The sequence below is a fragment of the Dipodomys merriami genome, unplaced genomic scaffold, assembly GCF_024711535.1.
Source record: "Dipodomys merriami isolate MVZ:Mamm:240054 unplaced genomic scaffold, mDipMer1.0.p SCAF_45, whole genome shotgun sequence".
Taxonomy (NCBI): domain Eukaryota; kingdom Metazoa; phylum Chordata; class Mammalia; order Rodentia; family Heteromyidae; genus Dipodomys; species Dipodomys merriami.
In genome coordinates, this window is record NW_027206013.1 from 3,631,184 (window position 1) to 3,762,005 (window position 130,822).

General features: G+C 42.4%; 2 protein-coding genes, 1 long non-coding RNA gene and 1 pseudogene across 15 annotated transcripts in view; 2 read left to right on the forward strand and 2 right to left on the reverse strand.

Annotated features, from left to right (window-relative positions):
* LOC138808323 (uncharacterized) overlaps nucleotides 1–182 on the forward strand; it is a 3,760-nt gene extending 3,578 nt beyond the window's left edge. The window contains exon 3 of the long non-coding RNA XR_011366453.1: nucleotides 83–182. This is a non-coding gene — a long non-coding RNA (uncharacterized lncRNA). The remainder of the gene's footprint in view (nucleotides 1–82) is intronic.
* Nucleotides 183–20,274: 20,092 nt separating this feature from the next.
* On the reverse strand, nucleotides 20,275–102,017 carry Znf280b (zinc finger protein 280B). 12 transcript variants are annotated; one of them, XR_011366451.1, is made up of 13 exons: nucleotides 101,919–102,017; nucleotides 94,543–94,764; nucleotides 91,053–91,134; nucleotides 60,816–60,905; nucleotides 49,941–50,054; nucleotides 41,725–41,792; nucleotides 38,359–38,383; nucleotides 27,544–27,576; nucleotides 23,913–23,953; nucleotides 23,203–23,230; nucleotides 21,914–21,973; nucleotides 20,746–20,906; nucleotides 20,275–20,507 (listed from the first exon to the last, which is right to left on the reverse strand). XR_011366451.1 is itself a non-coding variant. In XM_069994389.1 (12 exons), exons 4-12 carry the CDS (start codon nucleotides 60,865–60,867, stop codon nucleotides 20,839–20,841), a joined length of 489 nt encoding a protein of 162 aa, XP_069850490.1. In that variant the 5' UTR covers nucleotides 60,868–60,905; nucleotides 91,053–91,134; nucleotides 94,543–94,764; nucleotides 101,919–102,017; the 3' UTR covers nucleotides 20,275–20,838. The 12 variants fall into 12 exon arrangements, 10 of the variants coding, with proteins under 10 accessions (XP_069850490.1, XP_069850491.1, XP_069850494.1 ...); XM_069994389.1 differs by having other exon boundaries at nucleotides 20,275–20,906; XM_069994390.1 differs by lacking the exon at nucleotides 91,053–91,134 and having other exon boundaries at nucleotides 20,275–20,906.
* LOC138808533 (U6 spliceosomal RNA) lies at nucleotides 74,259–74,371 on the forward strand (annotated as a pseudogene).
* A 22,911-nt stretch (nucleotides 102,018–124,928) lies between the features above and the next one.
* Nucleotides 124,929–129,301, reverse strand: LOC138808325 (melanoma antigen preferentially expressed in tumors-like). 2 transcript variants are annotated; one of them, XM_069994397.1, is made up of 4 exons: nucleotides 129,248–129,301; nucleotides 128,198–128,713; nucleotides 127,690–127,867; nucleotides 124,929–125,379 (listed from the first exon to the last, which is right to left on the reverse strand). In XM_069994397.1, exons 2-4 carry the CDS (start codon nucleotides 128,542–128,544, stop codon nucleotides 125,239–125,241), a joined length of 666 nt encoding a protein of 221 aa, XP_069850498.1. In that variant the 5' UTR covers nucleotides 128,545–128,713; nucleotides 129,248–129,301; the 3' UTR covers nucleotides 124,929–125,238. The 2 variants fall into 2 exon arrangements, with proteins under 2 accessions (XP_069850498.1, XP_069850497.1); XM_069994396.1 differs by having other exon boundaries at nucleotides 127,268–127,867.
* Between the last annotated feature and the right edge of the window lie 1,521 nt (nucleotides 129,302–130,822).

The window sequence follows — 130,822 nt, forward strand, 5'->3', positions numbered from 1 at the left end:
GGGTCAGAAGAGGACACGGAAGGAATATCACAGCGGGGCTCACAGATCGTCCTGCAGCTGAGTGTGTGTTGTTCTATTGCAGGTGTGCAGAAGAACACTCCTGCAGCATGCCCATCTACCTCTGTCTATGTGTGTGTCCAGGGAGTGGGAAGATTCAATAAAGCCACATACTTTCGCCCTGAGGCTGGGAAGATAATGTAGCCCAGAACCCTCTTCTTCTGGCTGCCCTCTGGGCCCTGGCCTGTCCCCAAGGGGCTCAGGGGTTCTACAGGAGGTATCTGTGAGGATTCAGTGGCCTTGAGCCAGAGCACTGGTTTATGGTGCAGGCATTTTGGGGTGTAGTATGACCTCTGGGAGACCACTGGTTTGGTGATTATTCCTGCCAGTGTAGGTGAGTCCTATTGGTATAGTTAGTATGGTTAGTTAGCATTGATAGTTTGTAGTTAGACTGGGAAGACGTTGGCCAGATACCTATACCAATGAAGAGACCCTTAATTGATAACAATGGACTCTCAAGACCTTTGGTGAGATCAGCTTTGCCCAGGTGGGTTGGTCCAGCACATCCGGAGCCAGGCCCAGTTGGCTATGAATGCCATCCACAAAGGACAGCAGAGCGCCTCCAGTCTCCACAAGGCATTATGAAGATTCTTAGTCACACCACTATCCCGCATTGTTCCCCTATGCACAAGCTGCTTGCCACCTGCTGTGTCATGGTCATTGCATCTTCCCCCTCGGAAAGGCCGACTCTGGGATTGTCCAATTCCCTATGGAAACTTTGAATGCTGGGTTTTGAGTGTCTCATTCACACCCAGCACACAGTAATAGCTCAATAAATATGCAAACAACTTATAGTACTTGAGTTGCCTGTTTGTGGTCTGTAACGTTCAGTCTGCTGACACACATTGTCTGATGTCCTGATGCCAGCCCAGCCTGTGGAGGCAAGAGGGCACTGAATAGAGAGCGGTCTCCATTTCCATGAACATGGCCTATGGTGGAAAACTGAGAAAAGTAACCATCTAATCAGGTAGTAGTACTGACCACAGCTAAAGTCTGGAAGAAGCTTTGAGAAAACTCTGGAAGGAAATAGCCAGCACAAAGCCCCAAGGGCATTCCAATTCTTTTTTTTTTTTTTGTTTAATTTTATTTTATTTGAGAACATACTGTACAGAGGGGCTACAATTACATGGGCAGGATAATGCATACATTTCTTACCAAGCATTGCAGCCTCCTCCTTTGTTTACCCTTCACCTCCCTTCCCAGCCTCCCCCCTCCCCCCACCCAATTATACCCCCCTCCCCCCCACACACCGACATTGTAAAGCTGGTTTTGACATGACATTTTGTACTTCTCCTTGTTGCAACAGGTCCACCTGAATCCTTAAACGACTTGTTTGTCCCCATCTCCTCCACATGTTATACTGACATCAAATATAGTGAAAGCGGGGGTTACACTGTGGGAGGGACATACAAACCAACAAAGAAATAATCTTATAAATGCGTTAGAAACACATGCTTGAAAGAAACGAAAACATTAAAATACATATTTAAGGGTTCATTTTCCTAACATCACATTATCTAACCTTTTCCGCTTGACTCATACCTATACTAGATATTGCAAATAAGGGAAACCATGGGATCTATGCTTCTTTGGGCCTGGCTTACTTCACTTAATGTAATTTTTTCCAAACCTTTCCATTTCCTAACAAATGGGGTAATGTCATTCTTTCTGATGGAGGCATAGAATTCCATTGTGTGTGTATACCACATTTTCTTGATCCATTCATCCACTGAGGGGCATCTGGGTTGGTTCCATATCTTAGCTATGGTAAATAATGCTGCAATAAACATAGTTGTGCTGGTAGCTTTAGTGTGGTCTTGTTTGTAAACATTTGGGTAAATGCCCAAAAGTGCGATTGCTGGATCATAGGGGAGATCTATGTGAAGTCTTTTGAGGAACCTCCATACTGCTTTCCAAAGTGGTTGAACAAGTTTACATTCCCACCAACAATGAAGTAAGGTTCCTTTCTGTCCACATCCCCTCCAGCATCTGTTGTTGTTAGAGTTCTTGATTTTTGCTGTTCTAACTGGAGTGAGGTGATATCTCAATGTTGTTTTGATTTGCATTTCTTTTATGGCTAGGGATGTTGAACATTTCTTCATGTGTCTATTGGCCATCCTTCTTTCTTCTTCAGAGAAGCTTCTCTTTAAGTCTTTCGCCCACTTATTTATTGGGCAGTTGTTTCTTTGAGGATTTGTTGTTGGGTGGTTTAATTTTTTGAGTTCCAAGTATATTTTAGATATGAGACCCTTGTCCGTTGTATGGCTAGTAAAGATCTTCTCCCAATCGGTGGGCTTTCTATTGATCTTGCTAGCTATGTCATTTGAAGGGCATTCCAATTCTGAGGGTTTAAATTTGAGAACACAATGATGAATGAACAGTTTCAGCAGGTAGAGCATTAGTATGGATATAAAATAATTCCATGAATAGAGGCCAGGCACTGGTGGCTCACACCTGTAATCCTAGCTAATCAGGATTAGAGATCTGAGGATTGTGGCTCAAAGCCAGCCTGGGCAGAAAAGGTCTATGAGACTCTTAAACATGAAAAGCTGGAAGAAGAGCTGAAGTTCAAGTGGTAGAACATTAGCCTTGAGCAACAAAGCTCCTGAGTTCAAGCCCAGAATTGGTACCCCAAAAAGTAATTCCATGAATCAGAAGAACTTGAAATATAACAGGAGGCAGGAGGGATGGAGACAAATTGAAAGAGGTTAGTCTGATTAAAATGCACTTACATGAGTGAAAATGGCACAGTGAAATCTCTTTGAACAATTAACAGATTCAAAAAATTGACAGGATATGAAGCAGATTCTGACTGGGGTGTGGGTACTAGTGGGAAGGAAGAGGGTGAACACAGGGTGAAGGTCAAATAGGGCCAAAATACATTATGTACATGTATGACAACGTCACAGTGAAGCTACTTGAGATTGTTTTGACAGAAGGGGTGAATCTGAACGAGGGGTATTGCAAGGCATATCTGGATGTGTCAAACAGCCTAGTACAACTAGCATGCTAATAAAAATCCTAATAAACAAAACAGCATTTCATATTAAAGAACTAGCTAGGCCTCAGTGGCTCATACCTATAATCCTAGCTACTCAGGAGGCTGAGATCTGAAGATCACAAAGTCAACCTAAGCAAACAAATCTTGAGACTCTCTCCAATTAAGCAGCAAAAAGCCAGAAGTGGAGGTGTGGCTCAAGTGGTAGAGCTCTAGATTTGAGTGGAAAAAGTCTCAGGAGAGCATGAGGCCCTGAGTTCAAGCCCCAGAACTGGCAGACATACAACATGTGTGTGTACACACACACAGACACACACATGTGCACACACACTTCTTAAAATACACATCCATCTCAAACCCACATGGAACACAGAGACCATAGATTCTAGAGGCATAAAATTATATAGTTAGTCATGGGGCTTGAACTCAGGGCTGAGTTGTCACTAAAAATTTTTTGCTGAAGGCTAGTGATCTTTCACTTTGAGCCACAGCTCCACTTTTGATTTTCTGGTGGTTAATTGGAGATGAGTTTCATGGACTTTCCTGTCTAGGCTGACTTTGAACCATGATCCTCGGATCTCAGTCTCCTGAGTAATTAGGATTATAGGTGGGAGCCACCAGTGCCCAGCTTTAAAATAATTTAAAAAGAATATAAACCAAATAAAGTACATGTAAGGTCCACTCCTGGATGGCGAGCAGACTCCACCCTCCTCGCAGCAAAGTCTCCGCCCAGTACCTGCGTAGTATCGCCCAGTACCTCCGCCCAGACCTCTGCGTCTGCTGAGGTCACATCTGGATTCAATGTGGCCACACCTTTCCCCCACACACCTACCCTAGATAAGATCTAGCCCAGGGCCCGATGCCCTCTTTCCCAGATCTCTTTCAGCCTCATGGAGTGCCAGCTGTAACGATGAATAAACCTACCCCTTACCTGAATACCACATGTATGGTGTGGTTCTTACTCGGCTACCTCTCTTTAAAACCTAACACAGCCGGGCGCTGGTGGCTCACGCCTGTAATCCTAGCTACTCAGGAGGCTGAGATCTGAGGATCGCGGTTCAAAGCCAGCCCGGGCAGGAGAGACTGTGAGACTCCTATCTCCAATAAACCACCAGAAAACTGGAAGTGGCGCTGTAGCTCAAGTGGTAGAGCGCTAGCCTTGAGCTGAAGAGCTGAGGGACAGCGCCCAGGCCCAGAGTTCAAGCCCCACGACCGACAAAAAAAAAAAATAATAAAACCTAACACAAATGGTGCCGTTTGAACCTGGAAAGGGCTTAAAGTCAGGATAGGTGGGATTCCTCTCCGTTTTTTTTTTTTTTCTCCTTTTTTCGCTCTGAGGAATACCCACACTTCTGACGGCCTTTTTGGGAACCAGCCTGTCTGCTGTTGACACAGTATCAATACCATTGCTGGCCTCTGCATCCACCTCCACACTTCTACATTTTGGTGAGTGAATTAGTCTCTAAGGGTTCTCTGCCGCTCAGTCTCTCTCCAGACGTGGTAGCACGCCAGAGAACCTGCTAGGCCTTTAACTGAAAGGCCAGTCACCTTGATTGTGGTTGCTCGGCCACTCCTCCCTAGAAGCCTTGGTGATAAGTTGGGACGCCACTTCCATCCGATAAGCCCTCCTTTACTCACTAATTTTTTCTCTACTATGCCTTTAATGGGGTGCTGTGTGTCACTCTGGTGCCATGAAACCCCTGTGAAATGCCTCCTGCCCTCCTTGGTAAGCCAGACCACCTACTTTTTTGTGCTGTTCTCAGATTGAGACAACTTTTGCCTTTGCAATGGTAAATGGTCAGAAGTCTGTTTACCTTCAGGCTCTCTTTGCTCTCTCTGCTAATCATGTCCAACTTTCTCTCTCTCTCCCTTTCTCATTTCTACAACTTTTTTGGCTTGTGCCCTAAAGAGTGCAATGCAGGCTGGGTCCCAGGGACCCCCCTCTAGGTTCCCTCTCAAAGGCTAGCTGATCTAGGTTTGATCTATTTGTTCAGGCTTTCTTTGCATCTTTTCAGAAATTTGCCATCTTCAGTTCACCATCTTGGCCACATGGTGGGTGAAGGGTTTGGCCCCATCTGACCCATACCCTTCCACCAAGCTTACTAGTGCATCCATCTATTCTAATGTGCCTTGCTAGCAAGTTGCCCTGGTATCTGATGTTAGCAAAGATTTCTAGTCATTGTTGTCAAAAATTTTAGGTTTTGAGTTTTGCCTTTTTTGTTTGGTGGTGTGTATTCTAGTACTGACTACGTGGTTCTAAAATATTGGGTATATCTGTGCTAAGATTCTCATCACATCTAACGAGTTTTGTCATTGCAGAATATTTGTTGGTCAATTCTTGATAAGGAGCAGGTAGCTCTACTTATTTGATCTCCTTGTTGCTTCAATTGGAAATAATAAAGTGTTTTAGGGCAAAAATTGCAGTTTAAAGCCAGCCCAGGCTGAAAAATCCCTAAGACTCCATCTCCCAACTAACTGCAAAGAGCTAGGCTGAAAGCATGGCTCAAGATTCTTACTTCTAACCAGCCAAACACTGGAAGTGGTACTGAAACTCAAAGAGGTAGAGCACTAGCCTTGAGCAGAAGTGCTAAGGGACAGTGCCAAGACCTTCAGTTCAAACCTCAATGAATACCACCTGGGACAAGCCATCCCAGCAATGAGCAAGGGACTATGGAGAGGAGTAAGAGGAGATGATGTCATATCATCCATTTTGTGCCTGCCCTTTCCAAATTAACCAGAGCTGGGAGGTCAATAGAAGTAAGAAGCCTGCCCATCTAATGTCCGTACCTGTCTACCTTTCAATTGGTCAGGAGTTTACATTCTTGCCTTTGTTACCTGACTTCTCCTATACCTAGTCGCCAGATGTCAGAAGTAGCTAGGGCCAGTTCTACCAACATTTTTCAGCCCCAAGTCCTTCCTCTTGCCATTTATTTTCTCTCTAGTATTTTTTTTTCAGCCCCTCAATGCCTCATGAGACATCTCCAGACTTCATCTAAGAGACTTGCCTCCTCCAGACTTCATCTAAGGACTCATGCCTACCAAGGGACAGCTGCTGCTGGCTGCCTTCTCTGGGAGGGAATCACATTCTGACCTTTTACCCCTAATGTCTACGCCCCTTGTCAGCAAGAAGTAGCCAGAGAGATTCCGCACCCTATTTCATGATTATTAAAAGGCTGGAATGTGAGGTCCACTCCTGGATGGTGAGCAGACTCCACCCTCCTCGCAGCAAAGTCTCCGCCCAGTACCTGTGTTACCTAGGCAACTGGCACACCTGGAAGAGGTCACATCTGCATCCATGGAAGTCATATCTGGATTTGATGTGGCCACATCTTTCCCCACACCTACCCTAGATAAGGCCGAGCCCAGGGCCAGATGCCCTCTTTCCCAGGTCTTTTCCCAGCTGTGTGGAGTGCCTACATGGCCTGGTGCCAGCCATAACAATGAATAAACCTACCCCTTACCGGACTACCAAGTGCGTGGTGCTGTTCTTACTCGACTGCTTCTTTAAAAACCTAACAGTACAGATATCCTTGAACATCTCAGGCTAGAACTACCCACCCTCCTGCAGTCAAAGAGTTCCTACTTAGCAATCCATGTCCTAAAAACTAAAAATAGCCCACTATTGAGTACCAACAGCCAAATAAGACACATTTGGCATGGCAGGTGTATTATATGTAGTGAAAAACATAGGAGAGCCACAAGAGATCCACTTTACCACAATAGGCAGGTTGCTGGAGAGACAGATGGCTCCTGTGGAGGAAATTAGTATCACAGAGTGTTCTGGTAGGCAGCAGCATGGCTTCACTGCAGTTGCTGTGGGAGGTGGTAATGACATTATTACAGTAGTGGGCTATGACCCATACAGCCACCATCGAGTCCTTCTTGTGTATGCTTCCATATCTCTCATATGTGAGGCCCTGTATGTGATACCATGTGTTAATGTGCATACATTGGGATCATTTTGAACATTTTATAATAGGTTTTTGCACACTGTATGATGTTAATGACAAAAAGAGACTATTTGTACGTATTTTATACATTCATAATAAAACTAAAATTTAACATAAAACTGTATATTGATGCAGTTCCCTGCCAGTTTCTTTTTCTTTCTTTTGCTTTATTATCCCTTCCTTCCTTCCTTCCCCTTCCCTTCCCTCCCTCCGTCTCACTCACTCCCTTCCTTCCTTCCTTCCTTCCTTCCTTCCTTTCTCTGTCTTTTGTGCTGATACTGGTGAAATAAGGATATTGGATCTAAGTAACATGCCTTGTTCTCACAGCTATTCTGGCACCTAGCTGGGTGATGGGGGCTTTTCCCCCAGCTTCAAAAGCCCAGAGGTGAGACAAACCATTCTTTGAACTGAAGGTGCTTAGCTCCAGGAGAGCTAGGAAGAGCTCTGCTTCAGAGAATATTCAGATGTCACACTATTGAGCCCTGGGGAATTCTGCTTGGACCTGACTGTTTCCCTATATGGAAAGTTTTGCTCGAAGATGGTCTGCTTTTGTTGGGCCACCATCATGTGGTTTTTGCCTTTAAAAGCTTGGTTCAGGCTCAACTCTGGGCTGCAGACTCCCAATTTGACTTCTCAAAATATGGCTTCTCTGTTTTCTCACAACTATATTCCCATACAACACTGGGACTTTAACTCAGGACCTAGACATTGTCCCTTAGCTTTTTCACTCTAGGCTGGTGTTCTACCACTTGAGCTATAGTTTCACTTCCATAAGTTCCTTGCAGTTGTCAAAAATCTAAAAATAGAAAAATCTGCAATTTACAATGGCTCATTCTATAATTCTAGCTAGAGATCAGGAGAATCGTGTTTTAAGGTCATGAAAAAAATTCATGAGAAGCTGGGTTCTGGTGGCTCATGCCTGTGATCCCAGCTACTCAGGAAGCTGAGAGCTGAGGATAGTAGCTAGCCTGGGTAGGAAAATCCGTGAGACACTTATCTCTAATTAACCACCTGAAAACTCTAAGTGGCAAGTGGGAGAGTGCCAGCCTTGAGCAAAAAAGCAGGGACAGTGCCCAGGCCCTGAGTTCAGGCCCCATAACCAACCAAAAATAAAAAAAATTAAAAAGCTGAGAATCCATCACAAGTAACAAAAAAGTGGGTTTAATTTTTCATGCTTGTCATCCCATCTATGTAGGAGATGTAAATAGGAGAACTATGGTCCAGATTAGTCTGAGCAAAAAAAGTGAGGCCCTATTTGAAAAATAAAAGCCAAAAGGGCTCGAAAGGCACGCCTCCAGTGGTAGAGTATCTAATTAGCAAATGTAAAGCCCTGAGTTCAAACCCCAGTACTGCCTAATTAATTCATTAAGAATCTGCATATGAAACAGCACAGTTCCAGGATCAACTGTAAGGTCTCAGACTTCTGCATGACTAACTTAGAAACTGACGATAGTAGGATAAACAGAAAATTTCAAAATATTTGCAAACTGGACACAGTTTTATAGATAAAGAAGCCTCAAGTGACACAAATACCTTGACCTAAATAATGAATTTTGAGTTGTTTAAATTTGTAGAATGTCATATAAGCAGTGCTTAGAAACATACAATTTGATGCAATATAAGTGTTAGAGGAAATTAGACTCAGCCAGAAAACCATATGGGCATCCAGGTAGGAAGAACAAAGGAAAGGTTTATTGCCAGCAAGACCCCTCTCACCAGGTGAGAGGAAGTGAGAAGTGCCAGCTATTGTCTCAAGTGACATAACCTCTGGGATTTGGGAGATCTCACTGCCTTATATGGTCATAGCTATCCCAACAGGGTGCTCTCTCAGGGAAAGGGGGTAGGGGCTGATCATTTGCTGCCTTTACTACATGGGCCTAGTGTTGCCTAGGGAAAAAGCAAGTTAAGTCATGAGGGAGGAGGCTTCTGGGCTAACATCCCCCACTCTTTTGGTTAATAATTGGATAAGGTTGGCACCAGGTTGGGAGCAGAGGTGAAGGTCATTTCTTCTGGAGCTGCTTCCTACTGAGAAAGGGCCGAGGTAGTCAACAGGGGCACTTGACTGGGTACCCTCCTAGGAGCATCTGATTGACAGATTGACTGGTGTGAAGTCTCATCTTTCCCATGAGGATGTTCTTCATACACCTGAATAAGCAAGGCACAATTAGTATGAGGCAAAAATTCCAATTCAGGGACCCAAGACAGGCATGAGCCAGGGAGTAAGCCACTGGAATAGGTCCCATCCCCCATCATTCTGTTGGATATTTTCCTCAAGTTTTCTGAGATTGTTCCTTGATGGCATAGTTGCTATCAGTCAGGTCGCAGAAGCACGTTTTTAATCTTGCACCATTGGTGGTGGAGTAAGAGTAATCAGGGCAATGTGATTGTCAAGGATAGCAGTGTAATGACAAAGGAGGTATAGTTAATACTTTTTACCATTATGCATGCCAAATGTATAACACCCTTATAGGCTCCTACCACCAGCTCTGGTAATCCCAAGCAAGGAAAAGTGAGGGCAATGTACAATTCTCATTCAGAACTAGACTGCTTGTTGTTGAGGCTGGAAGAGCTCCTTGTGGGGTGGTACAACAGCTAGATGGCTTAGGCAGCACTGGGAGGTATGAAGCAGATTGGCAGGGATATAATTAAGAGTATAACTCTCACAGGTTAAAAAAACAACAAAAAAACCCATTGGGTAAGGAAACATGGTCCTTAGCATATAAGATGCATTCATAGTTGGCACAAGCAAAGTTGCCCCTCTTTAGTTCTATACAGTCACAGGTGCAATTTTGAACCTGGGCACAAGTGTTATTTTCTGGCATTATAACCTGGGGCGGGGGGGGGGGGTGCATAACATCAGAGCATCTGCTGGTCCTTCACGTGAAGGCTTTCCCCAATTATAGGAGCCAGCAAAGATGGTATTTATATCTGTCACAGGTTTGCACACCAGAAGCAGGCAGGGCCTGATCACATGTCTCATCTCCAATTCCTGCCTCAGACAGGTGAAATCAGATGTTATAATGCATGTGGTCCTGCAAGGACTCTGAGGAGGTGGATCCTCCATATTGGTATTTTAGATGGCCAATATCTGATGAGACAGGGGCCATTTCCCAAGAGGAAATGGATTAGATGTTGCTTGTTTGGGGTGGATAGGATGGCTAGTGACGTTTCTGCCCTTGATATCATTAGCACCTGGTGTTTCTGTGATGAGAGGGCAATTGGATGAATCCAAGTTGGCTTGTCCCGTCTGGTAGACTCAGGAGTAAGAAGGCTGGTTAGGCCAGTGATGCTCAATATGCCAGGATGAATCCAGTAGGTGGGCAGCCTTGGACCTGTATAGACAGGGACTTGCACAGGGCCTTTCCAGGGTAGATCTAATATCTCTAGCCCTTTGATTTGGAAGAGGACACAGCTTTCTGCTGGCAAATGGCATTGACATTAGGGGTAAAAGGTGGAGATGTGGAAGTATGATCCCCTTTGGGGGAAGGCAGCAAGCAGCAGTGGTCCCTTGGTGGTAAATACGAGTCCTTGGATGAAGTCTGGAAGAGATCTCATGAGGCAGGGTCTGGGCAATAATAAAAATATTAGAGAGCACACAAACAACAAAAGGATATGGGACAGAAAATTAAACATTGGATGACTTGGCTAGATCGGCTAGTTCTTATCTCCTGTGTTCCAGGAAGCCCTAGAGGTAGTGAAAAACATCCCTAGCTACTTTGGACATTTGATGAGAGGTAGGGGAAAGCATGCTAAGTCAGTAGTCAGAATCTGGGTTGGGGTGGTTAAGGAGGCCTTGGTAGATACACGGTATGTATCAGACACCCAGGAAGCTGCCAAGGCAAACATTCCTGAGTCTAAGACTCAATATAGATACAAATAGCAGGTAACAAAGGCAAGAATGTAAATACCTGTCCAGTTCGAAGGTAGTTAGGTATGGACATTAGATGGACAAGCTTCTTATTTCCTTTGATTTCCCAGCTTTGGTTCATTTTGAAAGCGCAGGCACAAAGTGGCTAATGTGACATCATCTCCTTTTACTCCTGTCCACAGTTCCTTATTGTCAGGACTGGCCTTGTCCTGTTGCTTGTTGCTGGGATAACTCAGACAAGTTGGCATTCATGGGCTTTGAACTCAAGGCCTGGACACTGTCCCTAAGCACTTCTGCTGGAGGCTAGCACCCTACCACTTTGAATCACAATGCCACTTTTAGCATTTAGCTGGTTAATTCTTGAGCCATGCTTCCAGCCTAGGTCTTTGCTGGTTAGTTGGGAGATGGAGGGATTTTTTTCTGTCCCAGCTGGCTTTGAACTGCAATCTTTGCCACAAAAACCTTTTATTATTTCCAATTAAAGCAACAAGGAGACCAATGGGATCAAGTAGAGCTTACCTGCACTCTGTCCAGAATTGACCAATACTTGCCATGACATACTCTGCAATGACAAAACTCAATAGATGGGAGGAGAGTTTTAGCATAGATATGGTATAGCTCGACTGCCTGGAAAACCTGATAACCAAGTTCACAAGAGGCTCTCCTAGTCTACGCCTGTTTCCATAGCATAACAACATAGCCAGCTTTTTCAAGTCAGCCTGGGTAAGGTTTACAGAGAGTGTCCCACAAGAGTCTTAGTTTGTGTAAATCTAAAGCAGTCTTTCACCAAGGATCAGCTGCATGTGATGGAGTCAGACAGGAGTCCCGTCTACCATGGTAGAGGTAGTCAGGATGGTCCAGACAGGATCTGGGCTAGACTGCATCCCTTGTATGAATTGTCAAATCTCCTGCTCAGTTGCTATAGCAAATTTATACACAGACTGGTTAAAGACACTTGACTTTAGATAGACATAAAGAATGACATGCTGGTTTTACATCAGTATTTAAATCACAGCTAACAATTATATACCAATAAGCTTTATCTTACAAGAATTTATGACATACTCATACCATCTGTCAACTACTAGAACCTTCTGGAGTTTGTCTTGATTTCTACTTTTTCTATATTGGAACAAACACTTAAAACAATTCTTACTTTCCAAATAACTTTCTTAACCAAAGTTGTTTCCTCAGTTTCCCTTTTCAAGGCCTTTTTACTAACTTTCCTCTTGGTTTACATTTTTCTTAGTGGTTTTCATCACCACAGCTGGTTGGACTCCTTTTTAACCATGCTGACAGGTTTTATCTTGACCATGTATACATACACATGTGTAATTTTTAGTAGCAAGAGACCTTTTGCCAATGATCAAGATTCAAGACAAAACCTTTTTTAACAAAGCACTTCAGCTGGAGCTCATTTTTTCAGGGCTTGATTGTGTTAGCAAGGCATTTGGTTAGTTGTTTGAACCTGGCTCTCAGCTACCTTCATGCTCCCAACTGCTTTCTTGCAGAAGGGAACATAGTGTAGTGGGGAGGTGCAGTGAGACCACTCAGTCTGCAGTGAAAATGTAAACTATTTTATTGAGCAAAAAGTGCTGACACACCAGGACTGCACCTGGAGTCAGGATCCCAGGAAACAGCCCTGAGTGCCAGTCCACATCGGCTTTTAAGCATTTTGGGGTAGGGTGGGGAAAGGGGGAGGTTGGGTGTTGGTTTTAGCCAATGATTGTTACAGGAAATTTGCACCTTAAGTTTAAATTTCCCACCAAGGTTTTGCTGGCAGGAAGCAGGGGGAATAGAACAAAGGGTGGTGATGATTCAGCTGGGTTAGGACTCTCATTGTTCAGATAACAGCAGAAGTAGACTTACAGAGTTACAGGGTTACAGAGTTAAAATTATAGTTACTAGCTAAAATAACTAGTTATCAGGGAAGTCTTATCCAGAGCACACTTACATTTATATCTTAAAATCATTCATTATTCATTTTACACAATCCAAGTCAAATATTATATTCCATCTTTACTTCCTCCACCATATCAATAGCACATACTAGACTCTGATTTTCCCCCTAAGAGACACAAGTCCAAACAGGATTGATCCCCAGGTTTTTGGGAAAACATAAACATAAAACAGGACAGAGAAATAGAGGTTTTTGGAAGATTTTTGAATGACTCCAAAAGATGTTTGGGTGGCATGTCCGGAATCAATGAGCTGGCTGTCAGAGTGGTGGAAAGACCACAGGGCCCTGGAATTTGTCAGGGGGTGCACGTTCCCTGTTGGGGTTTCCATTGCCTGGTAGTCAGCCATCTGCCAGTGGCTTTAAGGAATCCAGACACCCTCCTTGGCATTGGGATTTTGGCGGGACTTTTATGATAAGGTGGGAAAAGGAGAAGCCACATTTTGAAGGATTGAATCTTGGGATCTGTTGATACATTTAATACAGTTAGGAAATAGGCCAGAAAAGATAGAAAGAACAAAAACAATAGCAACCAACCAATTCAGCTCAAATGGAAAGCTGAAGTGGGACACAATGGTGTCCAGAAAAGAGCAAGCCACAGGACGCAAACACGGAGGCATAAGGGATGATGTCTTCTTGATGCCTGAGCTGTTCCAAACCTAAATAGAGTATATATAGAAGCTGGCGGTTTGAGCCATTTAGGGCGTTAATTAATGCAGAATCAGGGCATTGGATGGAGAATCTCCTCCCAGCAAGAGGTACCAGGATGGCTGTAAGTAGTTACTTAGAATTCAAAATTTGATAATAGAATGTTTAGATATCTTTGCTAACAAAATATATTAGATGGTCCTGTCTGAGTTTACATGGCCTGTGAAGAGAGGCAGTAATTCAGTTAGCAAGGCATATCAGAATATGAATTGAAATTGTTTAACACCTAGAAGAATGAAGAAGAGTTAGCTCAGTGGAAGAGTGGGGGAGGGTGTAGAAAACCCAGCAGGTGTTTTTTTCCTAGGTGTCAATTTCCAAGGCCAGTAAAGAGAACTGGGGGAGGGGGTTGCTGAGCAGGTTTTTAATGAGAGGAGGTGATTGGATAGAGGTGAGAGGAAGGGATTTGTACTTGAAGCCTCCTGAAGGAGTTTGGCTTAAGGGAGAAATTAAGAATTCAGATACCAAAGTGAGTGGACTCAGGAAAGAGAAAATAATTGAGTCTCTGAGTCTCAGAGACATTTTTGGGTGGTAAAAGGAGAGAGCAGTAAAAGGAAAAGCAGTAAGAGAGAAGCTGGTCCAGTGTGTTAGCCAGCCAGCTTCTGTTAGTGATGGATTAACAAGAGAGACAGGGCAGAAGCATGTTCATTTAGGGTGTAGAAGGGAAGAAGGAGTTAGCCAGAGAAGGGGCTTGGGAAATGTAAGGTTTATGCCCACAAGAGAGGCAGGCAGGGAGGCAGGGACAGAGATTAGTTTGTAGTAGACCAAGAGTTTTAGTTTAGTGACTCCAAACTGACTACAGAGAGGAAGAATGTACAAGAGGAACCACTGATCCAGGACGGCTAGCCCATGAGCGGGAATCTGGGCAGGGGGGTGGGGAGGTCCCTGGGACCCTGCCTATATCTCATTCTCAGGGCACAAGTCAAATGGCTGTCAGAGGGAGTGGAGAAATGATCTCCAGTCTGGAGAGAGAGCAAGCGAGCAAGGGAGAAAGAGAGAGAGAGAGAGAGACAGACAGACAGAGACAGAGACAGAGATGGAGCTGATACAAGACAAGAAAAGTTAGAGGAGATGGCTTGGAGATTTATGGCAGAGAAAGACTTAGTAGGCAGTATAGGACAAGTGGTGGTGGTGGTGGGGGGGGTTGGAGTAGAGTGAGTATAGGAGGGCTTGGAAAGGGGAGGGGCGGCCAAGGCCTGGAGTGAGGAGCAGTGCCTCATGGGAGTTAGCCTTGAGAGAGAGGAGGGCTTTGGTCTTGAGAGCTAGATGAGAAGGAGAAATTATAGAAAGTAGAGCAATGCAATATACATTGAAAAAGCCATAGAAATATCACAGACTCTAGAAAATTAAAAATCACAGAAATAGCAAAAGAGAAATGAAACAAAAAACTGAAAAGACCAGTAAAATTGATAAACCTCTATCCAGGTATTCAAGCTGAGGAGAGAGACAGACAAAGAGAGAGACAGAGGCAGAGACAGAGAGAGAAATGTAAATTACCCATATAATAAATAAAGGTGGTCAGTACTAGTGACCCCACAGATACTGAAAGCATAAAAAGCCTAGTATTCACAATGTCTGCAGTTGAGTAACTGTAAAACATACAATTTCCTGAAGGAATTCATCTTCCAGTGCTCCCTAGAAGAGATAGTCTGAATTATGAGAGTAGCAAAAGAGCCTGGCTAGGCAATCAGGGCAAAGGCCCACTCCCATAAAGGTTCTGCATCTCTCACCATGGTCTTGAGCAGTCCTGTGTGCAGGCCCCTAGACATCACATCAGTATGGCCTTGTCGTCAGTCACACATTTGAATACCTGGACATCACCTTATGGCCCATTGCCCCTGGAACACATGCACATGAACAATGGGCTGATTGGGCCCTAGAGCTGTCCACTGGAACGGAAACCCAGTGGAGAGGAACTAAAAGATACAAGCAGAGCTCATGCCTGCAGGATGTCCAATGATTCTGAGAGTTATATAGCTCTCTCCTAGAGACACCTATTAACTCCTATAATGGACTCCAGGTGATGCCCTGCCTTGGAACGCCTCCTGTCTAGCAAGAGCTCTGCTTATCTTTGTCTTCAATAAATCTTTGTCATTTTCCTTCCCCTAATGTGTCCATAGACTCATTCATCCAGACCATGGAGACCAAGGACCTGATCTTGGTGTTGTGGTTTTTTTCAGTATCAGACCACATCTATTAAATTGTATTAGTAATGTAAAATTTGTGATATTCAAAATGACAAACCTACCATTCATGCACCTACTACCTCCTCAATGAAAGAGGCTATATACACTAAAGAAAGTCTTGTTCCTATTGGACCTAGTGCTTTGGCCCCACTGGATAGTACTGATTCAAGTTTTGCTCATGCCTTTAATGGTATGCCCTGTCCTCCTAACCCAGCCAACACTTCATTGGAGAACACTTCTGGCAAAGAATTTCAGGCCTGGGGAGCATTCTTAGATATGATTTGTCCTAAATTCCATTCCAAGAGCTCAGCTTACTATACTATTTTTTATATCATTCACAATATATGGTCATCCAATGAAGGTTGATTGGCCATGCTATGGAAATATATAAATGAATATTAATGGATAAATGAAGTGTCACCCACTCTGTGGAATTTTGTTATGGCATCTTTAGCAAACCATTATATAATTTATACTGCTGTATAGTACTGTTAGCATTTCCTCCATCTCAGGTCCTTGCCCCTCCCACTTCACTTCCGGTAGCAGCTTGTATCTGCCCCCAGGTGCATCAGCAGAACCCTCTCCACCCAAACCTGAACTCCACCCTACCCTTCACAAAGAACTCTCCGGGGGCTCCTGCTAGTTTCCTCAAGATAGGTCTGCATTCTCACTCTCCGCCCAGACTTAGCTGCACACACACCTCTAGCACTGGTGTTAAAAGGAGGGCCATGGGCAGGGACAGGTGCCATCTTGCTCCCTCTCCTGTGGGGGAGATGGCCTTGTCAGCCCTTCTAATAAACCTCTTTATAAACCTCCTTGTCCTCAGACTGTGTCCGAGTGGTCTTCTGGGATGGGTGCTTTCAAGTATTATTTTACTCTTTTGTTATAACAACGCATAACATTCCACATTTCTCACTCAAAGTGATGAGAACTACTTGGTCTATCGCAGCTAAGGTGACATCCTTGACATCTACCGGTAGTCCCTTTGCCACTTTCTGCTCTTCATGGGGGAACCACCCTCATCCACCTGGCTTGGCCAAGTTGGTTACACAGGTGTCTGCACAAAATGGACCATCTCTGCAGGGTCTGTGATGCCGTCAGGGGGATGATGATGTCAGTCTGGCTCTATGTAAAGAACCAGATATGGGTTTAAGAACACAGATTCCACCAGACCAACAAGTGAGCCTCAAGGATTACAGGGGAAACCATCCCTATGCAGTCTACCACCATGTGCCTATAGTACCTTATTTCTTCATTGTATTTTTTTTTTTGGGTCCGGTCGTGGGGCCTGAACTCTGGGCCTGGGCGCTGTCCCTCAGCTCTTCAGCTCAAGGCTAGTGCTCTACCACTTGAGCCACAGTGCCACTTCCGATTTTTTTCTTTTTGCTTATGTGGTGCTGAGGAATCGAACCCAGGGCCTCATGCATGCAAGGCAAGCGCTCTACCACTGAACCACCTTCCCAGCCCCTCTTCATTGTTTTATACTTTCATTTTTCTATTGTTATAAGGTGATGTTATAATAAGTGAGGTAAAGAGTACATTTCCTTTTAGACAATGTTACCTCTTCCCTCAGCTCTCTCCCAGTTTTCCCCTCCTATCCACACCCACAAGTTGTATAGCTCATTTTCAAAATAGTGTCCAGTGAGTACCATTGCTACATTTGTTCACCCTTTGTCCCTCCATTTCTCTGCCTCCCCTTACACTCCCAAAGACATAAACAGAGCAAAAAGGAAAGAAAACAGAGCAAAAAGGAAAGAAAACAGAGCAAAAAAGGAAAACCCTTTTGTTTTCATTTCCTGGAGTTCATTTCGATAAATACTATTTCATATGATCAAATGCATATAGACACTGTGCCTTTCTGTTCTTCTAAGAGTATCCTCTTTTGGTCTTATTGTGTATGAATGTCTATAGTCCTGTATAATTTATCATGTCCCAGTATTTTAGATCTAGCTTCCTCATAAGAGAAAAAAAATATGTCTTTTTGTCTCTCTGAGATTGGCTTCCCTCATAACATGATTTGTTCTGGGTCCATTCATTTTCCTGCAAATGAAATAATATTTTTCTTTCTAATGGCTGTGTAAAATTGTTTTTATTCTTTACATTTTTTTACTATTATTACTATATTACAGAAATCTGAAGGATCAAAGGCAAATATTAAAGGATGTGAAAGGTTAAGATTTAACCAGTCTTTATTTTCTGTGTGATCCAAGAAAATTAATCACTGTGTATAATGTTATGAAGGACCTCATATCAAGGAAAACTCAAATTCGGAACTAAAAAGAATGAAAGGCAAGTTGCTTCATCAATTTTCTTCTTTGCAGGTCAATTTCTTCCCGTACAGAAACACAGTGATAGAAATCACTTTGTCCTGGTCCCTGAGGCCACCTTCTTTAGTCCCCTTCACAAATAAAAATGAAAGAGACACATGTGGACCACAGGGAACACTGGGTCCTGGCTATGGGGTGGGGACACTAAGAGGGTGAGAACTGTGTGGTCATTACTGACCTGAACACCTGTGAACCTGAACTCATAGATTTGGACCTTATTCCTGTAAATAGATAGAGTACTGGGAATATGAATAAAGAAAAGAGCCAAAAGGCAAACTTAACAGATTAATAAGTTTTTGGGTTTTTTTGAAGTTAAAAACCTGGGATGGGTTCCAAGTCTCCTTCAACCTGACTGAAAAAAAAAAAAAAATGCCATAGCCAGGCACCAGTGGCTCATACCTGTAATCCTAGCTACTCAGGAAGTTGAGATCTGAGGACTGCGGTTCAAAGCCAGCCTGAGCAGGAAAGTCCATGAGACTTAACTCCAATAAACCACCAGAAAATTGGGAGTGGCGCTGTGGCTCAAGTGGTAGAGTGCTAGCCTTGAGCTGAAGAGCTGAGGGACAGCACTCAGGCCCAGAGTTCAAGCCCCACAAATGACAAAAACAAACAAACAAAATAGTATACCTCGCTTAAGTAGAGTCTCTCTCTCTCTCTCTCTTTTTTTTTTTTTTTTTGGTCTGGTTGTAGGCCTGAACTCTGGGCCTGGGCCCTGTCTCTCAGCTCTTCAGCTCAAGGCTAGCGCTCTACCACTTGAGCCACAGCGCCACTTCCAGCTTTTTTTTCTGCTTATGTGGTACTGAGGGCCTCATGCATGCAAGGCAAGTGCTCTACCACTGAGCCACCTTCCCAGACCCTAGAATCTTTTTTTTTTTGGTGGGTCATGGGGCTTGAACTCTGGGCTTGGGCGCTGTCCTTATGCTCTTCAGTTCAAGGCAAGTGCTCTACCACTTGAGCCACAGCACCACTTCTGGTTTTCTAGTGGTTTATTGGAGATAACAGTCTCACGAACTTTCCTGCCCGGGCTGGCTTTGAACCGCGATCCTCAGATCTCAGCCTCCTGAGTAGCTAGGATTACAGTTGTGAGCCACCAGCGCCCCGCATCCTAGAATCTCTTTTTATTAGGCCGAAGATATGAATTCAGTTGGGGTAGATGGAAGCAGGGTAATATGGAGGCAGGGTGAGAGAGCAATCTCACCTTGAGTGTGTTGTTTCAAGGTTTCAAAAGCATCTGTGTCTGTCGGGGGTAACAGCACCAGACATGGCCTTGGTCTTAGGCTCTCTTCCAAGACCTCTAGGGTATGTCTGTTCAGGGGGAAGGAAAGGGGAGGTGATTCAGCAGGGCTGGCATCAAGGGCAGTTGTAAGATATGGCTGGCAGGGGAAGGTGAGTATTTTTAGTTTATTTTCCATCAGTTCCTACATCCCAGTAAGGACTTGGTTTACTGATTAAGTAGAGCTAACTAGGTCTAATAACAACATAGGACTAATAACTAACAACAACAGAGCTAATGAGGTCCAAAATTCTCCTTCCTGTTAAAAGAAACTCTTACTCTAATGGTAGGGGCCTAAAAGACCCAGGATCTTCAGTCTCCAGAGTCCTAGATGTTCTAACAGAGAAACAGATCCAGAGGTGGGTTTGCAAGAAGAGCCAGATCTTCAGTGCGAGGGGCCAGGGTGCTTTATGCTTTCCTCAGGAGAGACTGTCCACATGAGGGCACACAGATATATTTTCTCTCTCTCTCTCTGTCTCTCTTCACCTCCTTCCCCCTCCTCTTACACACACACACACACACACACACACACACACACACACACACACACACACACACACACACACACACACACACACACACACACACACACACACACACACACACACACACACAGAGCATTTCTGGTATCTCTGTCCCTCCCGGAGTCAAGCTTAGCCTGTGCTGCCCTCAAGGCCAGAATCTTCCACAGACATATCCTCCAACACTAGTTATGTCCAGGATAACTGGGTCCTACTATCAGGAAATGTCTGCATAGTTCAAATGGGATGACCTTGGTGATCTTCAGCTGGAAGCTTGACCTCTCAGGACCATCTTTGGGCCCCTTTTATTGCCTGAGGCTGATTCCCCAGCTTCTCTTTCCCCCAGTCTATAACTGTTTATTTCATGTAACTGCTATGAGATCTATGGTTTGTTGCATTCATTACTCAACCAAAAACACAGAAAAATAGAAATTAGTGGAAGAAAATAGATTTATTTAAGACAAGTCTTAAGGATAAGTTTTCAATCTAAAATGTTCCTTTTTAGAAGAATTAGGGGTAGAAGCGCTTCCATGGACAAAACAGGTTAGAACAGACAAAAGATCTTTCTCTTTACAGCAAATTTTTTTCCCATCCTATTCTTTAAAAAGGCAGAAAAGGCAACCAGCTTCTGGATCTTGACTTCCTGGGGCCAGTACCTGCATTTTCTTTTTAGAAAAACACATTATTATTTTTCTGTAAGCCAATTCATGTGAACTGAGGAGCAAAGGTGGTGTTACAGATGCCTCTTAGAATTCAGAATACCATGTACAAGGATAGTCCTCAAAAGAGTAGGGAAAGGACTGCAGGTGGGGGGAGGTGTTACAGAACAGGGCAGGGAGGCCCCCGTTCAATTCTACTGCATCATTGCAGGTTAATTTCAGGGAGAAACCAGAGTTTGCTTACCATAGTACAGCTGTGTTAGGTATCTGTTCCTTATGTTGGCATAGGGGTGTTCTTGTGGAACAGGATGCTGAAGTTCACAGGATTAGATCATCCTCAGAGCTCTGGAGGCAGTCTCTTTTTACAGTCAGGATTTTTGGTTGTTTTAATGAGTGACGATGGTCCTCCAAAGACAAAAGTACCTTCTTCAACATTAACCATTTTACATGTCTATCCACATACATACTTCATCAGTGGACTTTTCTGAACATTCATTGGAGATCTGGGGATAATCTGGTCTAGAATGAAAACCCTCAGGACAGATAGAAATCATCTTTCTTTGAGGAGGAAGCCTTGACTTGCTAAAAAATTAGTTTGTGAACTGAGGAGTGGGGGCTGGAGATGTATTCAAGGTCATACTTCTTCCTTTGCTTTTCAGGACACTGGATCTTTTGCCATCACCACTCCAACCCTGCTTGTCCTTTAAACCAGGAATCAACAGTGAGGAGAGAAACACAGAGGTGTTGCTACAAATGCCCAAATATCAGAATGAAAGAAACTATTTCTCCTACATCTGTGGGCAGACATTAAAAGAAGTTTGCTTCCAAGTTCAAGTATGTGCCTATGAGAGTTGTGTCCCATTAGAATCCATCACAGATTAATGCCCAAAGCTCAACTCAAAACATCTTGTGCATAATTCCCAAGGCATACTATAATCTCAACTAAAGGCTCTGAGGTTTGGCAGTGGCAGAGATGGGAAAGAGCAAGTGTTATGGGAAAGATCATCTTTAAGTAACAGATCAAGAAACAAGGTAAGCTGGGTCTAAGTGGCTCTTATTCCTACTATAATCCTAGCTACTCAGGAGGCTGAGATCTGAGGATCATGGTTCCAGCCTTGGGCAGGAAAGTCCTTGAGACTTTTTTTTGTTGGTCGTGGGGCTTGAACTCTGGGATTGGGCACTGTCCCTGCACCCTTCAGCTCAAAACGAGTGCTCTACCTCTTGAACCACAGCACCACTTCCCGTTTTCTAGAGACTCTTATCTCCAATAAAACCAATTAAAATATGAGACAAACCTCTACACATATTTCCCTTCTGATTCATCTCTCTTCTTTTAGCCTCTTAGGTAAAAGATATAACCTGACTGTTCCCAGGACCCTTTCCCATGGCATCTTATCTGGAATGTTACCTACCTGGGATTTCATCATTGCTACTGATACTTTCCAGGTCCCACTCAGCTACCTGATGCACATCTGGAAGAAATCCAGTGGAGAGAGTAGCTTGTTCATTCCTTCCTACACAAGGTGAAGCCTTGGTTCACACAAGATCAACCTTATCTTTCTTCTAGTTTACAGACTTTCCCTAGAGCCTCAGTGGCCAGAATTATGTACTTATGAAATCATTTTCTCTCAGGAAACTCCATGTCCTTTCTCAGCAGGAAGCCAGGATTCTCTAGGTAGGAGTAAATTTACAGCTATCTTGTGTGAGAAAAAGCAATCTGTGCTGTCAAACTAAAATCTCTTCATCTTGTAACCAATCAACCACTCTGTACTGACATTTCCAGGTACTAAAATTTTCTGGAATTATTTGCTTCTTGACTCCAGTCGTAACTATTGTCTTCTGTGTAAACAGCCAACCACAGCAAGGGTTCTTACCTATGGTGTTAAGATTAATCTCCTCCCCCACCTGAGTGGGAACTTTCTACTTACTTTACCAACCTCTTCCAACTGTAACCATTAGCAATCCTGTTCCTAGCTGGCTGGGGTGAGGACATGTGCCTTCCCCCAGTAGGGACCTTTCACTGATGGTTAGAGTGCTTTCTAATTTCCTTGTATTACCCATAACCCTGATAACCAATTGTAAAGAAAATGTGAGCCTACTCCTTAGCAACAGGAGAAGGGACAAAATAATACCTTGAGTTGGAATAAAAACCAAGCAGACTACCCCACCTGGTGTGCCTGCCTAGCTTTGGGGAGAGTGGCAGTGTACCCTTTTGTGCAGAAGTAAAAAAAAAAAAAATATCCTATATCTCTTGTATGTCTATTCATTTTCTGACACCAGAGGGTTGCTGTAATTGCAACACTTGGAAGCCAGGAAGAAACAGATAGGAGACTGGACCAAGAGTTAGGCACCAATGTTACTATATCAATCCTGAGACAATGAACTGTTAGACCACCTGTGGCCACCTCTAAATACACATGTGATTGGGACTTTTAATTAGACATACCTCCAACTCCCTACTCCAATTTGACTTCAGGCAAATGTCTGCTCCAGGGAGATAGGTGAAGATGAGCTGAAGTGCTATCTTCACTACGTAATACATTTCTTTGTCATTGACTGTGCTTCTTTCTTTGGTGTACAGGGCTAAGGGTCTAGACCTGATAGGTAGTACTCCTAAAGTTTGAGTCTGAGGGTCTAAAACTCCAATTTCAACTTGACTAAGCTAGTAAGTTATTTCCTTAGCAAGTGGGTGAATACATACCACTTCCAAATGTAGTGAAGGAAAGCATCTGCAATTATAGAAAAGAAAACACTATGAGGATCCAAACAGACTATGCATTATTCTCTCTCTCATGATGGTACTGGGTCTGAACTCATTGCTCCTTGCTTTTGCTTAGCTTTTTAGCTCAAAACTGGCACTTTACCATTTGAGCCACACCTCCACTTCTGACATTTTGCTGGTTAATTGAAAGTAAGTGTCTTGTGGATTTTTTTGCTTGAGCAGGTTTCAAACCATGATCTTCAAATCTCAGCTTCCTAAATTGCTAGGATTATAGGTACTAGCCGCTGGCACCCAGACATTTTTTCTCTTGATGGCTTAGAAAATCATAGAGGAAACAGTGATCCAGCCAATGGTCACTCCCTCCTCCCAAAAAACAACTGCTGCAGAGGACACCAGTAGAAAAGGCAAGAGAGAGTCTCTCTTTGAAGCATGTACTCCCTTAAGTACATTTAGATGAAGAAGGAAAATGAGTGCTATGGGAAATGCATCTTCTATACATTTTATAATGGAGGAAGGGATTTTAGCTGTCCTAGAGAATCTCTATATCAGTTGGTAAGATGTTCTTATTCAATATCTGTCCATATAAAATTATGTCTTTCAAAGAATTAATGCACATAGTCAGAATTTCATATTAATTTGATTAAAAACAGAGCTTCATTTCTACATTAGACAAAGAAAGATATGCTTACATTGTCTAATTCTGGGCATTCTGCCAGGTCATGCGAGGGATCTAGGAGGAAACAGTAACAGTATATTGGTAGGGAACATACTTGGTATAGAAGTGGGGCTGGAGGGCTGGGAAGATGGCTCAGTGGTAGAGCACTTACCTTGCATGCATGAGGCCCTGGGTTCAATTCCTCAGCACCACATAAACGGAAAAAGCTGGAAGTGGTGCTGTGGCTCAAGTGGTACAGCACTAGCCTTGAGCTGAAGAGCTCAAGGATAGAGCCAGGCCCAGAGTTCAAGCCCCACAACCAACCAAAAAAAAAAAAAAAAAAAGAAATATTTTGGGGCTGGGAAGGTGGCTCAGTGGTAGAACACTTGCCTTGCATGCATGAGACCCTGGGTTCGATTCCTCAGCACCACATAAGCAAAAAGAAAAAAAGTGGGAAATGGCGCTGTGGCTCAAGTGGTAGAGTGCTAGTCTTGAGCTGAAGAGCTGAGGGACAGTGCCCAGGCCCAGAGTTCAGGCCCCACGACTGGACCCCCCCCCAAAAAAAAGGAAGAAGTGGGGCTGGAGTGCATGGATGTGGGTGTTTAACAAACATTCAATATAGCTGTTGCTTTGTCTTCCACCTGCATAGAGACAGGATGGGGGAAGGAGAGGAGTAGCAAAGAAATGAGAATTTATTGTACATACCACAGAATTGAGACATATAAAAGAAGAGGTTGAAGGAGGGTGAAGATGTTGAAATGGCGACACAGATCAAGATGCATTGCACATATAAACTGCTTTGTTAATATGCAAAAAAAAAAGTCAATACATAACCTAAAATTAAGGTAAGGGAAGGGGTGGGTTGGGAAGGGTGGGTGAGAAGGTTGAAAGGGGTGACACTGATTAAGATGCAGTGTGTTCATAAACTGCTTTGGTGAATGGCAACTCTTTTGTACAGCTATTTAAAGATAATAAAAGTGTTTGAAAAATTACAACAAAACAAAAAAAAATGAGATGCAGCAGCTTTGAACTTATATCTAAGGACATCTTTTTTTTTTTTTTTTTTTTTCATCAGCATGGGGCCTGAACTCTGGGTCTGGGCGCTGTCCCTCAGCTCTTCAGTTCAAGGCTAGCGCTCTACCACTTGAGCCACAGTGCAACTTCTGGCTTTTTTTTTTTTTTTTCCTGCTTATGTGGTGCTAAGGAATCGAATCCAGGGCCTCATACATGCAAGACAAGCACTCTACCACTAAGCTACCTTCCCAACCCTTAAGGACATCTTAATACAACAAAACAGTCAACCTAAAATGCTTTTAAGTTACACCAGGATTCAAAGAGGAAGCCCAGGGGGGTGGGGGGAAGGATGGGATGGGAAGGGGAAACAAAGGAGGAGGCTACAAGATAATGTACTCATTATCTTGCCCATGTAATTGTAACCCCTCTGTACAGTATTTTCACAATAAAAAATAAAAGAAAAAAAGAGGAAGCCCATCAGCCCTCTCACGTTGAGAAAACTCATCTAAAGTGTTAGTGTCCTTATGATACTACTAAGGCAATTTCAGTGTACAAACATCAGATCATGTTGCTACTGCATTATATCCTGTTTCAGAGCACTTCCCAATTGATTAAAAGACAATTTTTAAGTCAGGTGCTGGTGGCTCATGTCTGCAATTCTAGCTACTCAGAAGCTGAGATCTGAGGATCATGGTTCAAAGCCAGCTCAGGCAGGTAAGTCCTGAGACTCTTATTGCCAATAAACCACTCAGAAAATTGAAAGTGGTACTGTGGCTCAAGTGGTTGAGTGCGAGCCTTGAGCTGAAGAGCAGAGGGATAGCCCAGAGTTCAATCCCTATGACCACCACCACCACCACCAACAAAAAGACCATTTTTATCATATGTGTGTGTGTGTGTGTGTCAATTGAATAGCAGCTATTTTCACCTTGAGTGTCCTACTCACAGCATTGTATACATACCCTTGCTTCTCAGTGATTAGAAAGCTAGTTTTTCTGTCAATCCCCATGAATGTGTTATCTTGAATTTGGCTTTAATGACAGAGATCAGGATCTTGGAGCCTTCTGAGCCTACTCCAGTGAAGCTAAGAGATCTGCCCCAGATCCTGTCTCATTGTAGATAAGATTACAGTTTTGCTAGGTACCAGTGGCTACACCTTTAATTCTAGCTAGTCAGGAGGCTAAAATCTGAGGATTGAGGTTTGAAGCCAGTTAGGGCAGGAAAGTCCTTGAGAATCTTATCTCCAATTAATCACACAAAAAGCTGAAAGTAGAGCTGTGGCTTGGCTCAAGTGATAGAGTGCTAGCCTTGAGCAAAAGGATCTCAGCATAGAGTTCAGGCCCAGAGTTCAAGCCCCACCACTGGCAAAAGAAAAAAGTTTTTTTCTAGTGATAAGCAACTTTTAGTGTATATTAATTGTATCAAAGATTTTCACTGTTGTATTTCACTCATTGTACATTTTTTGAGTTGAACTATTTATTTACTATCTTTTTTGGAAATTGTTATTATAAAGGTAATGAACAGAGGGTTTACAATTACATATGTCAGGTACTGAGTACATTTATTTTTGGACAGTGTTGCCCCTTCCCTCACTCTCTCTTTATAAAGAGGGTTGTATAAAGGAGTTTCAATTAAACATATCATATATTGTACTTTGATCAGAACAATCTCCTCTATTGCTCTCTTCTTTTCTGGGTCCCCCCAACCCTCTGGTTTTTAATACACTTCAGTGGATTTCCTTTGTGCCATCTGAACACATAGACATGATGCTTTCCAATATTTTTCACCTTCACTTCCCTTCTCCCTCTTGTCCCTCAAATGGTCCCACAAATATAAATATGTTACATGCACACACATTTAAAAAGTTTATACTTTTTTATATTTTCTCCAAAAAGGAGGAAACCTTAAAAAAAAGAATATTAAGGGGTAGATGAACAATTGCTTGTTGGTGAAAGTTTGATCACATATTTATAAATATACATTCATAAATATATACTTATTTGTATTTATATAAGTATATACATATATTTAGATTTATCTTATTTTACTTTATCTGTAGTCTCCTTATATTTAACAGAAAAAAACACCCAAATATTTTAAAACATAGGTGAGGCAGCAGATAAGCATGTAGGCATTAGTTTCTTTAGATGATGGCAATACCTAACTTAATATTTTGTCAGAGCCGGGTGCCGGCTGAGATCTGAGGATTGCGGTTCAAAGCCAGCCCAGGCAGGAAACTCCATGAGACTCATCTCCAATAAACCAGAAGTGGTGCTGTGGTTCAAGTGGTAGAGCACTTGCCTTGAGCTGAAGAGCACAGGCCCAGAGTTCAAGCCCCATGACTGACAAAATATATATATATACATATATATATATGTATATATATTTTGTCAGGTTAATATGGACTTTTTTGTGCCATTACTGGAGCTTGAACTCAGGGCCTTGGGTTTTGCTTGGCTTTTTTGCTCAAGACTGGTTCTATACCACTTGAACTATACCTTCATTTCCAGTATTTGGAGAGAAAATGTTGCTACTGGCAACCTGGAACAGCATGGCAGGATTCTGGAGCCAAAGAAATGAGAAGAGAGAGAGAGAGAGAGAGAGAGAGAGAGAGAGAGAATGAAGAGAGTGGGGACCAGGGGGTGAAGGCTCACCTGCTCTTGGATCCCGAGCTCTTGTAAGCAAGCCTAAAGTTCAGTATAGAGGAGGTTAGTACAGACATGTGCAAGAACAAGGTATCACTCTATTTTGTGGTTACAATAATTAACATGAGACATAGTTTTGTACATAGTAATAATTGACTTCCTTTTTGTTAGGAAGAAGATGGAAGCTGTGAACATTTAACCTTAACACAAACATTTATCTTCCCAATGTCTCAAGCTTTATAGGGTCCAAACAACTCTAACTCAAATATCATAGGGTCCAGGTAACAGTAACTTATGCATTTGTTTTGCTTTGTTTGTTTCAATTTTTCCAGGGTCCAGTTCTCAGCCTTCTGAGTACTGAGGAGGCAGCATTCCAACTTCAACCCTTTCCTGGTCTCACAATAAGAGTCTCATAGAGTTTCCTGCCCATGTTAGTTTTGAATAGCAATCCTCAGATCTCAGCCTTCTGAGTAGGATTACAGGCATGAACCATTAGCTCCTGGCTGGTACTGGGGCTTTAACTCACTGCTTTATACTCTTGCTTGGCTTTTTTACTCAAGGCTAGAGCTCTCCCATTTGGCCACACTTCCATCTCCTGCCTTCTGCCCATCATGAAGTCCATTAAATTGCCACCATCTTGTTTACAGGCAGCAAGACCATTGGATCTACCTGTGGGTCTATTTGTCTGATTTTGTTGAATGAGATTCACACTTCCTTTAAAGCAAACTCAAGCCCTGATCATATGATATACTTCCATACATTCTTCAGTTTCTTTCTTTTTCTTTTTCTTTTGTGGGTTGTGGGGCTTCAACTCTGGGCCTGGGTGCTGTCCCTCAGCATTTCAGCTCAAGGCTAGCACTGTATCACTTGAGCCACAGTGCCACTTCTGGCCTTTTCTGCTTAGTGGTGCTCAGGAATCGAACCCAGGGCCTCATGCATGCAAGGCAAGCACTTTACCACTAAGCCACCTTCCCAGCCCCCCTACCCATTCTTCAGTTTCTATGGTGTGTGTGTGTGTGTGTGTGTGTGTGTGTGTGAGAGAGAGAGAGAGAGAGAGAGAGAGAGAGAGAGAGAGAGAGAGAGAGAGAGAGAGACTGTTCAGTCGGTGGCTGCAAAGACCACACTATCCAGTCAGTAAATGCTAATGCTGTTTAACCCATGGGTACAAGAAAGCTGCAACAAAATTATAGCAATTATGTTCAACCAACTTCAAGAACTTAGTCTTTCACTCTTATAATATCTTCATTGGAAAGAACTGGAACATTCTATTGCTTATCATGTGTGATAAAATATTCAGTCGATGCTAATATGTTTGGATTCATTTTCTAAGAGAAAATTTCAGTTTCTAAGATACAAATCAACATGCCTTACATGGTCACATGTACCTCAAAGGACCTATGACCTGACCAAAAGCATCAGAGTATATTTACAATTATTTCCCAAGAAAGACTATGCCAATGGGTAGAAATTTTTTTTCTGTTACTAACATGGTTTAAATAACAATGAATTGGGTACTACTCATACCTGTAATCCTAGCTACTCAGGAGGCTGAGATATGAGGATCGTGGCTCAAAGCCAGCCTAGGCAGGAAAGTCTGTGAGACTCATATCTCGAATTAGTCATCAAAAAGCCAAAAGTGGAGCATTGGCTCAAGTGGAAGAGCAGAGTTCAGGAACAATGCCCAGGTCCTGAGTTCAAGACCTAGAACTGGCACACATACCCACACCCATACATAAATGACAATGAAGACAACTTTATAAAGGAACCTTTATGGACAACATCTATAAACTCTGATACTGGAGAACTTTAGATTTATACAGGAATGTATTGGGACTAATGAGTCCATGACAAAAACTCAAGTTCATGTCATTAGTTGAGAGCAACACCATTGGCCCCCACACATGGGTTCATATTTTGACTTTTCTATGTATAGAGAGCCTGAGTCATTCGTTTTGGTGCTTTAATTACTCAAACTAAGCAATGGGAATTAGACACGAAACTCCAGGTACAATTGTAATGAGACTGGATGAGTTACTGCATATAAAGCATGTGTTATGCTTTGAGAAGTTATGGGAGCAGTTTTGCTGAGTAAGATGAAAATATCTTCAGAGAAAACATACAGCCTCTCTTCTATACAGTCACACATATATTCACAGTCACAAAACATATAACAAAAGTCCAAGAAATCTTGGACACCATACCACCTAAAACTAAATTGAATATAATTGCTTCCAGGAACTTGAAAGTTTTTATTTAATCAAGATTTCCCCCACAATGCTTCTATTATCCTTATCCTATCAAAATCCAGAATCAGAGTGGCTCTTCAAAGAGAATACCAGGCCCATTTTAGCATCTAGATTTTTTTCCTTCCAAAAAATTACACTGGGACATGATATATTATACAGGTCTGTAGGCATTCAGACAGAGTGAGACCAAAGGAGGATGCTCTTAGGAGAGGATCACAAAGGCACAATAGCTATGTGCATCTGATCATATAAAATAATATTTATCAAAATGAATTCCAGGAAATGGGAATAAGAGGTTTTTCTCAGGGCTGGGAAGGTGGCTCAGTGGTGTAGTGCTTGCCTTGCATGCATGAGGCCCTGGGTTCAATTCTTCAGCATCACATAAGCAGAAAAAGATGGAAGTGGTGCTGTGGCTCAAGTGGTAAAGCACTAGCCTGAGATGAAGAGCTGAGGGACAGCACCTAGGCCTAGAGTTCAGGCCCCACGACTGACAAAAAAAATAATAAAAAGAGGTTTTTCTCTTTGTTACTGTTTTTATATTCTTTTCCTTTTATCTCCTTTGTTCATTTATCTGTCTTTAGGAGGGTAAGGGGGTGGACACAGAAATGGAGGGCAAAAGGGTGAAAAAATGCAGCAGTGATACTCAGACACTATGTCAAAGATATCATACACATACACACATAAAACTTTTATATATATATGTATATATATATATAAAACTTGTAGGTGGGGAACCAGAGGGAAAAATTGAAAGTACAAGGGAAGGGGGTGGTATTGTTAAAAATAAATATACTCTTTATCTGACTTATCTAACTGTAATACTCTGTAGATCACCTTTAAAGCAACAATAAAAAAATGCATCCAAAAAAAGAACTCCAGAGGGAGTTCCGGGAAGATGGCGGAGGAGAAGCTGTAATCTGAACAAGCTCTCGCATAGAAAGCAGTTTTAGAGTTCCAGTGAACAGTCCTAAGCCAGAGAATCACACCAAGTGTGCCATCACAGGACAGAGAGTTAGACAAGAGAGGGAAGCCAAGGCAAAAAGAAACACCTGAGTGCTCGCCAGCAGCGGCCGCGGCGGCGGCGGCAGGGTCGCAAGCGGCGGAGACCGCAGCCGGGAGGGCCATACCTGGGCGCTCACACAGAGAGTCCGGGATGAAGGAGCCAGACGCAGCGGGCGAGCGGATTCTACTCAACACCAGCAAGAACCAACAAAGAGCGGACATCTTCAACCTGCAGCTTGCAGACCAGAGACGACCCAGGATCCAAGACTCGGCGTGAGTAGAAGCCCGACGTCCTCACTCCTTCTCAGGGAGCAGAGGAGGGAAGGCCACCCCTCCCCCCCCCCCCCAGCACCGGTGATCTCCATATTGGATACCGACAAAGCCCGGAGGAGCTGCCAGCTCCAACCCAGGCCTTGGAATAAAACGAGTCATTTAGCAGGTCACAAGAACTTAACGGCAAAGTGACCTGCCAGACTCGGCTCCATCCAGGGAAAAGTCACCCAGCTCAGGCGCCAGCCATTGGAGTGGCTTCCCTCACTGGGTAACCAGAGCCAGAGGCTGCCCCTCCCTCTAGCAGCCTCAACAATCAATTGAAAAACAGAATCCCTGAGAACGGCTCCAGGCTGGGCTCTGGGAGATTTTCTTTTTGCACAAAACAGCCCCAGGAAAAAGCTACTGATTGTTGAAAGGCCTCAACTCTACCCAGAACCTAGCCTCACCACTGCATCCCCCTCTTTTGTGATTCTCAAAGCAGATCACCCTCCTAGAAAACTAACCTGGGAGGGGGATCTCAAAATCTTGGGTAAAGCAGAGCATTTTTCTGCCTCTTCCAACAAACCGACTTAAGAAACCAATCAAGCCACAGGACCTCAAGCTGACCAGAGACTCCAACAAAAGGCTGGTTACAGACAAAAGGGAGATACAGGATTCTTCCCACCCCTCCCCCCCCCAAAAAAAATCAAAGGACTTTTTTTTTTTCTTCTTTTTTTTTCTTCTTTTCTTTTTTTTTTTGTTTGTTTTTTGTTTTTGGTTACCTTATATATATATAAAAATTTTTTTCTCTTTTAAAACTTTTATTAATCTTTAATTTTTGCCTCTTCTGAAAAAATAATTGATTTCCAGTAACTTTTTTTTCTCCTCTTATAATTTTTATTTTAGGAATATGTAAATGAGCGTTTTCCTTTCTTTTCTTATCTTCTTTCTCTTTTTCTTTCTTTCATAATTATCTTTTTGTTTTTTGTCTAGCTCTACTGAACTTCTGATCTTTTCTTCTCCCTTTCCCATCTTTAAAGTTTTTCACATCTCCTCTATGTCCCTCCCTTTCTCACAACATATTCACATTCCTCTCTAAATAGATGGTCTTTTAATCTCTACAATAACATTAATTTTTACGTTTCTATTTTTTTTTCTGGTCTCTTTTCATTCCCCTATCCCTCTCTTCTTTTTCTCTCTCTCTCTACTTGCATCCTACCCAACCCATTTCCTGCATTGTGATTAGGACATAGTTAACTCTCCCTGTGCCTCCCCACACCAATCTATTCCTATTTTTCACCCACATCTCTCCCTAATCCTAATAATTTCTGGTTTTCCAAATTCTTTTCTGCAGTTCGAAGTCCTTTAAAATATAGTTGTTTGATGTTGAATAGATGTATCTGTTGAACTAGATTGTATCTGTAGACTATTGACTGTACAAATGCAAACTTTGGTTGATGGTTGCCTTAAGATAGTGTTCTAGCACAAAACTGGTGCTATCTTCATCTCAAATGGGCAGAGTAAGCCGGAAAAACACAAGAAAAATGGCAAATTCGGGTATCTCAATTCCCAATCTTGATAATCAGGGGTCAGATCAGATAATGAACAATCCAGAGGAGAGTTCCCAAATAGCTCTACAAACACTGGTGGCAAACATGATAAATGAGAAGTTTGACAACTTACAAAGGACTCTCTATGAGCGTGATAGGGAGAGAGAGGAGGCATCCCAGAAGTTTATACAGGAATATCATAAGCGTGAGGAAGCTACTCAAAAACTGATACAGGATTTGCGTGAACAACTTGAGAATACTCAAAGAGAAAGGGAGGAATGGCGTGAGCAGGCTGAGAACACTCAAAGAGAACTGCAGGAATCCCACGAACGTGAGGAAGCTAAACAAAGAGTAATACAGGAATTGAGAGACCAGGTAGAGAACACACAAAGATCACTAAAGGCATCCATAGAATCCATTAACAAAGAGCTGAAGGAAGTCAGGGAGACCACAAAGGGAATGCTGAATGGAACCCAACAGAAGGAATGGGAGTCCAAGGAAACCATATCCAATCAACTAAGTGATTTGAGGACAAACACTGAACACCAAATTAAGGAAGTAAAGAGATTCATACAAGACCTAAAACAGAGCTTCAACAAAGAACTTGAAGCCATCAAAGCTGACCAATTAGAAGGAAAAGAGATTAAAAACAAAGTAGAGAGTCTTGACAGCAGGTTAGACCATGCAGAAGATTGAATCTCAGGGATTGAAGACAGCCTAGATATTATAGAGAAAGAACATACAACCATCCAAGACAAGTCCAAGAAATATGATAGATTTATCCAACACCTGGAAGACACCATCAGAAGGCCTAACTTAAGGATAATGGGTGTAGAGGAGCACCTAGAAACAGAAGTTAATGGTCTAGGAAATTTGTTTAACAGGATCCTAGCAGAGAACTTCCCAAACATGCAAAAAGATAGGCCTATTCAGATACAAGAAGCCTTTAGAACCCCAAATAGACCAGACCAGAATAGGACATCCCACCGTCACATTATAATCCACACAGGATCAACTCAGAACAAGGAAAAGATCCTTAAAGCTGTCAGGGAGAAAAGGGTAATCACCTATAAAGGGAAACCAATTAGAATCACCTCAGATTTCTCAGCAGAGACAATCAAAGCAAGAAGATCCTGGAATGATGTATGCCATGCCCTAAAAACAAACAACTATCAACCAAGAATACTGTACCCAGTTAAACTCTCCTTCATAACTGAAGGCCAAATAAAAACCTTCCACAGCAAAGAAAAATTGAAACAATACATCTCCACCAAACCAGCCCTACAAAAGATTCTTAAAGATGTCCTACACATAGAAAACCAACAAGACCACAATAAAGGCCAACAAACTGCACCCAAACTGAGAATCCAAGAACCATAGGAAGAACCCAGTTTTCGCAGCCCCCAAGAAGGTAGATAACATGGCAGGAACTCCCAAATACCTCTCAGTCCTATCTCTTAACGTTAACGGACTGAACTCTCCAATTAAGCGACATAGACTGTCTAGTTGGATTAAAAAACAAGATCCTTCTATCTGCTGCCTGCAGGAGTCACATCTTGCCCGTAAAAACAAACACATTTTCAATGTTAAAGGCTGGAACAAAATCTACCAAGCAAATGGCCCTCATAAACAGGCGGGAGTTGCAATCCTAATATCAGATAAAATAGACTTCAAATTAAAAATCGTGAGAAGAGATAAAGAAGGTCGCTACATACTAATTAAAGGATCTCTCCTTCAGGAGGATATTACAATTCTAAATATCTATTCGCCAAACAATGGAGCACCCAAATTTATCAAAGAAACACTACTTTCCCTCAAATCCCATATAGATCCAAAGACATTAATTGTTGGGGATTTTAACACACCACTCTCCCCACTAGACAGATCAACTCGGCAAAAACTCAACAGAGAAACTGCAGATCTAAACAGCTGCATAGATCAACTAGACTTAACAGACATTTACCGAACATTTCACCCAGCAGCATCAGAATACACGTTCTTCTCAGCAGCACATGGAACGTTTTCTAAAATAGACCACATTCTAGGCCACAAAGCAAACTTGTCTAAATTCAGAAACATTGAAGTTATACCCTGCATTCTCTCTGACCACAAGGGAATAAAATTAGAACTCAACACCAAAAGCCACCAAAGAAAGTCCGGTATCACATGGAGGCTAAACAACACACTGCTGAATCAAGAGTGGGTCATGGAAGAGATTAGAAAGGAAATTCAAATGTTCATGCTATTCAACAAAAATGAACACACAAATTACCAGCTCCTCTGGGACACAGCAAAGGCAGTACTCAAAGGCAAGTTTATAGCTCTGAGCTCGTACATCAACACATTGGAGAGATCTGAAACTAGCAATTTAATGACACATCTAAACCTCCTTGAAAAAGAGCAGCAAGATAAACCCCAATCCAGTAGACGGAAAGAAATAATCAAAATTAAATCAGAATTAAATGAATTAGAATCCAAAAAACTATAGAAAGAATCAACAAAACAAAGAGTTGGTTCTTTGAAAAACTTAACAAAATTGACAGACCCTTAGCAAATCTTATCAGAAAAAGAAGAGAACACACCCAAATTAATAAACTCAGAGATGAGAATGGAAACATCACCACGGAAACAACCAAGATTCAGAACATTATAAAGGAATACTTCTCAAAACTTTATGCTAATAAGTTTGACAACTTGACAGAAATGGACCTCTTCCTAGCAAATATTGACATGCCAAAACTAAACCAAGATGAGTTAAACTATCTTAACAGGCCCATATCAAGCATTGAAATAGAAACAGCAATAAGAGACCTCCCAGCTAAGAAAAGTCCAGGACCAGATGGTTTTACAGTGGAATTTTACAAGGCCTTCAAAGCAGAGCTCACACCAATTCTCCTCCAACTCTTCAATGAAATTGAAAGAGAAAGCTCACTACCGAACACATTCTATGAAGCCATCATAACCCTCATCCCAAAACCAGGCAGGGACTCATCAAAGAAAGAGAACTATAGACCCATTTCTTTGATGAACATTGATGCAAAACTTCTCAACAAAATTTTGGCCAATCGACTTCAACAATTCATCCAAAAAATCATACACCACGATCAAACAGGATTCATTTCAGGGATGCAAAGCTGGTTCAATATACGCAAATCAATTAATATTATTCATCACATCAACAGGAGCAAGAACAAGAACCACATGGTTATCTCAATAGACGCAGAAAAAGCATTCGACAAGATCCAACACCCCTTTATGATGAAGGTTTTGGAAAAATTAGGAATCCATGGAACATTCCTCAATACAATAAAGGCTGTATATGACAAACCTACAGCCAGCATTATACTCAATGGTGAAAAACTAAAGCCATTTCCTCTTAACTCAGGAACAAGACAAGGATGCCCACTCTCTCCACTTCTCTTCAATCTAGTATTAGAATGCCTAGCAACAGCAATAAGACAAGATGTAGACATAAAGGGGATCCAAATAGGGAAAGAAGAAATAAAACTCTCCCTCTTTGCAGATGACATGATCTTGTATTTAAAGAATCCCATAGACTCCACTCCCAAATTACTCAAGCTGATTCAAAACTTTGGCAAAGTAGCAGGTTATAAAATTAACCCCCAAAAATCAATGGCTTTTCTGTATGCCAACAATGAGAATAGTGTGGCTGAAATTAGGAAAGCAACTCCATTTGTAATAGCCCCACAAAAAATAAAATACCTAGGAATTAACTTAACTAAAGAAGTGAAGGACCTCTATGATGAAAACTTTAAAATCTTGAAAAAGGAAATCAACACAGAACTTAAAAAATGGCAAAACCTCCCATGCTCCTGGATTGGCAAGATTAACATCGTGAAAATGGCAATACTTCCCAAGGCTATCTACAAATTCAACGCAATACCTATCAAAATTCCACCCTCATTCTTCAAGGAAATAGAAGAGGCAATCCAAAAATTCATATGGAACAATAAAAGACCCCGAATAGCAAAAACACTTCTCAACGGAAAGAACACTGCTGGAGGAATATCAATACCAAATTTCAAACTCTACTATAAAGCCATAGTAATCAAAACAGCTTGGTATTGGCATAAGAACAGACCTCAGGACCAATGGAATAGAATTGAAAACCCAGAAATGAACCTACAGACCTATAGCCATCTAATCTTCGATAAGGAAGCTAAAACAATAGAATGGAAGAAAGACAGCCTCTTCAGTAAATGGTGCTGGCAAAATTGGTTAACTACATGTAGAAAACTAAAGCTAGATCCTTATATATCACCCTGCACCAGAATCAACTCCAAATGGATCAAAGACCTTGAACTCAAAGCAGACACTCTGAAAACATTACAGGATGGAATAGGAGAAACCCTAGGTCTCCTTGGCTCAGGCCGAAATTTTCTGAATAGAGACCCGGAAACACAACAAATCAAAGAAAGGTTGGACAAATGGGATTGCATAAGGTTGCAGAGCTTCTGCAGGGCAAATGACATAGCTAGCAAGATCAATAGAAAGCCCACCGATTGGGAGAAGATCTTTACTAGCCATACAACGGACAAGGGTCTCATATCTAAAATATACTTGGAACTCAAAAAATTAAACCACCCAACAACAAATCCTCAAAGAAACAACTGCCCAATAAATAAGTGGGCGAAAGACTTAAAGAGAAGCTTCTCTGAAGAAGAAAGAAGGATGGCCAATAGACACATGAAGAAATGTTCAACATCCCTAGCCATAAAAGAAATGCAAATCAAAACAACATTGAGATATCACCTCACTCCAGTTAGAACAGCAAAAATCAAGAACTCTAACAACAACAGATGCTGGAGGGGATGTGGACAGAAAGGAACCTTACTTCATTGTTGGTGGGAATGTAAACTTGTTCAACCACTTTGGAAAGCAGTATGGAGGTTCCTCAAAAGACTTCACATAGATCTCCCCTATGATCCAGCAATCGCACTTTTGGGCATTTACCCAAATGTATACAAACAAGACCACACTAAAGCTACCAGCACAACTATGTTTATTGCAGCATTATTTACCATAGCTAAGATATGGAACCAACCCAGAAGCCCCTCAGTAGATGAATGGATCAAGAAAATGTGGTATATATACACAATGGAATTCTATGCCTCCATCAGAAAGAATGACATTTCCCCATTTGTTAGGAAATGGAAAGGCTTGGAAAAAATTATATTAAGTGAAGTAAGCCAGGCCCAAAGAAACATAGGTCCCATGGTTTCCCTTATTTGCAATATCTAGTATAGGTATGAGTCAAGCGGAAAAGGTCAGATAATGTGATGTTAGGAAAACGAACCCTTAAATATGTATTTTAATGTTTTCGTTTCTTTCATGCATGTGTTTCTAACGCATTTATAAGATTATTTCTTTGTTGCTTTGTATGTCCCTCCCCCACAGAGTAACCCCTGCTTTCACTTTATTTGATGTCAGTATAACATGTGGAGGAGATGGGGACAAACAAGTCGTTTAAGGATTCAGGTGGACCTGTTGCAACAAGGAGAATTACAAAATGTCATGTCAAAGCAAGCTTTACAATGTCGGTGTGGGGGGGGAGGGGGATATGATTGGGTAGGGGGGAGGGGGGAGGATGGGAAGGGAGGTGAAGGGTAAACAAAGGAGGAGGCTGCAATGCTTGGTAAGAAATGTATGCATTATCCTGCCAATGTAATTGTAACCCCTCTGTACAGTATGCTCTCAAATAAAATAGAATAAAATTTAAATTAAAAAAAAAAAAAGAACTCCAGACTACTTACCAGCTTTGCTCTGTTTTGAGGTTTCCTGCAATACACACACACATACACACAAAATAATTAAAATTGTTGTATGTTCATTCTGAGAATTTGAAAAGATATAAGAAATATTGTAAATTCAAAGGTTCCCAAAAACAAGGATAGGGTACATCTTTGGCAAACCCATAGCTTTTCCTAGATGTATATCTCAGCTCCAATTACATCAGCAATTTCAAAATATTTAATCCAATGAAGAGACAATCCTTCCAAGGAAGAGGATCCCTATCTAGCACACTGTTTACAACCCGTGTTGATATTTGCAAATGTCTTCTTTTTTTTTTTTTTTGGTCAGTCGTGGCGCTTGAACTCTGGGCCTGGGCACTGTCCCTATGCTCTTCAGCTCAAGGCTAGCACTCTACCACTTGAGCCACAGCACCACTTCTGGTTTTCTAGTGGTCTATTGGAGATAAGAGTCTCAGGGACTATCATGCCTGGACTGGCTTTAAACCTCAGATCTCAGCGTCCTGAGTAGCTATGATTACAGGCATGAGCCACCAGTGCCGCTTTTTTTTTTATTTTTAAAGATATCACTTGGGGGGCTGGGAAGGTGGCAGTATTAGAACAGTGTTCAAAGCAAAATAATCATGTTGCTGGGTGAGGATACATTCACACTGAATAGTTATAAAAACTTGAGTGGGGGCTGGGAAGATGGCTCAGTGGTAGAGCGCTTGCCTTGCATGCATGAGGCCCTGGCCCCACGACGGGACCTAAAAAAAAAGATATCGGGCTGGGAAGGTGGCTCAGTGGTAGAGCGCTTGCCTTGCATGCATGAGGCCCTGGGTTCGATTCCTCAGCACCACATAAGCAAAAAAGAAAAATTTCGGAAGTGGCACTGTGGCTCAAGTGGTAGAGCACTGGCCTTGAGCTGAAGAACTGAGGGACAGGGTCCAGGCCCAGAGTTCAGGCCCCACAACCGAACCAAAAAAAAACAAACAAACAATAAAAAAAAAAGATATCACTTGGTAAGGATCTATTCATCCACCTTTCAGAAAGCAAAATCCAATAAAATCCAGTGTTTATAATGTATATAGTGTGTGTGTATGTGTGTGTGTGTGTGTGTTTATGTGTTGGTCCTTGGGCTTGGGCCTGGGCTGTACTTGAGCTTTTTTGCTCAAGGCTAGTACTCTACCACTTGAGCCACAGCTTCACTTCCTTCTTTTTGTGGGTTAATTGGAAATAAGAGTCTCACGGCTGGGTGTTGGTGGCTCATGCCTGTAATCCTAGCTACTCAGGAGACTGAGATCTGGGGATCATGGTTCAAAGACAGCTCAGGCAGGAAAAGTCTCTGAAATTCTTATCTCCAATTAACTACCAGAAAACCAGAAGTGGAGCTATAGCTCAAAGTGACAGAGCATTAGCCTTAAGCAAAAGAGCCCAGGAACAATGCCCAGACCCTTGAACTTCAAGCCCCATGACTGACAAAAAAAAAAACAAAACAAAAGTCATAGACTTTACTGCCTGGGGTTAGCTTCAAGCCTCTATCCTCAGATTTCATCCTCCTGGGTAGTTAGAAACACAGGCATGAGCCACCAGCACCCAGCCACAGTCATATTTTAATAGCTGAATTCAACTTAAAAACAAGAAACTAAGAAAATAATATTTGTTGTTTAGAATTTGATAGCATATATTAGTTAGACTATATAAGTGAGGTTTTCATTGTGATATTTCTACTTATGCATACAATATATTTGGATCACACTCACCCCTCTTATTACTCTCCTTTACCCATCTTCTTAAAATAATTTCATCTGGGCTCACCAGATGGATGGCTCACCCCTGTAATCCTAGCTTCTCAGGAGGATCAGATCTAAGGACCACAGCTGAAAGCCAGGCTGCACAGGAAAGCCCATGAGACTCCTATCTCTATTAACTACCCAAAAGCCAGAAGTGGAGCTGTGGCCCAAGTGGGAAAGCTAAGGGACAGTGCCCAGGTCCTGAGTTCAAGCCCCAGTACCAGCACATACACAGAAAAATTAAAACAGATTTTGTTATTTACTTTACTGTTATTTATATTCTTTCCTTTCTTTCTTTCTTTCCTTCTTTCTTTCTTTCTTTCTTTCTTTTTTTTTGGGGGGGGTCCAGTTGTGGGACCTGAACTCTGGGCCTGGGCACTGTCCCTCAGCTCTTCAGCTCAAGGCTAGCGCTCTACCATTTGACCCACAGTGCCACTTCTGGCTTTTTTCTTTTTGCTTATGTGCTACTGAGGAATCGAACCCAGGGCCTCATGCATGCAAGGCAAACACTCTACCACTGAGCCACCTGCCCAGCCCCCTTATTATTTATTTCTATTTTAATATATGCAAACAAACTACTTCTACCATATTCATCTTCATTCATCCTCTTTGTTAACCTTTCCTCCTTACTTCTATTGGTATCTATCCCCTTCCCCCACAACATAGCCTGTTTTACTTTCCTGTCATTCTTTGTGTGTGTGTGTATATATGTGTTTGTGTGTGTGTATTAATTTCACCAAGGGTTTTCACCATATTTCAGATGCACATACAATATATTGTGCTAAGAATAACCTCTCTATTGCTTTCCCTTCCCTGCCTCTGACTCTGTTGATGAATGGCTTTCATTGATATTCCTCATGCCATTTACACACATAGTTACAATGTATTTTGAAGTTATTTACCCTCCCATCAGTTTTTTTCTACTTTTTCCCTTATCTGCCTAAATAGTCCTATAGATCATGTTCTATGCCCATTTTATGTATATATATGTATATATATCTATATAGGTATATATGTGTGTACATATAAGTATGTGCATATGTCCATGAATATGTATGTTTTTTTAGGTGTAGCTTCTACATATAAGCCAAAACATATAATATTTAGCTTTCTGAAATTTGACATTTCTTGTTTCACATGATATTATCCAATTCTATCCATTTTCTTGTAAATGAAATGATATCATTTTTTCTTTATGGCTGTGTAACTCCATGGTATTTATGTATGTACATGTATACTGTTTGACTATTGTGAATAGTGATGCAATAAACATGGGTATGCAGATATCTTTCTGGTATGTTGATCTGATAGATGCCCAATGGTGTAAGCCATCATGTAGATCTATATTTAATTTTTTGAGGAATTTCTATATTAATTTCCATAGTTGTTATACTAATTTATAGTCTCACCAACAATGGATGAGGGTTTCTCTTTTCCCACATCTCCCATCAGCATTTGTTGTTTGTTTCCTTGACAGTTACCACTCTGAGTGAGATATAAAATCTTAATTGGTTTTGATTTGTAGTTACTTTATGGCTAAGGATGTTGAACTTATGAAAGCAACATTTCTACTTCAGGACAAGAAGAATCACTTTACCATTTCAGTGGATGGTGATACTTCCTCTTGTCCACCACATGGCTTCTGAGTTGGGCCTTCCTGGGCACCTGGGAACATAGAGTTTAAGTATTAGATTGAGAAACACTTTTGAGATTAGTAAAGCACACGCCAGGTGAGCCTGTGTGGGTATTTCCAGAGGTCAGGAGGACCCTAGCTTAGTGAATGGACTAATATCACAATAGGTTCATAATGTGATGGCATTATAATGCCATCTATGGACTTATGAGAGGCAGATCTTAGCTGGAGAAAGAAGGTTGCTTGGGAGCCTCCTTGCCCTGGCCTCTTGCAGTATTTTTTTTTCTCTGTGTCATATGTGCCATGAGGGAAAGTCTCCTCCTTCACATGCTTCATGATGCTCTGCCTCACCACAGGCCCCAAATCAACAGAGCCAAAGACTATGAACTAAAATCTCTAAGAATGTGAGTCAAGTAAATCTTTGTTATCCACCTTAGCTTCTATGTCACAGTGATATAAAACTAGTACTGAAAATTGGTACCAGAGAAGTAGTGTTGTCGCTGCAGCTTTACTTGACAATGTCTTTCAGTTTCCTTTGGAATTAGCTGGTGGGAAGAATTTGGAAGTTTGGAAAAGTAAACTAGAAAAAAAGAAAAAGATAAAACCAAACGCCTAGGATACTACAAAGTACAAATTAATGGGAGATTCTGGTGGAAACTCAGAAAAGCAGAATAATAGAAATGTACACATTAAATCTGTGCTCATAAGGTTTCAGATGGAATTGAAGACTCAGCTGGGAATTGGACTAGAGACCATTCATATTACATTCAAGCATAAAGACATTGGTCTATATTTTGTCCACGTCTTGAGACTTTGAGTAAGAAGGAATTTAAAAATAGTGGATTAAGTAATTTGCAGAGAGTATTTCAAGATAGTACAGCATTTAGAATGTGAAATGGACATTGTTGTTTATTTTTAGTTAGATTAGCAGACTTGGGAATCAGGGACAAAAGGCAAAGCAAAAAAAGATTTGAAAATCATGTTTGTTTGTTTTTTATTGTTGTTAGTTGTAGGGCTTGAACTCTGTGCCTGGGAGCTGTCCCTCAGCCCTTCAGCTCAAGGAGAGCATTCTACCACTTGAGCTACAGTACTACTTCCGGTTTTCTGGTGGTTTAATGGAGATAGGAGTCTCAGGGTCTTTCCTGCCAGGGCTGGCTTTGTACCATGGTCCTCAGATCTCAGCCTCCTGCATAGCTAGGATTACAGGCGTGAGCCACCAGTGCCCTGCTGAAAATCCTGTTCTTTGATGGAAAAATGACCAAGTTAAAGTTGCAAACAAAAAGAGTATGCTTGTTAAAGAGATTAGTAACATTAAAAATAAATTAAGTACTTAGCTCCCAGACAACAAGATCCTAGAAGAGCTTCTCAGGATTAGGCTGTAGTCTGCCCACCACAGAATCAAGAGTGTAAAGGTTTTAACTTATTTGAAAGACTTTTAAGCAAAGAGCTCTAGAAGCTGAGTATGGTGGCTCACTCCTGTAATCCTAGCTACTCATGAGGGAGGCTGAGATCTGAGGATTGCGGTTCAAAGCCAGCCCAGGCAAGAAAGGCTGTGAGACTCTTATCTCCAATAAACCATGCAGAAAGCTGGAAGTGGTGCTGTGGCTCAAGGGGTAGAGCGCTAGCCTTGAGCTGAAGAGCTTAGGGACAGCGCCCAGGCCCAGAGTTCAAGCCCCATGACTGACAAAAAAAAAAAAAAGGGGGCTCTAGGGTACTTTGTATCCCACTAGGAAAGTGTTTTCCTAAGATGCCCAAGCTGCTGTGATCCAAGGGACCCCTGCTACTTACTGCTGAGGCTGGCAGCAGACCTTGGTATTATCTATATGAGGCTGATTTTGCAAGTATGCAGAATGAAAGAATTGAGAGGGCAAGCCAGGCTTCCACACAGATGTTAAAGGAAAGCCTGAAAGTCCAGACAATGAATGGCAAGATGGGAGTTCCTCTAAACAGCCTTTGAGAAGGTGATGGGTTTAGCTTTGAAATCTCAGCTGCAGTTGACAAGGGATATGACAATTCTGATGGTTAAGTTGACTGAGTTGAGAACCTCTAGGAGATTAATATAGCACACACCATTGAGTTTGTGAAGGTGCACATGTCAGCTGCAACCTTAGGAGTGTGGAGATACTAGGAATCTGGAACATCTGTCAAGAAAAGCTGTGGCGTCTTCTTGAGCCAGTCCCAGAAGCCATGTGGGCTACAAACAGCATGGTCAAAGGGGCAGAGCTACCCAAATCCCTTGGAGTTCAAATCACAAGTCCATCTGCTCTTTCCTGGGATTCAGTCTTGTGGTTTGATCCTTCCTTGCTATTCTCTTTTTGGAATGGGAATGGTTATTCTGTGCTATTGTATTGAAGGAGACTGGGTCTATGCTTCCCTTAGATAATTGGCTCTTGATTTCCCCTGATTGTTTCCCTAGATAGTTTGCTTCTCCCCCCCCCCCCACTTTTGTTAGGTTTATTTCCTCACAAGTTGTGTGGTCTTGGCCTATATAAGTTTTGTTCTAGCTGCAATTGGGGCTGCTGGTCTTTGAGAGACTCCAATACTCACAATTTAGCTTCAAGTGGTGGCTTCTGTTTTTTTCAACTGTTTCCTTCCAACAGTATGTTGGAAATATGTAATTTTCGTTGTTGTTTTGCCAGTCTCTGAGCTCCTTTTGCTCAAGGCTAGCACTCTACCACTTGAGCCACAACACTGTAACATGTGAAATCAGTAAAAGAACAAAATTATTGATTATTAAAAATGGGGCCAAATATTAAAGGTAGAACCCTTCTGTAGAGAGAAACTCCAGGTCAAATGGCCAGTAGTCAACCTAAGTCTTTTCCATCCTTACTAAAAAGCCAAAATATATCTCTCATTCAAGTTTACCAAGCTGGCAGCTTTGCAGTTTACCACAAACTTGGCTGAAGGCCATGGACGACCTTGAGGCTTATTATCAGCTGTACTGAGGTTGGCTGTATTAGTCAGGAGCTCATAATAAAAATAATTTCTGTAAAATAGACTACCCCTATCCAAGGATATGTTTTGACTTTTGTAATCCAATAGTATTGGTTAGCTGACCAAGTCAAGACTATGTTTTGCTTCTACTTCTGCAGCTCAAGGCTATGTTTTTCTTCTGTAAATCTGCTTGCTTGCCTTGACAAACCCCTTCTTGTGTGGTTTTTCCTTTAAAAGACCCTCATGGGAAAAAGTCTTCACTGCATCCCACTACTCAAATAGTGGGGTGTAGTCCCTGCACAGCTAATTAGGACTCCTTGCCCAGTTTAACTGAGTCGGTGGCCTTATTTCCAGATTTGGGATACTTCAAATGCCACTTCTGTTTTTTGTTGTTGTTTTTCTGTGATTAATTGGAGATAACAGTCTCACAGACTTTCCTCCCCAGGCTGGCTTGGAACTGTGATCCTTAAGATCTCAGCCTCCTGGGTAGTTAGGATTATAGGCATGAGCTACTGGCTGGTGCCTTGAGTTTCAGAGATTTTTTAAAAAATATTTTTATTATTTTAAGTAGTTATAAAAAGGGAGTTTCCATTAACCAAAGCAGCTTAATACACTGCATCTTGATCAATGTCACCCCTTTCAATTTTTTTTTTTTTTTTTGGTCAGTCTTAGGGCTTGAACTCTGGGCCTGGGCACTGTTCTTGAGCTCTTTTGCTCAAGGCTAGTGCCCTACCACTTTAAGCCACAGTGCCACTTCTGGTTTTCTGGTGGTTAATTGGATGTAAGAGTCTCATGGACTTTCCTTCCTGAGCTGGCTTTGAACTGCAATCCTCAGACCTCAGCCTACCAAGTAGCTAGGATTACAGGAGTGACCAGCTGAGCAGCACCTTTCATCCTGCTTACCTACCCCTCCCAACCCACCCCTTCCTTCATTTATATTAATTTTAGGTTATATATTGAATTTTTGCCATTTAACAAAGCAGTTTATGTATACAATACCTCTTGACTTGTGTATCACTTTGGCATCTTTACCTGACTTTGACCCACACCTTCCCTTATCTATTTCTCAATTCTGTGGTATATACAATTAATTCTTGCCTGCATTCTCCCACCTTTCCCTCTTCATTCTTCTACTTCTCTCCCTTTGGCCCCACCCTCCCCTCTTGCAAGTACCCATTTCCTGGTACTTATTTGTTGGGCTTTGACTTAGTCTATAAAAACGATTATACTATTTGCGCTCTCTACAAAGTCTATTATGCTATTACATTTAATCCATTTGTAACCCCTTGCTTACTATCCAGTGTCTACTTATAGATATATAGGCACATTCTTGCTACTACAAATGAGGGAAACCATACAACCTATGTTTCTCTGGGCCTGGCTTCCTTAGCTTAATACAATTTTTTCCAAGTCTTTCTATTTCCTTAACACAAGGTACAATATCATTCTGATAGATGAGTCGAATTCTATTGTGCATCTATACCACATTTTCTTGATCCATTTGTCCATTGAGGAGCATCTGGGCTGATTCCATATCTTGGCTATGGAAAATAATGCTGCAATTAACATGGTTGTGCTTTAGTGCGACTTTCTTTGTGCTCTATTCAATAAATGCCCAAGAGAGAATTGCCGAGTCACAGGGAATCTCTATGTTTACTTCTTTGAGGAAGCGCCATACTGCTTTCCAGAGTGGTTGAACAAGCTAACCCCACCACAAGTATAATAGAGTTCCCTTTGGTCACATGCCTGCCAACATTTGTTATTGTTAGGTTTTTTTTTTTTCCTATTGGCCATTCTGATTGGGTGAGGTGCAATCTCAGTGTTGTTTTGATTTGCATTTCCTTTATGGAACATTTCTTCATGTGTTTTTACTTCTGAGAAATCTCTTTTAAGTCATTATCTTATTTATCAATTATGTTGTTATTTTTTGAACTTGGGTATTAGGGTACTGGAATAATGTTGGAATAGTTAAGGATATGGGGACTTACAAAGATGGACTAAATGCATTTTGCATTAGAGGATGTGCAGCAATCTTTTGGAGACCTGGGAAGGAATGTTGCAGCAGCTTAAGAAAATGTGTTTCAGTGTCCAGCTGACAAGAGGCATAACAATTTTCATTGTCAAGTTGACTGAATTGAGAAACCTTTAGGAGATTAATAAAGCTCACATGTGTATATGTCTATGAAGGTGTTTTCACCTTCATAGGTGATTAGAATATTAGGACTTTGAATGAATGGACTAACACCTTGATAGATTTGTAATCATGATGACATTTTGAGACAGTAAACAGTAGGAGCTGGGACTTAGTTGGAGGGAGAGGATGGGAGGTGTCCTTGGGGCTATATCTTTCTCTAGTCCCATTCCATCTGCTCTACCAGGAAGCAAACAGCTTCCTCTTCCACACACTTCTATTGTCAAGATGTACTATTTCACCACAGATAAGGACTACAGGGGAGTGGCTCAGGTGATAGAGAGCTAGTCAATGAGGTCCAGTCCCAGTCTCAGACCAAAAAAAAAAGAATCTCTGAAAGTGAAAATGTTGCTCTCTCAAGTATTTAGGTCACAGCTATACAAAGTAACCAACATACTATGCAAGTAATACAGGAGAGCAAAAACTCAGGTTATTCATGCAATAGATGAAAGCAGGGCCTCATTACTGACCCAATGGATAATGAAGGCATAAAAACATATATGAACAATTTTATGCACAATTAGATAACTCAGATGAAAGGTATGATATCTTGAGGAATTTAAATGTTCATGCTCACACTAGAAAATAGATCATCTAAATTATGATACATCTATTAAAGAAATTGAATCTTTCAAAGAAGCATCCCAGGTAAAAATGACTAAATTGATGGACTCCACCCGATTCTTATGAATATATGAATATATGCTAGCCAACTAATGAAAATGCAAGTCTGTGCTCTTAGGTGTTTATCCCATTCAAATAAAAAGTTAAATCTAGATGAAGTGCTCCATATGAATGTTTTATCCAGCTTTATCTATGGCCACCAAAATTGAAAGCAAACATGATGTTCTTCACTAGGGAAATGGATGGTCAATTTTCACTTATTCCCTACAATGGAATATTATTTAAAGGAATGAGATAGCGGGATGCCGGTGGCTCATGCCTATAATCCCAGCTACTCAGGAGGCTGAGATCTGAGAACTGCAGTTTGAAGCCAGCCTGGGTAGAAAAGTCCCTGTGAGACTCTTATCTCCAATTAGCCACTCAAAAACTGGAAGTGGTGCTGTGGCTCAAAGTGGTAGAGTGCTTGCTAGCCTTGATCAAAGGAGCTTAGGAACAGTGCCTACGAAGCTGAATTCAAGCCCCACAACCAACAAAAAAAGGGGGGGGGAGTGGGGAGTGAGATACCATGTGATAAAAAGAAGGTGTATATTGATTAGTGAAACAGGTTGTACAAAGAGGCTACATAATCTATGATTCCAACTATGGCATTCTGGAAAAAAACAATGTAAATACAGAAAAGTATCAAGAGTTTCTATGGTTATTGAGCAAAAGGAAAGAGATTAATTAGTAAAGAACAGGATATTTATAGGGTACAAAACTATTCTGTATGAGACATTGTGGAGAACATGACAATACAAATATTTCAAACAAAGGTACATGTAACACAAAGAGTGAAACAATGTGAATACAGACTTAAAAAAATTACTAATTTATGAGCCGGGCGCTGGTGGCTCACTCCTGTAATCCTAGCTACTCAGGAGGCTGAGATCTGAGGATTGAGGTTCAAAGCCAGCCCGGGCAGGAAAGACCGTGAGACTACTATCTCCAATAAACCACCAGAAAACCGGAAGTGGCGCTGTAGCTCAAGTGGTAGAGCGCTTGCCTTGAGCTGAAGAGCTGAGGGACAGCGCCCAGGCCCAGAGTTCAAGCCCCATGACCGACAAAAAAAAAAAAAAATTACTAATTTATGGTCATTAATTTTAGGAAATGTACTGATATGACAAAAGAAGTTTAATAGTAGGAGCAATTATGTGTCGGGGTGCTGAGGAGGAATTAATAACTGTGTTAATAATTTTTATATTAGTTCAAACCTTTCCTACACAAAAGGCTACAAATCCTAGCTATTCAGGAGGCTGAGATGTGAGATCTGAAGCCAGCCTGGGGAGACAAATCTAAGAGATTCGAATCTCCAATTAATCAGAAAAAGCGAGTGAAGCTGTGGTGGCTCAAGTGGTAGAGCACTAGCCTTGAATAAAAAAAGCTAAGTTGAGAGCAGGAGGCCCTGAGTTTAAGCCTGAGTACTGGCACAAAAACAAATAAAATAATAAAAGTAACAATTTGGCACTTCAGTTACTAGAATGTCTAATTTCTCAGTGTTCAACAATCAAGTAATTTATAGGCATGAGCTGAAAATGCTATCTAGTATTAATTAAAAAGAAAATATGATTTTAAAGTGCATTTTCAAATTTTGTTCTTATAGCATTACTGGTTAGATAATTGAAACTCGTGAAATTTTAAAAAAGGTATGAAATTAAAAATATGGTTGAAAGCTGGTCAATATGGCTCATGCCTATAATCATAGCTACTCAGGAAGCTGACATCTGAGGATCACAGTTCAAAGCCAATCCATGAGACTCTTATCCCTAATTAACCACCAAAAAGCTGAATGTGAAACTGCTCCAACGGTAGATCACTAGCCTTGAGAAAAAAAAGTTCAGACGAGATTGGGTCCGTTCAAGGTGGTATGGCTGTAGACATTGGATGGGAAGGTGGCTCAGTTATTGAGTGCTTGCCTTGCATGCATGAGACCCTGGGTTTCATTCCTCAGCACCACATAAGCAGAAAAAGCCAGAAGTGGTGCTGTGGCTCAAGTGGTAGAGTGCTAGCCTTGAGCTGAAGAGCTGAGGGACAGTGCCCAGGCCCAGATTTTGGGCCCCAGGACTGACAAAAAGAAAAGAGAAAAAAAGTTCAGGTTCAGAGCCTAGGCCCTGAGATCAATACACACACACACACACACACACACACACACACACACACACACACACACACACACACACACACACACACACACACACACACACACACACACACACACACACACACACACACACACACACACACACACACACACACACACACACACACACACACACACACACACACACACACACACCCCTGTTGAAACTCTTCAGTTTTCTCTTACATATTAGGACATATGGTTATCTACAATGATTGTTCCTGATACAATTTAATAACTGAATTTTCACAGTACCTTCAGTTGTATCACACACTGGTAACTTCTGGTGTAAAGGAAGGACTAGAATCTTTCTGTTCCCTGGAGGGTGTTTGCTAGAATTTCTTCGGAAATATTTCATCAGAGAAGAAACTGGAAAATATATTTGCAAAAGATTAGCATTATGCAGAGATAGGTGGGGATGAGAGATGGGGGAGTACAATGAAAGGGTGACATTTCATCAAGATGCATGAACTTATAAACTGACATGTTGAATTGACTTCTCTTTGTACAACTACTTTAAGATAATAATAATAATAAAAGAGGGCTGGGAAGGTGGCTCAGTGGTAGAGCGCTTGCCTTGCATGCATGAGGCCCTGGGTTCGATTCCTCAGCACCACATAAGCAGAAAAAAAAAAGGCAGAAGTGGCGCTGTGGCTCAAGTGGTAGAGTGCTAGCCTTGAGCTGAAGAGCTGAGGGACAGCGCCCAGGCCCAGAGTTCAGGCCCCATGACCAGACTGCCCCCCCAAAAAAAAATTAAAAAAAAGAGATATATCAGCTTAATGGCTGGTATTCAAAGGAAAATAAATAATTTGGAGCTTTTGGCCCTGTTTGCTGGTTTCCAAGCAGAGCCAGCTCAGTCAAGAGTAGGGCTTCAGGAAGATCATGGGGCAGTTTACCTGTGAACTTAATACATGCATCGTGTGTATCATGGACAGATAACATATAGATAAGAAAATATAGAAAGTCAGAGGACACTGTAACAGGTGCTGGTGCCTGATAGCCTGGCCCCAAATCCCACTCAAGGACACATAGACCCAGGTGAGGCCATGTAATTACTCTTTTCTTAATTCTTTGTACTGTGATGCTAGAAATTTAATGTGCCTATATTTATATACTGTTAGTCTAAAAATAACTACATGAAGGTAAAGGCTTAAGAAAGAAGACTAGCAGTTCCAAAGTCCTCAGTGATGTTGACTAAATGCCAGATAATAGAGCTAGACCGGAGGAGTTGAATCTAGAGAGGGTGTTTTGATGGCTCCAGGACAGCATGGAATGGATATTGACTTTTCCTTCTTTTTTTTTTTCTCATTTATTTTTTTGTTTAAATGTATGTGTTTCCTCTGCCACCGTTTTCATACTGTTTCATTGTGAGCACTTCTGATAATTCAATGACCACCTTGAGATCAGTTCCTTCTTTTCTCCCATTCTAAGCAACTGTCATGTGATGGTCACAGGAAGGAAAAGTAAATTCTCTGGAGATGCTGCAGATAAGGGCAGCATCTCTGTCTCTGTCTCTCTGTCTCTCTCTGTCTCTCCTCCCCCCCACCCCCCATTAGGGCCTGGAAACTGTCCTTGAGCTTTTTAGCTCAAGACTAGCATTCTCCCACTTGAGCCATAGCTTCACTCCGTTTTTTGGTAATTGGAGATAAGAGCCTCACAAACTCTTCTGCCTAGGCTGTCTTCAAACTGCAATCCTCATATCTCAGCCTCTGGAGTGGCTAGGATTATAACATGAGCCACCCATACCTAGCCAGGTTGCTTTATCTTAAACCACATTTTCCTGTATCTTTCAGTCTCTGAACCAAAATATGACTGTTTCCTCCAGACGAAGTCCCCTGAGGAGCTTGAAAAGGTCAATGTGTGGACTTCCTTCACCACCATCTTCACCTTGAAATGAGTGCTTCTGATGATCCAGTGACCACCCTGAGGCCAGTGATTTACTGTCTTCAAACATGACCCAGATGTCAGGTCCTTCTAAGCTCACTGCCCTGTGATGGCTGTGTAATCAATAAACTTCCCTTTACTTGGCCAACCCTGGAAAGGCCCTCAATGTGAATTGACAGGCAAAGTGGCTGATGTTTGATGAATTAGTGAAATGTGTCTGTGTTCCACACTGTCTTGGGGACTAGTAACCCCAGTAACTGTGTACCCTAGCCTGTTCAAGGGGGTGGGAGGAGTAGCCAGTTTATCATGTGAAATGCCTTAAAATATCACCAATCTAGATCCATTCCAATGTCCAAAACTAAAAACTTCAATAAAGCAGAACTTAAATTATAATACAGAAATCTCTGTTATCGCTGATTGCTGGTGGTCACATCTGTAACCTAGAAACTTGGGTGGCTGAGATGTGAGGACTGTAGTTTGAAGACAGCCTGGGCAGGAAAATCTGCCATACTCTCATTTTTAATAACCAGCAAAAAGTAGACTGCAGCTCAAGTAATAAAGCACCACCTTGGGGGCTGGGAAGGTGGCTCAGTGGTAGAGCGCTTGCCTTGCATGCATGAGGCCCTGGGTTCGATTCCTCAGCACCACATAAGCAAAAAGAAAAAAGCCGGAAGTGGCGCTGTGGCTCAAGTGGTAGAGTGCTAGCCTTGAGCTGAAGAGCTGAGGGACAGCGCCCAGGCCCTGAATTCAGGCCCCACAACCGGAATCCCCCCCCCCAAAAAAAAAAGAAAAAAGAAAAAAGAAAGCACCACCTTGAATGCAAAAGCTAAGGAAGAGTGTCCTGGTACTGAGTTCAAGCCCCAGTATTGGAACACATATACACAAAAGAAACCTATATTATTAATCCCAGGGAATATCTCTTTAGGGATATGTTAAATGTGCACACACAGATTCCTATATGTAATATTTGTGATTATATATATCATATATTCCCACGCCATCTCCTGCGGAGTCTGTGTGAGAGATCGCGTTAGACAAAGAGCTTCAAGGAAGCATGCCCGCAGGAAGGGGGTGTTGGTTCAAGGCTTCCCATACACTTGGCTGCACCTTTATAGCCTCTACCTTTATTCTTACTATATTCTTCTTGGCTGTACATTCATTGCCTTTATTCTTGTTTTGGCTATTTTTCTATTGATCCGCGAACAGAGCATGTTGTTTCTTTCCAGTCCAATAGAGACGGCTTCTCTGAATAATAAAGACTAGGACCAAAGATTAAATGTGGGCAATGCCCCAATCAATCTATCATCTGATGTGATGCTGCCTCCAGAAACGCCTACAACTTCACAAGCAGTTTTGCAGCTCACACATAGTTAATATAGAAACTTAAAATTTCCAGATATGTTACAACAGGCAGAATTAATGAATTAAACTAAGCTAGAAGGAGTTATCCCAGAAGCTCAGAGAGTTCTAGAAAAAAGGACCCTGATAATAAAAGGAAAAGAAATATTCCCCCAACAGTTATGACTAAGTTTAGTCCAGTTTATGTTATAGGGAATAAATGGTGGTTTCCCACAAAATATAAAGTTAGTGACATCACATTTCCTGAACTGATCAATGAACCATTGCCTTATAAAGGAGCTTATAAAGATAAAAATAGATGGATTAATGTAAAAGAAAAAAGGGTATTTTGGAACTCATTAGATTTATGCAAAGATTAGGTAGATCTAGACCATTATGGTGTTTATTATCAAAACAACAATAAGATAGTTTAAAATAACACTTAGAAATTTATGTAAACAAATATTGGGATTAAAATCATAGAAAACAGAGAATGCCTGACCAGGAAGTGGTTTTTAGGATGGTTTCAAAGGGACTTGAAAATATATGGAAAAAATAAAAAGAGTGCAATATAAGTACAGCCCTGTCTTAGGTTTGTTAATTATTAAACATAAAAAGGCTGAATAGATGACGCATTCTATTAAACTATATGCTAGACTTGTTTTGCACCACTTAGCTTAAACAGTTGATGGGATAGTCATCAATTTTCATGTAATCCATCAATGCTTTGCTTTTCTTTTCTTAAAAATTGATTATGTGCTTAAATAAACAAAAAATCTATGTCACAATTACACACTGTATAAAAATGTTAATTCTCCTTAATAAAGATACACTCAGATGCAACTCTTTTGAGTCTGTGTCTGTCACTTTGCTGACTCCTTGCCCACCTATCCTGAGATCCCTGTCCCATCAGTCCCAGTGCTCCGGCCAAGCTGGTCCGTCGCAATATATATTGTATATCATAGATATGTGATTATATATCATACATTATCATATATATTCCTTATATAATGTGTATTATAAATATGTAAATGATAGAGGAAAAATATAAGGGGAAAGGAATATATGTGTAAAGAAATACATATACCCATATATACATATATATATGATTGAGGATAAAATGTAAAGGCAAAGCTTTTAACAGAAAATTAAAATGAGCTAGGTGCTGGTGGCTATCTACTCAGAGGCTTAGATCTAAGGATCATAGTTCAAAGCCAAAATAGGCAGTCAAGTTGGTGAGACTTTTATTTCCAATTAACCAGCATAAAGACAGAACTGGAAGTATAGCTCAAAGTAGAGTGCTACCTTTGAGTGAAAAAGTCAAGAGAGTGACCCTGAGTTCAAACCCAAGTACTAGCACACAAAATAAAATGATAAAACCTGACTATAAGTATAACTATAAAACCTAACATAAGCCTGGCACTGGTGGCTCATGCCTATAATCCTAGCTACTAAGGAGGCTGAGATCTGAGGATCGCAGTTCAATTAACCACCAGAAAACCAGAAGTAGTGCTGTGGCTCAAGTGGTAGAACACTAGCCTTGAGCTGAAGAGCTCACGGACAGAGCCCAGGCCCAGAGTTCAAGCCCCATGACCAACAAAAGAAAAAAAAAACCTAACATAACTATCTATACAATATATAATAACTGAAATATTTTCAAATAAAGTATTTTGAGAAATATTTGAAAAGACAGCATTAATGGATAATATTAACATACCTTTTGTACAGAACCACAAGTTCCCCATAATGAAACTATTGGAATGAAAGCAATGTGCTATGAAAACTCTCTGCTATGTGTGAGCTTTGAAAATAGCACAGATAGTGGCATTCAGTAACAGAGAAAATATGTATAATCATATCACCATAGTGACAGTATGTCACAGAACTTTCAGAGTGAATCACAATCCATACTGTGGGGTCCAAGAGCTGCTAAATATTTATGCAAGTACAAGGATATCACTTGAAAGAGGTTATTATAAATATTATATATTATTATGTGTTATATGTTATTTCAGAAACAGAATTTTAAACCCACACATTATAATGCCTTTTTTTTTTTTTAAGACAGCAAGTTTACTTGAAAGTAAAAGTAAAGTAGGGAGACTTTCAGGAGAGGGACCTCAAAGAGCCCAATGGAGTCCTCTCACAAGACAGGTTTTATAGTACAGGGCTTCTCCCATATCTCCCCCCTTGGGCTTTACATTGATTGCCTGATGGCTTGATCATGTGCCACTTGGGTTCTTTACATTGGTTGATCAGGGCATAATGGGAAGAAATGTTTGAGGAGGTATTTGCAGCATTATGGGAAGAAGCATATTTAAAAAACAACTAAACATGAAAGGGCATGCCACAGCCCAAGCATAGTCAATAGTACGAATTTTACATTGAAGAGGAATAAATCAAACATTAGAAACCAGAGTTCATATACTTGATTTGAAATACCATCCTATTTGCTGTACCATTTCTGAACCATCACCTGTTTCTAGAACAAATAAACTTTGTTCCTTAGATTAAAAATTGCATTAGCAGGAATTCTTTTTATGTTTTTGTTCACTTTTTAAATGTGTAATAGTTACTGGGGTTTGAACCCAAGACTTCATGCTCTTGCTTAGCTTTTTTGCTCCAGGGTGATGTTCAACCATGTGAGCTATATCTCTACTAGGAATTCATTTGAGAAAAACCTAACTTTCCCCCAAAATACTATCAGAGTACATATTCTGTCTCACATGTTATTATGATGTTATTTGTCTCTCAAAGTCTAACTTCAGTGATGAACTTTTCTATCATTGTTTAATAATTAAATGATAGATTACTTACTAAGTAAATGAGAAAAAATATTTCCCCAAGAACATCCTTTGAGGGGTAAATATTTTGGAGATAAATATATAATACTTTAAAATATGTCAATCCCAGGGCTTGAATTCAGGGCCCAGGTGCTTTCCCTGTTTTATTTGTACAAGGCTAGTACTCTACCATTTGAGCACCAAATCCCTTTTTGGCTTTGGGGTAGTTAATTGGAAATAAGAATCTCACAAACTTTCCTGCCTGGGCTGGCTTTGAACCACAGAGTCCTCAGATCTCAGCTTCCTGAGTAACTAGGGTTACAGTGTGAGCCACTGGGCTCTCATTCTTTCAGTATATAAAACCCTTCCTTTTCCCAGGGTTCTGGTCTTCTTACCTCCCAGATTCCCTGTCTATTGTCCAAGCCTTATGCTCCATAAAGGTTTATTAAGCCAAAGGATGGGAGTGAGAATGATAAAAGGGCTGATATTGATCAACATGCATTGCACTTCCAAGCTGATATGATGAACTGGAATCCCTTTGCACAACTACTTAAAGATAATAAAAGCAAGTAAATAGCCAAAAGATGCCTTAGTATGCTTTTTGGTAATCCACTAACTTGTTCACACAGTGTTATTTCTTTCTTTCTTTCTTTTTTTTTTTTTTTACTGCAGCACTATTTTTATTATTAAACAGCTGTACAAAGAGATTACAATGCCATAAGTCAGGTAGTTGAGTATAATGCATCTTGATTAATTTCACCCTTTCCATGGTTTTCCCCCATGTCCTCCCTCCCTCCCATCTCTATATGCTCATTATGTAGTTCACTTTTTACAGAATGTACATTGGCTAGAAGGGCTGCATTTGTAGAGCACTGTTTTTGGAGTTAAATCATTTTTGTAGATCAATTTCAAATAAGATGGGCATGGAAGTTTCCAGTGTTTTCCTGCAGCGTATCATTTATTGGACCAGTGAGTCCTTCTCAGCACACGTACCCACAGGCACGCTTCATTCCACCCATTATTTTCTTCCTAATGAAATAGAAAGTTTCCGTCCAGAATGGGTATTTGTGCCAGTTCTAGGGCTTGAATTCAAGGGCTGAGCACTAGCCCTGAGCTTTTGTGCTACCGCTTCAGCCACAGCTCCTTTTATGGCTTTTTTGTGTGTATTTTCATTGGAGATAAAAGCCTCACAAATTTTCCTGCCCAAGCTGGCTTGGAACCACAATCAACAGATTTCAGCCTCCAGAGTAGCTAAGGTTACAGGCGTGAGCTACTGGCACCTTGTCAGAAGTTTGAGTTTATTTTTGTGTTTTTGTTTTTTAATATAAAACTAACTCTTATTCAAATGTGTAATAATGAGCAATTGGCCCTCGATTTTGTTGCTAGGGTCACATTTGTCCCTGAGATGACAAAACCTTCTTCAGATCCATCTATTCAACTCTGCTGAGATAGGATCTTGCTTATAACCCAGGATTGTCAAATTCATAATCCTTCTACCTCAGCCTCCAAAGTGCTGAGATTACAGCAGTGTGCCACTTCACTGGCTTTAAATCTATTCTCTATCCATTGACATTTATTGTCCAACAATCAGATATTTGACTCACTATGTGACTTGGTAAGACAGAGTTTATTTGATCCAGTTCCTTTGTTTCCCAGGTTGCCTGCTTCCCACAGGCACATTCCTAGTATATTCTTTTGGGCCTGGCTCTGTCCCCACAAGCTGAGGAAAAACTGCAACCGTTACTCAAGCTTGAAAAGAATGAAAGCCAGAAGTGGAGGTGTGGCTCAAGTGGCAGAGCACCAGCCTTGAGTGAACAAGTTGTACGAGAACACAAGGTTCTGAGTTCAAGCCCCACTACTGAATAAAAGATGTCCAATATTTCTTTTCATTTGTCTCCAATTTGCACTGCACAATGTTATTTCTGATTACAAGAAACATTTTATTGTTATCTATATATTAAGTTGGGAGGAAATTCACAATTGATTGAAATGTACTTCTTTTTTTGGGTCCAGTCGTGGGGCCTGAACTCTGGGCCTGAGTGCTGTCCCTCAGCTCTTCAGCTCAAAGCTAGCACTCTACCACTTGAGCCACAGTGCCACTTCTGGCTTAAAAAAATTTTTTTTTCTGCTTATGTGGTGCTGAGGAATCGAACCCAGAGCCTCAGGCATGCAAGGCAAGTGCTCTACCACTGAGCCACCTTCCCAGCCCTTGAAATGTAATTCTATCACATCTCTCCTCAGAGTCTAGTTTTACTGAGGCTCCTCACTTTTCACAGCCTCACATCATCCCCATCATCCCATACTGTCACTGAAGACATTTTCCAGGATGTCAGTGGAAGGCCCCTGTCCCTTGAAATGCCACATACACCTCTTATGATGTCCCCATGAAGGTGGAGCAAGGAGAACCTGCTAGGTATGCACAAAAAAGATAAGAAATAATTTTACCCAAGGAAGGAAGAAAATACTCATAGGTATGTTTCAGAAAGGCCAGATTGATGGAATAGGAAGTTTAATTTACCTCATCATTCATCCCTAAAGCTTTCCAAAGTTAGGACCTATAGTTTACTAATAGGTTGTAGGGGTGTAGGTATAGTGAGACCTTGATCCTCATATCACTCAGTAGCTTGATTCTAGTCATTTATCCATGAGAGGTATCAGCACCCACTTGTTTCAAGCTCTCTCCCAGGGAGAGAGGGTGCACACTAGAGGGGAATAGAGGATGGTTGATTTGCATGAGAAACCTTCTAATAGCGTGGGGGACATTAAAAAGCCTCACGGTTTGGCTTTGGTTATATACGGTCATTCAACTCTATCATTAGAATGTGAAAATTGTCACAGGTAAGGAATGTGTCGCGAAACAAGCCTGGATACATTCTAATGAAGCTTTATTTGCAGAGAAAAAAAAGTCTCACAGACATAAAACTCCATCTAAGGAAGCTGAGCCCTTGAGAATGCCCTAACCATGACCTGGATGATGGTCCTTTCTTGATTTACAGTACAGATTAGGGAAAGAGACTGCAAGCTTGGACAGTCCACATAAAAGCAGTCTCAGCGTGATCCTTGAAGTTTAATGATAATTCTATTTTCTCTTGTGGGTCTCAGGAACAGATTCTCAGACTTGTGACCCAGGAGCCACTGTTGTGTTTCCAAGGAGAGATTATGACACTCACCTGTAGCATTAGCTGAGTCAGTCACTATAAATCACTACCAAAGCTGGTAACACCCTAGGCTGGATTCCACACACACTTATCTATCATTAAATCAAGTCTGGCACCACTGGCTCTTGGCTGTAATCCCAGCTACTCAGGAGGTTGAGATGTAATACCCCGTGGGGTCCCAATAATCAGCAGGGCCCAATAGTCAGCATGGTCCCTTGGCCCGGCCTGCTGGAGGGGGCGGGGCATCAAGAGGCGAGCCTCACCGCTCCACAGACCAAGCCACCGTACAGAGCAGGGCTTGCAGAGGCTGAGGTCACTGCCCCACCGCCGGAGGGGCGTGCCATGCCGCAGAAAGGGGCGGGACGCACTGCCAAAAGGGGGCGGGGTGTGCCATTGGAGGGGGCGGGGTGTGCCACTGGAGGGGGCGGGGTGTGCCATTGGAGGGGGCGGGGTGTGGAGCCCCACATGGTGAGCTGCCTATGGGGGAGAGGGGGCAGCTTAGGGGAGGAGCATGAATGGTGGTTTGAAACCGTTAGTGGGGAAGGGCACAGCTTATCTGGGTATATATAGGCTGTGTGTTCCGAGGTGGCGGGGAGAGGAGAGAGTAGGAGAAAATCCGAGGGCTTTAGGGGCAGTGAGGAGGAGTAGGTGGAAAACCAATGGCCGGAGGAGAGGTGAGAGGGAGGTTAGGGGAAAACAGACGGGAGGGAGGGAGGAGAGAGGAGTCCGGAGTTCACATGGAGTCCTGAGGAGAGGAGTCCGGAGGAGACCGGGAGTCCTGAGGAGTCCGGAGGAGACCGGAGTCCTGAGGAGAGGAGTCCGGAGTCCTGAGGAGAGGAGTCCGGAGGAGACCGGGAGTCCTGAGGAGAGGAGGGTAAGGGAAAGACCGAGAGTCCTGAGGAGACAGCGCGGAGGAAGGGGAGGCAGGAGGGCAGGAGAGGCGGCGGAAGGGGAAAGCCTGCCGGAGCAGGGCAGGCCTCGAAAGTCCATTTGGGGCTTCTCGGGGAGGTCATTCCCGGCCTCCTCGAGAAGCCATTTGGGACCTCCTTCAGAGGTCATTCAGGGCTTCCTTGAGGGGCCGTTCGGGGCTTCTTGAGGAAGCCATTCGGGGCCTACTTGAGGGGTCATTCGGGGCCTCCTTCGGAGGTCATTTGGGGCCTCCTCTGGAGGCCATTTGGGACCTTCCTCTAGAGAGGTCTGTGGAGAGGCGCCCGCAGGAGCAGAGCAGGGCAGGCCTGTGCAGAGTGGCGAGGCCTGCAGAGCAGGAGGAAGGGAAGAAAGGGAACAGCCTTCGCTTTGGAGCTTCGGAGGTCTGAGGTTGGGAGGTTTGCAGACCAACTAATAAAGGTCGGGGAGTCAGGACGACAGCCTATTGGAGGTTTGGTGGTGGAGGCTGCTCTTGGTATCTAGCCCAGGACAAGGTAGTCTCATGACCCTTTTCTGGCGTAAATAAACTTCTTTGTCCACCTTTCACAGTCTGTGCCTCAGTGGATTGTCTCGCTCTCCAGAGGTCATAAGTAGATGTGAGAATTATAGTTTGAAACTAGTCTAGACAGGAAAGTCGATAAGACTCCAATTAACTACCAAAAAGCCAGTAGTAGAGTTGTGACTCAAGTGGCAGAGTGTCAGCCTTAAGCAAAAAAACAAAACTAAACTAAACTAGGTTCTGAGTTCCAACTCCAGTAGTAGCAAAAATAAATAAGTGGATAAATAAACATAAATAAAGATAACAAATAAAAACCGCCAGCTGCCCCCCCCCCCCTTCTCTAATCACTTCTCTATCCATTAGTGGGAAGAAATCCCTGCCTGCAGCAGGGGGACTGAGAGTCTGAGACTGATTATCACTACATACTTTGGAAAAGTATTTCCAATTTAAATCATTAGGGAAGATAAACCCAAAGCCTCTTCAATGCTAAGAATGGCTGAGAGCTCCTGAGGCAATGGCTCAATATCCAGTGATATATTACCATGTTCCTCGCTGTCTTTTGGGAGCCCATCTCTCCAAAGTAACTCCTCCATGTTTGTTTCTTCTGTCCTTTTGCCTAGAGTCAACAGCTCTGAAATGTATAAAAACAATTAGTGAGACTCTTAAGATCGAAGCTACCAGTAAAATCAATCTGACTGTGAAAACAAAAATATCTGAATTAGCACTGATATGGGAACATTACCTAGGAACTTATTGGAAATACAATTCCCTACTCTAGACTACTAGATAAATTGGAAATTGTTCTGTTGACTGAGAAACTGTTCCAACAAGATCTCTGGGAGATTTTGTGAACATTAATGTTTAAGAAGCAATGCTACATGTATTATGAAATTATTCTTGTGCATTCCTGTTTGAAATAGGCTCAGAGCAATATCTGATGACTCAATCCCAATTTTTTATTTAAAATTCAAGAACACATAGAAACAAATTCAAATTTTAACTGTAAAGTCTGCTCAGGGACACCTCCCTATCTCTCCGCCCAGTTTCTGTTACCTAGGTAACTGGCAGACCTTCCCCTCCTGCTAGGTCACATCCTGGGCCACCTCTGGTCACATGCCTCCCATCTGACCTTAGGAGGGTCCCAGACCTGAGGTCACATCCACATCTAGTGTGGCCACACCTTTTCCCCACCTGCCCACACCTCTTCCTGTTCCTGGCCTAGATAAGTCCTGGCCCAGAGGTGGGTCACCCCCTTTCCTTTTCAGCCATGCTTCTCTACCATACATGGTGGGGGCAGCAGTTTGGTAAATAAACTTCTTTTCCTGCCTGAATAGTGCGTGGTGTTCTCTTCATCAGCTACCTAATGAAACCTACCGATTTAATATACCTTATATATGGTGCTATGACTCGGATGGGGTTTTTGAGTTGGAAATGTTAGAATTTCCTAACCACCCCTTTTCTGAGAACTCAATTGCCTTGAGACACCACATGAGACTTTTCACCAATACCATTGCTGGCCTTCACATCCAAGTCCACACCACTTCTCTACTCTGGTGAGTGAAACTATTCTCTACAGTTCTCTGTTGTTCAGTCTCTGTCCAGATGTGGCGCCACGCCAGAGAAATCCTACGGCCGGTCACCTCTGGAGTCAAGGATGCTTGGTTTTGGGGGCTTGGCCATTTCTCTCTAGAGTGCTGTGGGGGAAGTCGGGAAGCCGCTTCTGCCTGGTCAGCTCTCCTTCACTCACCAGACTGACTCTCCTACACATTTAATGGGGTGCTGTGAGTTATGCCCAAGCCATGAAACCTCTTTGAAGTGCCTCCTGTGCTCTCTGGAAAGCCAGAGCACCTAATTTTTATGCCATTCTCAGCAATGGTAAATGGTCAGAAGTCTGTTTACTTTCAGGCTCTCTTTGCTCTCTTTCTGCCAATCATGTCAAAATCAATACAATATCTATGCTAAAATTCTCATCACATCTAACAAATTTTGTCATTGCAGAATATCTGTTGGTCAATTCTTGATAAGGACCAGGTAAGCTCCACTTAGTCTATTTGATCTCCTTGTTGCTTTAATTGGAAATGATAAAGGGTTTTTGTGACAAAGATTGCAGTTCAAAGCCACCCTGGGCCTAAAAATCCCTAAGACTCCATCTCCCAACTAACTGCAAAGAGCTGGGCTGAAAGCATGGCTCAAGACTCTTATCTCTAACCAGCCAAACACTGGAAGTTGTACTATAACTCAATGTGGTAGAGCACTAGTTGAGCAAAAGTACTTAGGGACAGTGCCAAGGCCTTGAGTTCAAACCTTCATGAATACCAACTGGGACAAGCCATCCCAGCAACGAGCACCTAGACTCAGCCAGTCTGGGGAACAAGGGACCATGGAGAGGAATAAGAGGAGATGATGTCACACCAGCCACTTTGTGCCTGCCCTTTCAAAATTAACCAGAGCCGGGAGGTCAGTAGAAACTAGAAGCCTGCCCCTCTAATGTCCACACCAGTCTACCTTTTAACTGGACAGGAATTTACATTATTGTCTTTGTTACCTGATGTTCTCCCTACCTAGTTGTCAGATGTCAGAAGTAGCTAGGGACATTTCCACTAACTCCAGGACAGCCTGGAACACAAGAGATAATTTTCTGCCCCAAACCCTTCCTCTTACTATTTGTTTGCTCTCTAGTATTTTTTTTTTGTCAGTTTTGGGGCTTGAACTCTAGGCCTGGGTGCTGTCCCTGAGTACTTCTGTCAAGGCTAGTGCTCTACCACTTTGAGTTATAGTACAACTTCCAGTGTTTGCTGGTTAATTAGCAATAAGAGTCTTGAGCCATGCTTCCAACCTGGTTCTTTGCAAGTTAGTTGGGAGATGGAGTCTTAGGGATTTTTAGGCCCAGGGTGGCTTTGAACTGCAATCTTTGTCACAATTAAAGCAACAAGGAGATCAAATAGACTAAGTGGAGCTTACCTGGTCCTTATCAAGAATTGACTAACAAATATTCTGCAATGACAAAACTCATTAGAGGTGATGAGAATTTTAGCATAGATGTAGTATTGATTTATTTCTGGTACCCCTAACAGTGCTTAAGTTAACCAAAGTTACAGAAGAAGCCTTAGCTTTTACAAATCCAAAGCAATCTTTCACCAGGAAATCAGCAGCGTGTGATGGAGCCAAGTGAGACTCCAGTCTACTTTTACCATGGTGGAGGTAGTCAGGATGGTCTAGGCCTGTCTTCCAGGCTGGAAGAGATGGACTGGATCTGGACTGCATGTAGACTGGCTGGCACTGAAGTATGAATCCAAACTGAACAAACTTCAGGAATCTCAGACAACAATTTAAGCCAGACACAGACATACACACATAGGCATACACACAAAAAATTGAGGCTGGAGCGAAACTGAGTTGGTACAAAATAGCAGATGAGCTCCCATGAAGCCAAGATGGCACATCCGCCACATGGTCAATGCTAGAGAGAGCTAAAGATTTTGACAGTGCGGGTGCATTGCTTCTGGCATACATGGAGCTTCAGGTTCCACCCCCACTACAAAGGCAAAGAAGGGTCCCACAGGGGAGGGGGTCTTGCAGGAGAGGCCCCAGAGGAGGGGGGCATCACAGGGGAGGCTGCAAAAGAGGGGGCGCCTGGCAGGGGAGGTTGCAAAACAGAGGGCCTTGCTGGGGAGGCTGCAAAAGAGGAGGACCCCCACAGGGGAGGCCGCAAAACAGGGGCACCTCACAGCGAGGGCTGCAGAAGTGGGTGGAGTATTAAGCTTGGTGGAAGGTTAAGGGTCAGATGAGACCAAACCCTTAACCCACCATGTGGCCAGGATGGTAAACTCAAGATGTGAATTTCAGAAAAAACACAAAAAATCCTGCACAATTTTCAAACCTAGAGTGGCTAGCCTCTGAGAGGGAACCTAACAGGGAGTCCCCGGGACCCAGCCTGCATCGTACTCTTTAGGGCACAAGCCAAAATGTTGTAGAAAAGAGAAAGGGAAAGATAGGGAAAATTGGACATGATTGGCAGAGAGAGTGCAAATATAGCCTGAAAGTGAACAGACTTCTGACCATTTATCATTGCAGTGCCAAAAACAGTTTAAACAGAGTGGCAGAAAAAATAGGTGCTCTGGCTTTCCAGAGAACACAGGAGGCATTTCAGAGGGATTTCACAGTTCAGGCATAACTCACAGCACCCCATTAAATGTGTAGGAGAATCAGTCTGGTGAGTGAAGGAGAGCTGACCAAGCAGAAGTGGTGTCCCAACTTTCCCCAGGGTACTCTAGAGAGAAATGGCCAAGCCCCCAAAACCAAGCATCCTTGGCTCCAGAGGTGACCAGCCTTTCGGTTAAAGGCTGTAGGATTTCTCTGGCATGGCACCATATCTGGACAGAGACTGAACAACAGAGAACTGTAGAGAATAGTTTCACTCACCAGATTAGAGAAGTGGTGTGGACTTGGATGTGAAGGCCAGCAATGGTATTGGTGAAAAGTCTCATGTGGTGTCTCAAGGCAATTCAGTTCTCAGAAAAGAGGTGGTTAGGAAATTCTAACATTTCCAACTCAAAAACCCCATCTGAGTCACAGCACTATATGTAAGGTATAGGTTTCATTATGTAATAGGTTTCACTATATGTAATCGGTAGGTTTCATTAGGTAGCTGATGAAGAGAACACCACACACTATTCAGGCAGGAAAAGATGTTTATTTACCAAACTGTTGCCCCCCACCATGCATGGTGGAGAAGCATGGCTGAAAAGGAAAGGGGGTGACCCACCTCTGGGCCAGGACTTATCTAGGCCAGGGACAGGAAGAGGTGTGGCCAGGTGGGGGAAAGGTGTGGCCACACTAGATCTGGGTGTGACCTCAGGGTCTGGGACCCTCCTAAGCGGTCAGATAGGAGGCATGTACCAGAGGTGGCCTAGGATGTGACCTAACAGGAGGGGAAGGCGATTGCTTCCAGGTCTGCCAGTTACCTAGGTAACAGATACTTGGCAGAAACTTAGCAAAGAGGTAGGGAGGTGTTCCTGTGCAGACTTTATAGTTTCCTCTTTCTCTCTCATTCCCTCCCTCCATTGCTGCCCTTGAGTTGCTTAGTTCACTTTCATCAATGTCCAGTGCAGCTGATGGGCACCTCTGTTGTATTTTTTCACTGTTTCCCTCTGATTCTGTACCCTCCATCTAGCTTCCTTCAGATTGCATATATGTGTGTGTGTGTGTGTATCTATATGCATATATGTATACCATATGTGGGGTCAAGAACATAAGAGTCATCTAAAAATGATGTGACAAATTAAGAGGTCCTTTGTTTCTTGAGTCCTGTTTTCATTGTCACATCTTGTTGCATTTTGAATTTAACATCTGCATATCAGTGAGACCATGTGCCATTTGTCTCTCTGATCTTGGCTTATTTCACTCAACATGATTTATTATTATTTTGTCCTTTCTAATGGCTGTGTAATATTCCATTGTATATAGGTACCACAATTTTTTGATCCATTCATCTGTGGTGGGGCATTTGGGTTGTTTCCATATCTTAGCTATTGTAAACAGTGCAGCAATGAACATGGAGGGGCATGTGCCCTTGTATCCTGGTTCCTGTTGCTCAGGGTAGATGCCTAGAAGTGGTATGGCTGGGTCATAGGGGAGATCTATGTTTAGTTTTCTGAGGAACCTCCAGACTACTTTCCAAAGTGGTTGTATTAGTTTACATTCCCACAGCAGTGCAGTAGTGTTTCTCTTTCTCCGCATCCCCTCCAGCATTTGTCATTGTCTGACTTTACTTTAGGATATAGACCATTCTAACTAGGGTAAGGTGGCATCTCAGGGTTGTTTCCATTTGCATTTCCTTTATGGCCAGGGATAATAAACATTTCCTCATGTGTTTGCCATTTTTATCTGTTCTTCTGGAAAGGCTCTCTTTAGCTCCTTTGCCCATCAATGATTGGTTTGTTAGATTTGGGAGGGATTAGTTTCTTGAGTTCCCTGTATATAATGGATATTAGGTCTTTGACAGATATGTTGCTGGTAAACATCTTTTCCCAATGGGTTGGCTGTCTTTCTAGTTTGGTAGATGTGTCTTTAGCTTTTTATGTTATTTTAATTTTTATTTTAAGGTAGTCCCATTTGTTGAGTCTCTCTCCAATTGGTTGTGACCCTGGGACTCTGTTCAGGAAGTTCTTGCCTGTGCCTATAAGTTCTAGTGTCTCTCCTACTCTGTCTTGCAGTAAGTTTTAGAGTTTCAGGTTTGATGTTGAGGTCTTTAATCCATTTTGAGTTGATGTTAGTGTATAGTGACAGGCTGGGGTCCACCTTTAGTTTTCTGCATGTGGCTGCCCAGTTGTCCCAGCACCAAAAGTTGAGGAGGCTATGTTTTTTTCCACTGTATGTCTGGCTCCTCTGTCAAATATCAGCTGACAGTAAGTATGTGGCTTTATTTCTGGATCTTCTAATCTATTCCACTAGTCTTTGGCTCTGTTTTTGTGCCAATACCAAACTTTTGTTTTTTACTATGGCTCTATAGGAGAGCTTGAAATCTGGTATTGTGATGCCTCCTGCTTTGTTTTTTTGACTAGAATTGCTTTGGCTATTCTAGGTCTTTTGTTGTTCCATATGAATTTTTGGATTTTTTTCTCTATTTCAGTAAAGAATGTCATGGGATTTTGATGGGAATTGCATTGCCTCTGTGTATCATTTTTGGCAGTATGGCCATTTTCACAATATTGATTCTACCTATCCATAAACATGAAAGGCCTTTCCATTTCCTGATGTCCTCTTTGATTTCTTTCTTTAGACTTTTGTAGTTTTCACTAAATAGGTCCTTTACATCTTTGATTAGGTTAATTCCTAGGTATTTTTTTTTTGAGGTTATTGCAAATGGGGTTGTTTTCCTGATTTCCCTTTCTGCTTGTACATAGTTAGTGTACAGAAAGGCAACTGATTTTTGTGGGTTAATTTTGTATCCTGCTGCTTTGCCAAAGTGGTTTATTAGTTCTAGGAGTTTGGGAGTAGAGTTTTTTTGGTCATTCAGGTAGAGGATCATGTCATATGCAAAGAGGGATAGTTTAATTTCTTCCTTCCCTATGTGGATCCCTTTTCTTGGTTCTTTTATGTGGTTCTTTTCTTGCCTTATTGCTCTGGCTAAGGCTTTCAGAACTATATTGAAAAGGAGTGAAGAGAATGGGCATTCTTTCCTTGTTCCTTGATTTTAGGGGAATTGGTTTTAGTTTTTCCCCACTTAGTATGCTATTGGCTTTTGGTCTGTTGTATATGGCTTTTATTGTTTTAAAGAATGTTTCTTCTATTCCTATTTTCTCCAGAGCTTTTAACATGAAAGGGTGTTGTATCTTGTCATAAAGCCTTTTCTGTATCAATAGAGATAATCATGTGGGTCTTGATCTTGGCTCTGTTGATGTGATGAATTACATTTATTGACCTGCATATGTTAAAGCAGCCTTGTATCTGTGAGATGAAGCTTATTTGGTCATAATGTATGATTTTATTTGTTTCTGAACTCTGTTGGCTAAAATTGTATTGAGGAGCTTTGCATCCGTGTTCATCAGAGATTGGTCTGTAGTTCTCTTTTTTTGTTGGATCTTTGCCTGGTTTTGGGATGACTATGATATTGGCTTCATAGAATGAGTTTGAGACTGCTCCCTCTGCTTCTATTTCATGGAAGAGCTTAAAGAGTATGAGTATTAGTTCTTCTTTAAAGGTCTTCTGAAATTCCATGGTGAATCTGTCTGGGTCTGGGCTTTTCCTTACTGGAAGATTTCTGATTGCTTCCTCTATCTCATTGTATGTTACTGGCTTTTTAATTGATTTATAACTTCTTGGTTCAAGTTGGGCAATTTATATTTCTCTTGAAATTCATCCATTTCTGTTAGGTTTTCCTTCTTTAGTGAGTATAAATTCTAGAAATAGTTGCAATCATTTGGATGTCTTGGATGTTTGTTGTAATATTTCCTGTGGCATCTTATTGATTTCGGTCTCTTCTCTTTAGTTCATCTTGTAAGAGGTCTGTCAATTTTATTAATTTTTTAAAAAACAGCTTTTTGTTTTATTACTTTTAAAGTTTTCTTAATCTCTATCTCATTAATTTCAGCTCTTTGGTTATCGTGTTCTGTCTAACTTTGGGTTCAGTTTTTCTTGCTTTTCTAAGTTTTAGTTGCACCATGAGGTGATTTATTTGAGCTGCCTCTGTTTTCCCCTCAGGACTTGCTTTTGCTATGTCCCAGAGATTTCTTTGTGATGTGTATTCATTTTCACTGAATTGTAGGAACGTTTTAATTGCTTCTTTAATTTTCTCTGTGATCCAGGTGTTGTTCAGAAGTATGCTGTTCAGGGGCTGGGAAGGTGGCTCAGTGGTAGAGCGCTTGCCTTGCATGCCTGAGGCCCTGGGTTCGATTCCCCAGCACCACATAAGCAAAAAGAAAAAAGCTGGAAGTGGCACTATGGCTTAAGTGGTAGAGTGCTAGCCTTGAGCTGAAGAGCTGAGGGACAGCGCTCAGGCCCAGAGTTCAGGCCCCACGACCGGACCCAAAAAAAAAAAAAAAAAAAAAACCAGAAGTATGCTGTTCAATCTCCACATATTTAGTAATTTCTACAGTATGATTGAGAACTAGCTTGGTTCCACTATGGTCAGATAGAACACAGGGATTGGGTTTATCCTCTTGTATTTGCTTAAACTCTTTGTGTGAAGTATGATATGATCTATTTTGGAGAAAGCTCCATGGGCTGCTGAGAAGAATATTTACTGGGTGGTGTTGGTGGAAAACTCTGTAGATGTCTGTTATATCCATTTGGGATATGGTGTCATTTAGTCCAGAAGCCTCTTTGCTAATCCTCTAGTTGGTAGACCTGTCCTTTGGTGAGAGTAGGGTATTAAAATCTCCTAGCATGGGCTGGGAAGGTGGCTCAGTGGTAGAGTGCTTGCCTTGCATGCATGAGGCCCTGGGTTTGATTCCTCAGCACCACATAAGCAAAAAGAAAAAAGCCGGAAGTGGCGCTGTGGCTCAAGTGGTAGAGTGCTAGCCTTGAGCTGAAGAGCTGAGTGACAGCGCCCAGGCCCAGAGTTCAGGCCCCACGACCGGACCTCAAAAAAAAAAAAAATCTCCTAGCATTATTGTACTTGGGTCTATTTTTTTGTAAGTCTGAGAGTATTTGCTTAACATATTTGGGTACTCCAATGTTTAGAGTATAAATTGATGATGGTGATAACCTTTTCTTGGATTGTTCCCTGTATTAATATGTAGTGACCTTCTTTGTCTTTTTGTACTGATTTTATTTTATTTGTACTGTTTTAATGAGAAGTTTTTGGCAATCCCTGCCTTCTTGCTGGGTACATTTGGATGGAAGATCTCCTTCCATCCCTTCACTTGTGGTTTGTTTATATCTTTGGCTGTGAAATGGGTCTCTTGAAGACAACAAATGGATGGATTTTATTTTTAGATCTTAGAATTCCTTTGATACTTCTTTGTATTCTTGAAATTGCTGATCTGTTTCTTGCTTTCTTTGGCCAATTCCTTCATTATCTCTTTAATGGATCATTTCTCCTCCTTCCTTGTTTCTCTCCTCTCCAGTGGCTGGTGCTTGATCTGCGGCTTGGACTGCCTCATCTTATGCACATGTGTGTGCTCCACCCACTGTCAGTACACGCAGGAAAATCACATTTCTAGATGGGGCAGGGATTTCAGTGGCTCCTTTCAGAGGCCAGAGCCTCCCAATAGGGGTGTGCTGGCCACATTGTCACATAACCTGTTTCCCCTACAGGAGCTCTTTGTCCCCTTAGGTGTTCCTTCTTGGGCGGGGGAATTAGGGGTTTAGTTCAAGCTCCGTGGATCATCACCAGCATTGTTCTCCTATGGGGGGAGGTCCCTGGCGGGGTACTCACTGATCCTGGGACTTACGGGCTGTCCGGTGGTGCTATGGGAGTTCTCCAGCTCTGGGTGTCGTGGTGCCACACCTCTAGTTTGTTTGTCTTTGACCTGTCTGCGCTGTCCAGATCCCATGCCATGGGAGTTTTCTGCCTCTGGGTTCTGCAGTCCGCTGTTGGCCCTGAAATCTCGGGAAGCCACAGGCTGTGCTCCGATGAGGGGTGGGAGAGGGGTCTTCCCGGATTTCCCTCTTTGTGTATGCAGTTTATGAGCTGTTTTCCTCTTTTCTCCTTTGATTCCCATGGTTCTCTCTTGTTCAGTTTTTTTTTTTTTGTCAGTCTCTTGGAGGGGGGATTAGGTGTTGGGATTTTCCACTCTCTTTTCGATTGGAGCTAGGGTGATTCTCTATAGTTTCAGCACCATCTTGGGGTCCTCCTTGAACATTTGTATTATTAAAAACCTTCCATGAAAGATTCTGGGATAAAATACTGGAATAGAAGTTTCCTCTGTGACTCTGAATTGGAAGGTCTGGATAACAAAGGAAAAACTATTCCAAGGAGACAAAGAGAGGATGAAAAAGAAAATGTAGAAACAGATGGGAAGATAACTAGTAAACATGGAAAAACTGAAAGGTTATACAAAGCAAGAAGTCTTTGCTAAACTCCAACCCAAACTCCCTGCCTGGCAGAGAGGGGAACTCAAAGCTACAATTACAGGTCAAAGCTGGATAGTGCAGGCAGCCTTGGTGACAACAGTCTGGCAGCCCTAGTCATAGGAGAACTCACAGTTTTCAAAAGCCTTGAGCCCACATGGTGATTAGTGTGACAGAGATGCCTCTGGCATGGAATGCCAACATATGCTCCCCATATTTCCTGGTTACAGCCAGAAAAGAGCAATCTTTTTTCCCCCTTTCTTGGTGTCAGTACTGGGGCTTGAACTCAGAGCCTTTCCCTCTTGCTTGGCTTTTTGTTCAATGCTGGTGTTCTACCACTTGAGCCACACATTCACTTTCTGCTTCTTGCTGGTTAACTGGAGACAGAAGTCTAATGGACTTTCCTGCCTCATGCTGTCTTCAAATTCAGATCCTCAATTGTCATTCTTCTGAGTAGCCAGAATTATAGGTATGAGCCATCAGTTAATGGCAGACTTCTTTTTTCTTTTTTAAGGGACCTATTTTCTAAAGATGAGCTACTCTGTGGATCTGGAAAAAAAATAATACTTTCAGACCGTAATGTCTGGGTAGAGAATGGTCATGAGAAGCAGTTGTGGACAGTGGGAGAAGTTGCTGAAAAGTTAAGTTGCAAGGAGCCTGGGATATGGAAGGTGCAGTGATCAAGCCTCGCCTGTTGCTACCCACAACCTGGGGCAGCATAACCAGATACCAGAGCTAAAGAAATAAGAAAAAGCAGAGAGAGAGAGTAAAGATAGTGGGGATTAGAGGTTTCAGAGCTTACCGGCTTCTGAATATTGAGTTCCCATATGCAAGCTTATTTATTAGGTTTAGTATTTGAAGGTTACCATGGGTACATGCAGAAGACAAAATAGAGACAAAATAGGCTTTGTGTGAACAAATGGCTCCCTTATTGTTTTGGGAGCAAAGACTGCAACCCAGGCATAATTCAAACATGTTTTCCACTATGTCTGCCTTTCAAGGTCCAGCTCTCAGCTCTTCCAGTCAGTGAGACTCTTATCTCCAATTCATTACCAGAAAACCAGAAGTGACCCTATGGCTCAAAGTGGTAGAAAGTTAGCCTTGAGCAAAAGAGCTCAGGGATAGCACCCAGGCCCTGAGTTCAAGCCCTATGACTGACAAAAGAAAAAAAAAAGCAACTGCAGACTTGGACAATAAATTCATAAAAGACTTTGGAAATAAATTCATCAAGATCAAGGTTCTGAGGGGACAAAAAAAAAAAAAAACCCAAAAGCAAAACAAAACAAAAAACCCTCCAAAATTTTTTTTTAGAAATTATATGTTCAACAAACCAAGCAAAAAACACAACAAAAAGTATCACCAATAGACTAGACAATGCATAAGGAAGAATATTAGAAAATGAAGATGAGGTTGAATTATTACTTTCAGATATTAACAAGGAAAAAGCAACCATGGGGGCTGGGAAGGTGGCTCAGTGGTAGAGTGCTTGCCTTGCATGCATGAGGCCCTGGGTTCGATTCCTCAGCACCACATAAGCAAAAAGAAAAAACCGAAAATGGCGCTGTGGCTCAAGAGGTAGAGCGCTAGCCTTGAGCTGAAGAGCTGAGGGACAGCGCCCAGGCCCAGAGTTCAGGCCCCACAAACGGGCCCAAAAAAAAAAAGAAAAGAAAAAGAAAAAGCAACCATGTGCCCTTTAGGCATAATTAAGTGACTAACCCTAAAAGTTCATTGTATAGAGGGAGCTAAAACACAGACTTAAAGGTATAGAAAACCTATTCAATGAAATTATAGCAGAAAATTTCCCAGAGCTAGAAAAATACATGGACATGTGAGTATAGGAAATATGAGAGGAAAAACAATCTGTCCATATATACAGAACAAAGAATACTGCAAGTGTCAAGAAAGAATTTCTGAGCTACTTACAAAGGCAAATATATCAAAACAACAGCAGACCCCCTCAAAGTGCAAGAAAACATGGACTAATGTATTCAAGCCCTAGAACAAAATCAAAACCCATGACCATGCACATCAGAATTCCAATATTCCACAAAGTTATATTTTAAAATGGAACTACAGTCAGTCAGAAGAGACAATTCTAAGATAAAAATAAAGCAGGAGGACATACTTGTATTTCTCAAAATTTGACAAACACCGGAGTAAGGACCCTGCCTTTCTTGGTTATTTCACCCACATATAAGACAGCCTGCTAAAGACACTGCCACCAACAGAAAATTCTGTCTTCTACCCAAAACTTTGTGATTCAGGAAGCATAAAAAGAAAAAAAAATGTCTTCACAGCGCCCACCATTACAATCCTAGAGCTAATGGTCTTCAAACTCTAACCCTTCCAAGGTTTCCCTGCCTAGCAGAAGCAGGTAGAGTCAGACTGTGCCTGGCTAGGATTGTGACACTAGATTAAGTAAAAAGCTGAGCCTTAGTATCAAGAAAACTGAGCAAAACAGTGCTAGACAGGAGTAATAATCACAACAACCAATACTCCTTCCATGATTTTGCTATGCCTAGTGGAACTGAGGATCCACCCCCATCCCTCAGCAATGGGGTTGGATGGAGTAGTCCAAGGTAGAGAGCTGGGCTATGGCTCCCACCTGGCACTAACACTACTTGGTAGGAGGATAGAGGTAAAGGAGTTGGCATTGCAGCTGTCCTCTCCCTATCCTGATGCCACTGAGGCTCAACTGGGCTGCCAAGGTGTTGGGCTTCCAAACAGAAACAAAGAAGGTCTATAATCCTAAAATGTCCCCTCCTTGTTGTCAGTGGGGTCTAGTGAAGAGCTAATCTTACAGCCCCACTTGAAGCCAACAGTGGGGTACAAATCAGTACCCAAGAAGGTGTGAGTAGCAACAAGCAGGGAGAGGCAGGACTTCACTTGGTTGGGCCACCAAGAAACTGAACATACCACCTGCTTATGCTCTGACCCACATGTAAGGTCCGCTCCTGGATGGCAAGTAGACTCTGCCCTCATAGCCAAGTCTCCACCCAGTACCTGTGTTATCTAGGGAACTGCACACCTGGAAGAGGCCACATCTGTATCTGCTGAGGTGACAGCTATATCTGATCTGGCCACATCTTTCTCCCACCTACTCCTACCTCCTCTTACGTAGTCCCACCTCCCTTTACTTGGCCACACCTCCCCCCCACTCTAGATAAGGCATGGCCTGGGGCCAGATGCTCTCTTTCTGTGCACTTACCTCATTACTACCCCCAAAGCTACCCACCTGTATAGGGGCAGATGCCATATTGCTCCCTCTCCCTGGAGAGATATGGCCCCGCTTTCTCCTGTGCCTGCCTGCCTCTGTGTGGCCCCCTGGGATGGTTGTGATGGATCCTAACAATCTGTACTTAAAAAAAAAAAAACAGAAACGGACTCATTACCTTGCTCATGTAACTATTACCCCTCTGTACCGTATCTTTACATATGTGTGTGTATGTATATACATATATATGTATTTGTATACATATATATATACATGTACACACACACACACACATATAAAACCAACAAAGATTAGCATGTCCCTTGTGCAGGGATGACATGAAAACTCATGAAGCAGTCCATATTTTTGGTTTGGGAAGAGAGGAGAGATGATAAAGGAGATTGATAGAGGAGGTGCTGAAGTGAAGAAACTGAATCAAAATAATGTTACAGCCATTCTGGTGCCTAGCCAGGTTATGGGGCTGTCCACTCAGCTCCAAGGCCTAGAGGTGAGACAAGCCATCCTTTGAATTGCAGATGCCTCCCTCAATGGGTAGAGCCAGGAGGGTCCTGCTTTGGGGAATATGTAGATACATTGTGTTGTTTAGCCTGCTCCTTGTGCTATGTTTATGTATAATGCTTTGCTGAGGCTTGGTCTATACCCAAACATATATGTGGCTGTTGTCTTTAAAAGCTTGGTGCAGGGCTGGGAAGGTGGCTCAGTGGTAGAGTGCTTGTCTCGTATGCATGAGGCCCTGGGTTTGATTTCTCAGCACCACATAAGCACAAAAAGCCGGAAGTAGCACTGTGGATCAAGTGGTAGAGTGCTAGCCTTGAGCTGAAGAGCTGAGGGATGCGCCCAGGCCCAGAGTTCAGGCCCCACAACCAACAACAACAACAACAAAAAGCTTGGTACAAGCTCTGTTCTGGGCTGCAGGTCTTTGTAACAATTGGCACATGCAGACCGCTAGCACTGCAATAGACTCCAAAATCTGACCTTTCAAATTGTGGCTTCTCTATTTTCTTGTGACTGGATTTATAGTTGATATATGGTACAACATAATGGGGGCTCATTCCAGATCCCTGTCACTGAGACCCCAGTGCCAAGAGCACATGGGTTCCTTGAAGCCACACTGCAGATGGCCTTGGTGAGCTGGCTGCCAGAGGACAGAAATCCCACAGGGGTGGTGCCCCCAGAGATTTTCCAGGGCCCTGTTGACTTTCCACCACTCTGACAGCCATCCAAAAATCTTTTTGGAGTCACTCAGAAACCTTCCGGAAGTCTCTGTCTTGTCTTCTTATCTTCATGTTTTCTGTATTCTGGGGATTGATCTGTCTGGAACAGTGGAGAAATGGGGAGTGGAGACATTTGGTAACCCATCCATCACCTCCAAGGGTACAAGTTCTGTAGGGCCATGGTACAGTAAGAGACTACCTGGTATAGGGCCATGGTTAGGGAGACCACTCATCCAGTGCCTAGTCTGGCCATGGTTGGTGAGGTCTCTGGACCACATACCTAGCATCTGGTAGTGCTCTCATATGAAACAGTGGGAAGTTTGGCTTGCTGAGTGGAAGTGGCAGCATCACTCAGCAGACTCTGGGTTCAGTTTGCTGAGTGGGAGGGGCAGGTCCACTCCACAGACTCAGAGTTCTGGTAGGGATGAGGTGGGGGGTCGCTAGGCCCCAACTTGGCCTCAGTTTTGTCTTTTGTTCTGTTTTGAAAATTGGTACCAGTTTTGAATGTGGGTCTGTTTTTTGTGACTTTGTTCTTAATTTGCACATCTCTGGGGGAATAAAAGTTTCAGCCTCTGGCTGGGCTGGGTCTCAATGCAGGCCTCGGTCTTGGTTCCTCTGGGTTAAATCTTGGCCTCAATGTAAATTAATATGTAAAATGCCCTAGTCAAAATTGGGCTAAACACTATAGAGTCCTATACTGGGTGGGCTGAGTTCAGCTTCAAGGGACACCCACCCAGCTTTCCTTAGTAGAAGGTATGGATACACTAAAATGCCTTGCTAACACAAGCAAGCCCTGGAAAAATGAGGCCCAGCTAAAGTGCTTTGTTAGAAAATTTTTGTCTTAAGTCTTGGTCATCTGTAAGAGTAAGATTGGCAAAAATATCTCTTGCTACTGAAAAATGTATGGCCGATATTCATTTTTGTGTGCTTTAAAATTGTTATGCATAACTGTGTGTGTGTTTGTGTGTTCAAGATAAAAGCTGTCAGCTTGCTGTAAAAAAAAAAAAAGACGGGTTTATACTTATACCACAAAAAGGTAAATGGGTAGATTTAATCTTAAACTAAAAGAGGTCATCAGGTTTGGGCATTACTAAAAGTCTCAAAAGATTATTACACTGAAAGGTTTTCTAAGTATTCTTTAATTTGCAAATCAAGAAAATCTGGTACTGTAATGCATAAAGCTGTTTACCCTGTAGTCAAGTTATCTGACTCAGCAAAAAGGCATTGGGGACTTGGGATTCATTTCCCTCCACCGCTAAAATTTGGGTCCAACTATTAAAAATTTAAATGTAAAGGTCTGTTTATCAGTGCCAAAGACATTGCTGTTCTGTCTGAAACTGCTTTGGATTTTATCTGAGTCAGAGATCAAAAGAAAAGGACAGGGAAAAACTTAGGATGGGCCTGTGTGCCTATCTTCAGGGATGAGCGGTGGATCTGGCAAAGGTGCAGCTTCACTGGCCCACATATGGTGGGACAGGCCCTGCAGGGAAGGTCCACATGGTTGGACAGGCCCTGGGTAAGCCGGCACAAAGGCAGTTCATATAACCCTAAGGAGTCAGATGGGTATATACTCATTCTGTAGAATGGGTCGGGTGGCCCATCTTCATCCTATCTCTTTCCTTACAGACTGATACTGGAAAGCTGATGGTAAAGTGGGTGATGTGATTGGTATTTCTAAAACTGCCCCTTGATATGTATTAAAAATTGGAAAAGCTTTAAAAGGAGAGTTAAAAATAAAAAGGTTTATCTGTGTATGTGATTTGGTTTCAATGCTATTTTGCAATTGGATGTATTTTTAAAAAGGCATAAAGATGATAAGTCTAGATTCTTGGCATAGTGCTGGTACTTGTAATTCTTGCATTAAGAAACTGTAATTTAGCTCGGCGCTGGTGGCTTATACCTGTAATACTAACTACTCAGGAGGCTGAGATCTGAGGATCATGGTTCAAAGACAGTCTGGGCAGGAAAGTCTGTGTGATTCTTATCTCCAATAAACCACTAGAAAACTGGAAGTGGTGCTTGGCTCAAGTGATAGAGTGCTCGCCTTGAGCTGAAATGCTGAGGGACAGTGCCCAGGTCCAGAGTTCAAGGCCCATGACCGACAAAAAAAGAAAAAGAAACTAATTTGAGTCCAAAAGTTTTCTAAGAGTTATCTCAGACTGCAAAAAAAAAGACTTTAAAACAGGTGACCCAGAGGCAACCAGAAGTACAAGTGCCTCAAGGTTTCAAGAGTTAATTCAAATGCAAATGAAACCTGAAGTGTAAAATGCTAAAGCAGTGGTTAGTAAAAGGCTTTGGGGAAAAAAAAATCAGGAATGGATCCTGGATATAAAATTTGGATGTAACACTGTCCTAGATGTTTGTTTCAAAGTGGAAAAAGAAAAAAATTAGGACTACCAAAAGGATTATTTTATTGCTATTTCAGTTTGCTTTGCAGGTCAGCTCACAGAGGACAGATGATTCTTACAAGTTTGTTGGATGTAACTTTGACCTTTAGTAAGTTCCAGGTAAAACCCATGGTTAGAGACTACTTCTAATGACCACCTTGTTGCTTTTAATTGGAGTAAAGTGGCCTTATGTAAAGACTCATTGACCTGAGAACTGCTATTTGAAGCCAGCCCAGACAGAGAAAGGTTCCAGCAGAGTGCTGGAAGGAGGTGGTGCTGGAGCTCAAAGTGGCAGAGTGCTAGCCTTAAGCTAGAGAATTCAGGAACAGAGCTCTCAGGCTCTGAGTTCAAGTCCAGTGACTGACAAGAGAAATGCCAATGGGGCATTTATCCCAGCACGAAAAATAGACTCCTAGGATCCTAGCAATGATGTAACACCTACAGGCAGTTAAAAGGCACTGCTCCGATGTCAGACATGGAGTCAGATCCTGAAGTCACTTGTGCTTGGCCCTTCAAAAGTAATCAGACCTGGGATGCCTTAAAAAAGTTGCAAGCTTGCCTATCTTATGCCCATGTCTACTTCGTAACTGGGCAGGAACTTGCCAGTCAGTAGTAAAAAGCTAAGGTAGTCAAATGCAGGGGTGGGGGGAGATAGTTTAAAAACCCAACTCCCTGTAACTGCTCAAAGCCCTAATTGGCAGTGAATTTTGGGCTGACACCAGCCACATAAATTCAGCTGTTCAGGAAAGGAAGTTTGTGGACCTGAGATGTGTCCCTGTTGAGAAATGTCTAAAAGCCTGCACAGGTAACTTAGGAGTTGTTAGGGTCACAAGAGGTCAAGTTCCCTAGGCAGTCAGAAAAAATGCTTTTGCAAACCGAAGTGCTAAACAGGCTATACTGTAGCCTAAAGGTCTGTGCAGTTGTTAAAATGGTGTATGTACTTTCCAGTTGGAGTAAATATTGCTCCTAATGACATCTGATCCTGGCAACCTCTTGGTAAAATAGGCTAAGGTTTTAGGTCCCTATCTAGGCAGGATCAGCATCCCTGAGTCAGACTGAAGTTTCAGAAGATGGATCTGTGAATTGTGAAATGAGAGACAGAACAAAATTATTAATTACTAAAAATAGAGCAAAGCATTAAAGGGAAATTCCAGAGGTAAAGACCCCAAAACCCAGAAGGTAGTTTGGCCTTAGACTTGGTAAATGGAAACTTGGGAGGTGTGAAAGATGAAAGTATGTGGCTACTGTCTTTAAAAGCTTGGTGCAAGCTCTGTTCTGGGCTGCAGATCTTTGTAACAACTGGCTGGCCACCTGCAGACCACTAGTGCTTACAATGCAGACTCCAAAATTTTACCTCTCAAAATGTGGCTTCTCTATTTTCTTGTGACTGGATTTCTATCTCTAATTTATGGTGCAATAGTGTGTCCAATAAAGGTACATTGTAGGCAGATGGGTGTGGCAACATGAAACAACCTTGCACAATTAACTGATGCTAATAAAAACATGGGAATAAAAAGAAGAGAAATGGTGGTTTTCCCTGCCCTCTTCTTTCCAAAATTTCTCCATTTCTTCCTGGAGAATCAGAGGTACTAAATTTGATGTTTTGACATAACTGGAACTCCAGACCTAAGGGAACCAACTTGCAAATCTGCAGGAATGGCTTCTTCCTCACTGGTATTCTCAATGTGGACACTAGAGGGAGCTGTGGGTGATTATCTGAGGAAACAAGTAACAGCTGCAGAATGTTTTGCAGGTCCAAGTTTCCCTATCACATGTCGGGTGATCATTGGAAACTTGGCAACTGTGACCTGACCAAGTAGATGAGTGCCCTGGGAAGGAATCTTATGAAAACCCTGCCCCCAACAGGGAGGAGTCATGAGAGCTTAGAACTGCCTTTTAGTAAATAGTCCAGCAAAACCAAATGTGTGCTAGCAACACCATGGCCTGCGCTCTTCTACAGGAACTCCAAAAAAGAGCAAATCATTATCATCGAATTAAACTGGGAAATCAACCTGAACAGATGTTTTTCAAAAGAAGATAAATGGCCAATAGATGACATGCTTGTAATCCTAGCTACTCAAGAAGGTGAGATCTGAAGATTGTTGTCCGAAGCTAACCTGGTCAAGAAAGTCCATGAGACTCTTATCTCCAATTAATGACCCAAAAGCCAGAAGGGGATCTGTGGCTCAAGTGGTAAAGTACTAGTCTTGAACAGGGGCAGCGCCCAGGCCCTGAGTCCCTGGGTTCATGCACACACACACACACACACACACACACACACACACACACACACACACACACACACACACACACACACACACACACACACACACACACACACACACACACACACACACACACACACACACACACAGAGTCATCCTTCCTGTTTCTAATCACCGGGCACATTTTCTGAAGCATGCCACCAGGAGATACTGCACATTCCTTCAGAGGTAAACAGTCTAAAATTCAGAGTTTCAGATTTAAAGCATTTTGAACTTACTGTCCCTGTGTAAAAGGCTACTTCATAAAAACTCAGAGATCAAGCTGGGTGCTGGCAACTTAGCTCACCCTTGCAATCCTACTCCGGACACACACACACACACACACACACACACACACACACACACACACACACACACACACACACACACACACACACACACACACACACACACACACACACACACACACACACACACACACACACACACACACACACACACACACTGAGTCATCCTTCCTGTTTCTAATCACCGGGCACATTTTCTGAAGCATGCCACCAGGAGATACTGCACATTCCTTCAGAGGTAAACAGTCTAAAATTCAGAGTTTCAGATTTAAAGCATTTTGAACTTACTGTCCCTGTGTAAAAGGCTACTTCATAAAAACTCAGAGATCAAGCTGGGTGCTGGCAACTTAGCTCACCCTTGCAATCCTACTCCGGAGGCTGAGATCTAAGGATTTTGGTTCAAAGACAGCCCAGGTAGAAAAGCCCGAGAGTCTTATCTTCAATTATCCAGAGAAAATGAAATGGAGATGTGGCTCAGATGGTACAGCATTAGCCTTGAGTGAATAAGCTAAGAGCCAGTGCCTAGGTTCTGAGCTCAAGCCCCAGGAGCAGTGCGCGCATGCGTGCGCGCACACACACGTGCACACACACGCGCATGCATATGCACACAGAAAAAACACCTTACAGGCCATAACCTCTCCAGCTTATCTTTTGTCAGTTGGTGTTGCCTACTGAGCTGACATGGTGAGGAGTGGAAGACAGCATACTTGAACCACACACAAATCCCCTGTCTGGGCACTCAAGAGAGAACACAAGAGCCAATAGGGAGTTCAACACTAGCTGTGGCCTCAGTGGGTTCCAGGGACACTGGTGGTAGACTGGAATCCTCTCCTAAATCTCACTGGAGATTTTAGACTGGCCTTAGCAGTGATCCATCCCTCTGTCATAGTTTCTGAATCCTCCACATTTGAGGATGTTTGAAAATACACCATTCAGATTATGGTGACTTAAGTGTTACAGTTTGAATCTATTAGTTCATGTATTAAAGGAGTGGTCACCATCCTGTGACATCATCGAGAGGTGATGGTAATGTTAGGTAGTGGGGCCTGGTGCTCACCATAAGGTGAGCAGCTTTGTTTCTACCATATGCCATGATATTCTGCATCATCACAGATCCAAGAACAGGACTACAGGGACTCCGGAAATTATGAGCCAAAAACCAATATTCTAGTACCTCAGATTTTTTGTTTTGACATCCACCAAAAGTTCACTATAACAGAGGGGCCCTTGTTAATTATGTCAATTGGAGGAAAGTTGCCAATGGTCACTCCCCATACTTTTCCACAGATGACTGGATGAGGCCCCAATAAACACTAAGGGTCTCCCTCTACTCCTCAGGCCTGTTACAGGATATGTCAGGAACTCAGCCTGAGGCTGAGTACTACCATAGACTGAACTAGATTGGTTTATACAATTAGTATGAGTTAGCAATTATGAAACTATGCAATATGCTTTAGCTTTGGCTATTAGAAATGAGCAAATAACAGAGTGTACTATGGCTGATGGGAGATAATTTTCTCACTAGAAGGAATCTATGAGAAAAGCAGCTAGAATGAATCTGGGTGGGCTAGAGTTAAATAGAAGACATTATTATACACTTTTTTCAACAGATAGATATGGGAATATTACCTATCCAGTGTAGAGAACCTAATTAGGGGGCAAGGAGTTCTTTCACAAGGTCAAGTGCTGGATATGACAATTGGTAAGTCATTTTGTCACTACTGCAAGGAAATGACTGCAAGACACTAGAATCTCCAAGGGGCATTTCATGGTTTTCCTGGTGCATGTTGCTTCTTCTAAGCAAAGGAAGTTCTAGGTAAAACCATATGCTGAGACCAAAACACCAAGCAAGTCTTAACCCCTATTTCCAGAGAAAATATGTTATACATATGGTAGGAAAGTGCTAGGCAGCAGAGCTACATCCTTAGCCCTATCAGAGTGAATTTTAACTTTATTCTAGATGTGGCAATATGCCCTGTGAATAGCAGAATGGCTAAATTATTGAAATAACTGAATATACTAGACTGAATTATTTGCTCCAATCATTATTAGTGCCTGTGTATGTGGAACTTCATAGTTCTTCCTATTGAAATAAGCCCTTTATCCCATAACTTTGTATTCACTTGACCATGTGTTTGTTCCCTTTGGGTAACAGGATGTCAGTGGAGCTGATGCAGGCTGAAGCTTGCAATGTTCTTGTACCATTTGTTTTACCTTTTCTAGCCTCTTTCATTACTAGGAAAACCTTGCCCTGGGCAATTTGCAGCCCTTCAGTTAAGCCAGACTTCAAAATAAGCATGGGTGAGAATAAAGAATTGTTTGAAATGCTTCAACATAAAAGCAAAGGAAATAAATATTTATAATCTACAAGTACTCCTTTCTTATCTATTCTAATTTTGCCATTTTATTCAATGTTTTTACCCTAAGATTTGCTTGTTTTATTTTCTTTGGCTTTCCAGTTTTATTTTGTTATTGCCATGGAACACCTATACTTAATTTCTTAGCCACAAAATACCACTGCACCAAAGGTTTCTAATAGGAAAGTTATGAATATAGCCAAGCCAAACCTTGGGGTAGTGAAGAAAAAGTAAATAATTATCTCAATGCCATTTAAAAAATCCAAATAAAAAATAATTCTCTTTAAGGACTGTAAAAAGTGGAAGCAATTCTTTACACAATATATACATTATCTTTAATAGGAAATAATTTCTCATTAAAACCAAGAACAAGACACCCATTAACTCTACCACACACATCACTGTTTAGAAGTACTAATCACTAAAATAAGACTAAAAATATACAACTGGCAGGAGGTGCTAAATACAAATTAAATACAACTAAAAAAGTATCATGTTATTGACTTTTAAGACAATACAGCAAAAAAAATTCACAAACATTTTATTACTATAATTTCTATTTTGTTAATAACTTCTGGCATTAACAAAATAAATTTCATCTTAAACAACAAGCAGCAAAATAGACAAGGAAATTCAGAAAGAGTAACAAAATAGTAATCTGGGCTATTATTCACTGATATCCAATATATCTACAAACAAAACAAAGTGACATTGCTTAAAAAATATAGAGAACTATCAATTAAAAAAAATAACAGCTCTTGCAAGAGACGGGTCACAATATTAATTTTCTTTTGGTGTAGGCACAGAAATGACAGATGCAAAGCCCTTGATGATCGTTCCTGCCCAGCATTCTCGTGAATATATTAACACTTGGCTGGACGGGAGTAGGAGAGGTAAACTGCCTTTAAAGAGAAGGGATAAGAAAGGACTAAAAAGCAGAGTAGATTTCTAGTTACTCTAAGAACTTTGGTGAAGCTCAATGAATCAAAGGTGAGGTAGTAAGCCATGCAGGCCTAAGGGAGGTGCATTCGAAGACAGACTGGCATGTATAGCCTTTGGATCAGGAAAAACAAAATGTAATTTACTTGAGGAATAAGAAAGGCCAGTATGTGAAAACAGTCCATCGATGGAGACCATGACAGGGACGTGTTAACGGATGGGAGAGGAAGTGGGCAGGAGCTAAAGCATTGGAACATGTAGTGTAAGTAGCAATGAATATGTAAGTAGAAGTGAGAATTTTTACTCCTTAGGAGCATGCTTTAGTGAAAAAGCACTCAATGCTAAGCAACCATTAAAACATTTCTTTTCTTTGCAATTTAAAAACAGTATATAAAAATCTGCCATCTCTTTATATACAGTAGTAGTTTCCATCCAGACAAACAGGAGCCCCACACATACTTTTCTTCACACCTGAAGAAAGGGTTCAGGGTAGAATTTTAGCAATATGTCTTGGCCCAAACAAACCAACTGAAAAAGCTTAGTAAAATGTTCAAGGTGAAAATTAATCAAGCATGGGGCCAATAAATACAACAGTCCCTACTCCCTCAATTCTAACAAGAATGAGAAGGCCAGATGATTCAGCCCAGCTTTCTGTGAAAGCTTAGAAACTTTTAACTAGGTTAAAGAGTGAAGAAAGGATTAGGGGGAGTAAATTGTTGCTTGGGAGTAGTCTATTGCTGTTATTGTTTGAGACAGGGTCTCACTAAATAGCTAGGCAGGCCTAGAACCCATGGTCTTCCTCCCGCCTCAGCCTCTGGAGTGCTGAGATGTACACCACCACTCCTAGTGAAATAAGGTATTTTTTACAGAGAATGAAGGAAAACAGATTTTCTCCAGACCTATATTTAAAACCAGTATGCTAAGATTCCTCGACTGATGAACACAGGTTCACAGGATTGGGAATAGAGGAACAATGAATGGCACTAGACGAGGCTCAGGGGAGACAACTCTGAGAACTCACAGAAACTGCCAAGGTGGCAGATATTCAGGAATTAATACACAGAGGGTATTCCACAGTTCTGTGACAAAGATTGGGATGATGGGGGGGGGGGAGAGGAGAAAAGTCCAGTGTGTGACATACCAAATAGTACATACATTAGTTATAAGATGATAACTCTAAACCTTGATACTTCTCAAGACTTAAGAGTCAGCAATACAGGGGCATTTCTTGCACACTGGAGTGCTTCAAGTAAGAACCAAACAGTATTAGTATGACCAGCAGGGTAATTATAAATAAAAGAGGAATAAAAACTATTCCTCATCATACACTCACACCCCTAAGATACAAAATTTCAAGTTTTATGTGTTCAGTTACCATAAGATACACTCTTACTGAAAAATGTAAGTAAAAGCTTTATAATGGGTTTAATTTTAATCAGCCCTGGACTATTTTTCTCCACTGTACCTTTGATTCTTGGCAAGTACCCATTACAGCTTAACAGCAGAACTAAATTTAGCCCAGGCCATGAACTGACAGAAAACATTTATTTGGCCCTTGTCCATTAAACTATCGGTCCAGTACCTTTCAAACTTCTTTACCCAGGAAAGCTTAACATTATGGCTGAGAGAGAAAACTGCAGTTCATTCTCTACTAATGGCTAGTCAAAGGGAAAGGATGAAAATAAATCCAATCACTCCACAGGAAGTCCACTACCACAGGTTCCCATTCTATTAATTACTACTGCTTCTCCATGGGAAGCTAAGGAGACAGCAGTAGCCTGCTATCTGTAGAGCATCTTTACCAAAACAGACATTTTACAAGAATGGTTTTGGTTCCTTGGATATTCTGTGAGACAGTGTTTCTTCTGTCTCATCTGTAAGACTCGAGTGATTCTACCTATCCTTCAGTTGATAGAAGGAGCCATTACTTTCTCTTGACCACATGTATTTGCCTTATCTCAATTAATATCACAGCTTCTCCCTCAATCCAACATGGACTCTTAGAACTCAGTGATTTTTTTTTGGCCAGCAAATTAGAGGCACTTCTGGGAGTTTATAAACCAATAGTCCAGGCCATAACAAAGCCATTCCAGTTTGACTAGTGCTAATAATGAAATTGGTAATACACAGGAAAAATAGAAAATAAAATCAAATATTTTTAAAAGCCCTAAAAAAAACCTCTCTATGTAGACAAGAGTGTGTTCCAGGTTAGGAGGAGCATGAAATATCAAAACAATAAATAAGTTTCCACTTTGGTTTTTCCTCTCACTCAAACATACATGGGCACCTTTCATGTGGTAAACCAGACAGTTTAACATAAAATCAAGTAACATCTTAAATAATACCTCAAAAGTAAATCAGACAATGGTGCAGAGGCTGGGAATGTGGCTCAGTAGTAGAGCACTTGCCAAGCATGTACAAGGCTCTAGATTCATACCCAGCACTGGAAAATAAAACAATTTAAAATTTAAAAGAAAAAAAAAACCCTCAAGTAAATCGTGAGTTTCACATTTTTGGTACTTTGAGTAATATATGATTTGTATATTTTGCTTCTAAGGGAGTTATTTAGATGGGAATACTTGCTTTTGGTTAACCAACACTGGAGTTAATGTTTTGTTTTTTGATTTTTTACTTTTAGGACTGGGAGAAGATGGTTCAGAATCAGTTGTGCTCACAGTGATAGATGCTACTTTTTCTGATCCTGGCTGAACAGGTCCCAGGGACACTTGAATAACAACTTTTGTCTCAGGAGGCAATCCTTCCAGTTGTTTCGGCTTCTTAAACATTTGGTGATACCGAGTCTTATGCTCCATTTTCTCCTTGAAAGTTAAAAACTGCAGCCGACATTTAGAACACCGGTGAACATTCCTTTCCCAATGTCCCCTGAAATGACACACATATGGTGTTCCAGCTTTGAAAATTTTGAGACAAAAAGGACAAAGCAAATTCTTAGTGTTTGCATGGCACTTTCTAAAATGTGTTTCCACATCAGCAAAGACTGATGACCTGTAATTGCAAACCTGGCACACATAGGGCAGTTCCCCAGGCTTATGATTATCTTTCATATGTTCTAAGAGAAGTTGATCTGTTTCAAATGACAACTCACAGATTCTGCAGACAGTAGATAGCTCCTGGGTAGTGTGCACATTGTCAATGTGACGCTCTAGTTGGAAGGGAGTGGGGAACTGCCGATGGCAGTGCTGGCAAGTGGTGGGGTTTTCCCAGCTGTCACTCCATTGCTTCTCAAATTCTAAATGGCGTTTCACATGATTCATAAACTTCACATTTTTTAGAACTTTCAAGCAGCTGAGGCATTTAAAAGTTGTGTAAGTCTTCTGTTTTGGCTGCCCATCTCCTTTATGTTGTCCATAATAGAAGTCACTAAGTAACACAACCAGATTTCCTTTATTGGGATCAGAGGTATTGTCTGGACTTTCAAGGTTTGAAAAGTCTGGTTTGGCCAATACATTATTGCTACCAGGATTTAAATGCAGAGGCTTGAAATGGACATTATCTTTTGGAAAAGATGCTCCAGTTTGAACATGGTTTAATGAGGCATGAATACCATTTGAGGGTGGAATTTGGTGAGGATTTACTATATGAAAAGCACCTGAAGGAGACAAAGCTGAAGAATATCTTCCTGTGTGTCCATCACTGAACTCAAGTGTTTGGGGATTCAGGCTACTAACCTCAGAAGAAGAACATTGCTTTGCTACACAAGGACTTTCGTTCACACCTTCTACTGAAAGTGTTGCTCTACCAGGCTGATGCCATGAACTTGTGCATGTAACCAAAGGAGAATGTAACTCTGAGGAACTAACAGGCACGACTTGTGGTAAATTGTTTCTATAATCAGATTTAGACAAAGGCTCTAAAATAATAGGACTATCAGTTGATCTTGCTACAGATAAAGATGCTTGTAGTAAATTATTTTTATACTCAGGTCTGGACAAAGTCTCAATAATAATAGGGCTATCTGTTAATCTTGATTTGGATGGAGATGCCTGTGGTGAATTATTAGGATTACCCAAAGTCTCAATAATAATAACAGGGCTATCTGATGATCTTGATTTGGATGGAGATGCCGGTGGTGAATTACCAGGATTACACCAAGTCTCAATAATAATAGGGCTATCTGTTGATCTTGATTTGGATGGAGGGGCTGGTGGTAAATTACCAGGATTACACAAAGTTTCAATAACTATAGGGCTATCTGTTGATCTTGGTTGGGATAGAGAAGCTTGTGGTGAATTATTTTTATCAGCATTAGGCAAAGGCTCAATAATAATGGGACTATCTGTTGATCTTGATTCAGATCGAGATGCTGTGTCTGATCTAGGGACCATAAGACTTGTAGGCTGTGATCGGTAAGTATTCTTTCTAAGGCGACCATACTTTTTTCTCCTTGAGCAAGAACCTGGAGTTACTCTGTTCAAAATGTTTGAGATGATTGGTTTGGAATTTGAAGTTACTCCAACAAAGATAAGCTCCGAATCTTCATTTACATGTTCCACCCCAACAAAGATCAGTTCAGCATCTTCATCATCTATCTGTTGAGTTTCTTTTAAGCTCTTTTGTGGTTCTGGATCATGTTCTTCCTCACTGAACAAGCAGGGTTGATCCATTTCCTAATAGTTTAATTCTTGAAGGGTGTATCCACAAGTCACAGTACTTCCGTTATAAAAACTCACCTACATTCAAACATAGTACACATGAGTAAGAATACAAGACTGCATTACCTTATTTAATTATCCCCCAAACTCTGATAAAATTATAAATATTCCTATTTTACAGGAACGGACACTGAGCTCAAGGAGGATTAAGTGGTAGCTCAAAACATATGAAAACAAGACAAGGTCTCTGTGGTTTCAGAATCATTTTCACAACTTTGTCTTAAGCTGATTTTACGATCTTCATTTTGAAAAAGTAAGTCTACTAGCAACTCATCACCAGGGAAAATCACATGCAAAGGACAAATACTTTCAAAAATTGTACAGTATTTACAAAAATGGGTTGCAGAATTGGAGATTAAGCTGGAATTCTCAATTCACCACACACCAGCTGTATCTTCTTTAGCAAGTTTTTTACTTTTAAGTGTAGTTTGGCTGTGTGTTTGTGTAAGTGTGTGTGTATGGTTGTGTGTGTGTGTGTGTGTTGGGGGTGGTGGTGGTCATAGGGCTCGAATTCAGGGCCTCTGTACACTTGCTTAGCTTTTTTCCTCAAGGCTGGTGGCTTTATCATTGAGCTACAAGTCCTCTTCTGGCTTTTCGCTGGTTAATTAGAGATAAACGTCTGATGGGCTTTCCTACCCAGGCTGGTTTCAAACTTGGATCCTCAGATCTCAGCCTTCTGGGTAGCTAGTATTACAGTGTGGCTTGTATTTTGGCATCCTGAAGGCAAAAACTTTATCAAATTTATACAGTACAATGTCAAGTGTTTAGCATCAGGTAGATAAATCAATTTTCTTGATAAACTAAACTCAAAGCTTCATTATAATCCATTCATTGATGTCTCCTAAGTTTCTCCCTCTAGTCCTTGCTTCCTCACTGAAGATAAGGACTCCAATTCATCTCACTGTCGTTTCCAGAAGGCCAGGGGAGTAGTGATTCTGTTAAACCAAGTCAGGTTATATCATTACTTTGCTAAAAACCCTTGAAGTTGATTTCTGACACTCAAGATAAAAATCAAGTCATTCCAACTGCCTACTGTTATTTCCCACTCGTCTCCTCTACCCACCTCACACTAATGACACTAATCTCCATAGTTTTTGTTTTGTTTTCTGAAACAGGGTCTCATTAGGTAGCCTAGGCTGGTTTTAAACTCTCAATCTTCTTTCCTCAAACCTTCCAAGTGCTGGGATTAAAGGCGTGAATCACCTATCCTTGCTACTTCTTGAACACAGGATCTTTATATTTATTGTGACTTCTAAAATGAATTCTCTTCACCCAGACACTTCTGTGGCTCGCTTTTCACACCCTTCTTCAATGAGGTCCTCAAATATATTAACTAACCTCAAGCTAATATTCACAATTTCAATCTCAGTTCCCTTGGATTTCTCACCTTTAAATTTTATCATCATTTATTATGTTATAAACTTAGATAATAACTTACATGTTTTTTGTGATTTTTTTTTTTGCCAGTCCTGAGGACTGAACTCAGGACCTGAGCACTGTCCTTAAGCTTCTTTTGCTCAAGGCTAGCAAATGCTAGCACTCTACAACTTGAGCCACAGTGCCACTTCTGTTTTTTTCTGTTTATGTGGTACTGAGGAATAGAACCCAGGGCTTTGTGTATGCTAGGCAAGCACTCTACCACTAAGCTACATTCTCAGCCCTCATTTTTTGTGGTTTTTGTTTTTAAATGTTGGTCCTGGGGCTTGAAATCAGGACCTGGGTACTATCCCTGAGCTTTTTTGCTCAAGTTTATCATACTACAAATTGAACCACAGCCCCACTCCAGCTTTTTGATGGTTAATTGGAGATAAAGTGTCTCATGTACTTTCTAGCCCTGGATGGCTTTGAACCATGATCTTCAGATCTCAGCCTCCTGACTAACTAGGATTACAGGTATGAACCATTATATATTAAAATAGAACAATGAAACCTGTTTGTGTGGAAATGTCAATGATCCTCCCCTTATAACTAATATAGCTAATAAAAATATTATATCAAGTTTTATGCACAGATATAGATAAATAATAATTGCCACCATGCATGGTGGCATATACCTGTAACCCCAACACTGGAGACTGAGAGGCAGGAGGATCACAAGTTCCAATCTGGGCTACAGAGTGAGCTCTAGGCCAGCCAGAACTACATGATAAAAAAAACCCTGTCTCAAAACAGTAACAAAAACCACCATCAAAATCTCAATGTCATTCTTTCCAGAAATAGAAGAACCAGTCCTGGCCAGCCACCAGTGGCTCAGACCTATAAATCCTAGCTATCTGAGGATTGTGGTTCAAAGCCAGCACAGGCAGAAAAGTCCACGAGACTCTTACCTCCAATTAACCACAAAAAGCCAGAAGTGGAGCTATGGCTTAAGTTCTACAATGCTATCCTCGAGTATAAAAGCTCAGGGGCAGCGCCCAGGCCCAGAGTTCAAGCCCCAGAACTGGCAAAAAAAAAAAAAATCCTAATATTCATATGGAAGCATAAAAGGCCCCAAGTAGCCACCCTGAGCAATAAAAGCAATGCTGGAGATAACACAATACCAGACTTTAACATGTACTACAGAACCATAATAACAAAAACAGCATGAACCTGGCACAAAAATAGACCAGAAGACTAAGGGAACAGATTTGAAGACCCAGAAATGACTCTATACAACTACAGCCATTTGATTTTTAACAAAAGAGCCCAAAATATATGTTACAGAAAAGATAGCCTTTTTAACAAATGATGCTGGGAATACTGGATTTCCACATGCAAAATACTGAAACAGGACCCCTATCTCTCACCCTGTGCTAATACCAACTCAAAGTGTATTAAGGATCTTAATGTAAGTGCTGAAAGTTTGAAACTACTACAGAAAAGAACTGGGAAAACACTAGAACTTACTGGCATAGACAGTAACTTCCTGAACAGAACTCCAGTAGCTCAGCAAATGGGAGTGAAGATTCACAAACGGGTCTGCTTCAAGCTAAAAAGATGGAGACAACAAAAGATGTAGACACTAAGGTGAAAAGATAACATACAGAAAGGGAGAAAATCTTTGTATATCTTGTCTGTATATCTGACAAGGGACTAATAAACAGAATATACAGGAGCTTAAACTAAACTCCTAAAGAATCAATAGCACAATAAGTAAGCAAATGAATTGAGCAGACATATCAAACAATAAACAAAGATTCCTCAGATAACTATAGACCCAGCCTACCATATCCAGCAATACCACTCTTGGGCATTTATCTGAAGGGATATATAATAGAGGCATCTACATACCATATTCACTGTAGCACTATTCACAATAGCCAAGCTATGGAAACAGCCTTAAACTGTTGAAGGGATTAAGAACTCTGTGTGTTGGGAGGGAGAGGGGGGAGAGGGTAATGGCTTAAATTCAGGGCCTGCGCACTGTCCCTCAGCTTCTCTGCTTAAGGGAGGCTGGTATTCTACCACCTGAACCACATACTTACTTCCAGCTTTTTGCTGGTAAGCTGGAGATGAGTCTTACGAACTTTTCTACCCAGGCTGACTTCGAACTTCTCAGATCTCAGCCTCTTGAGTAGTTCATATTGCAGGAATGAGCTACTGTCACCTGGATAAATTTCTTCTCTCTCTCTCTTTTTCTTCCTTCCTTGATACTCAGATCTCAGACTCATAGATAGCTAGGATTTCAGGTGTGAACCATCAACACTTGGTAATAATCAGTTTCTGACTAAATAATCAGAGTGAACTCTGAAAAGCAGTACGGAGGTTCTCAAAAGACTAAACATCAAGCTCCCCTACAATCCAGCAATCCTACTCCGGAACATTTACCCAAATGACCACAAACAAGGCCATAATAAAGCTACCAGCACAACTATGTTCAATGCAGCATTATTTACCATAACTAAGATATGGAACCAACCCGGATGCCCCTCAGTAGATGAAAGGATCAAGAAGAGGTGATATATATACACAATGGAATTCTATGCTGCCATCAGAAAGAATGACATCGCTCCGTTTGTAAGGAAATGGAAAGACTTGGAAAAAAAATCATATTAAGAGAAGTAAGCCAGACCCAAAAAAACACAGGCTCCATGGTTTCCTTCATTTGTAATAATTAGTATATGTGCTGGATAGTCTTAGCAGATGAGCAGAATAGCTCAATAGCTATGTACATATGACCATCTAAGACAATGCTAAGCGAAATAAACTCCAAGATATGGAAACAAGAGGTTTTGCTTTGTGCTGCTGTTTTTAATGTACTGTGAGAAGTTCTTTCTTTTTTCTTTCTTTTTCCCCCACTTTGGTTTATCCCCTGTTGTTACTGTATTTGATTTTGGTTCCCTGTATCTTGTATATATATTTATCTGATTTGGGGAAGGGAAGGAAAACAACAAAATGGTGAGACAAAGAACAAAGGGAGTACCAAACGCAACAGTGACACTCACAAGACAGTATGATGGAAATGAACTTTACAGCTTGCGGGAAGGAGCTGGTGGAGAGGAAAAATGGGAGAAAAACGAGGGGTGGGGGGGTAACAATGGTCAGTGAGAAATGGATTCATTACCTTATATATGTGTAGCTGTAACTCCTCTGTACATCATTTTGACAATAAAATTAAAATTTAAAAAATCAGGGTGAGGCTGGTAGAGGTAGAACACATATTTAGCATTGAAAGTTCCTAGGTTGACCCCCCTCCCAGCTCTGCAAAAATAATTTTAATTTTTTTTGTCAGTTGTGGGTCTTGAAGTCTGGGACTGGGCACTGTCCCTCAGCTCTTCAGCTCAAGGCTAATGCTCTATCACTTGAGGTCATAGCACCACTTCTGGTTTTCTGGTGGTTTATTGGAGATAAGAGTCTGATGGAGTTTCCTGCCTCGGCTGGCTTTGAACCACGATCCTCAGATCTCAGCCTCCTGAGTAGCTAGGATTACAGGCGTGAGCCACCGATGCCCAGCCGTTTATTTTTTAAAATAAATATTTATAATATTTTTTTCATACATAAGCTCAGGATGACAGAAAAGTATAAATTAAGATGATTACTAGACCGGAGTCTATAAAGGGAGCAACTTTTTTTTTGGGGGGGGGGGCCGGTCGTGGGGCCTGAACTCTGGGCCTGGGCGCTGTCCTTCAGCTCTTCAGCTCAAGGCTAGTGCTCTAACACTTGAGCCACAGCGCCACTTCCAGCTTTTTTCTTTTTGCTTATGTGGTGCTGAGGAATCGAACCCAGGGCCTCATGCATGCAAGGCAAGCGCTCTACCACTGAGCCACCTTTCCAGCCCCAAAGGGAGCAACTATTAAACCAACATTGTTCCTTGTCAAAAGGACATGAACATTTCTAGATACTGAGCTGAGAAGAAAATAAAGAATTTATACATTTCACCACCATTTGCGTTCTTGCCATTTCTTTGATAGCTAAGCTATCCTAGCTAAACTCTAGCCACATTCACCCCAACCCAGCTGTAGGGGCACCCTTGCTGCTCCTTCAGTCTCTGCCTGACACTCTTGCCCCAAGGTTAACACAAAGACATTCTATGTTCTTCAAGGCTATGTCTTCTCTGTGAGATTCTCCTTGACTATCCTATCTAAAATTATAATAAAACTACATCTCCAACTTGTACTTCCTGCAAATCTATTCTATCATCTTCTCTGATTCCATAATGTCACCTTCTATTTCACCAGAGAATTTACTTCTTTATTATGTTTACTATCATTCTTCCTCTACTGGACTGTTTTAATGCCTTCTCTTGGAGTAATTCCTGGTTTAAGGTATTTTTGTTTTCTTCTGTTTTTGTGTTTCCTATTTTGTTCACTGATCTCTCTCAACTTTCTAGAGCAGTGCTTGGAAAACAGTAATCACTCAAACACTCATTAAAGGAAAGATTATCTAAAAGAAATAAATTCAGTAGACCAGACATGGTAGCACACACCTGTAATTTCAGCAATCAGGAGACAAAGGCAGGAAGATCAAGAGTTCCAGACCCTGTCCAAAAAAATAAAGAGCCAGGTGTGGTATATTCATGTAATCCCAGCTACTTGGGAGGTAGAAATAGGAGGATTGAGCTTCATGGACCATCTCAGATAAAAGTTAGTGTGATCCTTCTAAAATATAAGCCAAGTGTGGTGGTATATGACTCAAATTCCAGCTATTCAGGAAGTAGGTTAGGAGGATTGTGCTCCAAGGCTGCCTAGGGAGAAACTCAAGATCCAATCCATAAAACAAACTAAAAGCAAAAGGACTAATTAGGGTATGGCTCAGTGGTAGAGCCACACAGAATATAAAACCCTGAGCTTAATTCCCAGCATCACAAAACACAACAGCAACCAAAAAAAAGGAAAAAAAAAAAAAGACATTCATCAAATAACATTAGAATGAGGGAAGGGGTAGGAAATGTTCAAACCTGAGAAACAGTATTTTCTTCAAGGTTGGGCAGCACTTTGGTGATACTGAAACTCAGAAATGGTGGGATTCTGAAGAATAGTCCTGCTCAGACATCATCAGGAAACCAAGAGTCCAGGGAAGCTTTCTCTCAGAACACTGTGCTTAGAGTCCTTCATGATCTTCCAGGCAGCAGAAAACCAGTCTTTTCACTTTTCCTTCCCTTCTTCCCAACAGCAGAAATCTGCAAAGGAGATATGGCAGTTCAACATAAAATGATCTGGTAGTTTCAAAGCCAAGTTCTTTCACTAAGTATGTGTGTTCAGAATGGATTTCAAAGTATTAGGTAAATGAGTGCCTTAAAGTATGGTTGCTGTGGAAGATTCTCTCTCTCTCTCTCTCTCTCTCTCTCTCTCTCTCTCTCTCTCTCTCACATACACACACACACACACACATACAAAATAAGGTCAGGCTCATGCTGGTGGCTAATGCCTATCTATATTCCACCGTACTCAGGAGGCTGACATCTAAAGATCACATTTCAAAGCCAGTCCAAGGCAGGAAAAGTCTTTGAGACCCTGTGAGACCAATTAACCATCAAAAAGCTAGAAGTGGAGCTGTGGCTCAAGTGTAAAGTGCCAGCCTCGAACAAAAAAGCAAAGAAAACCTCAGTTCAAGCCCCAGTACTGGCACAAAAAAATACCCCCCAAAACCAGATAAGGTCACTTAGTTAAACACTCAGAATCATGGTGAGGTCAGTGGGAACAATAGAACAAGAAGCTACCCCTACTATACAAGCTGCTCCTAGCCGGGTACCTGTGGCTCACACCTGTAATCCTAGCTACTTAGGAGGCTGAGATCTGAGGATGGTGGTTCAAAGGCAGCCCAGGCAGAAAAGTCTGTGAGATTCTCCAATAAACTATGCAGAAAAAGCTGGAAGTAGAGTGTGGCTCAAGTGGTAGAGGTTAGCCTTGAGCACAAACGAGTTTAAACACCAGGACCAGCCAAAAAAAAAAAAGGAAGCTGCTACTTCATCAAAGAGAAGAGGAGGAAAAACTGTCACAATTAAAATTTTCAGATCCTGGAAACTAAACCAAGGCTTGTAAAAACCAGAAAATTTTTTTGTGGTTCCTCAAAAACTTAAACATAAGCCAGGCGCTGGTGGCTTACTCTAGTAATCCTAGCTACTCAGGAGGCTGAGATCTGAGGATCACAGTTCAAAGCCTGGCTCAAAGTGGTAGACCACTAGCCTTGAGCAAAAGTGCTCAGGGACAGTACCCAGGTCTGAGTTCAAGCCCCATGACCACCACCACCAACAAAAATTAGACAATACACACACACACACACACACACACACACACACACACACTCCCCACACACAAATACTAAAGACTACTATATAACTTACTTATAGAGGCAAAAGTCCTCAATAAAATGCTAGCACACTAAATTCAATAATAAGCACAATACATCTCAATCAAGTTGGGATTTACCTAAAGAATGCAATGCTTGTTTATGAACAACTGAACAATCCATTCAAAATGCAAATTAAACCACTCAAAACCTCTCAGTCGAGCCAGATGCTGATGGTTCACACCTGTAATCCTAGTTACTCAGGAGGTTGAGCTATGAGGATCACAGTTCAAAGCCAGCCCAAGGAGCAAAGTCCGGAGACTCTTATCTCCAATTAATCTCCAGAAAAGCAGAAGTGGCGCTGTGGCTCAAAGTGCTAGAGTACTATAGCCTTGAGTGAAAAAGCTCAGGGTCCTGAGTTCAAGCCCCATGATTGACAAAACAAACAAACAAAAACTCCCAATCATTTCTCATCACACCAAAGAGTAACAGTTGGAGAACTGACAAGGTACCAGTGGCACCCAACTATAATCCTAGCTACTCAGGAGGCTGAGAGCCGAGGATCAAGGTTCAAAGCTAGCTTGGTAGGAAAGTCTGGAAGTGGAGCTATGGCTCAAGTGGTAGAGTGTCAGCCTTCAGTGAAAAAAGCTAAAGGACAGTGCTCAGATCCTGAGTTCAAGCCTCATCACTAGTACAAAAACAAAAAGACAGAGAACTTAAAATGGCCCACAGGATCTTTACTTTCATATTAGAAGACCACAGTCTAACATCTCTCCTATCTTGGCCTCTTGTCCAATCCTTCCCCTTAAGCATGCTCCACACATGCCTTTATGTTTAGTGTTACCTTTGCTAGACTAGTCTTCCCCACATATTCATAACCACATTATAAACAGCTAGCAACCTGCCTCTACTCCTACTTTATGTTTCTCTCATATTTATATAAACTCATCATCATCATTTGCTGACTAGTTTATTTTGTGTGTACAAGTACTTGGGCCTGGGTGCTGTCCTTTAGCTTTTTTGCTCAAGGTTGGTGCTTATCACTTGAGCAAACTCTTTTTGGGGGGTGTTTTGTTTTCAGCAGTACTGGGGTTTTGAACTCAGGGCCTTGCTCTACCAGTTGAGCCATGTCCCCAGGCCTTTTCAGTTTTAGTTTTTTGGTAGGGTCTTAACAGCCAAAAAATATGTGTAGGAGGGTGGGAATGTGACTTAGTGGTAGAGTACTTGCCTAGCATGCACAAAGCCCTAGGATCGATTCCTTAAGTACTACATAAACAGAAAAAGCTGGAAGTGGCACTGTGGCTCAAGTGATAAACTTTGAGAAAAGAAGCTCAGGGACAGTGCCAAGGCCCTAAGTTCAAGCACCAGGACTGGCAAACACAAACATACAAACACATACAAAGTGTAGTTCTTTTTCCTCTCGAAACCGCATTTCTAATCCAGTTCCTCCTCAATTTTATTCTAATATATTTTATAGTTGAACGTCTTATACCTCTATGAGCAACAAAGCCAAGTGAAAGCATGAAACTCGCTGGGCACCACCATGGCTCATGCGTATAATCCTTGCTACTCAGGAGATCTGAGGATTTCGGTTCAAAGCCAGCCCGGCTCAAAGCCAGGCCAGGCAGGAAAATCCGTGAGACTCTTTTTTTTTTTTTGTCGGTTGTGGGGCTTGAACTCTGGGCCTGAGCACTGTCCTTCAGCTCTTCAGCTCAAGGCGAGCGCTCTACCACTTGAGCTACAGCGCCACTTCCGGTTTTCTGGTGGTTTATTGGAGATAGGAGTCTCACGGTCTTTCCTGCCCGGGCTGGCTTTGAACCGCGATCCTCAGATCTCAGCCTCCTGAGTAGCCACCAGCGCCCGGCTTTCCGTGAGACTCTTATCTCCAATAAACCACCAGAAAACCAGAAGTGCGCTGTAGCTCAAGTGGTAGAATGCTAGCCTTGAGCTAAAGAGCTGAGGGACAGTGCCCAGGCCCAGACTTCAAGCTCCATGACCGACCGGGGGTGGGGGGGGCATGAGACTGTGAGTTTAAGCCCCTATAATGACCAAAAAAAAAAAAAAAAAAATCAGAAGAGAAACAGGCTCTGTTAGAGAGATGGAAATACTACAGGGAAGAGAGCAGGGGTTGGGCTAAGGAGGGTTAAGAATAAATATGGTTGAAGGTAGTTTGTCACAATGAAACACCCTTTGCACAACTAATGTATGTGAATAAAAAAAAACTTTAAAAATTAAACTGCATATTGCCATGATTGTTACTAAAATATGATTAATCAAGATAAAAATACACTGCAAATACTTATAAGCAATGACTAAATAAAAAAAGGTAAAAAAGTAGAAATGGCAATGGGTTTGGATGAAACAGATGGTGATTTAATTTAAAAATGTTATGAATAGCTGGGAACCACTGGCTTACAACTATAATCCTATCTACTCAGGAGACTGAGATGAGAGGATCAAAGTTCAAAGTCATCCTAGGGTAAAAAGTCAAAAGACTATGTCTCCAATTAACCAGCAAAAAGCAGGACTGGGAATGTAGGTAAGTAGAAGAGAACCAGAAAAAAGTCAAGACTGTGAGGCCCTGAGTTCAAGCCACAATACTAACATATACACACAAAAAAATGCTGAAAGTAATAGAGGGTGTAAATTAGACCATAGTACATCATATACATGTGTATATAAGCATTATAATGAAGTCCCTTTTTACAATTGATTTACACTATTACAAAATTATTCTCAAAAATTTGAAGAGAAGATGCTACAGAAATATAAACAAAAGATGATGTTTTAGCAAGGTTGGATAAATGGATATATGAAGAAAGTCACATTTCTAGATCAAAATCGTGAACCATCAGATTTGTTAATGGATTGGATTTAGATAACAAATAAGAAGTGATAAGTGGCGCTGTGGCTCAAGTGGTAGAACACTAGCCTTGAGATGAAGAGCTGAGGGACAGTGCCCAGGCCCAGAGTTCAGGTCCCCTGACCGGACCCAAAACAAAGTGACCGGACCCAAAACAAAAACAAAGAAAGAAATTTAAAAGAAAAAGGTGGGGGATGGGCAAGGTGTCACATCTATAATCCTAGCTACTCAGGAAGCTGAGATTTGAGAATTACAGTTCCAAAGTAGCCCAGACAGGAAAGCCTGTGTGATACTCTTATCTCCAATTAATCTCCAAAAAGCCAGAAATGGAACTGTGGCTCAAGTGAGGAAGCACTAGCCTGAGCAAAATGGCTCAGAGACAGTGCCAGGGCCTAAGTTTAAGCCTCAGGACTACACCAAAAAAATAAAAACAAAAAGAGAGATGATAGCATCAAGGAGTAGATTTATCAGTAGAGATTACAGCATTCTCTGTGGAAATCATCATGAAAGAAAGGTCAAAATAAAGAAGAGACTTGTTAGACTATATCTACATAACTAAGTGATCAAGTAGGGATTATTTCATTAGCAAGGATTCAAATACTTTACCCTGGTCACTAGAGTGGTAGAAAAATAAATGTGGTAGTCAGTCTTCAAGATGGCCTCGAATGAGCCAGGAGCCGGTGGGGTGGCTCACGCCTGTAATCCTAGCTACTCAGGAGGCTGAGATCTGAGGCCAGACCAGGCAGGAAAGTCCATGCGACTCTTATCTCCAATAAACCACTAGAAAAACTAGAAGTGGTGCTATGGCTCAAGGGGTAGAGTGCTCTCCTTGCGCTGAAGAGCACAGGGACAACTCCCAAGTCCAGAGTTCAAGCCCTACACAGACAGAAAAAAAAAAAAAGATGGCCTCGAATGAACTCCATCTCCTGGCATTCACACTATGGCACAGCCTTTACCCACAATATCCCAACTACGGGACTAAACCTGTCCAGTAGAAATGGAAATTGTTTCTAAAAGTCTAGTTCAACTTGGATTCAAGCTCACTTGAACAACTTACTCTGAATGACATGAATAGCCCCCAAGTTGAGTCCTACAGAATAAAAACTTAGGCTCTCTGCCAAGAACCAAGTGAGTGTGTTTAGAAGCAGAATATCCAACCCCAGTCAGAGACTGCCAATCCAGCCAAAAGCTTGATGGGCAACCTTACAAGAAAACTTGTGACAACACCAGCCAGGTAAGCCACTTTTGGGTTAAAGTCACAATCTGCTGGGCACAGAATTTACTTACAATCTTGCCTACTGGCATGGAATAAATTCAGATGACTTCCTTTGTCCACATGCAATTAGTCCATGAAATACTATTTTTAAGAAAAAGGCCACAGAAATGAAGAAACAAACCCGATTTTAACTAGTTTACATTTTCCCTACTGAACCTATTTCATGCATTAACTAAAATATTTGGTCATGTCTATTAATGTAATTCAGCCTCAAACTATGACAAAAAGAAGTTAGCTCACCAAGTGCCGGTAACTCATGTCTGTAATTCTATTCTTGGGCAAAAAAGTCTATGAGACTCCAATTAACTAAGATCCAGAAGTGAAGCTGTAGCTCAAGTGATAGAATGCCAGCCTCGAGTGAAAAAGCTAAGGATAGCACTTAGGCCCTGAGTTCAAGTCCCAGTAGTGGCATGCATACACATGCACACACACAAAGTCAGCTTTGCATTTCTATGGTGTTTATCTTTCTTTTCTCAAAAATCTCAGGTGAGAGGGAAGTGGCGCTGCAGCTCAAGTGGTAGAGCGCTCGCCTTGAGCTGAAGAGCTGAGGGACAGCGCCCAGGCCCAGAGTTCAAGCCCCACAACCGACAAAAAAAAAAAAAAAAAAAAAAAATCTCAGGTGAGAGAATATTGTACCACCACTTTCAACCTTTTTTTTTCACTTTCAACTTTAATGAAGCAATTTAAAGATAATTTAGGCAATTAATCGAATAGTTAGCCAGCATTTAGCATATACGTTCAGATTCCCTCAGGAACTTCTCAGCAATGTTTTAACTTGAAAGAACAAGAAACAAAGGCAGTCGGAGAAATCACATAACCTTGGAGTTTACTATGGAGACCTCTTTTACCTCAGGGATACAAAGAAACTCTGAAGAACTTGAGATATTCCAGGAGGTGAAGGTCACATCCTTGAGGTAGCTAGAGAGAAGGATCAGTATTCTTTACACATTCACAAGATGTTTTGGTTATTCTGAGGTACTAGGGCTTGAACCCAAGCTTTCCTATGCTAGGCAAATACTAGCCACTTAAGCTATATTCTCAACACTTTTCAGAATATAACCCCACTAATTTTTCCCAGGCTGGCCTCAAACTATGAATCATACCTCCACACTCCCCTTCCCCCACCATATCTGGGATTACTAGGCCCACCTAGAAGAGTGTGTAGCCCTTTGGCTACCTAACACTATTATTGGGATGTATACTAAGCATATTACAATCAGAAAAGATCATTAATTTCCTTTCCCTCCAAGTCCTTCTCTTCAATATACTCCACCCCAATAAAGAAAGGACCCCCAACTAAGTACTGCCCAAATCAAACATAGCTGTCTAAGGGGACTTCATCAGGGTTAAAGGGCTGCATTGGAATTTGAGGTCATCAGTAATAGTAATTTAAAAAAAAAAACCTTTTAATAAGGCTTTATGATATAGGAAAGAGGCTCTAAGTGAATTTTAAATTCTCGACTTTGGCTGTTCTGTTGTGAAGCAGGGTCTTGCGATGTAGCCCAAGCTGCCCTCAAACTCGAGATCCTCCTGCTTCAGCTTCCCCAGTGCTGAGGTACCAGGTGTGGCGAACCAAACAGGTTCCCCCACTAGAGAGCGGACAGGAGGGGCGGGGCCTAGGCCGTGCTACCCAGCCCGGGCAGCCCCTTCTCCGGGCCTCGGGCGCCGCGCGGGGGTGGGCGGGAGGAGACACCCCGCCAGGAAGGGGGAGATGACTGAGAGCTTGCCCGGCCGGAGTGGGGCGGTGCGGGACCTGTTGGGGGAACCGTCCCCAACCTTCCAAGCAGAAAGCGCACTTCCAGGACACGAGGTGCCCGAACCCGCGGGGCTGCGGCCCTGGAATCCAATCCCGCCCGGCTCCCCTCACGGAACGCTCAGGCTGCGTCACGGCCGGCCCCGTCCTTACCGCCGACAAGTCGGTGCCGCCAGAGACTAGAGAGCCCTGGAGGTTCTTCACCCGGAGAGCCTGTGGCGAAAGACCCCTCCTCAGTCTCCAGGCACTGCCGGCAATGGCACCGACGCCTTAGAAAGCGCGCCCAGGCAGGCCTGTGATTGGCTGCCAGGTGCGGAGGTCAGGCTCACGTATACAGGCGCTGCGATCTGATTGGTCGCGAAGCCCGTTGGGCGCACGCCCGCGCGCTCCGAGCTCCTTATATGAACCACTGCGCCGCGGGTCAGACTGAGAAAGGGGCGGGGCATTGGCTTACATCCCCGGGTTCATGAAAGGATTCTGACCCTTCAATATTCTAAAGCCAGGCCAGTTGTGTAGTGTGCATCTGCAGTTCCAGCCCTGGGGAGGCTGATGTAGGAGGACGCAGACTTCTGGGCTATATTGGAGACGCTGTCTTTAAATTGTAAAGCCATCCAGGGGGAGGGAACAGGCCAAAATGGGCTCTCAGTCCCTTGAGAGATACTTAGCCACCTGGAGTCTAGCTTTCATAATCCATCCGATGTGGTCCATTCTCCATATTAGCATTAGCTGACTGCCCGGTGCTCAAATAACTTGACCAACTAACTGAGCTTTTAACCACATCCTTTTGAGACGGAAGCCAATTCAGTCCAGCTGCCACCTGCTTTTGTATAGCTTACATAAACTGTAATGTTTTTTCTTTTTAAATCAAACGAAGAATATCAAATGAAATTCAAATTTTATTATTCATAGTTTTGCAAGACAACATGCCCATTTCTTTAGTTGTTACCTATGCTTGTTTACCTCCTACAACAGCAAAATTTATTTCCAGAGACCAAATACCGTATTTACTAGCTGGATCTGTAAAGAAAATATATTTTTTTTAACATTTATTTTTAGAGTGTTGGGGATTTATCTCAGAACTATATTAGATGTTTAGAACAAGTGTTCTACCTCTACCACTGAGTTCTATCCTCCCCCCTTTTTGGAGTGAGTGTGTGTGTGTGTGTGTGTGTGTGTGTATACTAAAGATTGAACTCAGGACCTAGGAACTGTCCCTGAGCTTTTCACTCAAAACTAGTGCTTTACCACTGATTCACAGCTCCACTCTGGCTTTTTATTGGTTAATTGAAGAGTCTCACGAATTTCCTGCCCAGGCTGGCTTCAAACCCTGATCCTTAATCTCAAGTTCCTGAGTAAAACTATTCATGAGCCACCAGTGCCTGCCCAGCTTTTGAATTTTTTTTAATTGACCAATTCTGCTAGCAAATATCTTATGTTAGTAGTATTTTTATAAAGCAAACTTTCAGTTTTATTCATTTATATGATTTTCTTCTCCATTTATTTCTTCCATCCTTCATTATTGCCTTCCATAGGTTTGATCTGTTGTTCCTCTATATTTTTAGATAAATGCCTAATTTTGTTTAAGTTTAATTTTGTAAATTTACCAATTTAGCTATGTTCCACAACTCTTACTTAGTCATATGTTTGTTTTTTCCCTTTAAATATATCCTAATTTTGCTGCTATTTTTGAAAACTATTACATTCTTCTAAAGCTATTTTATTTATTTATTTATTTATTTATTTATTTAGTCGGTCATGGGTCTTGAACTCTGGGCTTAGGCACTGTCCCTCAGCTCTTCAGCTGAGGGCCAGCATTCTACCACTTGAGCCACAGGGCCACTTCCAGTTTTCTGGAAGGTAGGAGTCTCATGGACTTTCCTGCTTGGGCTGGCTTTGAACCACAATGGATCCTCAGATGTCAGCCTCCTGAGTAGCTAGGATTATGGGCATGAGCCACTGGTGCCCAGCTAAAGCTATTTTAAAAATAAGAAATTTCTGATTTGATTGCATTATGTTCATGACCAACTACAAAGGAAATGGTCATCAATGTCCTTCATTCTAGGAAGCCAATAGGACCAGAGAAAATTTCAGGAAAAGCTTAGCCAAAAATTTACAAGCCCATACCAGATATCATCATTTATTTGGATTCAGAACTATTTTGGGTGCCAGGCACCGATGGCTCTTGGCTATAATCCTGAGGATTGTGGTTCAAAGGATCGTGGTTCAAAGCTAGCCCAGGCAGGATAAGTCCGTGAGACTCTTATCTCCAATAAACCACTCAGAAAGCTAACCTTGAGCTGAAGAGCCCAAAGACAGCAACCAGGCCCAGAGTTCAAGCCCCAAGACCAACAACAAAAACAAAACAAAAAAATTATTTTGGAGGAAGCAAGACAATTAGGTTTTAGCCTAATTTATATTTCCTTTGATTATGCAAGGAAAAATGAGTCCAACACAGATTAACAAGATAATTGCTGGTATAAAAAGAAATTACCTCAAGGCAACAACAAAAGGAATGCAAAAATAGAATGAAGAGAGATAGACTGAAAATGCTATGTTGATGCTGGCAAAAAGCAGAAGAAATAAAGTCAATGACTTTACCTGTGGCAATTGTAACTTTCTCCTAAGAGAAGAGGGACACGAAGGAGCAATGTCTATGTACATCTGATCATACAAAATATTTATCAACATGAACTCCAGGAAATGGAAAGAAGAGATTTTTGTTGTTGTTGTTTTCATTTTCTTTTTGTTTGTTTCTTTATATGTCTTTGGGAGGGTCAGGGGAGGCACAGAAATGGAGGGACAAAGAATGAACAAATGCAGCAGTGGCATTCACTAGACACTGTGTTGAAAATGAATTATACAAACTCTAACCCCTCTGACATCAACCTTACAATTGAATTAAATTTTAAAAAGAAAGAAAATGAACTACACAACTTGTGGGGAGGGACCGGTGGGAAAAACTGGAAGAGAGCAAGGGAAGGGGTGACATTGTTCAAAAAGAAATGTATGCTTTACCTGACTTATGTAATTGCAATCTCTCTGTATATGACCTTTATAATAAATAAAAAAAAAACCTTTAAGGCAGGAAAAAATGTCCTAAGAGGATTAATAACCTCATAAACCCTTTTTTAAAAGCCCTACAACTTTCCACAAACTACTTTCGTTCTGTCCCATAAATTTTGTGGTTGTTGCTGGGCGCTGGTGGCTCACGCCTGTAATCGCAGGTACTCAAGAAGCTGAGATCTGAGGATCACGGTTCAAAGCCAGCCCAGCCAGGAAAGTCTGTGAGACTCTTATCTCCAATAAACCACTCAGAAAACCGGAAGTGGCGCTGTGGCTCAAGCGGTAGAGCACTTGCCTTGAGCTGAAGAGCTGAGGGACAGCGCCCAGGTCCAGAGTTTATGCCCCATGATCTCAACAAAACAAAAACAAAAAAACAAAAACAAAAACAACATTGGGATTGTTTTCACTGTGACAGAGATCAGCATTCCCCTCTTTCCCCTCCCCCTGGTGTCTCTTGGAGGAGCATTGGACTCTTTTGAATAGAGCCATGACCATAGGGATCAGAGTAGAGAATGTGAACTTTAACATTAGAGAGGCTTCACTCACTCCTAGGTTCCTGAAAACATAGGGTGGACATTTTCACATTCCTAGGCTCCTTGTCTGCCTCACCCTAGTCCCAGTCATACTTAGTGTCCTGTCTGATTTCTTAACTTTGGAAGATTTATATTTCATTGTACATTGTATCATTTTTATTTTCTTTTTCTTTTTTTTTCTGAGACCAGGACTCAAATTTTGTACCTGGCGCTTCTGCTCATTGGTGGCACTAAATCAACTGAGCTATGTCTCCAATGCCTTTATTTTACTTTTTTACTTTATTTTATTTTTTAGCTTTATTTTGTTTTTATTTTTATCTTATCCTATTTAATTAATTTACTTACTTATGTCTATTTATTTTTGCTCAAGGCTAGCACTCCACAAACTTAAGCCACAGCTCCCCAGCTTCCCCTTCCCTCTCCTTCCCCTTCCCCTTCCCTTCCCTCTCTTTCCCCTTCCCCTTCCCTTCCCTCCCTTCCATTCCTTTCCCTTTTCCCTCCCCTTCCTTTCCCTTCCCCTCCCCTCCTCTTCCTTCCCCCTTCTCTTCCCTTTCCCTTTCCCTTCTCCTTCCCTCTTCTTCCCTCCCTTTCTTTCCTTACCCCTTTCCCAACTCCCTTCCCCTCTCTTCCCCTTCCTTTCCCCTCCCCTCTTCTTCTCTCCCCCTTTCTTTCCCTTCCCCTTCCCCTCCCCTCCCTTCCCTTCCCTCCCCTTCCCCTTCCCTTCCCCTTCCCCTTCCACTTCCTCTTCCTTTTCCTTCCCTTTACCAGTACTGAGGCTTGAACTCAGAGCCTCATTCTTGCTTGGCTTTCTCATTCAAGGCTGGGGCTCTACCACTTGAATCACACTTCTACTTCCAGATTTTGGGTGTTAATTGGACATAAGAGTTCCACAGGCTCTCCTACCAGGGATGGCTTTGAACCTTGGTTCTCAGATCTCAGCCTCCTGAGTAATTTCTTAAGAAGTATACATTCTATCACCTTTAGCATAATATATACCATTCTAAAATCACTATCAAGACATGGGATACTTGTAATACCACAATAGTTCACCAAGATTCAGTTGACAAACAGCTCAGTGTTAAAAGGTAGGTAGGAGGAAGCAAGACTTGAATAGCTGCTTCATAAGAGGGGATGATACTCAAGTGGAAAATTAGAGATATAAAACTTCAGAGAAGGGGCTGGGAATGTGGCTTAGTGCTAGAGTGCTTGCCTAGCATGCATGAAGCCCTGTGTTTGATTCCTCAGTACTACTACACAGAAAAAGCTGGAAGTGGCTCTGTGGCTTAAGTGGTTGAGTGCTAGCCTTGAGCAAAAGAGGCTCAGGGACAATGCCAGACCCTGAATTCAAGCCCCAGGACTGGCAAAAAAAAAAAAAAAAAGAACTTCAGAGAAATACAAATTAAAACCAAAATGTAATACCAGTGTAACCTCAGGAGAAGAGCATTTATTAAAAGAACTGGCAGCTGGGTGCCAGCGCCTCACACTTGTAGTCCTAGCTACTCAGGAGGCTGAGAGCTGACAACTGAAATTCATAGCCAGCCTGAGATACTCTCTCCAATTAACCAGCAAGAAGCCAAAAATGAAACTGTGGCTTAAGAAGTAGAGCACCAGCCTTAAGTGAAAAAGTTAAGGTGGATAGTTCAAGCCCCAGTACTGGTACGCATACACACACACACACACACACACACACACACACACACACACACACACACACACACACACACACACACACACACACACACACACACACACACACGGGAACTGACAGTACCACATTTTGCATCTCTGGCAATGAAATTCTCAATATTGATGCCGGAAATGTAAATTATTTCAATCCATCATGTGCACTGGCCTAACTTGACTTTTTTTTTTTTTTTCAGAATTACTGGTGGTGGATAGCACATATATTTAGGTAGAATTGTAGCTGCAAAGGAGTCCAGAATAAATAATTGTCATAATTTCACAAGGGTCAGTGTTGCTTACAATAACAGATGTCACTTCTTGATGGATGAACTGAGGTTTGGATCACAACTTTTATTTCAGGAAGCAAACTTAGGTTAAGGGTTTTTAAAAGTTAGATGATCCTTAAGTTTTATGCTGTTTCTTCTTTCAAACATCAAAACTGTAGTTGACATTGGAACATGGAAAGAGTCTCCTCTTGCTCTAGTGCTTCCAACAATTATTTATATATGGATTCGCAGTTTTGAACATTTTGAGAAAACTACAGTAAGCATCTTTTAATGTTTTCACTGAATGTTCTAAAATGTGTTTCACAGCCACAAAGTCCATCCAGTGAACTGGCACACACAGAGTATTTCCCCAGGCTTATGATTTTCCTTTGTTTGCTATAAGAGAACTTGATCAGTTTCAAATGACAAACACAGTTTCTATGGACAGTAGAGGGTTCCTGACAGTGTGCACACTGTCAGTGTGACACTCCAGCTGGCAGGGAGTGGGGAATTTCTGGGACAGTGCTGGCTGGGAGTGTGGTTTTCCCAGTTGTCACTCTTATGCTTCTCAAGTTCCAAATGGTGCTTCATATGACTCATAGACTTCACATTGTTTAGAATATCCCAGAGCTAAAGTATTTAAAGGCTAAATCCTATTTTCTGGCTGCCTGTCTTCTTTAAGTAACAGGCTCAGATTTCATTTCTTGAGATACAAGGTCTTATTTGATCTGTAAGCTTAAGAATTTAGTTTTTACAAGCCTTTCAAACTATTTACTGGGTCTGCATCCCTAGGAGCAACAGGTACCTTTTCTTTATCATAAGTACATAAAAAGCTGAAAAGCCTTTGAGGATATGCTTGTGTCGATTATAGGAGAACCATCAGAAAGGGTCACAGCTAAGATTGTGCACCTGCAACTTTACCCTGCAGCTTAGGCATCCTGGGACTTCTGTTTATATTTGAAGTAGAAAGTTACTGGTGGCTCATACCAGTAATCCTAGCTACTCAAGAGATTGAGAGCTGAAGATAGAGGTTTGAAACCAGCCTGAACAGAAAAGTTTGTGACATTCTTTATCTCCAACTAACCACAAAAGGCAGGAAGTGGAGTTGTGGCTCAAAATGGTAGAGTGTTGGCCTGAGCATAAAAAGCTCAGGGTCAAGGAGTAAGCCCAGAGTTCAAGCCTTGGGACCGGCAAAAAAAAAAAAAAATAAAGGAAAAAAGTCACTGAGAATCACAAGGATTCTCAGTTTTATCAGATTAGTCTGTGCTTTTGCTTCTACCTGTGCTTTTTGGTGTCACTTGGGATGGCAGGCACAGGCCAGTGGACGATTGTCTCTGACTACTACAGAAAGTGCAGTTTCTGCTAGACACTGAGTCCAGGGAGGTAACAAATCTGATAAACGAGATGGAACAAACTATAGGGAGCTCATTCCATAGGTATCTTTAGATGAATGGTATTATGACTAGCTATTCATCTCCATTCACACTGAGAAAGTGGTGTGATGGCCATTGCTTTGGGATTAGGCTCATGTGAATTGCAGACTGGGACACATGGGTAGGATCTTGGTAGATGTAGCCTTTCTTTCATCTTGAGTATGAGCCTGGGATGACTGTTCAAAATGGTTGAAGCAAGAGGTTTTAGATTTTTTTTTTTTGGGGTCCTGTCGTGGGGCCTGAACTCTGGGCCTGGGCGCTGTCCCTCAGCTCTTCAGCTGAAGGCTAGCACTCTACCACTTGAGCCACAGTGCCACTTCCGGTTTTTTTCTTTTTGCTTATGTGGTGCTGAGGAATTGAACCCAGGGCCTCAGGCATGCAAGGCCAGCACTCTACCACTGAGCCACCTTCCCAGCCCCCAAGGTTTTAGATTTAAAATCACCCTGATAAACAGAACTTCAGCATCTTTATTAATATACCCCATTGAAGATCAGCTCAGCGCCTTTGTCATCTTTGCTCTTCTGACTAAATTCTCTCTGCTGTTGCTTTTAAAAATCTGGTTCTTGTTCTCCCTTACTAAAGGATAAATGATTTGCCTATTAGGTTCAAAAGGAAAGAAGAATAGACAGACAGCTCAACACCAATATAAGTTTCTTCAGGAAAAAAACTTGCAGAGGGGAGCTTCTAGACAAAGCTAGAGACTCTCACTTACAGACCAGCACTTTTATAGTGAGTTGTGGGCATGCTGCAGTTGTCTGGTGGGAATTTGTATGGTAGTAACTAATGGTGAGACATGGAAAGTGAGTCACAGTTGGAGAAAGGAAAGGAGTAAGGTGGGGGTGTCTATATGGAGCCCTGGTCTGTTGCAGTCAAATAGGCTGCAGTCAGTGGAGGAGGTAGGGTAAGTCAGGAGTTGTTGTAAATCAAGGCAATGGAATGGGGCCCCAAGATAAGGATATCTGGCTATTGGGACCTAACAGTGCCATTTAAATTTACTGTTTGGTTGAAGCAAATGGTCTCTTCAACTTCCAGAGCTGCTATTCTATAAATTACCCCTTTTAACACAACAATGTGAAGTAATTATTTGAGAGGACATTACATTATCTTAGTCTTCTTTTTAAAAATGTAACTATCTTTTTTTTGGGGGGGGGTAGTCCGGTCGTGGGGCCTGAACTCTGGGCCTGGGCGCTGTCCCTCAGCTCTTCAGCTCAAGGCTAGTGCTCTACCACTTGAACCACAGCGCCACTTCCAGCTTTTTTTCTTTTTGCTTATGTGGTGCTGGGAAATTGAACCCAGGTAAAATGTAACCATCTTAATCACTATTTTTGTTTTTAGTTTTTATTTTGGCAGTACTTCCTTAAGATGCTCTACCACTTAATCCATACTTCTAGCTGCTTTATGCCTTTGCTTGTGTGTGTGTTGTGTGTCTTGTGTTTGTCATTTTGGGGTCTTGAATTCAGCACCTGGGCTTTGTCCTTGAGCTTCTTTTGTTTAAAGCTAGTGCTCTACCACTTGAACCACAAAAAGCATCACTTTCGGCTTTTTCTGAGAAGTTTATTGGAGATAAGAGTCTCACAGACTTTCCTGCCTGGGCTGGCTTTGAACTGCGATCCACAGATCTCAGCATGAGTCACCATCACTCAGCTGCCTTCACTATAGGTAGGGTCTTGCTTTAAGCCTAGGCCAGCCTGGGCTTTGATACTTTTATTTGTGCTTCCTAGTGTCATTATGGATGACAGGCACATGCCATTGTGCCTGTCATTGTGCTTCCCCTGTGTCTGGGAACATACAACACATGCCACTGTACCTAGCTACTGAGTAAAATAGATTCTTACTCCAAGTCTCAAAGTTTCATGCATGAGTTAGCCTCAAACCACAATATCTTGATCTCTGCCTACCAGGTAGCTAGGATTATAGGCCTGGGCCACTGTGACAGAAAACAACAACCTTGATTTCTTTTTCAGTGCTAGGGATTGAACCCAGGGCCTCCTACATGTCAGGCAAATGCTATACTGTTGTAAGGTGAAATATCACAAAGACACATTTTGGAAGATGGAATATTGAAGTCTTTATTACACAGTTGTTACAAAGGCCTGCAGCCCCCAAATACACATAATACCATTAGGAGACAGGCTAGAGAGGAAAGAAAGAACAAAAACAATACCAACAAACCAATTCAGCTCTGATGGAGGTTGAATTGGGACGCCATGATGACTGGAGACGAGCCAGGATACAGGACACAGGACAAGATCCCAGAGACACACATGGCATGGTGTCCCAGTGCCTATGCTGTTCCAAGCCCAAATAATGTCAGGCCAGGGGTCACAGGACACTTCCAGTTCCAGGCACTGGGCTGACAGGTTCAGTAACCTATCAACCAAATGCCTGTCTCTGTCTCCAGGGATCCAGGTATGTCCATCCCCTGGGGAGATTGGGGGGACATCACTCTCCTCCACCAGGAAAACAAGATAACATCTGCATTTCTCTGAAGCAGAGCCCTCCTAGCTCACCTTTAACTAGATATCTGCATGTCAAAGGATGGCTTGTCTCACCTCTAGGCCTTGGAGCTGGTAGACAGCCCCCATCTCCTGCCTAGGCACCAGGATGTCTGCAAGAAATTACTTAGGCTTAGCCATCTTACTTCAATACCACTGTACTACATCCATAGGAAACTATTGAGGAGGCGTGATAAATCCAAATTCAGCTCTTCCTCCTTCCCCAAGCCTTCTGCAACTGTGATGCTACAAAGCACTAGCACAAGACTGAAGGAGACACTAGTTGGACATCTCTTGTTATGCTATTTGTCTGCTTTCATTTTGTGCCCTAAGGCCCTCATTTCCCTTTTCCTAGCCCCAGCAGTACTCACTTAGAAATCTGAAATTTCTGTCTAACCCTAACAAACTTCATTCTCAAACACTTGCTGCTCCCATAATGTCCCTTAAGTCAGAATAGATATTGCTGGTATCCATGGGGGATTAGGTCCTGGAGTACTATTGCTTCCTCCACGCAGGATATCCAAATCCTCAGTCTCCTCGTGTTTATAATTATCTCAAGATTGCTTAAAACACCCTATTCTAGGTAAAATGCTGTGAGAAGCTGTTAAGCTTCATTGTTTAGGAAATGATGGTAAGAAAAAAGTCTGTACGTTCAGTATGGATACTTTTGTAAAATATCTTTGGTTGGTGGTTGGTTAATTTTTCAATTTAAAACCTCAGATAGGGAAGGCTGAGTATAAACTTAGTTTGTCAGTTCACAGACTTTAGGGTCAATCTTTGCCATACACTTTCTGGCCAGTCTGTTCTGTGTTTTCATTTTTCCAAAATATTTTAATGTATCTTACTAATTACAGAAAATGAACACAACCACTTCATAGAAATTGTACTGTTTTGCTTAAAGTATATGCCATTTATAAATATTTGAATCGATAAACCGTAAAGGTTAACAATAGCCAGTAGAAAACTAAGATGGAATAGTCAGTTTGGCATATTCTTGTTTGTTTTGAGATGTGAACTTTATGTGCAGCCCAGGCTGGCCTTAAGAATCCACTCAAAGTCCTCACAACCAGCATTTCTACATCCTGTATGTAAGCATTATGCCCACCTTTGGTCCTCAGCTCCACCCAGACCTGCTGGCCCCTCCCTCTCTCCACCCAGACCCACCTGAACTCCCATCTACCTCACTTCCTATCCCTCAGACCCTGCTGCTACCTAGATAGCGGAGTCTGCCAGGTGCTCTCTCTCTCCAGGAGAAATATGGCTCTTTTAATAAACCTTGTAATAATCTTTCTCCTGTGTCTGTCTGTCTCCGCATGGTCCCCTTGCGTGGATGTGACAGATCCTTTTGAGGCAGGGTAGCCTAGGGAAAATGAGGCATGGTAAATGGCCGCCAGGGATTTAAAGATTCAAGCTTAAAGTTTGTCCATCTACTTCCCTTAGGATTAAGACAACAAAGTGAGTTGGGGGGAAATGAACCTAGATAGACTAAAAAAAAAATGAGGTATTGTCAGCTAACAGCAAGTACAAGAGATATTCCTTCATGCAAGTCCCTTAAGATTAAGGGAACAAAAGTCATTTGGGGGGAAAATGAAGCAGGATAACTTATGGAAACTGAAGCCTGGTGTAGGCAACTAAGAAATATGGTATCTAAAAACCTAGAAATGCTATCTTCTCTTCAAAGAGAGGCAACTGAATGCATTCTTTCCTAAGGGATGCATTTCTCACCCAAGAATTCACAACTGCCTGACAGGATGCCCCAAAATGCAGATAGCAGGGTGTCTCCTTGTTTCAAGGATAAGGATCTGTTTTACGGCAGGATGCATTCTTACCTGGAGCACCAGGTGTAGTTAAAGCGAAGACAAAGCACCTAGCTTTGCATCACTTAAAGCCAGACCCCCTACCTTTACCCTATAAATATACAACAGCCCAAGGAGTTATGTGTCTCTCTGGTTATCTCCTTGTCTGTGTGTGTGTCTGTGTCTTTGTGTCCCTATGAGAGCACCCACATTCTGCTAGAGTGTGCCCCTGCCCTTCTGTTTGTCTAGTTTTTGGTCTGTCTGTTTCCTTGCTTGTTTACTTAATAAAGCTTTGCCAAGCTTTCTTACCATTGTGACTTGTCCAGAAACTCTTATTCTGCAATCGAAGAAAAAATCCTAGGTGAAGAATTCCTATATTTAAAAGGGAGCTTCACTAAACCTCACCTCTGTCTGGTGACACTTTCATTGATCCTTTCATGTAGTATGGTTTGACACATTCTCAGCTGGGCCTCCTCTGGAGCCTGAAGTGCCTGACCCTCTGTTGGACTCTGCTTCTTTTCCTGTCAGGCCTATGGCGCCTTCCCCACCTTCTTCCTCTATGCTCTCCTCCCCTTCACCCTCTCTTCCTTCTCCCCCTGCAGTTCACTCCCGGTCTCACACCAGCAGCATGCAACCTCCACCAAACCCCATGTGCCCTTTGCGAGAGGTGGCAGGACCCAAAGACATAGTTAGAATGCATGCCCCATTTTCAATGTTTGGTATTACTCAGATTGAGAAGCGGCTGGGATTTTATGCCTAAAATTCTAATAATTATATCGAGCTGTTTAAAAACTGGCTCAGACCTATGACCTTACTTGGCAGGACATATATCTAATACTATCCTCCACCCTTACGGCTGAGGAAAAGGAAAGGGTGTGGATTACCGCCCAGGCACATGCTAATGATGCCCACTGCTTAGATATTAACTTTCCAGTGGGAGCAACAGCTGTGCCCAGGGCACAGCCCAATTGGAATTATCAACATAATGCTCTGGTATGGAAAACAGAAATAGGATGAAAACTTGCTTATTGGCTGTCCTTCAAAAGGCAGCCAAAGGCCCAATGAAAACCTAGCCAAATTTCTTGAATGCCTCACGGTAGTGCTCCAGTGCTATACCAAGCTGGACCCAGAGTCATTGGAGACCAAGGTGGCTCCTAATACTAATTTTATTGTCCAATCAGCCCCCAATATTAGGAAGAAGTTTTTAAAAAGGCTGAAGATGGTCCTCAAACCCCTCAACAAGATCTGGTGAGTATGGCATTTAAGGCTTTTAATAATCATGAAGAGCAGGAGGTTGCCAATAAGACTGCCTGTAAGAGGGAGAACTATCAAATTCTGGCTGCTGTCACCCAGCCTCCTTGGAAAAGAGGCATCCAATGTACGCTGCCTGGATCATGCTTCAAGTGCAGGCAAGAGGGCCACTGGGCAAAATTCTGCCCTTCACTGGGACTGTCACCTGGACCCTGCCCAGAGTGTGGGCAACAGGGACACTGCGGAGTTGACTGGCCTTCCTCATCTTCACAGGGTAGGCCAGCCCCTCCCTACCCCACCTACCCAGGCAGGTGGAGCCAGACCTGTTGGAGATTCTCTCTACTTGGCTACAGAATGAGGGTGCCCAGGGCCTCTGGCTCCCAACAACCAGACCATCACAATTGCAGAGCTCAGGGTGTGTTTCTAAGCTAATATTCTTTCTCTTGGATACAGGAGCAACTTATTCAGTGTATCTCAATCTACAAGCAAGACTTTTCCCTCCCAGATCTTGGTCATGGGTGTGGAGGGCCTACCTACCTGTCCCCCAACTACTGAACCAGCACCATGAAAAATAGAAGACTTTCTCTTTTCATACTCCTTCCCAATCTTACTCCACTGTCCTACTCTCCTCTTAGGGAGGGACTTGCTCTCTAAATTCTAGTCTCCCTCTCATTACATATAACCAAACTGCCTACACCTGTCCTACTTTTATCCCTAGATGAATCTCCACCTGTAACCTCTCAACTAGATCATTTCCCTTTCCCTCCAGATCTTGTCAACCCCCTTATCTAGGATACTTCCACTCCTACTATGGCTAGATACCATACTCCTGTCCTCATTAAACTTAAAGACCCTACCTATTTCCCTAGCACCTCCTAATACTCCATTTCCCTTTGACATAGGAAAGGTTCAAAACCCATCATCCTTTTTCTTCTTAAATAAGGACTCCTCAGACCTATGAACTCCCCCGTTAACACCCCCATTCTGCCAGTAGTTAAGCCTGATGGAACCTATAGCCTAGTCCAGGCCCTGTGTATTATTAATGCTGCCGTCTTTCCTATTCATCCTGTTGTGCCTAAGCCATATACTCTCCTTTCACAGATATCTACTGGTACCACCCACTTCTTGGTGCTGGACCTCAAGGATACATTGTTACAATCCCCCTGAATCCTGACTGTCAAGACGTCTTTGCTTTTACCTTGGTGGACCTGGATACTTCCAGGGCACAACAGCTGACCTGGACAGTCCTCCCTCAAGGGTTCCCAGATAGTCCCCATTTTTTTTGGACAGGCTTTAGCAAAGGAGCTCCTCTCTCTTCAGGAATCTCCTAGTGTCATTATTCAGTATTGGCCAAGGGATATAGAGTCTCTGCTTCCAAAGCCCAGATAACAAAGCCAGAGGTAATATACCTGGGTCTGTCCATAATTCCTACAAAGAAAAGAATTACTCCTGATAGAAAAGCCGACAATTGAGTCTCTCTGGCTCACAGACATTCTGTCTTTCCTGGGACTTGCGGGTTTCCTTCATATTTGGATACCTGGTTTTGCTACCTTCGCCAGACCTCTTTATGAGACAATCAAGGGTTCCCTACCAGAGCTGCTGGACCCCACAAAGCCCATTGACTCCCCATTTAAAGTACTGAAGCAAGCACTTCTTCAGGCTCCAGCACTGGCTCTACCCAACCTTAAGGAAATCTTTTTACTCTATGTCACTGAGAAGTGGGAAATTGGCCTTGGGGTTCTTGGACAAATGTCAGGCTCCTCTTTTAGACCTGTGGCCTATCTCTCAAAACAACTAGACCCAACGGTAAAAGGCTGGCCAGCCTGCCTTCAGGCTTTGGGCAGCAACAGCCACCTTAGCACAGGAGAGCACATAACTCACTTTTGGCCAGCCCTCTACCATTCACTCGCCCCATAGACTAAAGGACCTTTTATTTCATAAAGCCCTATCTTCCCTTTCCCCTTTCCACCTACAGATGTTTCATGTTACTTCTATTCAAAACCCCGACTTCTCACTGGAAAGCTGCTTCCCTCAATCCAACCACCTTGCTTCCATCCAATTCTAACCCTCTTTCTCACTCTTGTACAGATACCTTGGAGGACCACACCCCATTTTACTGGTATCTTGGAAACCTCTCTTCCAGACCCAGAAGACACCTTGTACGTCGGTGGAAGTTCTCCATCTACCTCCTCAGGCAGCAGAGTTGCAGGCTACGCCATCATTAATAATTGTACCATTATTGAAATCAGCCCTCTGCCCCCTGGCACTACCTCACAAAAGGCAGAACTTATAGCTTTAACTAGGGCCTTAATTCTAGCCAAGGATTGGAAGATTAATATATAGATATTAACATGCAGCAATCTGGGAGGAGCGTGGCTTCCTGACCACTAAAGGGACCCCCATTACTAACACTCCACTTATTCTTAAGCTCCTAGAAGCAGCTTCCCTTCTCCAACAGGTAGCCATCATTCACTGCCGGGGACACCAGATGGGTCTGGATGCCATCACAGTCAGCAATTCAAAAGCAGATGGGGAGGCAAAGCTAGCAGCCCAGAGACAACTCCAGGCACAACTTCCAGCTCCCTTGCTTCTGGTATTGCCTTCAATACAACCCTCTTATACACCACAGGAGCTCAAGGAACTTACCCACCAGGGAGCCTCCCAGGAAGCACAGGAATGGTGGTTCCTGGAAGGACGAGTTGTTCTTCCTGAGACACAAGCTAACAGCTTTCTTTCCCAGGTTTAACAGGTTCACATTGGATGCAAGCCTCTCTCCCACCTTCTTCTCAAGCCTTTACTCCATTGCCCTACTCCTAACTGCCCAACTAAAGGCTATTACCCAAGCCTCCTCCACTTGTTCCCTTACCTCCTTACAGGGTGGTCTCCGACTGGATGCATTCCCCATACACCAAGCATGGGGACATACCCCAGGGGAAGACTGGCAGATAGACTTCATTCACATGCCCTAATGTAAGTGGCTGAAATACTTTCTAACTATGGTTGATACCTTTTCAGGACGGATTGAGGTCTATCCCACAATGTCAGAGACTGCTGACACTGTTGCCTCTGTCCTTATAAAAGAAATTATTCAAGCCGGGTGCTGGTGGCTCACGCCTGTAATCCTAGCTACTCAGGAGGCTGAGATCTGAGGATCGCAGTTCAAAGCCAGCCCGGGCAGGAGAGACCATGAGACTCCTATCTCCAATAAACCACCAGAAAAAAACGGAAGTGGCGCTGTAGCTCAAGTGGTAGAGCGCTCGCCTTGAGCTGAAGAGCTGAGGGACAGCGCCCAGGCCCAGAGTTCAAGCCCCACGACCGACAAAAAAAATAAAATAAAATAAAATAAAAATAAAAGAAATTATTCCTAGGTTTGGCTTACCCAGGTCACTTTAATCTGACAATGGACCTGCTTTCATCTCCAAAGTGACCAACAGGTGGTAGCCTTTTTAAACATCTAGTGTGGAATTTCACATTCCTTATAGACCTCAGTCTTCCAAAAAGGTTGAAAGAGCTAATGTGCTCCTCAAAACACAACTTACTAAACTTCCTCTAGAGCTCCAGCAATCCTGGCCAGAACTGTTACCGGTACCTGGCGCTCACCCGCTTATGTGCCTCTCCCCACAGCCCTACTTTTCTCAGCCCCTTGGAATTAATGTATGGAAGACTTTCTCCTAGGTAACTTTCCTACAGATAATACCAAGACTCCACTAATAGACTCCCCTCCTGTCCTAACTTTTCTTAGCACATTTTACGCCAACATGCTGATCAATGTCTCCGACAGCCTCATCAAGGCCCCTTTCCCACTCCCCCAATTTTGCCCCATGACCAAGTGATTCTCAAGACCTTTAATCCACCTGGTTTAAATCCTAAGTGGACAGGCCCTTACCAGGTTCTGCTGACCACCCCCACGGCAGTCAAGCTCAAGGAGCAGCCACAGTGGATTCATCTGTCAAGAATAAAAAGGGCTCCTGCCCCTTCTATACCAACACTGACTTCAAGGTACACCTGTTCCCCCCCGCCTGCCCTTGGGCCTACCAAGGTAAGGCTGTCTTGCATCCCTAAGATCTGGGTGAGTAACACTGAGCCAGCTGCTCTCCACACACCTCTCTACCTCATCTGTTAGGTCACCTCCAAGCCATAGGCATCCAATCTTTTCAGTAATATTTTTCATTTTTGTCCAACCCCTTGTCTCAGGAGACTTCCTCCAGACTTTATCTAAGGAATCACACCTACCAAGGGACAGCTGCTGCTCGCTGCCTTCTCTGGAAGGGGACCATATTTCCATCTTTTACCCCTAGTGTTTGTGTGTGTGTGTGTGCGTGTTCGCGCGCGCGTGCGCACACGTAGTACTCCCCTATCTTGTTTCCTAATAACCCAGTGATCTCCCTACCCCCAGGGCCTTCATACATATGTTCCACTGGACACAGTCACCACTTTCTTACTCTATTTGCTAACAAGGTCTCCAGCCAAATTCAACTTTACAAAACATCATTGCACTGGTTATTCTGAAACTTTTGATGCCAAGATCTACATTCTGATTAAAGAATATTGCAAAGCTGGGCGCTGGTGGCTCACACCTGTAATCCTAGCTACTCAGGAGCTGAGATCTGAGGATCGCAGTTCAAAGCCAGCCCTGGCAGGAAAGACCGTGAGACTCCTATCTCCAATAAACCACTAGACAACTGGAAGTGGTGCTGTAGCTCAAGTGGTAGAGCGCTCGTCTTGAGCTGAACAGCTGAGGGACAGCGCCCAGGCCCAGAGTTCAAGCCCTATGACCGACCCCTCCCCCCCAAAAAAAAGAATATTGTGAGATTCATTTATCTCCCATGAAGTCTCTAGGCTAAATAAAGACCCAATGTAGGCCATCATGTTTTACGAGCAAAATGTAGTAGTATGGCTTGAATGTGTATTTCCAAAATTGGTGTTGGAACCTCATACTCCATGTCATGGTATTAAGAAGTGAGATCTCTGGGGAAATGATTTAAGTCATAAGGCCTTGACTCTTGGGAATAGGATTGATGTCTTTATAAATGAGGTTGAAAGAAATGGCATGGTCTCTTGCATCTCTTCTGCCTTTCAACTCCATGAGGACCCAGTGTTTAAATTATCCAAAAGATGCAGCAATAAGATGCCATCTTGGAAGCAGAATCAGCCCTCATAAGACTGGATCTGCTAATTCCTTGCTTTTAGATTTCCAGCCTTCAGAGCTACAATTAGTTAATTTCTATTATCTATAAGTAACCAGCCTGTGATATTTATTATAACAGCAGGTAGCTAATAATAACTGCTTCCTGGGTTTGTCCATCTATGTCTGTAATGCATGCTTTACATAAACAGGAAGTGTTCATTTTCACCTCTATTTTTCAGCTGAGGAATTAGACACTGGATTGATATAATGTCTTACCTTTACTCTTTTCCCCTGGGGAAGCTGCTCTTTTGATAGGCTTTTCTTAAATCCCACAAGTGTTGCTTTCCCATAGGGGTTGTTTCTGGTAATTTGGATCTATGTCAAGTGACAAAGAATAGGGTATAATCTCAGGAAAAATAACATTTTCCTAACCCAATTTTTCAGGTACACTATTGGCTATACAGATATCTGCAATTTCTCCTCATAAATGGCCACGTATATTCCACAAGCTGATTGGGCACATTTCTTTCTAATTTGGTTCAGGAGGTGGCTGGAAGGGATGACAGAACAAAAGAGGAAAAAATTGCTATGGGTAGAGGATGGAGAAGGATGCAGCTGGTGTGTGTGGCAAGACAGAACCTTGTTGACATTTAGCAATGACACAGCATATATGTGAGTGCACAGCACCAAATGGGAGGTTTGTTCACAAGAACAAGAAGGACTAATATTGCTTATACTTGTAAAAAGGTAAGTTAGTTAGGCCCCAGGAGCCCTGAAAAGCATCTTGGTTTAGCAAGCTGAAACCAGAACCAAAACAGACATTGTTACAAAAATATATTGCCTCTGCCCCTCCAGAGATTCTAGTTTCAATAACTGTAGTTTCAATAACCTTCTCATGATCCTGGGGAGAGAATTTTCCTATGGGACCTGTTTAGGAATTAACAACCAAACAGAATGTTATGGGACATAGTAAATAAAGTATTGGTGGAAACACATGACCCTCTTTTGTCAGAAAAAAAAAAACCAGGCATACAAAAGAGAAAGATCTCATCAAAGCAATTTACTTCTGTATAGAAGGTACATAGCTCATTCTTCTCGCAGCAGTAGGCAGGCACACCTGGCCGGTCGGTCTGTTTGCTTTTTTACTCCAACCCAAGCTGTCAGTCCTTCATGTCAAATAGTCAGGCTCCCATTCTCTTTACAACTGGTTACCAAGGTGATGAGGCAATACAAAGTTAGAAAGCACTTAACAGTCAGTGAAAGGCCCGACTATATGTGGGGGTATTGGAAGCAAAGGCTTACATTTTTCTCCTGACAGCTGACTGGGGATGGGACTAGAAATGGGGAGCAGCTGATGGTTACAACTGGAGGAGGTTGGTAAAGTCAATGGAAAAGTTCCCATTCAAGGATGACTATAACTCTATTGATTCATAAATCTATGACATGGCTGGCTGGTCACAGGCAACACACCTGGCAGTTTATTCTTTAACTCCATTGACAAAGATTCATGCTCCTAGTAGGACTGGCTGGTCACAAACAACGTACCTGGAAGTTAAAGAAGTAATTCCAGGAAATATCAGTTCTAGGGAATATCAGTAAACATAGTGACTGGTTACTGAAGGATTGACCTTCCCACTCTGTTATCCTAGGTGCACACAGACACCAGGCAAAACCCCAGGTATGCACTAGTGTCTGTATGCACTAACATGCTTGATGTGCAGGCAGGGCAATTTGACCTAAGCCTGGCCATAAACTTTCCACTGTGGGCCTAACCAAAAGTCTCCACCTCACCAACCCTAATAGCCTTTTTGATAATCTCTTGTCTCCTTGCTCAGACCCCATAAAAAACTAACTCAAACCCAACCTCCTTGCACAATCTATTCCTGCTGGAAGGCTGCTGGGCCTCAATAAACAGTCCTCGCCTGTCAAGATGGAGAGTCCAACCTGTTCCTTTTTCCTTTTTTTTTCTAACAGCTACAAGATGGAGGCACTTTTGTTTGACAGAAAAGATGGCTTAGTCTCACAATATCACCTTTCCAAACAACTAATTAAGAGCAACCAATGAGAACACAGTCTAGGCTATAAAAAGCTCTAGACACAAAGCCACCTAGACAGAGAACACATTAGGAACACACAAAAAATATAGTTCTACCTGGTATCAATTAATAGTACTGGGTAGGACTATGAGCAATGAAGCCCTATAGTAACAGCCAAAGGCTGTTATTCCAATCCCGATTGGAAGTACGGCTCAATGGTAGAGTACCAGCCTAGCAAGCATGAGTTCTGAGTTCAATCCCCAGTACTGGGGGGAAAAATCCCAACAAAATGGTGGTGAATATGGGAATATTTGGAGGAATTCCTTTTCATATTGGGATTTTCAGTAGTATTTCACCTTGCCTTAGAGACAACCTTGGATCCCTGTGAAGAATCCTTTACTCCACTAATGGTTATTATAGAACATTTAACAACTTTCAGGCCCTGAAGATGCAAATGACACAGCGACCCAGTGACCAGCCACATCTACTGCAAGGAAGTAGCAGAGACCCCAGAGAAAACTAAATAACAAAAATGATAAAATGCTGACATGAGATCTTGGGATGAACTTCATGTAGCCCATAGTGTGTAAACATCATGGATGTTCTGCCTTCTATTAATCAGGAACAACATTCTTAAGTTAACTGGAGGCAAGTTCCTCTATTAAAGTAGCACTTGCACTTGGCAACAACTTTGGGTCACAAGTCAGGGAGTGAACTCTGGTGAGACTCAAAGTATCTTGGGTATCTGAAGTCTGTCATCCTTAGGGTTGAAGAACAGACAGGTGGAATGATTACTTCTAAAATTTGCTAGTCTTTGGCCAAGGCAACCTCTGGTAAAACTCAAAATATCAGAGGAAAAGGGGTCTATACCCATTGTACAGGGAACAGAGCTCCTACCTCTTTCCTCACACTTTACTGTCAAATCCTTTTATCAATACCCCAGAAACCATCATCACTACCCTGAAGAAAAAATAATTTCTGGTTGGATTAATTTTGAATGCCCACCCAGACTTGGGGTGTTCCTCTGGCAGGAGTATACCCTATGCCAGAAGTATACCCTGATCTGTCATTCCCCTCAAACATAGACCACCTCATTCCACCAAGGAAGAAAGACCTACTTGGACAAAGCCCATCCTGATGCTGAGGAACTATTTAGAGTTGGTTGGAAGAAAATCATTCAGACAAGAGGGGATGTTTTCAGATTCTAAATGAAGTCATCTGTGTCATCCCTTCCAAAAGTAACTAGAGCCAAGAGGCTTTTAGTTGTAAAGAAATGACTCATGCCAGATGCTGATGGCTCACATCACTAGTGACTCAGGAAGCAAAGATCTGGACTTGAGCAAAGTCCTGTTAAGATTCTTACCTCCAATTAACAGAAAAAAGCCAAGAATGGAGGTGTGATTCAACTAGTAGAGCCAGCCTTGAGCATAAAAGCTAAGTGAGAGCTCAAGGCCCTAGGTTCAAGTCCCCAATACTGGCACAAAAAAAACATAAATAAAAAAACTTTAAGGGCTGGGAAGTTAGCTCAATGGTGGAGTGCTTGCCTCGCATGCATGAGGCCCTGGGTTCAATTCCTCAGCACCACATAAGCAGAAAAAAGCTGGAAATGGCGCTGTGGCTCAAGTGGTAGGGTACTAGCCTTGAGCTGAAGAGCTGAGGGACAGCACCCAGGCCCAGAGTTCAGCCCCCATGACCGATAAAAAAAAAATTAAACTAGTCCATACATATGGTTACCTGATGCTAAATTCTGTGTCTGTCTACCTTCCAACTGGACAGAAACTTCCACCATTGCTTTTCTATCACCTGCTTTTCTATTGTATCCCAGCTGTACCTCCTTATGTATGGTTACTAGCAGCCTTAGAATCAGGAGATTCATGCAATTCATAGTACTGCTAACAGGACTCAAGATTACATTAGGTATAGGGACAGATATTGGGAAAAAGTATTTCATCCTCCCTAATTTATAAAAACATGTCACTTGAAATAGCCAATGCTTTAGATAACCTGGTTTGACCTTCAAAATAAATTCTTTTTTTTGGGGGGGGGGGTCCGGTCGTGGGGCCTGAACTCTGGGCCTGGGCACTGTCCCTCAGCTCTTCAACTCAAGGCTAGCGCTCTACCACTTGAGCCATGGCGCCACTTCCGGCTTTTTTCTTTTGGCTTATGTGGTGCTGAGGAATCGAACCCAGGGCCTCAGGCATGCAAGGCAAGTGCTCTACCACTGAGCCACCTTCCCAGCCCTGCTCCCCCCAAAATAAATTCTTTAGGAATGGTAGTCCTAAAAAATAGATGGGCTTTGGATTCATTCATTGCCACTCAAGGGGAACACTATGTTATGCTTGGGGAAAACCGCTGCTTCTGAATTAATAGATCAGAACAAGTTCAAACTACCAATCATAAACTCACCCATCAAGATTTTCAACTTTGAAAATGAACCTTCCAAGGATGGCTCTTAGGGAAAAATGCTTGGTCATGGTTATCTTGGCTTCTTGGGATCTCTTATCTATTTTACTCTTGCCTTATTATTTTTTTTTAATTTATTTTGTCGGTCGTGGGGCCTGAACTCTGGGCCTGGGTGCTGTTCCTCAGCTCTTCAGCTCAAAGCTAGCGCTCTATCACTTGAGCCACAGGACCACTTCTGTTTTTTTCTGCTTATGTGGTACTGAGGAATCAAACCTAGGGCCTCATGCATGCGAGGCAAGCACTCTACCACTGAGCCACCTTCCCAGCCCCTTACTCTTGCTTTATTAACTTTTGAACCAGATTTGTTTCTTCTTGCCTCCTGGTCATAAAATTTCAGACAATGCTACAGTGTGGGTTCCATCCTCTACTCTCTCACCCTCCAGTGCTTCTCAGTCCTGTGATATTCAGTTAGACCCCACAATGTCTCCAGGAACTGCTCCACAATCCTCTGCCAGGATACCAATAAATAAGCAGCGATATCTCTACAAATCTACCCAGCTCAAACAGTTACAACAATACACTCCCTAAAACCAAGACTGACTTCATTGTTCTGTCAGGGGAGGAATGTGGAGGGTAGTTCTTTAAGGAGACATTCATACAGGAAAATATCCAGGACTGGGTGAGATGGGACAGATGAAATACAGAAGTAAAAGCCAGTAAAAGTTTGTGAGACATTTCTGTTCATACCTAATTCAAATCATGCTCCAAGGGGGAAAAAAAAAAGGCAACCAATAAGTAAAGCACAGGGAATAGCCAATCAGAAAAAAATCCAGTTACCCCATAAAAGCTTGTCTCCAATCCTCTTTGGTGCAGCAGCAGCAGCAGCAACACACCAGTACTATGTCACTTTGCCTTGCTGCCTATTGTTTTTCTTTAACAATAATATACTGTTTTTCTCCTATTTTGTCTAGGTAAATTATTTTACTAAACCTACAGTTCCCAAAATGCCACAAGGTCTAAACTGCAGAAACAGGTTTGTATATCACAGTACATCAAGTGGTTTAAAGTTCCTTTAATTTATGGCCATTTCTTTACAACCATCCATGCAGAGACAACTCCCACATAATAAATTACCCTCCCCTATAATAAATTACCCTCTGAAAATCTAGTTCTGTAAGAATATCCTCATAACTTTCCACTGGGGCAGATACAGCATTTGGCTTAGCTTGATCAGCCCAATTGTGTGTGCAGGAGGTTCCCCAGCACAGCTATGGAGATGGGATTCCCATAGCTGCTGAAGCTTGTGAGCTGGAAGCAGTGGCTCAAAGTAAGCGGATGCCATTAAAACGGGGGCCCTGGATGATGGGAGAGACTCTCTAGCAAGGCTCAGAGGGTCTCAGCTTGACCTTGCTTAGACGCAGTTCCTTTAGCTGACTGACACTGGGGCACTGGGACAAATTTATCAAGTCTGATTCTAGAAGCAAGCAATTGGTGAGTGAGAGAATCTTCAAGGAGCTCTTCAAACACCTGAGGAGAGGAGAGACAGAACAATTAGTGATGGGGATTGGTAGTAGGAAGTCGCAAGGGTTGGAGAGGACCCAAAGGAGAGAACATGGAAAAATCCAAAGTCTTCCTGAAAGTCAGCCTCCAGGAATGCCATATTACAAGACTAAGTAAGATCCTTCCTTCATTTACCATTGCTGTGTGACTGTCAAGCCAATGAACTCACTCTTTGCTTATCTGCTAGCAATGTAAAACATACACCTCTTAGGTGCTGTGAGCACTAAACAAGACAACAGGACATACTCAGAAGACTCTGAACCCATGTCTCAAATAAAGAAGGGGATTCGTGTATTTTGGTTTCAGAGGAACCAATGAAAATTCTTTCAAATTAACTAATGAAGGAAAATCAATTTTTTATAAAAGATAACAAAGAGAAAATACTTTTAATTCAGGCTTCCTTCCAGCCACCCTGTGGCCCAAATCAATACTGGGAAACATTCATAAACTTAAGGAAGGTCAGCAACATCCAAAGGGGGCTGCCAGCCTGTAGTGTCCTGCAAGAACCACTAGGTCCTGTGTTATCAGCAAACTACCTTTCAATGTGCACAATTCCTTACTCCTACTTCTTCCCTCTCATCTCCACAATCATGCATTTTCCACTTACTCCTGGAGCTCCAAACAAGTCTTTACAGACAGGAAATGTAAAGCAGGTTTAAAGCAGCTCAAGCTGAAAAACTTAATTGGGTGCAGAGCTTATTATCATCTAAAATTGAATGTTAGATGGGCTCTCCCTTCAATGTCCTCCTCATATAACTATTTGGACATCTTAGCTTATATTCATTTCCTAAAGAACAATTCCCAGAGCCAATCTCCCCAAGCTCAAATCCCCCAGAAAAAGCATTCATCATCACAACAGCATATATTCTAATTTATAACTCTGAATATGGTTCATTCCTCCCAAAATTCATGTTGAAATTGAATTATGAAGTATTAAAGGAGGAACTTTAAGAGATGATTAGGGCTACACTATCGGGTATGGATTACTACCATCATTAATGTATGGGCTGTCTCAAGAGTGAATCCACCATAAAAACTGGTTTGGCTAGATTAATATGCTCACATGCCACATGCATATACACACACACTCTTTCTAGCTCTCATTCTCTCTAGTTTTTCTTCCTTCATCCCTTCTCCACTTCCTTCCTTTCTTTTGTGAAGGATGGAGCTTTTTGTAAGAGTCTCATTATATAGCCCAGGCTGGCTTCAAATAAAAGATCCTCCTGGGCTGGGAAGGTGGCTCAGTGGTAGAGCGCTTGCCTTGCATGCCTGAGGCCCTGGGTTTGATTCCTCAGCACCACATAAGCAAAAAGAAAAAAGCCGGAAGTGGCACCGTGGCTCAAGCGGTAGAATGCTAGCCTTGAGCTGAAGAGCTGAGGGACAGCACCCAGGCCCAGAGTTCAGGCCCCACAACCGGACCCAAAAAAACCAAAATAAAACAAAAGATCCTCCTGCCAAATTTTTTAAATGTTGGATTTTTGTAAGTATCTTTGAGCATACCCAGTCTCTTGCCATGTCACACTGCATTGCTTTAGGACTCTGCCAGCAAGAAGGCTATCACAGAATGCAACCCATTTGCCTTGGACCAGAATTGTGAGGCAAAGTAAACTCCATAACATAAAGATTATACCCATTCCATGTTATTACATTTTTGGCAGCAGAAAACAAACAAAGACAACCTCTAATCTTCTTTTGAGTATTTTAGAACAAGACAATTTGTTGCTATCCAGAGACACATTGTGTCTGGCATAATGCAAGGCAAGCGCTCTACCACTGAGCCACCTTCCCAGCCCCGTGTGTCTGGCATAATGAACAAAAGCTTGCTCTGGTCTACAGAGCACTTGCCATCCCTCACCTGAGCATGCGGAGCAGGCGGCCTTGAAGAAAGGAGATAGAGTCCAAATGCAGCTCCTGGAGGTGACGGAAACTGAGGAACTGAGTGCTTAATTGGTTGACACACTGCTCCTCCTCTGAGGAAGTACAGGGATATGTTTGGATGTGGGACAGGAGGAGTCTGCGTAAATTACCCATCTGGCCCAGATGAGAAGCGAACTTCCCCAAAGTTGACAGTTTCCAGGTAAAGGTCACTTCCAAATCCTGGACAGAGTCCAGTTGTACCATTTGCAAGATCATCTTAATATTTTGCATAGGCACTACAAAAATTCTCAGCTTTTTACAGCAGAGATATAGTAAACCTTTCCTCTGCTTGACCTTCTCAATGAGGGAGAACAGAAATTCATCATGGCTGCCTTTATTGAAATTCAGGTCTATGAGCACCTGCACAGAAGCCAAAGGCTGTTTTGCATCCATTTTGGAACCACCCACTTTTTGCTTCTTTTTCATGGGCTGAGCAGCCTCTGACAATGAGCACAGATCATTTCTGGTTCCAGCCAATAGAGTGTATAAGTCCTGATGTGTTTTCTGGCGTAAATCTAGCACTTGAAGTTTCCACTGCCTATGGGAGAAACAGGTGATTAACTCAAAGAACAGAAGTCTCAGAATGAGGCAAAAGAGCCTCATTTTGTGGTTCTGGGGCTTGAACAGGGTCTCACAAGTGGTACATAAGGGCTCTACTGAGATGTACCCCCAGCCTCTGTTTCTCATACCTTTAATACCACTAGGAGGGAGTGGGCATGTGTTCCTCGTCACCTGAGCACAGCTGGTGGCCCATTCTGAGCCACCAGCATGGACTTCCTTACTAGCAAAGCCACTGTTCGCCATGCCCCCATCCCAGCAGTGTCTTGTTCAGGGTCCCAGTACTCCCAGGATGCTGGGTCTTCCTCACCTGGGGCGAACCTCTTGAGCAAGGAGTGCATCCAGCCCTCTGAGCACCGCTTGGAAGGTCTCCTGGTGAGGCGGCCATTCCTTCATGAGAGCCCCCAAAGGGAGACAGGAGAAGGGCCAGGCCTGCACCATTGCCTTCAGGGTCTCACTGTGTCTCCCTGCATAAGCTGCTGTGAACAGAGGTGGGAAGAGCTCCATGGGCAGCTCTTCCAGAGCAGCGATGGCCAAGGCCTCATCCTTCAGCAGGCTCTGCTCAGCCAGCTCCAGAAGTCTTGGTGGATCACACATGGTGTTCTTGATGAATCTGCTCTGAAGTGAATGCTGAAGAAGCATGCAGGGAACAAGCATGAGGAACTGTCTCTTTTACCACCCTTCGAGGGGACCAACTCGGGGCCAAGGTCACTGCTCTGGCAAAGAGCAGGGGAGTCCTCCACTTTACTGTGTGTTCCATTCTGCATGCAGTGACCACAAAATCACAGCTAGCACATCCTTTGCCAGCAAGATGATGAGCATCTGGCTGAGCACAAAAGAGACAAGATGACCATCTCATATGGCATATCCAGGCTGGCCTGGAGCCCTCCATCTTCCCAAGTCCTACATTACACACGTGCTACACCTCACCCAGCCTAAGTCTCCTCTTAATCAGCACCTGTTTGTTCTTCGCTGAGCCTGAGGCCCACGTGTGTGACACCTCTGACTGGTGACACATTACCCTTCTCCCTGCTCCTCGCACTCCTGCTCAGGGACCCTGAGCCCCACTCCCAGCGCCTGCGCAGAGGCCGGGGCACCAGGAAAGACACCCTGACTCCAACCCACACCCAGCCCACAGAGGACAGCACTCCGTCCCATCCAATGGCCTCTTCTCTGAATGATGACATCTAACACCCTGACAGGGGCTACCTTCCCAGAGCTGGGCCCGCGGGAGCGCTTCGCTTCACCCACACTGCCACAGCCCACTTTAGGTGGAAAACTGGGAACTAGGGCGAGGTGAGGACTGGGAGGAAGTCGAGGGTGCCCCTGTGGGCCAGGGGCGGAAGCAGCTTGAATTTACCGTCTCTTCCCCACCGAGCCTCGCGAGTCCTCCACGACTCAGCAATGGCTGCCGTCGCCCTAGGAACCGCAGGATGACTCAGCTCGGTTGCCGGCTCTCACGTGAAACCTCGCGAGATCCTGTGGAGTGGGCGGGAGTCTGGAAGGTGCACAGGGACTGGGAAGTGATACAGGAGGGCTGTGGGGGAAGGGAACAGACATGTGGCCATCCTCATAGAACAGCTAGGGGCAGTGGATGGAGGTAGGGGTGGGAAGTGTGGGAAGAAAAAGGTCAGGGTAGGAGGCTGAAGGCAGGAGGTGGAGGCTGGGCTAGGGGCAGTAGACCCAAAGATGGGATGGAGGGTGGGCGGGAGACAGACAGTGGAGGGCAAAAAGGAGGGAGGGTGCACAGGAGCCTAGATGGAGATCTGAGGGTACACGCAGTGGGTGGGCTGAGCAGGGGAAATAGAAGGGGTAGAACAGGGGAGTTGGGTGGCATGGAGGTGGGAGGATTCTACCCTTGGACATCCTAGAGCTGTTTTTAAAAGACGACCCCTTTCACTCCATGGTATTCATGTTTGAGCAGGGGTCCTAGCTCTACCCCATCTTCCTAATATTTACCTCTTCCCTTGGTGTGTCTCATACTCTCTCCTCTCCAGAGGACCTAATTATGTAACTCTAATCCGAAGAAACCCGATTGGATTCAGTTGAATTGTCCTCATTCTACAGTGTGGTTTTTCTCAGTCTTCCCTTTTGATGGGTTTTCTAGAGCTCTTCCAAATTCTGCCTTAGTTTTTTTTTTTTAAGCTTTTGGATTAAAAAAGTTATTGTAAAGGTGATGTAAAGAGGGGTTACAGTAACATGTCCGATAACTGTCACCTCATCCCTTGTTTTATTTTCCCCCCCAGTTTTTCCCCTACTTTCATAAATTGTATAGTTCATTTCCAACATAGTGTCTAGTGAGTATCACCGCTGAACTAGTTCACTCTTTGTCCCATCATTTCTGTGCTTCTTCTTACTCTCTCCAAATCAGATAAACTTACATACAAAACAAAAGGTACAGAAACCAAAAGCAGGGACAAAAGGGGAAAAGCAGGAAGGAACACACACACACACACACACACACACACACACACACACACAGAGTAAAAAAAAAAAGAACAACTTCTAATTTCCATTTCTTGGAGTTCATTTCAACAAACATCATTTTATATGATCATATGGACATAGCTATTGAGCCTTTGTAGTCCTCTCCTAAGAAAATCCTCCTTTGGACTCACTGTGTGAATGTTTAGAGTCCTTTTTATCATGTCCAAGTGTAATATTTTGTCTGTTACCATCCAGTGTGTTTACTTATAGATTTATAGACACATTCTAGTCACAACAAATGATGGAAACCATGCAACCTATGTTTCTTTGGGTCTGGTTTACTTCACTTATTTTTTCCAAGTCTTTACATTTCCTTATGAATGGGACAATGTTATTGTTTCTAATGGAAGCTTAGTTTACATTTTCTTGATTCATTTATCTACAGAGGGACATCTGGGCTGATTCCATATCTTGGCTATGGTAAATAATGCTTCAATGGACATGGTTG

Coding starts and splice junctions, on each gene's coding strand:
- Znf280b (XM_069994386.1), bottom strand. CDS start 88,118: ATGGATCAACCCTGCTTGTTCAGTGAGGAAGAACATGATCCAGAACCA.
- LOC138808325 (XM_069994396.1), bottom strand. CDS start 128,544: ATGCTTGTTCCCTGCATGCTTCTTCAGCATTCACTTCAGAGCAGATTC. Junction 127,868..128,197: donor GCTCAAGAGGTTCGCCCCAG/GTGAGGAAGACC, acceptor TTTCTCCCATAG/GCAGTGGAAACTTCAAGTGC. Junction 125,380..127,267: donor CGCCTGCTCCGCATGCTCAG/GTGAGGGATGGC, acceptor TCCTCTCCTCAG/GTGTTTGAAGAGCTCCTTGA.